General features: G+C 42.9%; 7 protein-coding genes across 8 annotated transcripts; 5 read left to right on the forward strand and 2 right to left on the reverse strand.

Moving 5' to 3' along the window:
* The first annotated feature begins 2,027 nt into the window (after window positions 1–2,027).
* LOC134521704 (lysozyme g-like) lies at window positions 2,028–7,169 on the forward strand. The gene is made up of 5 exons (XM_063348490.1): window positions 2,028–2,134; window positions 2,949–3,038; window positions 4,062–4,258; window positions 4,506–4,644; window positions 6,002–7,169. Exons 1-5 carry the CDS (start codon window positions 2,092–2,094, stop codon window positions 6,130–6,132), a joined length of 600 nt encoding a protein of 199 aa, XP_063204560.1. The 5' UTR covers window positions 2,028–2,091; the 3' UTR covers window positions 6,133–7,169.
* A 16,460-nt stretch (window positions 7,170–23,629) lies between these two features.
* Window positions 23,630–27,356, forward strand: LOC134521746 (lysozyme g-like). Of its 2 annotated transcripts, none has more exons than XM_063348628.1 (6): window positions 23,630–23,674; window positions 24,445–24,519; window positions 24,873–24,974; window positions 25,234–25,430; window positions 25,554–25,692; window positions 26,660–27,356. In XM_063348628.1, exons 2-6 carry the CDS (start codon window positions 24,477–24,479, stop codon window positions 26,791–26,793), a joined length of 615 nt encoding a protein of 204 aa, XP_063204698.1. In that variant the 5' UTR covers window positions 23,630–23,674; window positions 24,445–24,476; the 3' UTR covers window positions 26,794–27,356. The 2 variants fall into 2 exon arrangements, with proteins under 2 accessions (XP_063204698.1, XP_063204788.1); XM_063348718.1 differs by having other exon boundaries at window positions 23,636–23,670.
* Window positions 27,357–33,575: 6,219 nt separating this feature from the next.
* On the forward strand, window positions 33,576–42,318 carry LOC134521822 (lysozyme g-like). The gene is made up of 5 exons (XM_063348855.1): window positions 33,576–33,749; window positions 38,541–38,630; window positions 39,230–39,426; window positions 40,423–40,561; window positions 41,336–42,318. Exons 1-5 carry the CDS (start codon window positions 33,743–33,745, stop codon window positions 41,467–41,469), a joined length of 567 nt encoding a protein of 188 aa, XP_063204925.1. The 5' UTR covers window positions 33,576–33,742; the 3' UTR covers window positions 41,470–42,318.
* A 3,322-nt stretch (window positions 42,319–45,640) lies between these two features.
* Window positions 45,641–49,579, reverse strand: MRPL30 (mitochondrial ribosomal protein L30). Its single transcript, XM_063339707.1, is given in 5 exon segments — window positions 45,641–45,828; window positions 45,917–45,990; window positions 46,843–46,989; window positions 48,619–48,699; window positions 49,400–49,579. Coding segments are annotated over 5 exon segments (615 nt in total). The 3' UTR covers window positions 45,641–45,695.
* MITD1 (microtubule interacting and trafficking domain containing 1) lies at window positions 49,483–54,664 on the forward strand. The gene is made up of 7 exons (XM_063339653.1): window positions 49,483–49,764; window positions 50,062–50,163; window positions 51,181–51,317; window positions 51,400–51,486; window positions 52,162–52,277; window positions 52,614–52,674; window positions 52,762–54,664. The coding sequence occupies exons 1-7, from the start codon at window positions 49,611–49,613 to the stop codon at window positions 52,855–52,857; spliced, it is 753 nt and encodes a 250-aa protein (XP_063195723.1). The 5' UTR covers window positions 49,483–49,610; the 3' UTR covers window positions 52,858–54,664.
* Window positions 54,665–57,500: 2,836 nt separating this feature from the next.
* LIPT1 (lipoyltransferase 1) lies at window positions 57,501–59,380 on the reverse strand. Its single transcript, XM_063348986.1, has 2 exons — window positions 59,243–59,380; window positions 57,501–58,983 (listed from the first exon to the last, which is right to left on the reverse strand). Exon 2 carries the CDS (start codon window positions 58,702–58,704, stop codon window positions 57,583–57,585), a length of 1,122 nt encoding a protein of 373 aa, XP_063205056.1. The 5' UTR covers window positions 58,705–58,983; window positions 59,243–59,380; the 3' UTR covers window positions 57,501–57,582.
* A 7,813-nt stretch (window positions 59,381–67,193) lies between these two features.
* On the forward strand, window positions 67,194–97,390 carry TSGA10 (testis specific 10). The gene is given in 17 exon segments (XM_063329811.1): window positions 67,194–67,531; window positions 71,392–71,593; window positions 72,317–72,382; window positions 74,148–74,348; window positions 74,798–74,953; window positions 75,301–75,474; window positions 75,645–75,722; window positions 78,152–78,303; window positions 79,730–79,845; window positions 83,190–83,344; window positions 84,592–84,647; window positions 84,876–85,044; window positions 86,877–86,987; window positions 87,542–87,727; window positions 92,989–93,191; window positions 93,514–93,618; window positions 97,252–97,390. Coding segments are annotated over 17 exon segments (2,607 nt in total).
* Window positions 97,391–107,037: the final 9,647 nt, after the last annotated feature.

The following is a 107,037-nucleotide window of genomic DNA, read 5'->3' on the forward strand; positions in this document are numbered from 1 at the left end:
CTCGTTTCAGCTGTAGCATCCCGTCTCCTCAAACCTGGAAGTCGAACCCTGCCTCTGCTCCCAAAGTGTTCAGGTCACCCTCCTGCGTTAGACTCGCTGTAAGCAATAAAGCAGCGAGATGCTTTTCTTTAATTGTCCTTTTTGGAATTCGTATGAAAGTATGGTACTTGGTTAAAAGCTTGCCAATCTGGAATCATTGAGGAAAAAAGACAAAAACCCTTCCAGAAATGTGTCCAGACTGATCTGAGATGCAAAGCAAGGAGAGCACTAGGCAGGGATCTGATTTTTGCCTGGCCTCTGCCACTGATTCACTCCAATGCTTTCTGCAAGTCATTTATTGGGCATCAATGTGCTCACTGATTGAGGAAAACCAGTATTTATTTCCTTTCACAGAGTTGTCCTGAGTCTTACTAACCATTGATTATGCAAATCTTTGGATGAAAGGAATTGTAAGAGTTCTAAGCTCTTAATGTATATTACTTAGTGTATTTTAAAACAAATGTCATCGCACTAGGTAGGAATTAACATTCCAAAGCCCGTAGGGTGGGTACCTTTTTGTACCCATATATATAAAAGTCATGAAGTGACCTGCCTCAGAGGAAGGCCGACTGAAGACAGGTGAGTCTGAATTCACTCACATTTATTTAGAGCCAGGAGCCGTGATTTTGTTTTGATTTAGCATTTTGTCTACACTGTTTCTACCTAAGGCCTGTGATGATGTTTGTGATGGGAGGGGAAAAAAAAAAAGGCTGGTAACTCAAAACTTCATAATCTAGTAATTTTCTGCGTGTGGAAACAGCTACAGCCTGTAGCTTTCGATGGGGCCCCCTATGGATTTGTCATTGAATTCATAGATATTGGGTCAGCTCTATGGATCTGGGCTTGTGAATACTCCGTGTTAATGTTAGAGCTCACACTGAGCTACTGCATGTACCCAGCTCCGTCACCGGGTGTTTGCTGGCCTGAATAAGCTCACTTGGGAAAAGGGAGTCTTTCCAATGACACCAGTGGACTCCTTGTGTTTGTGCATCCATACAGCCTGGTTTGCAGTAGAAATACAGGTTAGAGAAAAGGTCACGCTTTATTAAAATCAATAAGGCATTTTCCAGTGTTAATAGCATTGCGTTATGATTGCCTACAAGACTCAGGGTGTGTTTTGTGTTTGAAACCCTCTTGGGGAAAAAAACCCCACCGTATTGGTAAGCTATAAAAACTGCTCATTTTAAATGCATTCACCAGCAAGGCAAGTACAGTCAATGTTTTTTCCAGTTGATAGCTACTATCTGATGACATTTGAGGATTTTATTGATAAGCACAAGAGACGCATTTATTACTAAAGTGTTTATCTGCCATTATCACACACAGGAATTAATGCAGAAGTATTATTTCACCAGCAAAATCTTTCCCCTGCATGCTCTTAGCAGAGAATTAAGGGTCATATTGCTTGATTTCTGAAAACTCATTTTTCCAAAAGCCAAGCAAAAATCCCATTGCCTTTTGAACAGAGAGGCAACGGATGCGTGCACTCTGCAGCACATTAGACTTCAAACACATACATATTTAAAGCAAATGCACTGTACCTTCTCATCGTAAAGACATGCTACGGGTGTTCAGGAGGGGCTGCGTGAGCAAGTGATATAAAGTGACAGGGGCTGAAAAAGGTCCCAGGCTGCTGACTGGGACCTCCCTGCTCCCAAAATTCCCAGGCTCGGCCCTTCCCTCTTGATGTGATGGTGTAGTGGCACATGAGATGGAGGAGACATTCAGCAGCAGGAGAAGCCTGTACCCCCAAACAAGGAGGAAAGAAGGAGCAGATGGGGCTCCCATCACTTGCTTCTCCTCCCACCACCACTCTCTGAAGCTGGCGGCTGCATCCGTGCTGGGGGTGCGGGAGGGACCATGCTGTGGAGGGGGTGGCTCTGCTTCCCAATCTGTCTTCAGCTAATGCCATCCCCGTCCGGTGCCTCTGGGTGGGAGCTTTTGGCAGGCAAATTTTGCTACAGGGCTGTTGAAAATCAGCACTGATTTCTTCACATTTTGCAAACCACTGCATTTCCAGGTCTCCTGGGGCAGCTGAGGAGAGCCATCACCATGATTCCCACACTGCTCTTTCTGGGCCTTACAGCCCTTGTCGGTGAGTCGAGGTTTGCGTTTGGTTTGCTGTCAAAGCCCCCCTGGGAACTGTTTGCAGATGGACTGCAGAGAGAAGGCACGTGGTCAGGCCCGAGGTGCCCTTTCTGCAGGGTGCTGTAAAACCCCATGTGCCTGAAGGTCCTTGGCCACCGTATGAGGCTGCTTGCCACCCACCTGCGTCCTTTAAATAAGTGTGTCCGGAGTACGGGACTGACACCAAAAGGGAGTCACAGACATACGTCCTCCTGATTCTCCCAGCTAACCTTATCCAATCTCTCAGCCTACTCAGTAATGGCCTCACAAATGCCACAGGCTGTTTGGTGGAGGTTATTCGTTCCTCAGTTACTGAGGAAGCAGGGTAATTGGCCCAGGCTGAGGCAAGTACTCTCCTGAATTAATTCCTCACCAAGTTACGGAGGAATATAGGAGACATTTCCAGCCTGGATGCTCAGGTACTGCCAGCTATCATCTGAGGGGTCCTGGACATCGGAGGGCACTGAATGAGAAAAAGGGTCTGAACCCCTCTCCCACACCAGCCTTTAGACCTAATGAGGCAGACGCCTATTCATCTAAATTGTCATTGGCTTCATTTGCTTCAACCTATTCAATTAGAAAAGAATAAATTTCTGTTCTCTAGCTTTCACTGATAACATTACTGATGGAGAACAGTGACAACAATACAAGCATGGCCAATACAAGGTGATGTGGATGATGGGTCTAGATGGATCCCTCATGCTTGACTTGTAGTCACTTGCAGCACGCTGTACGCTATTGCTCTGAGCTCTTACGTGTTCAACCTCCATTTAATTTTTCAGCTCCATCCATGAGTTACAGTTGCTATGGTGATGTAAGTGCTCTTCAAGCCCCCACAATCTCCTGTACAGCCGTAAGATCTCCCGACTGTGGTAGGTATCGCTCATTGCTTGATTTGTCAACCTGTTTGTACCTGACAGAGAGACGCTTTGCTTTCCATTAAATGTGGTGCAACCATTCAATTAGCCAAAAGGGAGAATGGCAGGCGCTCTGAAACCTCCAGATCTGGTGGGAAGCGGGTGGACAAACCTCAGGTCCCACAGCCAGGATCCTCAGCCTCTAAGCAAAGGGAAACGGCACAACCCCTTTTCTGTTGAAACGGCTGCTTCATCACCCAGGCATTTAGTGTCAGCATCCTCTCAAAACCCTGGGGTCTGGCTGCTTGAAGGGGAAGATGCGCAGAGCCAGGTCCTGAATGCTGCTGTGTCGGCTGCGCTGGCCAGCGGTGACCTGCCAGAGACACATTTTGCAGGGGGAGGCTCCCAGGTGTGTAGCCATCCTACCTCTGGGTGACCTACATTTGGTAACTCCTTCCCATTTCCCTCTTTCCTGCCTTGTGTTATTTCCCCACATGTCACTGCACAGCTGACTACATCAGGTTCAGACTTCCCAGACCTTCAGGGACTTTGCCATGTACCTTGGATGTAGATGCCTCTGGGACACCTGACTACAGGTGTCCGAGCGTGGATCTGAATTCACTTGCTTGTTTTCAAGCTGTCCCAAAAGTACTTAAAAGAAACCCCACCTTGCTATACACAGGCTAACAATGTAGCTGTTACTGCACTTTGGCTGGTCAATAGTGACACGTCTCTCAGTTTTTTCAAATGCATTTTGAAATTTCACTGTTCCGACTCCAGAGATGCATTTCCAGCAGTGCAGCAGCAGAAGAGGACCATGAACATGTGGTCTCACCTCCCTCGTCATCCTCGGGTACAGGCAGGGCAGCTTCCTGGCCATGGTCAGAGCCAACAGGGCTGTGCTTGCTCCTCAAGCGCCACTGCCTGTCTCAGTGTAGTTGCATTTTCTTCAAAACTGGAGTTATTCCTTTGACACACCTGCTCAAGGGGAAAGTGAGGGGTTTGGACGGCAGGGTGTGTAAGTCTACTTTTCCGCAGGACTTGCCATGGTACGTAGGACTGCTGAGGCAGACGTCATACGCCTGAGGAAATACGAGATGCCAATTAAGAGAGTAGCGAGAAACCTGTGCTTGGACCCGGCACTCATTGCTGCCATCATCTCGCAGGAGAGCCGTGTCGGCCTGCTCCTGGACAACGGCTGGGACCAAGGTCGGCAGAAGTACGGCTTGATGCAGGTACATTGGGACGATGAGTATCAGAACAGCAACGTAGTGTATATCCCAGGGCTTTACCTTAACAAATGACTGGTCTGTGTTCAAGACAGCACTTAAACTTGTTCCTTCTACATCAAAGGTTGTGCTTAAGTGTTATCCTGAATAGGTCACTTCCACAAGTCACAGCATGGGAGTACAAAGAAGAGGGGGAAGCTACAGTGGTGGCTGTGTTCAGAGGGAAACCCATTTTCTTGCCTGACTTTTCTAGATTGGCAGGGAGCAATACCAACCTTTCGGAATGTGGGATAGTGAAGATCACATAAATCAGTGCTCAGCTATCCTGGTTCTTGCAATTAATGAAGTACGGGCAAGACATCCTACCTGGACCTGGGACCAGCAGCTGAGAGGTATGCGATGGGCTGTATACCAGAAAGGGACATGCTTGAGTTTACATCTAGAAGCAAAGACGGACAGTTGCATTACCTGCACTGGCAAGACATAAATACCTGAGATTCTTAAACCAGAAAAAAGTAACAGCATTCTTTTACTTTTCCCTGTTAGCGCTTTGGTTTGCAATTTGCATCGCAGTGTGCACATTGAAGCACTCCCATAGTGGTGTGGGTTCAGTGTGGTATCCTGCACGCTGGTCTGTTACTGCATCTTTTTTATTGGCATTTAAATATCCCCATAAGATTTCTAATAATATTTTATCGATACCAAGTGATGATTTGTTGTTTGCATTACAGTAAGGTGGAGGCCCCTGAGTGATGGAAGTGCTGTGCATTTGTTGGTGTCACTTCTAAGGGAAAAAGAGCATCAGTCTGGCAGATTTTATAGCATCTCTTACCAAGAAAACCCAAAACCTCAGAGTTTTCTAGTTTAAAAGAGGCAACCCAAAACAGCAGGCCAGCAAGAGATCTGAATATAGACGCAGCCTCCCAGCTCAAAACACTGTCCACATGGCCCTCATGTTTCTGCCTGCAGAAGAGAGACTGGTGGGACGCTAAGTTCCTTGGTAGCTTTTCTGCAGAAGGAAGCAGCAGGAAACCAGCCCAGCATGGAAGCTGCCACCGCAGCATGGAGGCACCCTGTGTAGGGCTGGATGAAGGTGTAGGGCACAGCCTCAGCAGGTTGGCCCTTGACTTCAGCGACAAACGTCCACAGATTGTCCTACATTGAGCAGCTGGGCTAATGCTGGTGAATGGCTGGATCCAGGACCTTCTTAATTTCCCTGGAGAAAGCATTGTGCTCAGTGAATGTGAACAGGTCTCAAGTTACCCTCTTTTCTGTTCATCCTACAAGTGAAATGGCTGTCAGGTGGATAAATAAGGTAGAAACCAAACAAAAGCCACTGGGAAAGTGAGGCACCGCAACACAACAGGCTTACCGTGGCAGGCTGTTGAAGTTGATTGTGTCAAGGAAGCTTGGGATCCGGGTTTGCTTGCAGTCCCTGTTATCTGCCTGCTGGTTTGTTCACCCTGTGTTATTTCTTGCTCTCCCATCCTGCCTTTCTTGATTATGCTCTTCTCTGGGACCAGTATGCCATTCCCACCTGCATTTAGAGAGAGTCATGAGTTCCCTCACTATAGATGTAAGGATTTTGCAAAATCAGCCACTTTTCAACAATAACGCACAATATTAGTCATTTCCCAAGCAGTTGTGTAGGTTTGGTGAGATGCGTGGCCCTTTCGTCTAGGAATTTTGACTTTTAAATCTCTATTTCTTACTTTTAAGCCCATAAAAACTCTTCTTAACTCTTTCCAGGGGGAATCTGCACCTACCGTGCGAAAATGGGCAACTTCCAGGTCTACGAGGAAGACCCATGCGACAGAGACAACTACTACGCCAACAGCGTGATTAGGCGAGCCCAGTACTTTAAGAGGCATGGGTTTTAGGTCATGAACCCACTGCACCACCGAGCCTCTCCTCTACATAGACTAGCCCAGTAGTGATCATAGTACCCAGAGCAGTTCCTCAGGTCTCCTGGCAGGACCGATGCTGGTGGCAATGGCGACAGCACCTTGCTCACTCCAGCAAACCCCAACTCCACACTCGCTAGTGGGCGAGCTCAGCACTGCCTTCCAGGGGAGCTGCAGGCATGAGAAACCACGAGCTTGCGGCCTTTGAAAGGCAGGCAGGGCCAGACCAGCGATGTTTAAGTGCTGGGTGAGGAAGGTGCCTCCTCTCATTCAGAGCTGAAGCCAGGGCTGTTCGTGCATCCCCCAGGTGCGGGCATGCATGCAGCTCTCCATGGGCATCGGCTGTGCACTTCCCATCTCCTCCATCCACCCTCTTTCCCTCTCCCTGGCCAGCAAAGGGGAGAAGCCCCCAAATTGAAATCTTCCTTCCCCTTGATTGTGCTAGCTAGTGGACAACGAAGAGACTTCTTGACGAGCCTCTGCCGTCTGCATGTTTCTGCACTAGATGTGTATTTTCATGGCCGGCTCTGTAGGGGCAATGCTAAACACGCTTCTGTTAATCTCCCGAGCCCTGAAGCCCGTGGATGTAGTGGGGCTGGAGACCTCTTCAGGGTGAAACGCAGCCTCACATAGGGGAAATCCTCTACATGGGAAGTACTGCAAGTGCCACAGCAGGCACGCAAAACACCTTTCCACTAGAGAGCAGCCCTCTCAGCAGGAGCCAGCCCTGTGTGTACCTGCCCTAGGAGCTGTATCACAACAGTAGTGTTGATAAAAAAAACCCCACGACCTTTCCTGCTTTAGCTTTGGCACCTTTATGCTGGGTTTCCTCCAAGTGTAAAAGCATTTCAGCATCTGTCGCCCTGCCAGGAATCCAACTTCTAATTAGGAGTGAATTAGCTTTGGGTTTATAAGCTCTGTTTGAAAGTGTTCTTCAATGAGGATGGGTCTGGGTGCAAATTTAGGTTTATTGAGAATAATACTGAGAATAAGAGAGAAAATAAAGATAAATGTTGAATCCCAATCTTTTTTTTTTTTTCATGGGGCCCAGTGGGCAGCAGCCTGCAACTTGAGTAAATAACCCAATTCAGTACTCTTGGAGTGGGTCTAAAACTCAATTCGCGAACAAGGAGAGGAAAATGGTGCTGCAGACTGCAGGGGTGGGTGGGAAGATCTGGGCTGGGAGGCAGGGCGTGAGGCAGCCTGAGCCCGGCCTCTCACCCCATACCTGTGAGCAGGGGAATAAGGTCGTTCACGTTTAGCCTTTTGAATAACCATTTTGGAGGCGTCAGGGCACCTTTGTGCCGGCTGTCGCCGCTGCCGATGCAGAAACGATGTGCCCAGTGGTCCCTGCCCGGCAGCACGGGGCTGTAGCGTGGTGTGCCCGGGCTGCCAGGCAGCATGAGAGCTCCTTTGGAGACAGCTTTGGCAAGTGGAGCAACTTTAATGCTGCGCTCCTTGTCTTGCCAGTCACTCCTCTGCTTACTGTTGCGTCAAGGACTGTGCGTGACTGACGTGTTTGCAAGCAAACTCATTTTATCATCTCTGGAGACCAGAGGGAGCTCTAGGACATCTCCAGTGCTACTGGGGTTTTTTTTTAAGACTACAGAAAACAGTTCAGTGTTGAGCAACCGGAGTTGTTAAACTGTGTATTATTTAGCCTTCAGTGAATTCTGCACTATACTAAGATAATTTTAGTAAAATCATTACTTTGTAATACAAACTTGTGAAACACATCATATGGTTTGATCCCCTCTACTTGAAATAGCTTATGTAAAATTCATAGGTTAATGTCTTTGGTGCATTATGTTATGTAAACCTCCATGTTATACAAACCTCTTATGTAAAAGCTATGAATGCATTTTTGGTAAATCAGTATAAACTTCAAATGGGGCAGGCAATCTCATTGCTGCCTGTGTGTATAACGCTGTTTTTTGAGTTTGGAGGGTGAACAGGAGCGGAGCTTTCTTTGGTTCCCTTCGTGTCGCCCTTAATTGCTGCCAGCAGGCTCCCTGTCACCACCAGTGATGTTGCCAACCCTGCAGGTCCGTGAGCTCCTCAGGACTCCAGTTTCTCCATGCGTTACCTATGAAGCTGCTGCTTCACATTAGGGTAGCAACACCCAAGGGCCTGCAGACCTGCCGGCTGGCTCACGCAGCAGTGCCACAAACAATTAGGTAACTTTTAAGTCAGTTTAAAAGTCCTGATTATGGGAATTCCATATTTTCTGGCAAATATTATTTTAGGGTATCAGCACTTCGTAGCGAGTAAGGAAAATCTCTGCAGAAAATGAGTTGAAATGTAATTGCTTGATAAATTGTCTGGAAGGAGTAAATAAGGAAAGTTTAACGCTGGCACTCTGCCTTCAGATTTGAGCAAAAGCTTTCCTGATGAGCAGTGAGTTCAGGTCGCTTTTCCCCTCCGATCCTTTTCTGGTCACCCCTGTCCATGTTACAGGAAGTTACTCGTCTGACTGATGTAGACGGGGCAGCCATGGTCGCGCTCTCGGTCACCCCTTTTACCGGTGGCCTATTAAAAAAAAACCCAACAGTCAGATTGGAAAACAAGTGATCTAATACCAAGTAACACACCAGAAAAAGCAGAAGCACAGGTGTATCGGGTCTGGCTGAGATGGAGTTAATTTTCCCCGTAGCAGCCCTCATAGCGCTGTGCTTTCGTATTGGTAGCTAGAAAGGCGTTGATGACACACCAGTGGTTTGGCTACTGCTGAGCAGTGCCGGCACAGCATTGAGGGTATCTCTCCAACATTCCCACCTCACCAGTAGGCTGGGGGTGGGCAGGATCCTGGGAGGGAGGGGACATAGCCAGGACAGCTGACCCAAACTGGCTGAAGGGATATTCCGTACCATATGATGTCTGCACAGCAACAAAAGCTAAGAGAAAGGAGGAGGGGGAGGGACCATTCGTTATGACGACATCTGTCTTCCAGAGCAACTGCTACGTGTCCAGAAGCTCTGCTTCCCATGAAGTGGCTGGACATTACCCGCTGTTGGGAAGTAGAGAATAAATCTTTTGTTTTCCTTTGCTTCCACGCACAGCCTTTGCTTTTGCTTCGTTAAACTGTCGTTATCTTGGCCCATGAGGTTCTTTTCCATCTTCTTATCTCCCCGCCTTGTCCTGGGGTGAGAGAAGTGATGGAGCAGCTTGGCAGGCACCTGGCATTCAGCCAAGGTCAGCCCACCAGAACAGGTCAGGAAAGAGAAAAGCCAAATCGGAGGGGAAAGAAAGGTCCAGGGAATCACAGACCAGGGCGCCTGGCTGCAACACCGAGGAAGATGCTAGGGTGAAGGACTGAATGATTGCTTCTTGAGAACCTGGGGGACAATGAAGCAGCAAGAAACAGTCAGGAGGGCTCTGGCAGCCTGGCTTGGCAGGGAAATACTACCTCAGACCAACCAAAGTCCTTATCTCAATAGGTAAAAGTGGCCAAGAGAGAAGCTGTGGTTGTGCCATATCATGAGCTCAATAAGGCAGCAATCAGAAGTGCCCTCATTCATGAAGGGCCTTAAGATAAGTACAAAAAGCACCACTTATCAGCAGCTTGTGGCCAAACTGGTGAGACCTTTCAAGTGGAGCCTCACAAGTCTGTCCTACACCAGTTTCTCTCAAACTTGTGGTCGGAAAATGAATGGTGAACTATCAGGAGCTATCAAGCCGTGGGTGATGCCCATACTGAGAGGGAACACGAGCACTTTCACTCGTGGTTAGAAACTATGGAAACCTGTTTGGAATAAAAGTACTGAAATAAAGTAAACATGGGTGCAAAACACTCTACGAGCTAAAGCAGGAGCGTAAACAGGGGAGGAGCGGGTGGGCGACCATCCTGCAGAATGGGCTGGGGGGGGCAGTGGGACCTGAACGAGTCAATGCCAGGGCAGGGGGGAGGAAAAGAAAAAGAGCGGAGGGGAAATCCCATTTAGGGATTTATTTTTATTATAGCACTGTGTATGAAGCGCTTGGCGTAATTCTCCTCTCAGCTGTTCAGCTGTCAGCATCAGTGAGGCTCAGCTACAGTCTGTCACACCAACAAAAACGTGCTCAGGAGGATTGCAACTCAAACAGAAGGTACAGCCTATAGGAAGCAAGGAACTAGATTTTCTTTTTTTCCAGAAAAGAGAAAGAGGACACAGTTACAATTTGCTAATATGCAAAAGAAATGGAGGGCAATGCCCCACGTCCTTCCCTTCTCCTTGAGGGTAAGGCAGGTAGCATCGAGTTTGGCAGCAGGTTTGTGTTGGATACTTCAAAAAACTTTCAGGGTAATGAAGCAGTGCAACATGCACTGGGCATTTTAAAGAACAAACAAGACCAACGTGTCAAAATAGCTGTATGTCCTGCTACTGTAGAGTGGGGAAATGCAAAGGTGTTGGTTAAGGATCTTTCCAGGCTAACATCGCTGCATCAGAATCAGCATATCAAAAAGACAACAAATTGCAGACAGGGAAGAAAAATCTTCTCTGTTGGAGTCCTATGCTTTGTCTTTACAACCCACGTCAGTATTGGGAAATGTATTTAAATGTGCTTCTTACAGTAAACAGCAAATGCGTGGGGGCAAGCTTTCTCTCTCATGGACTTGTTAAGCTGCCGGCCGTATGGGCCGATCCCTTCACGGCTCAGGCAGGGATCTGTCTAAAGTCTGGGGCTGCAATGACCGGCTTCCATAGACACCAGGCAGAGGGAGCAATTAAACAACCTGTTTCAGCAGTAACCGAAGCAGTCGGAAACCACTGCCAACAACAAGCTCCCGTGGGCCAGAGCCGTAAACCACGTGGGCAAACAGATTGCTCTGGTGACTGACTCTGAACACGGGAGTTGGCTCGGTTTGAGCCACAGGTCCATGTCTCTCTCTCTGAGACATGCAGAAAACAAAGGGAAATGCCACCGCAGCAATGCAGTGCTGAATAACCGCGTTTGTTCTGCTTTGTTGCTCATTAAAAAACAAGTGGGCTGGGATTTCCTAGCCAGCAACCTGTTCCCAGAACAGTGCTTCTCTGGTAGTTGCCTTGGGGACACTCAGGACTACACCCCGAAATACTAGGCTCATCTTACGGGGGTTTTTTCCTGATAAAAACAACCTCACTTTTCATCCAGGCCAGAAAGGGCAACACTGGCTTCCCTTTAATCTGGAGGTGTCAGATGAATATGAGAAACGCCGTGTGGGTCATACTGGTGGTCGGTCACCCCTGAAATCTGTCTCCAGCAGCAGCAGGAGGAGATGCTGCCTGAGGAGGACACATGAGCTTGTCTGCTTTCTGCAGTCCATTTTCTTCCTATGCCCCCAGCATCCTCAGCTGTTTTAAGAGGAGTGGCAGGAGGCACGTCCACCCTTTGTATGGCACTGTTGTCCACGAATCCATCCAGTCGTTTTGGGAATGTGCTGGTGCTGTTGGCCTCCACAGCAGCAAAGCCATGGCCGTAGGTTCCTCGGTAATGCTGGTTTGAATCATTATAAGATCCTATTTGAAGACCCAGCTATGCTTCACCCACTGACCTTTATCCATGTACTCACTGGCACTGTCCCTGAAGACCATCAGGAACCATGGCAGGATTGCCCCTTCTGGGAGCTGGGCTGACCGTCTCCCAGCTGAAAATGTTTATCTATCGCCTCAGTGACCTTATCTTTAACGTACACTCTCTCATATTGCCCAGGACGGGCAGCAGCCTGTGGTCCCAAAGACCCTTCTGGAGCTGGTCCTGCAGTTGGGGGTGACACTGGCCACCCACCATCACGCTGGCCAGGCTGCCTGCTCTGCTGGGCACAGCTCAGTGACCCCAGGCTGTCCCATCCGGGGTGGACTCGCTGTCAGGGAGGCTTTCTGTTTGCTCCAGTACTTACTTACTCTTTATACTGAATTAATCTTGCTCCTATCAACTGTCCCGGGGTGGGAACCTCCCCACAGCCTCCACAGTAAAGACTGGCACAAAGGCTACAAAGGCTTTGTCACCTTGAGTGCCCCTTTCACACGTTTTTCACCAAGCAGCCCTAACCTTCCCCTAGCTGCTTTTGATGTATTTGAAGACCTTTTGCTAACAATTTGATCATCCCTTGCACGTCACTTTCCAAACCCTTTTTCAGATCTTTTCCTTGTTTACATGTGACCTCCTGTGGTTTATATCAATTTATCACCAATTCGCATACGGACAAGCTTTCCGTTTCCTGCACAGCAGCCGGATCCCTTGGCAGTCACCTAACTTTTCCTTTGAGGGGGCACCATTTTGGTTTTTTCTTGAGTTGTTGTTGTCCCAAATCTGGGTTCTTTACCTGGTGTGCAAGCCAATAGCACACAGAGCAGAGGTATTTCCAAGTTTATTCCATTAATGCACAGAAATGGGGTGCTCGTCCCAAGGGAGCACACCTTAGTTTCAAAAATTTCCCTTTTTGTACACTGATTATTACATGTTCTAACAGTTAATACATATTCACTGTTATTCTTTTTAATGATTGGTCGAGATTTCTTTGCTTCCTATGTAAATTAGTGCGCAGACTCTGTCTTCTTCCATTGTTCTCTTTTGAGTAGGGGGTATCATTTGACTGGATGGATAGATGAGGGGAGGGCAGTAGATGTGGTCTACCTTGACTTAAGCAAGGTGTTTGACATGGTCTCCCACAGCTTCCTCATAGGGAAGCTTAGGAAGAGTGGGCTTGATGAATGGACAGTGGGGTGGGTAGAAAACTGGTTGAAAGACAGAGCTCAGAGGGTCGTGATTAGGGGCACAGAGTCTAGTTGGAGGTCAGGGACGAGTGGTGTTCCCCAGGGGTCAGTACTGGGCCCAGTCCTGTCCAATATATTCATCAGTGACCTGGATGAGGGGATAGAGTGCACCCTCAGCAAGTTTGCTGATGACACAAAGCTGGGGGGGGTGGCTGACACACCGGAAGGCTGTGCCGCCGTACAGAGAGACCTGGACAGGTTGGAGATTTGGGCAAAGAGGAACCTTATGAAATTCAACAAGGGCAAGTGTAGGGTGCTGCACCTGGGGAGGAATAACCCCATGCACCAGTACAGGTTGGGGGCTGACCTGCTGGAGAGCAGCTCAGCTGAAAGAGACCTGGGAGTCCTGGTGGACAACAGGACGACCATGAGCCAGCAATGTGCCCTTGTGGCCAAGAAGGCCAATGGCATCCTGGGGTGCATCAAGAAGAGTGTGGCCAGCAGGTGGAGGGAGGTCATCCTCCCCCTCTACTCTGCCTTGGTGAGGCTGCACCTGGAGTACTGTGTCCAGTTCTGGGCTCCCCGGTTCAAGAGGGACAGGGAACTGCAGGAGAGGGTACAGCAAAGGGCTACCAAGGTGATGAGGGGACTGGAACACCTCTCTTATGAAGAAAGGCTGAGGGATTTGCGTCTCTTCAGTCTGGAAAAAAAGACCAATGATGGGGCACCTTATCAACACTTATAAATACTGAAAGGGTGGGTGTCAGGGGGATGGGGCCAGGCTCTTTTCAGTGGTGCCTGGGGACAGGACAAGAGGTAATGGGCACAAACTTGAGCATAGGAAGTGCCACCTAAACATGAGGAGGAACTTCTTTACCCTGAGGGTGGCAGAGCACTGGAACAGGCTGCCCAGAGAGGTGGTGGAGTCTCCTTCTCTGGAGACATTCAAAACCCACCTGGACGCATTCCTGTGCCACCTGCTGTAGGTGACCCTGCTCTGGCAGGGGGGTTGGACTAGATGATCTCCAGAGGTCCCTTCCAACCCTATGATTCTATGATTCTATGATTTGGGTAGGTGGTTAATGAGTCAGTGGTCGCGCTCTCCCCCTCCTGAAATTATCTTTTACCTACTTCTCCTCTAATCTTGGCAGTTCCAGGTGGTTTTCTTGATTTGCTGACCAGGCCTACAGTTCATCCTTCTCTTGACAGAAATATCCTGCTTATTAACAAAGCTACATTGTCTAGTAGTTAGTTCCTTAGTTTAATCTTATATAAATCATGTCTAGTTACTATTTCTCTATAAATGATCAAAGAGGGTTGGGGCTGTACCGAGGACTTTTAGCAGCAACAGGAGGTGCCCTTCGTTGCTGCTTTTACACATTACATTTCATTTGTCTTGTTAATATCAACTTTACTACAACATTGTCGCATCCTTTTAGTGTGGGCTTCTAACATGGTATTTCTGAACAGTATCCAGGATGCTTGCAGGCTTTTTCGGTTTGGGGCTACTCCTTTTTGCTGGAGACTTGTTGAAACTGTGTGCTCCCATATTGGATGCATGTGGCCTGCTTTTTCCCATTTCAGTGTTAAAAAGGATCACGTTGCGGGATTGCAACCTCAGAGCAGTGTCCCACTAAAACTCAAATGAAGCCCTTGCACTGATCCCTAGTACTTGTTTTTGTGGGTTCCCATACCAGCTCTTCCCAGAAGCAGTGATTTATTGCCACCAAAAATTCTGCTTCTGCCTCTCATCCTGATGAGCTGCTGATCCAGCCTATACACAGGCTCCCACTCGTACCACGGTCCTGTATTTGCTGCTTGTCTGGTCTCACTGACCACTCTCACTTTGTCCTTGTAGAAGATCAATTGTACAGTCTTACTTTGTCATTTTTATCAATAAAATGATATCAATATCAGCTGGGATTTCCACCTTCAGGTTTTTAGCGTGCTTCTGTTTTCCTGTAATATCTTTATGCTGTTACACTTCTATCCTTCACATACGGCATCACTCCTCCACCCTTACATCCCACTCTGTCATTCCTATAAGGCTGGCAGTGCTGTATCTCATTGGTTTTCTAGCCTCCACCAAGTCTCTGAGATGCCTGCTGTCTTGGGTTGTCATTTGGCACCAGGCATTTGGGTTCTTCTGCCTTGCTTTTGAAGCCTCTAGCAATGGTGCAGAAGCACTTTTAAGTTTGCCCTCGCTTCAGTGCTTAATATTGCATGTGCCGAACCCTTGCCACTGTATTCTATTTTGTCTTTCTTATTTATTGTTGGTCATGCCGTGTATCCTCCTCCTGATTTTTTTCAGAGGTAAACTGAATGTCAGCCATGTCCACCATGTAGACCACACCAGTTCAGATCAGGTAGTCCCCTGCATCTCTCAGCTTTCCCTTGCTTCTAGTGGAAATGCTCCTCTACAAGCTCTTTAATTTCCAGTGCCACAGCCTGGCTGCGTTACAGCTTGGGTGCAGCCTACGCCTTCTAGGCTGTTCCTCTTGTCCATGAAGTTTCACCAGTTCTTCACACGCCTCAACCATCTACATGCCCTTCCATCTCCTCACGAGGCCACGGTGCAGCCTCTGGACAAGGGACCTGCCCCAGTGTTGGAGCTCCCAGCACCCGGAGCATCCTGCCTCCCTGCCACTGGCTGGGTAACCTCCCACAGCTTAAATGGACTCAATTGCTTTGGGAAGCTTATATCAGCCTAGTTTCTGCCCTGAAGGCACAACTAGGATCACTCATTTCTTACTCTTTTAAGCTTTTTAAGCTTAATTAGCTAAGTTAAGCTAATTAGCAAAACCCACACAGTGAGGAGACAGCTGACTTGAGACTCTCTTGTGCCTTCACCCTGTGAGCTGCCCTGCTGCAGCCCTCCACCTTCTGAAAACTCTTCATTTCCAAGAACTGGCAAGGTTTTTTGCTGGAAGGCAGGCAAGGAGAAAATTACTCCCATTTCTGTCCTTTAAACCAGGTCTTATTTTACGACTTCCCTGCCTATTCAGCCACACCTCGGTTGATTCAGGTCAAGGAACTGACAAAAGTTCAAGGAGGGGTTTGAATATGTACACGATTATGGAAATCAGGGATATAAATTCCTGTCATAATAATAACAATCCTGGCAGCGTATTTTTTTGTACCTTTTCCTTAGGAACAGAGACAATCTCTAACAAGACGTGGCTGCACGCTTGAGCCACAAGGGCCACACAGGGGACCATCTTAACCCACAGATGTCTTCCCTGCAGCTTTTAATTGCCAGAGGCTGTCCTTCCCTCCTGCCAGACACAGGAGAGAAGAGTAGAGTAGCTGGTTCCGATCTGACCCAGTGGCCTGCAGTCTGGCTTCTGGGTAAGCCAGAATTGTCTCTCTCGTGTAACTGCTGTGATCAATGAAGGGCTGCCTACTGATAGTTCATCAATACTATTTATTGACTGGATCATCGTGGCCCTTGCTATGTGCACTATAGGTAGGTGTCATGGACTTACCACGTACCCAAGCTATTTCAGCAGCAGGACCCCCAGGTTGCTCTATGCAGAGGCTGAAGAGCCAGCTGGGCTGTTCTGGCCCAAGGTTGATGGCCAACAGTTCAGAGTCTTGCTGGTGGCCAGCTACTAGGGGCACCCCCTGGGGACTGATCCTGCAGCTAGTACTGCTTAGTGTCCTCAGTACCAACGTGGGACAGAGAGCACTCCCAGCAAGTTCTCTCTTGGGGGGACAGGACTGCCCACCAAAGGAGTGTGGACAGACTGGACAAGAATCTCATGAAATCTCAGGTGCTGCCAAGTCCCTCACCTGGGACGGAAAAGCACCAGTACATGCCGGAGAACAAGCCCATTTGAAAGCAGCTCTGCAGAGAAAGCCCTGGGTTGACCAAGTTGACAAGTGGGTAATGCACCCTTGCAGCAAAGGCGGCTAACAGCCTCCTGGGCTGCATTAGGAAAAGTAACACCAGCAGGTCCAGGGAAACGATGCCTCTCATCTCCTTGGCACTTGTGCTGAGTTTTGGGCTCCCCAGTATAAAACAGCCCCTGACCTGCTGTAGACCAGCGCGGGCCACCAAGCTGGAGCACAACTCATACAAGCAGAGGCTGAAGGAACTAGGTCTGCTCAGACTGGAGGAGAAAAGGCTTTTGGGAGACATTTCCAGGTACCTCTGTGGAGCTTATAGAGAAGATGGAGTCATACTTTTCTCAGAGGTGCACAGCAAGATGGTCAGAAGCAACAGCCACATGTTGCAAGAAGGCAAATTTGGACTTGATAAAAGAAAAGGCGTTTTTCACAAAAAACATAGTGGGTGGTTAAGCACTGTACCAGGTTGCACAGGGAGGCTGCAGAATCTCCAACCTCACAGGTGTTCAAAACATGACAGTGGAACACCCTGGGAAACCTAATCTAGCTTCAAAGTTGGTACGGCTTTGAACAAGGGGTTGGACTAGAGATCTCCAGAGGTCCTCTCCAAGCTCAGTCACTCGGTGCTTCTGTGGCTCTGCGAAGATGCAGCCAGAGGGGAGAATGGAAAATACAGATGTAATCTTCTCGGCGCACATGGTGAGAGACAACAAAGCCCGACTGTGTGCTCCAGTGTGCTCCACCGCCAACCTTACCTTTATCTCCCGTAACCCTGCCCAAGCGATAACCAGGTGGGAGCTGGCGTTTAACAGTTGATTATCAGCACCTGTAACAGCCGCTGTACCAAACATTGCAAACTTAACAGCTACTTTGCAAGCAGCCGCACACCAAGGATGGCAGCGCTAGATGTAAAAGCAGTTCCTTTGAAGAAAGAGGATAAAGAAAAGTTTGCTTTCATTTGGGAGGGAATAAATACACCTTTAACAGGCTCCCAGAGAGGTATAAACGCTCACCCACAATTTTTCATGCTGCACTTGCTGAACTTTTACAGACAGTCTCACTCCCCCAACATGTGAAACTGTACCAATATACAGATGATATTCTGGTTGGAGGAACTTTCCCCGAGACAGTGGGGAAAGCAGCAGCAGCAGTGTGGCAAGCACTAAATAAAGTAGAAATTGAGATTCCACCCAGAAAATGCCAGGGACCAATCAAAGAAGTAAAATTTTTAGGTACTTGTTGGATGACAGGCAATGCTGTGATTCCTCCGGATACCTTCGGAAAAAATCGAAGAACTGCAAACACCCTAGTCAAGGAAGGCGTTCCAGCAATTAATGGGAACTTTAGGATACTGGAGGAAGCATATGCCTGGATTTTTCTACTATTTCCCGTCCATTATACTCACTCTTATGGAAAGGCAAATCCTGGGAATGCAAACTAGAATATAATGAGGTGATGAAAACTCTAATTGAAGAATTAAAAACATACTGGGCGTCGGGACCAGTGCACACCCACATACTATTAAAACCGAATGGGGTTTCGCAGAAACACGCTGCTTACTGTAACCTGTTCCAAACTGGTCCTGATGGGCCAAAAAGACCTTTATTGTTTAGCTCAACCGCATTTAAAGAAACAGAACAACAATACTCTGCATAGGAAAAAGGACTTTTATCTTTCATCCGAGCAGTTAAAAAAGTTGACAAAACACATCAGGGACAACCCATGCAAACTAGAAGACTATTTAATTTACTAGAAGCAATCCTAAAGCGGACTGCTCCCCCAGGAGTTGCACAAAAACCCACTGTCAGAAAATGGTGTGCCTACCTTACCTAACAGGAGTTGCAGAAAATACGCGATTGACTGAAGGACACACTAAGGTCTGCAAATTGCAGATGCCCGTAAACACAAACCCTTTAGCTTTACAACAGCCTTCAGTCTTCACCCATTCTGGATGCCCTGCCTCTCACTGAGGTTATACCAACAGAAGACATTCGGTTTATGGATGCTTCAGCAAAAAGGGTAAATGGTAAATGGCAGTATAAGGGCATTGCATTAGATATTACCACCAGCAAACAAGTAATAGAATTAGTGTACGATGGATTTTTCCTTCTTTTTAACGGGGTAACCTGTTCGGACTCTCCCCACTGAAACAAATCTGTATTTGCTTTTACAGCACCCCTCAGGATGGCAAATGGAAATGCTGTGTTCATGTCACTATTTCAAACCCTCACAATGCTGCTTACACCCATTGTTTTTGGCTTTTATCACATACACTGTCTCGGTGGGAAAGAATTAATGAAAGAGACCAAAATAATGTTTCTCTAGCTCTGACTTGTATCTAAGCTCAGCTGTGGACACAATCTATGGTAGCAGCAATTATAAGAGAAGGTGAAGAGGACACCTTACCTACTGGAACTCAAAAGGTAATCTGAGATAATGCAACTGAATTTGAAAGGGAATTCCAGTCCTGGTGGTATTTAGTCATTTTTACCTATGAGCCCATGAACAATAAGGCAACACCTTTTGTCCAAACAATACACAATGCTTTGGTATATACCATATACCCAATCATTGCGCTAGGATTAAATCACAATGGAGCTATAGTCTGTCCATTAGAACATAGAGTATGGGCCCAACAAAATGGAAACAAATGGCAGACTGTTGATGTTAACACATGCGTTGTATAAGAGTAACAAGAATTTATTTGTGAGACTAACACCATCAAAGACCAAGACATCTGTCCTGACACTGAACAAAATGTTTGTCATTATGAAATACATCTTGATGAAATTCCTGGAACCATACTTACATACTTATATACATATTGGAAAAAGACGTGTTTGTATGAAAACCCTTTGTGATTTTGTATTAGTAGACAACATTACTATAGATAAAAGCAATCGCTCTAATATTTGTGTTTGTAACTTTATTAAAGTTATGGGACGAGACTTCAATTATTCAGTTCCTGTTACATCTTATTATTTGTTACGATCTAATTATACATTGAGTCAAGATTTATTGCCTACCACCATCGGAATGAATCTCACATTGGTGAAGAAACTACTACAACACGATGACCTGTGTCAGCTGGTAGAATGAATCCAAAACCATGGACACAAAACTCTAATCACCATTCAGCATGATACAAAAGAGACACACCATGTCTTGGAAAGAATGAAGAAAGATGGAGAACACCATTGGTGGAAAACTCTTCTTGGATGGTGTCCTGGTTTGAGGTTAAACAGAACCAACTTGCTGTTCAGTAATTTTACTTTTCTTTTTAGCTAAGCCTCTTCTAACTAACTAAACTCTCTGAAACTAACAGCATATTGCACAGAAACTGTTTACTTTCAGACCTGATTATGCCAAGGAATGGTATGTGGAGGGGCTCTTGTTTATACTTATTGCTATAACCAAGGTCAGGTCACTTTGTTGTTTGCCCTGTTGGAGGGTTGGAAGAGGAAAAGCATAGAGGGGTCGCACCTGCGGGGAGGAGGGGACGGGACAGGTGACCCAAAACTGACCAACAGGCTATTCCATCCCATCTGCTCCATGCTCAGTATAAAAGCTGAGGGATCAAAGGGTCAGCCCTCTTTTCTTCAACGGCCGGTGTCCAAGGAGGAGTCGGTCTCTTCGTCTGCCTTTGATCCCGATCCAAGCATTCCTGCATCCAGATCTGGAATCCAGCTCCTGTCCATTGCTGGGTCCAGTCTGGGACTTTCCCTGTGCCTGCTGGTGATGCGATCATCATCCTGGGAGCCTGATACGGTTTTGTGTATATTGTATATATTTCATTATTTTATTTTTTATTAATTTATTAATATTTTAATTAAAGTAGTTTAGTTTTTTTCTAAACTCATGAACCTCTTTATCTCTCTCTCTCGTCTCCTTGGAGCGAGAAGTGGGGGAGAGCACCTGTCATTCATCTCAGTGGCCAGTCCAGCCCAAACCATGACGGATGGTCACCAACACCAACAGGAGTTTTTAATCTCATGCTTCACCCAATTGTGATTAATGTGTCTATTGCTTAATAATACATTGTATAGACAGTTTTGGTACATGATAAAACTAATAACCCAACTCCAACCATCCAAAACATACAAGCTAATACATAGCAAAGAGCAATACTTCACTACCTACTTACCGTGGACCTGTAAGCGCATAAGTTACCAAAATAGTATTTATGGCACACAGGCAAGAGGTGACCGCACCACCACTCTGTGAGAATAAGATGAATTGACTGTAGCCACAGGGTGGAGTGTGATGGTGTGCTCCACCGCCAACCCGACCTTTATCTCCCATGACCCTGCCCAAGTGATAACCATCTGTGGTGGTCATAATGGGTGCATGCACTCGTGATGGCTGCATCCAGTTCAACATGGTTTCAGGGATAAAGACAACAACACAATAGCCAAGGGCTAACTTGAGCAATGCGCCCACCTCACCACAATACTGGTGCTGTGGTCAATATGCAAATATGACTGTAAATCAATCATCTTACCTCCATAAACAGTGAACAGCCCAAGAGCCCTTGGAGCTCTCCTGCACGGCAGCAGGTTGCATGCCAGGATCTCCCCTTGAGTAAGGAAGACTCTCAAGGTTACTTCTCAAGATTCAGAGATTCTTTGCTACAACAGGTCCTTGATAAGTGACTAATAGTATGCTAAACTTTGTAAATTTAGCTAAGTGATATAAAAGGTTGATTGTGCATATATAATCTGCTAGACATAAACTGTTGACCAAGTCTGGGACTAGGACTGGATCCAGCTGCACCTGGACTCCTCTTTGAGCAGTTTAGAAAGCAAGGTGTCCTTTCTGAACCTTGACTCAACGGGAGGGTCTCCCTGGCAGCTCTGCCTGACACTGTTCTCTATGCCTCAAATAACCAAGTGTGCCTTGCCATCGAGTCTTGTTAAAACACTGTCACTTTTACTATCAAACATCTTTAAATCCCTCTTTTACATCAATAAATGTATTGCTTCTCTCTACGAGTGAAGTGCATCACTCCATCCACGACATGAAGGAGCTGCTTGCACGGATGCCGCACAGGTTGCTGCACAGAGGAGCTCCCTGCATCGGCTCTGGGAGCACCAACGTGGTTTTAGGCATCAGTCATTCAAGGGCTGGGCAAGGGATAGTCAGCAAAACACTGATGCCAACACCCCAGGTAAAATGCTCCTGGACTGAAACTGCTCACCTAGCACATCAAGTGCCACTTTGACACCTGTAGCCTTTCTTCCTACAAAGCTGGGCTTTGCTTTTGCAGATAAAGCAGCAATTTAAGAAGGTTGTTTTGGGTCACCTCATTCCTCCATCTGCAGACTACCGGTGAGAATAAACTGTGAGGGCAGAGGAGAGCAGAGAGGCTGCGAAGGCCAGCGCTGCGGTCCCACCACAGAAGCATGAGTCCTGTGGGAGAGGTGAAATTGTGGGGCCTCAGGGGGCCCTGGGAGGAGACAGAGAGAGGGCGCAGAGACAAATTCAGCTAATCCGGTGAGCACAGCAACTGGTTAATAACCGGCTCAGTGTTATTTGCCTTGCTCCAGCTAAAAATGGGTGGAAATCCTCACTCCACTCTTCAGTATCAGCTTCTCCTTCCGTGAGATTTGCAAGAGAGAATGTTACAATATCAATCTTCTCAAGCAAATATGCCAGGTTTACAAGGCACTCCTGTGCCCAGGTATTAAATAACAAAGGTAAATCTGGAGGAGCAGCATTCCGCTCTTCTTTTCACAGCCAGCCTTGTGAAGCAGATCCATCTTCTGAAGATGCTGTCGGAGGTGGGATGAGACCACATGCATCCACACCATCAAAGGAAACGGGGACTTCCAAAGAAGGGTATTAGCTGAACAAGTCAGCCCCACCACTAATAAAGCTGTGCCCAACAAGCCCCTCCTGTGCTTCGCTTTCTGCCCCCTACGCACCCTTTGGAGACTGATCACAGCCTTCAAAGACACCAACCAGACTCCCCCACCCACAGCAGGCAATACGTTCCCCCACTGTGGTATTTCTGGCATGTGAGGTGGCGGGGAAAGGGTTGTGACTGTGCAGAAACGTGAGCAAAGGGAGGGAGAGGCCTCTTGAGGGCAGGCAAGGAGCTTGGGACAGAGGCAAGGGGTCCAAGACCCTCAGACTTGGGCAACTGCAGGTAAATAACCCCTTGCTAACATGACACCAGTGTCCCTAGCAGTGTCTGTCCCCAGGTGGCAAACGCAGTTTCGGTGATTGGAAACACCTGGCTCATTACAGTCCCTCTACTCACAAGCAGGCGTATGCCAGAAACCTCTCCCCTTCACAGCAGAGAAATGTTGAGACAAAGGGTTGTGTGAATCATTTCAGAGATGTGTTTGGCTCGTTAAAAGCTATTATGAAATGAAAAAAAAAAAAAGCTGAACCAACATGGCATCATTATTTTTTTCTGCTGACAAGCAATGTTGGCAGAGCACGCTATCATGGGCACATCCCCCGAGGCAGGGGGAGATGGGCCACCATCGTGGACACTCAGAAGAGTGCTAGCCCAGGTGGTAGGGCTGCAAGACCCTCCCTGCCACATACCTGAGGGTCAGTCCCTCCCCTTTTTTCTTGAGCAGTAGGGACATAGCCCCAGATGCCAGGACAGGACGGAGGCAAACACCTCCACAACAGCTGGGTGCTGGGCCTTTACTTAGCCCTCACAACGGCTCCCTCCAGGAATAGGGTGTGAAATATCAATTGTAGGTGGAGAGACACCCAGATAAAAATAGGGTGCTTTCTTTTCCCCTTTGGAAATCCGGGAAATGCCACTCCCGAGAACATACTTGCCACCACGCCAATGTCTATAGTGCAACAAGTTCTGTTTACATGAGAAAAAAACAGTACTGTTAAGTCTTGCAGAACCACAGCCCAATACATTTCATCTCAGTGTCAGATTACCACCGAACGGAAGGTAGCTTCCCTATATATTAAGCTTCCCCGGACCTCAGTTCTGTGCTAGAAGCTGAGCTGCTGACAAGTAGGTAAGATATCACCACTCAGGGTGGGAGGTCTCCTCATTCCCTTCAGCAATACCATCTCCTTGGCGGCCCAGGGGCCGCAGCTTTTTGCTGCGTAAGATTTCTGCTTGAATAAGGAGACCAAGATTTGTCTTGTAGTTCTGGATTTAGGTCGCTTAAATTTAGATGGCTCTCATCCCGTACGTAAGCCTACCTCCCTAGGCACCCCTCACAGCCAGTGAGGGAAAATGGGTGCTCCCAGAGCACAAATCGCCCTAAAGTAGATAGCTACAATGATTTAGACAGCTTGCATCTTGAAAGTGCCAATTTCTGAGTATAAAGAAAGTCTCAGGAGATTCAGGAAAGCTGTCCAGGTGTGGTGAAGGTGGTCTGTATACGGAATATGGGCAGGGACTAAGGGTGTTCATGGTGGGAGGGCAGCAGCACAGGGCACTGAACATTACTAATTTTATTTTTTCTGAATTAAATATTGGGGTTTGAGATTTGGAGGAAGTTATCAAGATGTCATAGAAGACGTGGGTTTGAAAAACCAGCAGAAATGAGACGTTACAAGTCTCTTGTGAATGGCCACAGCCTGGTTTGTGCCGGAGCAGGAGAGCTGCCACCGGGATCTCTTATAAAAAACAAGGTGACTCCGTTTATGTATCACTTTGCCTACCCAACCGAGAGAAATACACCGTCAGCTCAGAAAGAGTTTCTTTGTGCTTATTCGGCGAGCAGTGAGACATGCTCACGTCTTCATGCATGCCAATGCTGACTGATTGATTTTCCAGGCTGTTCTGTGTGCTCGGGAAGAACCACCGCAATGTATCCGATGTTCGTGCTGCTGGGCCTTGCTGCCCTCCTGGGTAAGTCCGGCATCCCTCGCTGCCTTGCTCCAAGCAGCTGGGAAGCAGGAGACCTTGATGCAACTTCTCGCCCCGCCACCCCTCCCCGCAAAATCGTGGCTGCCACCAGACCCTATTGGAAGAGAGAGCGCTTGGGTCCCCCTTGTGTGTCTTGCAGAAGGAGGGGTGGCCTCTGAGGGACGGGTGGGCTCCGGGTGCAGGGCGCAGGGCAGGAACTCGCCTCTTCTCCATCACAAGGAGTGACAGAGGCAGCCCCACAGCCTGTCCTCTCCAGGGTGCAGCCTCCCCTTGGGTTTTCCTTGCAGTCACAAAAAGGTTTTTACAGCTTGAGCCTTCCCGTGTCGCCTCTGCAGGTGCCTCCCAGGGCCGCACGGATTGCTACGGCAGTGTAGACAGAATTAAAACCCCTGGGGCTTCATGCAAAACTGCAAAGCCGGAGCGTTTACCCTACTGCGGTGAGTATCCCTCTTCTGCCAGACGGCTACGTTTCTCCACGGCACAGTAATCCCAAATCTTTCACATTTCCAAAGTGCTGAACACACGCTAGCTGCTGAGCCTGGATAATATCCCTATGGCGATCATCTACCTCCCCCCAGAGGCCAGGCAAACAAAATTCTGATGTAATTCTGTGTGTATTAAAAGGAGAGAGGTGAGAGACAATTCTGAGTTTAAAAGCTATTAAGCAAATATCCTTACTTTTGATTTGAACTACAGGAGTTAAGGCTTCACAAAAGATTGCTGAAGTGGACCTAAAAGCTATGGATCAATATAAACCACTCATTAAGAAAGTTGGTGAAAAATTGTGTGTTGAACCAGCCCTGATCGCTGGCATCATCTCCCGGGAATCTCACGCTGGCAAAATACTGAAGGATGGCTGGGGCGACAATGGAAATGGATTTGGTTTAATGCAGGTATTTGCTGACACTCCACTAAAACCCGATAAACAAATAGCATATAAATAAAAGTAAGCCCCCTACACTTGTCGTCCATTACAGCAGGGAAATGACTTCTTTCTGTTGTTTTGGTATTTCTAGGTTGACAAAAGATCACATAAACCTGTGGGAACATGGAACAGCGAAGCTCATCTTATGCAGGGCACAAACATACTTATCTCGATGATAAAGACAATACAGAAGAAGTTCCCATCCTGGACAAAGGATCAACAGCTGAAAGGTAAGGTGTAGGCCACAGGCTTTGTCCAGGAGAGAAGAAAAACTTTAGCACGAGAACATACTGAATTAGTTCCCTTGTTCCTCAAAAAACACATTTCTAACAGGCTGTCACTTAGCTTTTCATCCCTTTTTTATTTCACCAGCAAAAGACAAGCTTTGTCAATTCTGTGTCGTTTCTGCCTTTCCTCGGTATAGCAGCCTCGCTGAATTTCCACCACCATGTGGCAAATATTTATACACCTGAAATCTAGTCTGTATAAGAGTTGAGCTTTCCTTATGTGACCATGAGGAATCTCCTACAGCCATACAGGTTAACAAACAGCTCCGTGGTTTACTTGAATGGGGCCAGCAGTTCACTCCGTATCTCTGTTCACAAAGGAGTCGAGGTGTTTGCTCTATACCTAGTCAAGGTGTACAATATGATGTTATCCCATTCTATTCTACTTAATTCTGAACAAGCTCAGTGTAAATGGAGGGCGTGTGCTGGGCCAGATAAATGGTACAAGTTCATCAAGCTGCAAATACCTGTGAACACAAAACCTGAGGTATCTTTCCAAAGTTTTGGTGGATTCAGGAATAACTGTAAGCTGCTTGCAGACCCCCACTTCAGTCAGAGAAGCTCCAGTAATGCTGCCTACTCCCCTTCCAAAATCCCTATAGAGTCATAGAATGGTTTGGGTTGGAAAGGACCTTAAAGATCATCCAGTTCGACCCCCCTGCCATGGGCAGGGACACCTCCCACTAGACCAGGCTGCTCAAAGCCCCAGTGGGCTTGATCCACTGTGATTTGATCCACTTTGTGCTGTGGCTCATCGGCGTATAATATAACTGGCCCAAGGAAAAGACAAAGCGGTCAAAAAAGCTTTCGAAACCAGTAAAAGCAGAACACATAAGGCTGGAATTTCCCCACACACACCCACCTTTTTTTTTTTTATGTCTGTATGACTTCTTTTGGTGTTTTATTTCAGGTGGGATTTCTGCCTACAACGCTGGTCCCAGGAACGTCCAAAGCTATGACAGAATGGACATCGGCACCACCCACGATGACTACTCCAACGACGTGGTTGCACGAGCCCAGTATTACAAGAAACATGGATACTAGACTCAGGAATCTCTACTGAGTAACTTCCTTACCATCACCTGCATGACTTCCCTCAGGGAGCCCAGACACAGCGCCACTGTACCCTGCAAACCCACCCAGATGCAAATGTACAGGAATGATTTACATGAATAAGAATTTGCAGAGTAAAGCCCCGAATTTTTAAAACAATATTCAGTAAGATAGAGGTCATGCAGTTTCTTTACAAGCAATATGGTTTGGATTTTGCAAAGGGAATATTGCCAAATTCTTAATATTTTTTTCTGTTATCTGTGTTACAAGTTATCTCTGAGTTACAAGGACTATCTTGTTTTGCTATTGATAATTTGCTGCCTTCCAGATCTTAAAACACATTTCTGCCAAAATCTGTCATTCTCTTAAGAAATCAAAAGGCAAAATACTTCCTTGGGTATTAGCATCATGATTTATTTTTTCAAAGCTGCTTGATATTTACATTATGCTGTGGAGTAGTCATTTTTTTCTGAATGCTAATTTTTCATATAAATGCATAGAATAGAGATGGATGCTTTCAGTCATATAGAAATAAGCAAAGAGAAATTGAATAAAAATGTTATTAGCAAATGAAGCAGGACTCCAATGTACTCGTATTGTCATGTGTGTTAGCAAAGGTTGGATATGTACAATGTTAATTTTAGGCAGATGGAGAAACTGAGAAGGGAACATGACGAAACACAAGTTGCGCTTCATAAAAATGTTTTGCCTCTCTGCTGCTTGTAGAAGAGCAATGCTCAGGAAAATAGCAGTCTTTGAGTTTGGCATATTTTGGTGCTCCTATTCCTTCTACACCTGGAATTGAACTATTGTGGGGATGAGAGGGCGAAAAGGCAAGGAAAGGAGAGGGATAGATGCCTGCAGAACTGAATGACGCTCATTCTCCAGAGCCAAAGGGAGAGTTGGGTTTGGTCTGGCAGCAAGCAGTGCAAGCCATGCTTGTCCCACCAGCATCTGCTTGTGTGCCGAGAGGACCTCCTTTATTCTTCCATGATGAGCACACCTTCTGGGACTGGGAGTAACTGTATATCAAAATAATTAGAAAAAACTCTGGCTGCAAGCATGTTAAGTGGGTAGAAAAATGCAATCCAAAGCCATTAACAGTGCACAGAGTTATGATACACATCCTCCCAGGAGCAATTAGAGACCACGCTGAAAACATCCAGCATGGATTTAAACAGGGGAAATAGTGCCCAGCCAACCTGTTTGCATCCTGTGATGAGATGACTGGCTTTATAGAAAAGGGGAGAGAGGCGGAAATGGTATGCCTTCACCTAGCAAGGTCTTTGCCCCAGCCTGCCATAGCATCCTTATAGCCAGACTGGTGAGACACGTACTGGATAGGCAGGTAGAAAACTGGCTCAAAACAAAGCGTGGTGGTCAGTGTCACAGGGTCCAGTGGGTGGCCAGTTGCTAGTGGCATCCCCCAGGGATGGATCCTGATCCTGCAGCCAGTACTGCTTCATGTCGTCAGCAGCAATTCGGTACTAGGGATAGAGTGCTCCCAGAAAGTTCACAGGCGATACCAACTGGCTGGTCCTGGAGAGGCTGAAGAAACGGGCTGATGGTAACGCCATGATGAACAACTAAGACAAAAGCAAAGCACTACACCTGGGACAGAATAACCCCATGCCCCAGTACAGACTGGGAGGCAACTGTCTAGAAAGTAAGATGTGCAAAAAGGGGATCTGGGAGTCCTGGTGGACACCATGGGCCCTCACGGGCCCTCATGGAGATGTGGACTAAAAGTACCCTGAGCTGCATTAGCAAAACTCTAGCCAGCAGGAAGGAGAGAGATAAATTCCCTCTCCTTTGTGCTTGTGAGACCACACCTGGAGAACTGTATCCAGTTCGGGGCTCCCTGATACAAGAGGGACACTGACACACTGGAGAGAGTCCAGCAGAGGCCACCAAGTTGGTCAAGGGTGGTGTCCTGTGCCCAGGATACCACCAGGCTTGGTGTCCTGGGCACAGGACACACGAGCAGAGGCTGAGGGAGCTGGGTCCTCTCAGCCAGGAGAAGAGTCAGCTTTGGGGTGACCATGCTGTCTGGGCTCTGACTGCACTGACAGGCTCTGCAGCCTCTTCCCCCTCCCTCCCAAGGGTCTGGCTGCCTGCATTGAAGGTCAGGTCTGATACTGCACTATGAGGAACCTCATCTCTTCTCCACCTCCCATGCACCTTCTGCCTGCTGGCTCAGGAGCTGCATTTAAGCTCACAACCTTGCCCTGGGTCCTCACCTGAGCTGCCCTGGAAGTCAGCCTGCGCCTGGCTTTGTAACCTACTGATCCTGGTTTGGCCTTGCTGACTCTTCCTTCCTGGCTTGTTCTTGAACCCGTCTTGTAACTAAAGACTTGTCCTAGCAGGTTACCTCAACCTGGAAAGATCTTGCTTGCAATCACCACAGCCCACATGGTGCTGGGAAGGTAGGCTGGGAGGTGTCTGCCTCGATGCCACCCTGGAGAAGTGGCTGTCTGACAGCATATGCTTGGAAACCCAGGTGATTCACTTGATTTTTTTTAAATGCTGGCTACACAAACCACCCAGAGGTAACAAATGCTGATCACCATTCAACTCTTAGATCGACCCCGTTAGTCCTGCAGATTGATTCTGATCATTTGCTTCTGCAAACACCTCATGCCACTAGTTCCCAGGACCAGCGCAGAGCAACGTCCCTGTCCCAGGGGTCAGCAACTCACAGGCTCCATTAGCTGGAACGCACCTTGCTGACACTTCAGCTAGAGCTGCTATGAAATTACTTGTGTTCCACACACACGTTTTAAAGCTACTTTCTCTTGTCTTACCTTGTACCAAATTGCTTAGTAGTACATCTGAAGCCAAGCTCTTAGCACTGGCAATGTCCATATTAACTCCCACCGAGCCCATACAGCCAGTGTCAGATGAGGTAAGGGCCATTGTGCATTTCAATACAGTTAAACGTGAGCACTTTGGTATTTCCTACCTCCTGGCAGTTGATGCAGCAGAGTTTCCCAGTAGTCATATAATAAATACATGTAAGAAAGGTTCTGCCTTTTTTGGTTTTTATTCAGAAAAAAAACCTCCAAAGCTTTGTAATTTGCCTTAGCAAAGATCTAATTGGCTTAATATGTATCTTCACAAGGTCCTCCTTAGGAACACATAGAGGTGGCTGCAAACCTCACAGCAGATGTTCACTGCAGGTATGTGGATGGGTGGCAGCCTTCTCTCCATCCATGCCACCAAGGTGGGCTGCGCTCTGTATGGCAGGATTTGCCTCCCACAGCTACAGAGGGGATTTAGTCTCCAACATCCACCATCTCCTGCCCTCCGGCCCAGGGACCATCACTGCTAGAGTTCCTAGCCCAGGGCCAGAGCGAGGCAGCGGGGTGGGAGACGGGAGTGGGGAGGGCAGAAGTGTCCTGCCGTGGTGCAAAGGCAACCACCATACTAGGATGCACAACATAGTGTACCCTCCACAAGACATGTGAAGTCTTCATGCTAATAAGCACCAAAAAACCTCAGCTAAGGACTGTGTTCAGTTTGGGCAGCCAGCAAAGATGGAGACCAAAACTTGCTCCAAACTGCAGCAACAACCATGATCAGAAGTGAAGAAAAAGTTACCTGAAGAGACTGCAGAACTGGGATGGCTTAGACAAGAAAAAACATGCTAAGGACAGGTATGTGTTTCTAGAACTACGCAACAGACAGCCAGGAAAAGGAAAGAAGTAAACAGGTTTGCTGTGTCCATGTGGACAGGGTAAAGCAGGTATACATACATAAATGCAAAAATACAGGAAATTTTACATTTTAGGCTTTCATTTTTAATCAGCAATGAATACAAAGCATCTAAGTATGGCTCTTTAGTATTTATCTTATAACCAGAACAGCCTTTGCTGTACTTAGGTGAGATCATGAACAAGACTTCCAAAACACTTGAGAATTTGAACTTAATCTGGCTACTGCCATAAAAGACAATAAAAATGTTTATATAAATACATTAGTAACAAAATGAGGACTAAGGAGAATCAATCTCCATCTTTTATTGGATGCGGGGGAAAACATAGTGACCAAGGATGAGGAAAAGGCTGAGGCACTCAATACTTTCTTTACCTCAGTCTTTAATAGTAAGACCAGTTGTTCTCTGGCTACCCGGCCCCCTGAGCTGGAAGACAGGGGTGGGAAGCCCTCATCATCCACAAGGAAATGGTTAGCAAGCTACTACATCACCTAGACACAAACAAGTCTATGGGACCAGATGGGATCCACCCAAGCGTACTGAGGAAGCTGAAGGAAGTGCTCACCAAGCCACCTTCCATCATTTATCGGCAGTCTTGGCTAACCAGGGAAGTCCCAGTTGACTGCAAGTTAGCAAATGTCACACCCATCTACGAGAAGGGCTGGAAGGAGAATCTGGGGAATTACAGACCTGTCAGTCTGACCTTGGTGTTGGGGAAGGCTACGGAGCAGATCATCTTGAGTGCAGCACGTACAGGACAACCAGGCAATCAGGCCCAGTCAGCATGGGTTTATGGAAGGCAGGTCATGCTTGACTAACCTGATCTCCTTCTATGACAAGGTGACCCGCTAAGTGGATGAGGGAAAGGCTGTGCATGTTGTCTACCTAGGCTTTAGTAAAGCCTTTGACAATGTCCCACAGCGTTCTTCTGGAGAAACTGGCTGCTCATGGCTTGGATGGGCGTACGCTCTGCTGTGGTTGTTTAGCCTGGAGAAAAGGAGGCTGAGGGGAGACCTTATTGCTCTCTACAACTACCTGAAAGGAGGTTGTAGCGAGGTGGGGTTCGGTCTCTTCTCCCCAGTAACAAGCAATAGGATGAGAGTAAATGGCCTCAGGTTGCGCCAGGGCAAGTTTAGATTGGATAGTAGGAAAAATTTTTTCACCAAAAGGGTTATCAAACATTGGAACAGGTTCTCCAGGGAAGTGGTGGAGTCACCATCCCTGGAGGTATTTAAAAGACATGTAGATGTGGTGCTTCGGGACGTGGTTTAGTGGTGGACTTGGTAGTGTTACGTTAATAGTTGGACTTGATGACCTTAAAGGTCCCTTCCAAACAAAAAGATTCTATGATTCTACTCTTTCTATCAGGCAAGAAAGGATCATCCTGACAGATGATCAGCAAGTTAAATTATTCCTTCAGTCTCATATATCCCTATTACCTTCAGATTACGCTCCTGCCTTCAGTGCAGTTGCACAAAGAAAATTGACAGAATTCAGCAGCAGTCTCTGGGGAGGGAAGAAGCACTGCCCCCCAGCACTGCAGTGGGCGACCCAAAGCCCATGGCACTGGTTCATGGAACTCCATGGTGAGGTCAACACAAGAGACCAAGTTTCATGGCAGAACCACACTCTGACAGGCTTTTTGTAGCATTTCTGAAAGGCGAAGAAAAACTAGGATAATCTAGATCAGAATTGGAGGTTGCTGAATGCCTCAACTACCAGCAAGTACAAGGGGAATCCAGGACATAAACCACAATTTGGGGCACTTTTGAGGCTGCCCAAAACCTCCACCTGTACCCCTGACACAGCAGGAGAGATCGTAATGCAGTGCGGCTTACATACCCCCTCCTCAGTGACAAGCGAGTGATGGGACAAGCAAGAGATGCTGCAAAGAGCACTGGCAAAAACCTTACCTGGTTCTCCATCCCCGGAGACCTGAGCCTGCAGCAGCTCCTGAGCTCTCGCTGGAGCCTGCAAGCTGGAGCCTGCTTGACATCGCACAAATGACAGACAAGGCTGTTGTTATGAACCATCGCGTGGACATGCCATTCTCTCTCAGTAGGCTGAATACAGATTTGTTGAGGAAAACACTTCCCCAGAACATGTGAGATTCCATGCATGTGTATGTGATTAAATAATAATTTCTGGATAGGGCTCCAGAAAACACAGGAGATCCACCTGTATGCCTTAACTACTGTGATGCAGAAGCAAACTAGTACGTCCTTTACGATTCTCGGCCAGCAATAATAAAGCACGGGCCATTTGGAGATTGCTGGTTCATGAATCATGTTCAGTGGTGTTTTGAATTTTCAATATGTTTTTATGTCACTCCTGTATGAGCCATATCTGTTTTATTTTCCTTCCAGTCAGAGGTACTCCCCTGTGTTTCAATTTTTGGACTCACTCATAATCGTGCACACGAAGAGCTCCGTGCATGGGCTGCTGTGACTTTTTGCAGCCAGTTCTCGATGTGAAGCGCCAACATACAGGAAAAATTTTAGAGAACTGAATCTTTCAACACCATTTCAACACCGTGACACAGGATGAATTCCCCAGCTTAAAATGGGCAAGAGGCGATGAAAGAGCAAGACAGGATTTGACCCTCACAAAATTTAAAGTGGGAGAGACGCGTGTGTGACTGGGTCTGCCATCCAGTGTCTTTTTTCCTTACTGCTGAGCAGCTACAGTGGCTTTGATCCACGCTGCCTGCTAATTTGGGTCTGTGCCTTCACCTTTGTTGTCACTGTACAAGAAGGGAGAGCAACAGGGACCTGGCATGTCCTCTGCATATCCAAATTCTCAGTGGTTGCTGCCCTGCGTCGTGTTATTGTTGCTGGGTCTTTGCCTGCAAAAACTTTATTACAACACGAAAGCGCAGGGTCCTGTTTCCCCATTGTCAGCACGTTATTGCTCCCAACAACTGAAGGGGACCAGTTGTTTTTAGACAAGGCTCCTCCTAGTTCCAGACTGTTAGTAACAGGGTTTTAAATTAAATTAAAAGGTATTTCATTTTTAAAATCATATTTGTGCTCTTGCTGTTGAGCAGAAACCCTGTTGTGTTTGGGTGGACGCACAAAAAGCTGTTAGGCGTTCCCATTTCCCGTAATACCGGTGGCATGCGAGAAGTGCACTGAGTCAGCTGCTCCAAAGGGCCGCCAGCAGATCAAAAGCCCGTTTGTCTCTAGGAAGTGCGGCGAGAAGGTGGGGAGACATCCTGCAGCAAACATGTCAGGTCTGTGATGTTTGTCTAATATTCTTGTAAATAATTCACTGTACTAAAATCTGTTTTCCATTAACTGCTGGGCTCGGGTTAGCATTGCTCCTCTCAGCTGCTGTTTGCGTGTCTTCCCTTCTGCAACGGCGTGTTTAGGCAACAGAAAAACACAGGCAAAATTGCAAGTCTGATAAATTGTAATGGATGTAATCAAAGGATGTTTCTCTTTGATTTTTCCTGTTGACAGTAGCTATGGAAAAGCAAGCTGGAGCCAGCAAGTAATGTAGGATTTCTTTTGACTCTCATAGATTTATTTTTTTAATAGAAAAACTGCCTTTTGGAGGTGCCTTTCTCCATTGGCTATGTGGGCAGCCCAGGTCACGGAATCACGGAATCTTCAAAGTTGGAAGGGACCTCTAGAGATCATCTAGTCCAACTCCCCTGCTAGAGCAGGATTGCCTAAACCACATCCCTCAGGGCTGCATCCAGGCGGGTCTTGAAAATCTCCAGAGAAGGGGACCCCACAACCTCCCTGGGCAGCCTGTTCCAGTGCTCTGTCACCCTCACTGTAAAGAAGTTTTTCCGTGTATTTGAACGGAACTTCCTATGTTCTAGCTTGTGCCCATTGCCCCTTGTCCTGTCGCTGGGAACCATTGAAAAGAGCCTGGCTCCGTCCTCCTTAAACCCACCCTTTAGATGCTTGTAAACATTAATCAGGTCCCCCCTCAACCTTCTCTTCTCCAGGCTAAAGAGTCCCAGCTCTTTCAGCCTTTCCTCATAAGGGAGGTGCTCCAGTCCCATAATCATCTTGGTTGCCCTACGCTGGACTCGCTCCAGTAGTTCCCTGTCCCTCTTGAACTGGGGAGCCCAAAACTGGACGCAGTACTCCAGTTGTGGCCTCACCAGTGCAGAGTAGAGGGGGAGAATGACCTCCCTCGACCTACTGGCCACAGTCTTCCCTATGCAGCCCAAGATGCCATTGGCCTTCTTGGCGACAAGGGCACACTGCTGGCTCATGGATAATTTGCTGTCTACCAGGACCCCCAGGTCCTTCTCCTCAGAGCTGCTTCCCAGCATGTCCGCCCCTAACCTATACTGGTGTTTGGCATTCTTCCTTCCCAGGTGCAGGACCCTCCGCTTGCTTTTGTTGAACCTCATTAGGTTGTTCTCTGCCCAGCTCTCCAGCCTGTCCAGGTCACGCTGGATGGCAGCACGGCCCTCTGGAGTGTCGGCCAGCCCTCCCAGCTTGGTATCATCAGCAAACTTGCTGAGGATACACTCTGTCCCCTCATCTAGGTCATTAATGAATATATTGAACAAAATTGGACCAAGTATTGACCCCTGAGGGACACCACTGGTTACAGGCCTCCAACTGGACTCTGTGCCGCTGATCACAACCCTCTGAGTTCTGTCACTCAGCCAGCTCTCGATCCACCTCGCTGTCACCTCGTCTAGCCCATACTTCCTCAGCTTCCTAATGAGGATGTTATGGGAGACAGCGTCAAAAGCCTTGCAAAGGTCAAGGTAGATGACATCTACGGCTCTCCCCTCATCCAGCCAACCCGTTATAACATCATAGAAAGCTATCAGATTGGTCAGGCACGATTTGCCCTTGGTAAATCCATGCTGACCACTTCCAATAACTTCCTGTTCCTCTATGTGTTTGGAGACGACATCCAGAATGAGTCGCTCCATTACCTTCCCAGGGACAGAGGTGAGACTAACCGGCCTGTAGTTCCCTGGGTCCTCCTTCTTGCCTTTTTTTGAAGATTGGAGTGACGTTAGCCTTCCTCCAGTCCTCAGGCACCTCTCCTGTTCCCCATGACTTTTCAAAGACGATGGAGAGTGGTCTAGCGATAACATCTGCCAGCTCTCTCAGCACTCGCGGCTGCATCCCGTCAGGGCCCATGGACTTATGAATGTCCAGCTTGGCCAAGTGGCCTCTGACCCGGTCCTCCTCAACTAAGGGAAAATCTTCCTCTCTCCAGACCTTCCCCCTTGCCTCCAGGGTATGGGATGTGTGAGGGACGGCTTTATCAGTGAAGACCGAAGAAAAGAAGGCATTCAGTAACTCTGCCTTCTCTGTGTCTTCCACCACTAGGGCACCCGTCTCATTCATCAGTGGACCTATATTTTCCCTAGTCTTCCTTTTTCTGTTGATATACTGGAAAAATCTCTTCTTGTTATCTTTGACTGCAGTGGCCAAGCTGAGTTCTGATTGAGCTTTGGCCCTTCTAATCTTCCCCCTGCATAGCTTTGTTATATCTTGATAATCCTCATAAGTTGCTAAGCCCCTTTTCCAGAGAATGTAAGCCTTCCTTTTTTTCCTGAGGTCCAGCCAAAGCTCTCTATTTAGCCAGGCTGGCCTTCTTCCCTGTCGGCTTGTCTTTCGGGACATGGGGATGGCCTTCTCCTGTGCTTCTAAGAGCACCTGCTTGAAGTATGACCAGCTTTCCTGGGCACCTTTGCTCTTCAAAACTGCCTCCCAAGGGACACTCTCAACCATGCTCCTAAACAGGCTAAAGTCTGCCCTTCGGAAATCCAAGGTGGCAGTTTTGCTGGCTCCCCGCCTTGCTTCACCAAGAACTGAAAACTCTATCATTTCATGGTCACTCTGCTCAAGACGACCTCCAACCTTTACATCCCCCACAAGACCTTCTCTGTTAACAAACAGTAGGTCCAGTAGGGCACTTCCCCTAGTAGGTTCCTTCACCAGCTGTGTTAGGAAGTTGTCTTCCACACACTCCAGGAACCTCCGGGACTGTTCCCTCTCTGCGGTGTAGTATTCCCAGCGGACATCCAGGAAGTTGAAATCCCCCACAAGAACAAGGGCAGATGATCGCGAAACCTCTGCCAGCTGCTTATAGAATACTTCATCGGTTTCTACATCCTGATTAGGGGTTCTATAACAAACTCCCATCATGATATCTGCCTTGTTGGCCTTCCCCTTGATTTTTATCCATACACACTCAACACTGTCATTCACACTGTTGAGTTCTAGACATTCAAAACCGCCCCTAACATAGAGGGCCACCCCACCACCTCTCTTCCCTTGCCTATCCCTTCTGAAAAGCTGGTAGCCATCAATTACAGCACTCCACTTGGGTGTGTCTTCCCACCACGTTTCCGTGATGGCAACCACATCATAGTTTCCCTGCTGCATGATGGCCTCCAGCTCGTCCTGCTTATTCCCCATGCTGCGTGCATTAGTGTAGATGCACTTCAGTTGGGTTAATTGTCCTGCCACTTTCATGGGGGGACAGGCCCTGATTTGCACATGATCATTCTCGGACACTACTGTAGTTACCAATTATCACTACTCCTTGTGTCTATGCTGCCACACAATTCACTATCCCCCACCATCGCTGAGACAGGCTGCAAGACCTTGCTATCACTTATACCCATGAGCACCGCTATGTTGCTCCCAGGCACCACTTTTGTGATCCTGGTTTCGTCCCCATCCCCCATCAAACCTAGTTTAAAGCCTTATGGATAAGCCCTGCTAATTCTTGTCCCAGTCTCTTTCTTCCCCTTCGGGTTAGGCTTCCCCCGCCTGATGCCAGCATGCCTGGTTTCCTGTAGATCAGCCCATGTTCAAAAAAGCCAAAGTCCTGCCGGATGCACCAGTCGCGGAGCCAGGAGTTAATTTGCTGGCTCCTCCTATTTATCCCCTCGTCTACCCCTGCAAATGGTGGGATAGAGGAGAACACTATTTGTGCTCCCGATCCCTTAACCAGCCGTCCCAGGGCCCTAAAGTCATTCTTCATTGCCCTCAGACTTCTGGTACCTACTTCGTCACTGCCTACCTGAAATATCAGTAGCGGATAGTAATCTGATGACTGGACCAGGGAAGGGAGTTTCCTCCGTATGTCCTTAATTCTGGCCCCAGGGAGGCAGCTGACTTCCCTGTGGGATGGGTCCGGTCTACAGATAGGACCCTCTGTTCCTCTCAGAACGGAGTCACCTACTACAATAACCCTTCTTTCTTTCTTTGTTGAGGACGTCCTGAGGCGTGGGGGTGAGTGACGAGCACTGGGCATTTCACTGTATGGATCAGCTTCTCCATCCTCAATTGCCTGGTCCTCAATTTCCAGAGCCTCATACCTATTACGTAAGGGCAGTTGGGATGGTGAGGGGGGCCGTGAGAGGTTTCGCTTACCTCTCCGAGGAGGGATCTGACACCACTCCCCCTTATCCCTTGAGTCCTCTCCTTCTGCCTGGTGACAGGAGGGAAGTGGGTCATCCACTTCTGATAGAGCCTCTTCCTGCTGCCTTTGCCTCAGGGTATGGCTCCACCAATCTATTTCGTTTTCGCAGTTCCTAATACTTCTTAACCTTTCTACCTCTTCCTTCAGTTCAACCACCTTCCTGAGCAGATCATTTACTTGATCGCACCGTATGCACACAGTGTCTCTGGAACCCTGTGGGAGCAGTGCCAGACTCAGGCATTCATTACAGCCCGAGACCTGCACAGCCACATGCTTGCAGAGGAGCTCAGTCTGAGTTCACAAGCTGAGGTCACAAGCTTTGACTAGATAGCAAAGTTTTAGGTAAGCTAAAATTAGGGGAGATGAAGTGTGCACAAAGCACCAGTTCACCCCACAAAGCTACACTGTGACTTTATGCTAGCATGATCTAGAGGTAATCCTTTCCAGAGCGTACAATACCATGACCGCATCTGCTAGTGCAAATGCCTGCACTAGCATCGAAATGATGCCATGGGTTTCAGTCATGGACGCGAAAACATTTTAACAGTATGTGTCACACACTGCGCTGGCTTGACATTTCGTTGTAAATACTGCTCTTCAGGCTGTTTGGAACTTTACGGGAATATACTGAATGTTGACACAACTGGAGCTTCAGAAGCAACCGCGAGACCAGAAGGTCTGAGCTATGCAGGTAGGCACTAACTCAGCTGTGCATCTCCCCTTACATCCACGCACAAGCTCATCCCTGTTACAGATCCCCGCTCTCTGGCTGTCACTCATTGCCAAGCAAGCAGATTGTTCCACAACCAACAAAGATCCTACTTGGGTATTTAAGTTTATGTTGGGAATGGAGTTGCTTTTGAGATGTTCTAAGGAATATTCTCCTGGATTCCTCGCAACCCCTGCCATCGAGCCTGCTTTTCCCCCTCTCTTAAGAGAGTTTCCCTCATGACCTAAGTTTCTGAACATTTCCCCATTATAGTCCTAAATTGAAAGAAACTAAATCTGGGACTAATCCACCCAAAGTCTTAGATTTATAAGAACACGACCCGCCTTTTGGTCTGCACACTAGAGAACTAACTGCCCTCTGTATTTGAAAAAAAAGTATTTTATATCATCTGTGTATTGATTTCTAGGGTACTTACCCTTCAGCAAAATTGGTCAATTCTATCATTGCTTCTCCCAAAACAGATTAAGGATTCAAAATGTCAGCTCAGTCACAATGAGTGATAGAACAACTTGTTTCTGATTTTAAAAACAAAAGGAAAAGTCATGCACGTTGTGTTGTAGGAGTTCCTGCCTCAGAGAAGATAGCAGAAAAAGATTTGAAGAACATGGCGAAATACAAAGCCAAGATTACAAAAGTTGGCAACAGCAAGTGTGTTGATCCAGCTGTGATTGCTGGGATTATCTCTCGAGAGTCGCATGCTGGGACAGTGCTGGAGTATGGCTGGGGTGACTATGGAAACGCATTTGGCTTAATGCAGGTACGGTCAACCTTCTTAAAAACACAAACCTCATCCTTCTTCTGAAGCAGAAAGTCAGAAGAGCAGCAGGGGACCTGCTGAAAGGCTAAAACCCCCTAAAACTTTTCTGCCAAGTCTTTGGCCAAAATAAACCTGACACTGACCTGGCTGCCAACTCCCAGTACCGGGGAAGGACCCTGGTGAGTGTCAGGGCATGAGCTTTCGCTCTGCGAAACCGCTGCTTGCTTCCCAACAATGTGTTAGGAATGAAGAGATTAATCGTTCCTATTCATACTTTAGATAATCGATCATGTTTTTAAAAGCATTTTTTTAACTAAGCATAGAGGCCTGTAGGCAGCAGCTACATACAGTCAGGTTAACTGCCCTACGTGTACCACAGGGGCCTGGCTAGTGGGGAATCTTGCTTCATTATTCATGCCTACATTCACGCCTCGCTTGTTTGCCAAGTTGTATGCTTATCCGTACAATCCCTAAACATTTCCTGCACGCATTGGGATCCGCTTTTCTAACAGCTCCAGCCCCCTCAGGCTTGCCCTTTACTACCCCATGGTTAAGAGATGGAGGAAGGAGAAGAAAGAGAAAGAAGGAGAAAGGAGAAGAACTGGGGCAGAGATCTAGGGGAGGTCCGTAGAGGAAACAGGGGTTTTCCCACCCTTGATGCAGCGGGGGAGGAGAGAAACCTTGCAGCTGGAAAAGCTTAAGCAGCAGTAAGCCTGCCTTCTGCACCCTGTCACCTTTACAGCAGCAGCTGAGTTGTTTTAAGGCTCTTATAGACAAGGGCAGGCATTTCCCTTCAGTGCCCTGATAATCAGCTATTCATGCGCCTGCTGAATTCATCTGCACCTTGAGCTGAGCTTGCTTCTTCTCTATACAATTACAAAAGAGGTAAATCACGAGATTAAAGATCAAAATGAATATGAGCAGCCTGTAAGCAATGAAGAGCTCTGGATAAACACTGGGGTTTCTGGTGTGCTGATATTGCTGTTTCGCTTTCAGGTTGACAAACGGCACCATAAGATTGTGGGGTCATGGGACAGTGAAGAGCACTTAGCACAAGGCACGCAGATTTTATGTGATATGATAAAGGCAATCCAGAAGAAATTCCCAACTTGGACAAAGGAACAGCAGCTCAAAGGTAGAGTTTTGTCAGCTGTAAAACACTTCACGTGTACAAAAGTCAAGCACAATAATGCTGTAAAACCAAGCACTTCAGAAAATGAAGTTCATTTTATTGAGGTGTGGAATAATATTCAATACTCACTAAAAGGAATAGAGGCATAAGATTTGGTTAGCTCTCTAGCAGGCTTTTGGAAAACTTGGCAAACAGCATGACATTTTTCAGTTGCAAGGAGGAAGGATGGTATTTTCCCCTCCTCTCCCCATTTAATTTGTTTTCTGTTTCTATATCCACCTACAAAAAGCTATTATCCTGGGAACTCTGGAGAAGGAACACATTAATTCTGAAAACATATGGTCCTCTCTGGAAGAAACATGGCTATATCCTTGAGCACTGATTACAGCTGAAGCAGTCGTGACGGCTGGGTCCCCGTGTTCCAACTACGATACAAATATGTCTGAGGTTATCAGTGAAGGCAGGCATGAAAGAATATGCACAAAAGGAAACAGTCATACAACTGAAGATGCTAACATTAGTAAAATACAGCAAGGGGACAATGATCACCAAGTCTGGATATAAAGGAGGAAGTTATGATTTCTTCACAAAGTTAAAACACAAAAGGAGCACCTCGGCGACAAAAATAGCTGGAAATGGTAATACTATGGCCAAAGATACTGGTGAAAAGAGCGCTACAAACTAAAGCAATGCATTTAAGTTGTGATTTTTGTTTGTTTTCTTATTTACTGACAAAGTATCATCTCTGTTTATGTGTTTCTTTCACCCTCATTTCAGGTGGGATCTCAGCCTATAATGCGGGACCTAACAAAGTCCAGACCTACGACAGAGTGGATACTGGCACAACACACCATGACTATGCCAATGATGTGGTTGCAAGAGCCAAGTTTTATAAGAGAAATGGATACTGAGATACTTGAGTAATTATTAGATTTGAGTCACCGATTGCATACTTTGCTTCTAATTAAAAAAATCCTGGATTTCTCCCCCAGAAACAGTAAGAATGGGGGAGGGCAATGAAGCCAGAAACAAGTGCGAGCTTTCAATGATTTTTTTTTTTCACCTAGGCTAGAAAAGTCACTTTAAATGACAACACTGCTAATAATCCAAACTGTAACCTATCTTTTGCCATTTATTTATCTCACTTCATTAGAAGATTCAAGCAGAGTTGTCACCTGTGCCTGCAGTTTTTCAAGGAGCAGATTGATGCTGCAAGAAAGTTATAACACTGCTTCAGAAGATTTTATCTACCTTAGATTTTATGTCAATATATGTGTCTATCAGCAGTACAAAATCGGTTGTTAACAATTTGCAATTTTGGAACTGAATATTTGGAATAAATATTTTACATGTTTAATCGACCAGAAGAGTCTATCACAACGTATCATATCCTTTCAGAATAATTGCTCTTAACTTTGGCAATGCGACTCCAAGGTGTCTGTTTCTTGTGACAGGAGGGAAAATACTAAGTGATCCGTAACTTTTTTTGCCCTTTATACTACTTCACTTTAGCCTTTACAGTTGTAAACAACCTGTAAAACTCAAGCTGCTGTAATTAATACTTCTATTGAAGCTACGTATTAGCTTCAATGCAGGTCTGGAGTAAGAATATGCACATTATATCACGTTTTTAAAATGGCACGTATTTATAAAATCTGATCAAGTTCATGCACAATAAACAGATCCTTTTAATTGACCATATGGTAAAGCTTTTGGGGAGCCTTAACTTCAGAGTTGTTGGGTTCATTCACCCATTTCAAGACACAAGGGGGAAAAGTAAGTGTTTTAGAGTGGCTGAAAAAAAAAACCACTCAAGCGTTATCACTAGGGACTAAAGGAGAAATAACAAAGAGCATGAGGGGGTTGTTTGTCCGTTTGCTTGTATATTTTAAATATGGTGCATTTTTTATAGCTAGTATTTTGTGCCTGTAATTAAAAATATCCTGATGCTACCATTAGAATTCTATTGATCTACTCACACTACAGTATTAATTACCAATCTGAAACAGTAAGTGAACTTGCAACAGAGCAATAGCACAGAACTAGAAATTTATTCTTAAAACAGTGTATTTCCACATTGCTACTGCATATTGCACCAAAGATTTGTTGTAATGTACTTTAAATGCTACAGCAGGTAGGCACAGCAAATGGTTCCTATCCAAAAAAGCAAGCTCAATGTGAGCCAGCTGTGGCCCCAAGCAGCAAAGGCAGCTAAGGGTACCCTGGGCTGTACGAACAGAAGCACAGCTTGACCAACGGAAGGGACTACAAGCACTTATCAGACCGCATCCAGAGCAGAGTCCAGTTTTGGGTCCCCTGACAGAGGAAAGACCAATTAAGTAGAGAGAAGTCATCAGAGAGCCACCCAGGTGGTTGGGGCTGGAGCACTTGCCCCATGAGAAGGGCAGCTTCAGGTGGACCTAACAGCAGCCCCCCAGTACCTACCTGTGAGGGATAATTGAGGAGATGGAGCCAGGCTGGCTCCTCACAGTAGCACAAGGTGCGAAGAGAACCATCAACAGGCATAAGCCGACAAAAGAGAGGTTCAGACTGGATACAAGACTGTATCCTGCATATAACCTTTTCCCCATGAGGACAGCCAGGTAGCAGAGCAGGCTGCCCAGAAAGGCTGAGCTCTCCCTGCCCTCGGAGGTTTTCAAGACCTGACTGGACAAAGTCCTGAACGACCTGGCCTGATGACCTCAGCGCTGGCCCTGCATTAAGCAGGAGACTGGATGAGAGACCTGCAGGTACTTCCCAACCAGAACTTTGTTATCATCTTAAGTCAGCCTGTTTGTTCCCTGCACAAAAAGGTAGCATCTCTTACCTGCCCTTCATGAAGATTTACATGAAGCACTTCCAATGCTCCATTAATGAAAGGGCATGAATACACACCGTTTGTGCACCCTGTTGGTTCAGGTTTTAGACCTGAGAGCAGATCTCTAGAGAAAGTATGCTTATACAGACGTGGTCTGGGATATCACATTGACTGTACGACAGTTGAGATCTTGGAGGAAATACCATTTCAGAAACACCCAAACTTACACATAAAAATTTTAAGAAAATATAATTTCCTTTTTCATTAACACTGCCAGCTTGTCAATTAAACACAGTAAGGATCTCTGGTAACTAAATCTTACCTAGAAATAACAGGTACTATCTAAAGCATTTTCCCTTCTCTGTACTTGGGAAGCAGCTGTTCGCTCTTCTCTAACAACAGAGTTGTGTGTAGTTTATCACACGCTTTTTAAGTTGTGCACAGTACCAAGCAAGCTTGTTCATTGACACATTCTTTCCAGTTCACATTGCAGTACTTTGGAAGGTTGTAGCATCTGTATAGCGTAATGAATAGAAGATCCATATTCACACAAATACTGTGTATGACAGGACTGGCAGCGCTCCCTCTGTTGGAGATTCACCAGGCTGCAGCACCGTGGACACAAATCCCAAACGCGCTTGGTAAACCTGAGCGATCCTGGCGTTGGTGCTCTGGGCCACTAATCCCAGTCCAAGGCTTACATTTGCTATCCCTCAGCAACAAGACCCCTTTGCCTAATTTCCTGGGCCCTAGTACTTCTGCCATCTCTTTTAAGCATGTCCTGCATACCTTGGATGCACTACACGTCCTTCAAAAGGGATGATATTTCAGCTTTACTAAGTATCTCCCTGAGGGAACACGTTCAACACCACAGTTATAACACACTGCAGCAGAAGACGGCATGCAGATGCTGGAAGGAAGGTGAGAGGGAAGAAAAGAAACATTCATTTATCTGCTTCTTTTTCCTTGTCATTCTGTATACTTCAGACCAACACTAGTATTTCCAACTATAGCCTTTAACTTGTTGAGAAATTGAGGTTTTTCAATTCAGTTTTGCGTTTCTGCCTTCAGCCTGCCCATAGGAGCCATTGCACTCTTCAGTGACACTACCATAGCCTATCCTTCTTTTTCTTCTGCACGCTGTCTCCACCTTTTATGTCCCTCTACTGATTTGTCTATTCCTTTGAACTCCTACTAGTGTTTACTCTTCTCTGGAAGCATGCAGAAAAGATAAACATTAATTTTCAGTGGCTGCATCCCTCTGATCTTCTCACAATATGCAGTCATTAAGATTAACTCCTTTACAGCATGTCTCGTGTGGGAGCGGCTCATAGTGTAGTAAACTATGGAATTTATGCTTGCTGGAATGAAAACTACTTTATCATTTGATACAGCAGTGGCTTTCTAACTTTGGCCACAGTTCTTAAAACTGTAAATAAAAAATACACAGTACTAGTCAAGATCCTTCAGTAAAAGGTGTTATTTTATAAGCTTGCATTCCACAATTACTAACTTGCATCAAAGAAGTATGGTTCAGGATCTCCAGATTTCTAAAGTTTGCAATTTTAGAACAGGAAAAGCATCAACTTTCACCCAGACTGCAGCTCCTAGGCTATTACTATTAAACATTTAGGATCAAGAAATACATATGAAGTGAGATAACATGTTTCCTGAAAAACTAATCATACAACCTACCAAGATGTGAATTACTCCTTCTCTTACTCCCAAACAGGGAGTTCAGGTACTTTTTAAGCTACAGAGGAGGCCAGATGACAGACTCTTTGCTAAGGAACAAGTATGAGATCTGGATGACCAAGGTAAGTCACCCCCAAATGCCTGCCTCAATCAAATGTCACTCTCAGCAGAAAGACAGTCGATTCTCAGGTAACTGGTAAAGAGAGGGCTTTTAAATTCCACTCCCTTCACACAGTAAAGATGAAATCATGCACCACCATTGTAAGCCTTTACTGTTAGCTGGGAAGTGTCCTCACCATCATTAGTTAGATCTATTCTACTTACTTTTCTGCTTATTTGACTTTGGTTTTGTTTTAAAGTTCTCTAATAGCTAGCCATGAACTGCAGTAATCTAGCCATGAAATTAAAACACAAGGACAGAAAGCCTACCATTCATTTAACATTTCAGACAAACATTACCAACACTGAATTTTATGTCTGTACACGCGTGGTCCTTCTTTAAGCATCAGTGTCACGTCCACCACTCATACCAGACAGGGTAATTAAGCTTACATTTCATACACAAACTCTTAACTTGGGAATCAAATTATTTATTTCATAAAATATAAATCCAACCAGCACACCTTATGATTTAATTTCTTTCTGCTCCACCGGTTTCAGATGCCGTTTAATGACAAGCTCTCCCTTGCTCGTAAGAAAGGTGTCCGACATTTCCTCTTCTGTTGGCAACCCATAAGGTAGTTTCAGTGGCTGTATTCTACAGGCAAAAGAGTTTGCTTAGTGAAGTCCTATGACTGGAAGAGTGTTATGTTAAGTGTTCCAAATTAAACAAGCTGTTAACAAACCTTATCAGATGTTTAACAACTTTCAGTTTGGAATTCACAGAAGGGATATTTTTGTGCAGTCTTGGCTGGTGTGCCTATATAAAGGACAGAATAGGTTTTACAAATGCATTGCCAAACCCCAAATCTCCGTTCACTGAACTTTTCACACTACCAGTAAAAAAATAAACCATATTTGCAAAGATAAGATTTAGAGAAATAAGTTTTGCATCATGTACATACATAAAAACACAAAATCAAAACTTGATCAAACTCTTGATTCCAGTAAAAGGACAATTTCAGCTTTATTCCCATTACGTTATCAATATATTCTAATTTCTTCCAACTGTTAAAAATACTATAGGTAGAAATATACATAGATGTATAGATGTTTAGGGGTAAGACTGCTTGCTTCAGTTAGATCTTAAATTGATCAAGCAAGCATTGTTTCTCTGTAATATTACACTTACTAGACAAATTTTTGCACAATGTGCAGTTGGCCTGATGCAATTGACATCTTTGACACAAACTCTGTTTGAAAATATATCATCCCTTTGGGATTTGGAAGCCTTTTCATTAACAAATGAGTCTTATTTACCTTTCTGCAATAGCTGAATAATATGACCTACAGAGAATATTGAATTCAATGAATTTACAAATCTATTTTCATTACTTTAGCAGAATTCTCAGGGTAAGGTTCTCTTCAGGCATGCATAGCAATACCATACAGCAATATTTTGAATTCCCACTAAATGAGTGTTTAACATTAATGTTCCTCTCTGCTCTTAAACTCATCATCGATTTCTCAATTACACGTATAGCAGCTGTAAAGCAATCCAAATTTTGCAACTGCAAAATTGAGGTCCTTAAAAAAAAGCCACCACCTAAATTCTACCCTATGTTTCTACATTTCTGGTGTACACAATAAATATAAAGAACAACAATCATACTTTTACGAGTCCAAGATCATGTATTATCTTCTTTTCCCAATATGGGCGACCAACTACACTTTTTATTCTAGTAACAACGTGGATTTTGTGGGGCTGCTCAGGGTCACCTCCATATTTTTCATGATCTCCAGGTCGCGGCTGAAATACCTAAAATAAGAAGTTCACAAAAACAGAGGGTTTTTTCCTAAATATCTGAATTACTGCTATAGCTAACAAAATAACTCTCTAAAACATCCTTCGACTTTGGTAAAAATTCTTACACGTTTAACTAGCTTTCTTTTCAGAAGATCAAAGCACCAACAAGTGACCTCAAATTTAGCTTTTATAACATTAAGTCAAACTTATTTTTATAACAATTTTCACTCTTGAGTTTGGCCATATAACTGCATAGAAATACATGGACAATACTGTACCAGCACAGCACTTAATTCACATGTATCTCGTTGAAGAACCTCTGCTTAGCCTCTGAATGGTAAGCTTTTCCACAGGCTTTATGAATGATTTTAACGAAAAGAATCAAATGACACTAGACGGTATCTTGCAAAAAGATAAACTAAAAATGTAAATGTAAAAATGTACAATGTAAGTCAAACTTCCCACCTCTTTCATTTTAGTTATTTATTGAATAGAATACATCAGTGGAAGGGACCTACAATGATGATATAGTCCCACTGCCTGAGCAGTTCACGGCTGACCAAAAGTTAAAGCATGTTGTTAAGGGCATTGTCCAAATGCCTCTTGAACACTGATAGGCATGGGGCATCAACCACCTCTCCAGGAAGCCCATTCAAGTGTTTGACCACCCTCTCAGTAAGGAAATGCTCATAATGTCTGGTCTAAACCTCCCATGGCACGCCCTTGAACCATTCCCATGCATCCTGTCACTGGATACCAGGGAAAAGAGATCAGCACCCCCCTCTCCTCTTCCCCTTCTCAGTAAGGTCTAGAGAGCAACGAGATCCCCCCCCAGCCTCCTTCTCTCCAAAACAGACAAGTCCAGAGTCCTTAGCTGCTCATAGTTATTCCTTCCAGCCCTTTCACCAGCTTTGTTGCCCTCCTCTGGATGTACTCAAGGACCTTTGCATTCTTCTTAAATTGTGGGGCCCAGAACTGCACACAATATTCAAGGTGAGGCTGCACCAACACTGAATACAGCGGGATAATCACCTCTTGAGTGGCTGGTGATGCTGTGTTTGATGCACCCCAGGATGTGGTTTGCCCTCTTGGCTGCCAGGGCACACTGCTGACTCCTACTGAGCCTCCTGCCAACCAGCACCCCCAGATCCCTTTCTGCAGGGCTGCTCTGCAGACACTCCTCTCCCAGTTTATACTTGTGCCCAGCATTACTCTGTCCTAGGTGCAAAATCTGGCATGTTCTTGTTAAATGTCATGCCATTGATGATTACTCAATGCTCCAATCTGTCTAGATCCCTCTGCAAACCCTCTTGCTCCTTGAGAGTTGACAGCACCTCCCGGTTTGATATCATCAGCAAACTTGCTAATGGTGCATTCAACTCCTGCATCCAGATCACTGACAAAGATATCGAACAGAACTGGCCCTGGGACTGAGCCCTGAGGAACACCACTGGTGACCGGTCACCAGTCAGATGTATCCCTGGGGATTCACTAGAACCCTTTGGGCCCTGCCCTTCAGCCAGTTCTTCATCCAGTGCACTGTGAACCTGCTCATCTCTAGAAATCTCTCATATCACAGAAAGCACAGAATTAAGCAGGCTAATACCTATTTTTCAGTTTCTCAACTACTGAAGGACATACCGAGTCTGGAATTCTCGACCTGGTAAAGAGACAACGAACCCACGCTGCGGATGCCATTCCCTCCATCCTCTTCCCCAGCATCTGCAAAGAGAGCAGGACATCACTGGTCAGGTCTTGCCTTCTGTTCAGACTTGCAAACAGATTACACAGACACCCAAATTCAGACCAGGTGACGACAGTATCCCGTGTTTACTACATCTCCCAGCGGCTGAAGAACAGACTGTGCTGACACACACGCTTCAAACTGGAAGAGGGTAGATTTAGATTAGATATAATGAAGAAATTTTTCACTGTGAAGGTGGTGAGACACTGGAACAGGTTGCCCAGGGAAGCTGTGGATGCCCCATCCCTGGAGGTGTTCAAGGCCAGGCTGGATGGGGCTTTGAGCAGCCTGGTCTAGTGGGAGGTGTCCCTGCCCATGGCAGGGGGTTGGAACTGGATGATCTTTAAGGTCCCTTCCAACCCAAACCATTCTATAGTTCTATGACACCGGGCGCCCTCAGGGTCCTCGGCCTTTCCAACGGCCTCGCTCTCCTCTCAGGGATGGCACCGGTCGGGCGCCGCGGCGATGGCGCCCGGGGTGAGGGGGACGAAGCTGGCAGCAGGGCGAACCGTGGCCCCTCGCTCTCCCCGGTAACCGCCCCGCTCTCTCCTTCCCCCTCTCAGCAGCGGCTCCAGGCCGCTGGCAGGGCCGTTCCCCGCCGCCCCTCGCCGCTTCACCGGGAGAGGCCCCCCCCCCCCGCCGCCGCGTCCCGAACCTAACCCCGGCCGCAGCCATCACCTTCCAAGCGGCGGCTGGGCCCCCCACGGCCGCCATCGCGGTGCGTAGTCTTCCGGCCGGGCACCAGAGCCACGGCACTTCGGTTCCGTGCCGGCGGAAGGAAAAGAGTGAGGCACAGCCCCCTTCCCTCCTCCTCCTCCTCCTCCTCCTGAGCTTCAGTTTCTATTCCCGTTGCCCCATCCCCGTTCCCCCCGGCCCCCCCGCGGCGCCCATGTCGCGGGCGGGGGGCGATGGCACCGCCGCGCTGGAGCGAGCCGGGGCGGACACGGTGAAGCGGGCGGTAGAGCTGGACCTGGCGTCTCGGTTCCAGGAGTCGCTGGTGTGTTACCAGGAGGGCATCGACCTCCTGCTGCAGGTGGTGAAAGGTACCGGGCGAGGCGGCAACGGGCGGGGGGGTGCGCTTTGTCAGCCGTTTACTGTAGCCGTTGAGGCGGTCGGTTGTTAAACACCCCCCGGGTCTGTGGGAGGCCGCCAGATGGGGGTGGTTTTGAGGAGAGAGGAGCCGTGTTTGGTGCCGACGGCCGGCCCCGGTCCCTCGTCGCCTCGCGGGGAGGGAGAGGAGAGCTAGCGGTGTCCCCCCGGGGAGACGGGGGGGGCCAGGCAGGGCTCAGGTGTCCCCCCCCGCCTGGAGGAGAACTGGCCTGTGCGCTTTTGATTCACAGCCACGAAAGATGAGGCAAAAAAGCAGCGTTTCCGACAGAAGATATCCGAGTACATGACCAGAGCTGAAGATATTAAAAAGCACATTGAAAAAGAGAAACAAGGTATGGATCTGGTTGTACCCGTTTGCATTTAAATACCTGTTGACATGTGAACATTTTACAGGCCAGGTGGTTAAGACAGGAATCATAGAATCATGGAATGGTTTGGGTTGGAAGGGACCTTCAAAGATCATCTAGTTGCCACCCCCCTGCCCTGGGCAGGGACACCTCCCACTAGACCAGGCTGCTCAAAGCCCCATCCAGCCTGGCCTTGAACACCTCCAGGGATGGGGCATCCACAGCTTCTCTGGGCAACCTGTTCCGGTGTCTCAGCACCCTCACAGTAAAGAATTTCTTCCTAATATCTAATCTAAATTTATCCTCTTTCAGTTTAAAACCATTACCCCTCATCCTGTCACTACACTCTCTCATAAAGAGTCCCTCCCCATCTCTCCTGCAGGCCCCCTTCAGGTACAGGAAGGCCGCTATAAGGTCTCCTCGGAGCCTTCTCTTCTCCAGGCTGAACAACCCCAACTGTCTCAGCCTGTCCTCATAGGAGAGGTGCTCCAGCCCTCTGATCATCTTTGTGGCCCTCCTCTGGACTGTTCCAACAGGTCCATGCCCTTCCTGTGCTGAGGACTCCAGAGCTGGACGCAATACTCCAGGTGGGGTCTCCCCAGAGTGGAGTAGAGGGGCAGAATCACCTCCCTTGACCTGCTGGCCACGCTTCTTTTGATGCAGCCCAGGATACAGTTGGCTTTCTGGGCTGCACGCACACATTACCAGCTCCTGTTGAGCTTCTCATCCATGAACACCCACAAGTCCTTCTCAGCAGGGCTGCTCTCAATCGATTCTCCACCCAGCCTGTATTTGTGCCTGGGATTGCCGTGACCCAGGTGCAGGACCTTGCACTTGGCCTGGTTGAACTTCACGATGTTGGCATGGGCCCACCTCTCAAGCCTGTCCAGGTCCCTCTGGATGGCATCCCTTCTCCCCAGCATGTCAGCCACACCACACAGCTTGGTGTCATCGGCAAACTGTCAGTACCTTCACTAAAAAAGAGACTTCTTTCCTTTTCAGATGGCAAATACCATAAGCAAATCAGGATAGAGGAAAATGCTACAGGTTTTGGCTACGAAAAGCTTTTCCAAGAGTACCTTACTGAGATTGTTTCTGAAGTTTGGGTGGAGGACCCATACATTAGGCATGTTCATCAGGTAAGTAGATATTCACTGTAGCTGATACAGATGTAACTAGTAAAAAAATTCTATGTTACTAAATTAAATAAAACTTTTGCAGTTGTATAACTTCCTACGATTCTGCGAGATGCTAGTTAAGGGGCCGTGCAAAGTGAAAACAATCCACCTCCTCACTTCCTATGATGAAGTAAGTGTCTAGGTTTTGGTTTCTGTTTCCCCATATTCAGGTGATACCACATGCAAATATTTATTTATTTATTTATTTATTTTTAAATATAGATTTGTTCTTACTTACCAGTACTTGTTAGTACTGAAGCTCTGATGCCTTCAGCAGAAAACACAGATTAAGAGAAAAATAAAAATGTGATAGTTGAACATAAGTAACTTTATAAGTTCAGAGTTTTCTGATAACTCTAACAAATTCTTGGTAAGCAGAATCTTAAATGGAAAAGATATTTTTGTGAAAGTTTTGTTGTGGAAAATGTCATCAGAACCAAAGCATCTATTGAGATATGGGTTTTTTTTCTGTTCCAACAGCTGTATGTAGTTGTCATTCTAGAGGCTTTGATGAGCTAAAACCTCTGAGACTATCACTGTGTTTATTTTGGCTCAAATAGCAATTCATATGTAGTTTCAAAGGGCTGAGAGGGAGCTCCTCCTCCACAGTCCTTAGCAAGTGTATCTGTAATCTGTCTGCCCTTTATCCTGTCTTTGAAACTGCAAATCTGCCTTCATCCAAGTTACTTTCTTTTGGTTTAAGTTACTACTAAAAAGGTTTTGATGATGAGTTTAGGAAGAGGTGACCACAAGTAGAATATAGGGTTAAAAAAAAAACCCACCATGTTATTTTTACCTTTAACAGGGTAGTGGGAGGAATCAGCAGATAAATGGCTTGGAAGAAATACAACAATCATTGAGGAATTATGGAGTAACACTGACTATTGCATTCTCATCTTCAATACATGATCGAGAAATTAGGTGGGTAATATAAGAAAACAGTGAATGACTTATTTGAAGTCAAACTACTTAACCCTAACTTTTGAGACAATTTCTAATTACAGCTGTTGTTAACAAAGTGGAAGGCAGTGGCCCTCATGGGATAAAATTGGCCCTCCATAGTTTCATGTGTGCTAAGCATGAACGTAATAGTAGATGTCTCTTTATACAGAACAGTGTCTTCCATGGTTCATACAGGTATCACCTACACTAGGAAATAATTGTGATTGAAACAAGGAGCTTGTGCGCCATGTGGATATAACTATTTTTTTTATTCAACATACTCATAGTATTCAAATTTTTGAATTTTTAAAACAGATTCAACAATGGATGGATGATTAAGATTGGAAGGGGTCTTGACTATTTTAAGAAACCACAGGTATGAATGCTTTGACCTCTTTAATTAACTCATACTGTAGAAGAGCTCCTTCTGCGTTCACCATGTCGATTCTGTTTATTTCTGCAGGGTCGTTTCAGCATTGGATACTGTGACTTTGACTTGCGACCTTGTCATGAAACAACAGTGGATGTCTTTCATACTAAACATACAAAGAAAATGTGATCAGATATGACTGCTTTTAATGAGTGTTTTTATAAGCATAAAAATGTAAGACTGGAAGATGCTGCTTGAGTCCAACTGTCTACCCTCAGAAGCAACTCTTCTAAGTACTTAATCTAACACAGCTTTTTATTATCTATAGATTTAAGAATATTTGAGGCTTTTCAGTCTGAGAAAATGCAACTGTACAATTCTTCCATTGTACTTCTCCCGTAATCTTAATTAGTACCATCCATGTCTAGATTTGATCTTGATTTCATAACAGACCCTCAATACTGTCTCTCAAAGACCTCTTTACTGTCATTTCTATTTTTACTATTAATTTTGTCCTGAGCAAATTTTTGGTTTTATATCTTTAATTGACCACCTCACAAAGATTTGAGGCTGGGCTGCCACATGTCCTCTTTTATAAGCAGCCTTATTTATTTCCTTTAATTCCTGTATTCTAATCATGACTACTGTTCTGCTGTGTTTTGGTCAATCCCATAATACCTGATTTCACAGACTTTAATAGTAACCCCAAATCTAACATTCAATTTTCCAAGCTCCTTGTTTATAAACTTTGTAGTGTTCAGTATACAGACATTTCAGGATCATCTTATGTGTCTCTGTGTGATGGATTTTGGGATGGAAAGGATGCAGACAGCTGTATTCTTTTCCTGACAGTCCTATCTGTTTTTTTATTCCATGATGTATGTCACATACCTGATTTCCACCCTTTGCAACCAGGTGTGGAAAGGTTGTATGATCCTCTCCCAGTTTTTTTCCCTGACTCGCAAATTTAATGTCCTTCCAGCTGGTCATGCCAGTCTCAACTGCAGTAAGCTATTTCCTTGCTACTAAGATTGTCCCCTAAAAAAATAATAATTCATTTTTAAATTCTTCCAGGCGTTGGATACCCTGAAACTTTCTTGGTGATAATGATTCTAAGGAATATGCTAATTGGAAAAAAGACAAAGTTTTTTCTTGTCTTTCTTTCATTCTTTGTAAACCGGAAAGTATCACCTGAGCTGCTGCTTCTTTTTCTTCTTATACAAAAGTTCTTGATCACTGTCAGCAAGAATCCAGCAAAATCGTATATTCTGATACGAAGAATAGACAGGCTTCTTTTTCAGGTCCCATCAAAATCTTTTCAGCCTCAGGACTGATAGGTGCCTTATGCTTTCTGCATCTTGTAATACAATATGCCTGCATATAGTAGGATGTTTATTGTTAGAACTTTCTCTCCTATGTTTCTTTTTCCTGATAGCCGGTGTATTCCATTATAATTTTTTTTAATTTGCTTTATTCTTTTTTCACCTTCTGTCATCTAATGCTGCTATTCTTTTGCCTCTAATACAACAAATCTATTCCACAGCTGTCAAGAAGAAACAGAGCTGGTCTTTGCCTTGTTCTCTGGGTCACAATTTGCCAGTGGTCTGCCGCCTTTATCCTTTTGCATAATAATTTCGCAGCTTTTCGGTGTTACGTCAGCAATAAGAATAACATATGTGCCACAGAAGCTGTATGCCACCAGTTGATCCCCACAGGCACTCTGTGGAAGCTCCCTGGCTTGCTGCTGTGATACTAGGTTTCTAGTCACTGTTGTCAATTTTATTCAGTTGTGTATAATACATTCCTATTTTTAATGGAAATAAAGGTTATTTTTTATTATTTGTAGTTTTAGTCATCTGTTTGAATTCTTCTCTGCGCTACACGGGGTAATTCAAGGAAGCTGGGTAATACCTTATAGATCAGCCATGTCTGGGAGAAGGTTCACTTACAGTGAGCTTCTGAAACGTGAAGCTTTGTATCTTTTAACCTAGTCCAGCAACTTCAAACATACAGGGACAAAATGAAAAGCCACCTTAAATATTTTAGATCAACTTTAAATTTTAGTATTTGGAAAGTAAATACAAATCTTTGTTTTCTGCATCCTGTAATACAATACGCCTCGCTGTTCTAGCAGTAAGCCCCTATGATGTGGTCGTCTACAAATACGTCGAGAGGTAAGCATCATCTTCCCTCTTTTGCCTGTTCATTGCTAGAACTTTTTCTGTTTTCTAATTAGAATACAATTCACTAGCTAAGACTACAGATTTCCTTGTGATTCCTGTGGGTATGCAATATATGTATAAGTAAGCCTTTAGTGACACACCAGTTGGCACTGCCCTGCAATTTTTTACCTATAAGCGCTTTATCTCTGAATAGTTCCTTTCTCTGTCAGTAGGAACACCCTGTGTGAAGAGGAATGGGCATCAGTGAATGGGAAAAAAAAAATTATCAGAGAAATCTAAGAGTACGGTTCAGCAACCATTTTACTGACTCCAGGCCATGCTCTTCAGTGCTGTCACTCAACCCATACATAGTCAGGTCATCACCTGGATTGTGCAGGCAGAACTGTCCCTCCTGACATCATCTGCGGAGATGAGTTTAAGCCACCACCCCGTCTGGAGCCAGCTGAGTGTCATTCAGTCCTACAGTGTGACTGCGAGTCCTAGCCAAGGGCTGGATTCACCCCCATTGACAGCCCTCCGTAGCTAAAGGTAGGTGGCTTCTGTGCTGTGATTTCCTCCTGGGATTGCTATCTTTTAAAAATGGCAGTGTGCAAGTAACATAGTAACACCTCATAGGCCTTTGCAGGCCTCACTTGTTAAGAAATATTTGCTGCTAATGGTCTTGTCTGCACAATTTAAATAGCAAAAGACTGAAGTATTCACGAAAGGATATACTGCCTAGCGCTTCCTAATCTGACTGTCTGAAGCCTCCTTATTTGAAGAATTTCAGTCGCTGCTTACCACAACCTGCTTATCTGACAGTTTGGTGAAGAATGAGTTGTATAACCTTGTAGTATATAAACTGCCTCATTGGGCATAGTTCTTATAAGCAAAGGCTGTCTCTCTGCTGCTCTCTGGTCTCTCCTATAGCAATAAACTGCTGATGTTTTGACATGATCAAAATTGCATTCCAGTTATTCTGTGACAGAATTTGGTGCCGTGGCTTGGATTCACATGTTCTGCTTCGCCTGGGAGGACCACAGACTGATGCCTGCCGAAACCTCCTTGGTGCCACTAGGTAAGTGACCTTTTGAAATCCCTACTGGAGCTTCAGCCGAGGGCCGTCTGTATGGACAAGGACGCTGGAAGTCAGAATGTCCTTACAGACCTAATCATAAGTCTTTTAAGTCCAGCAGGATTCAGTCATCCTAACTTTCTATCCAACTCTTCCTTCATGCCACAGCCTCTGAAACATGATTAGGATAGCCCCAAGGACGTAGACATAATTGCTCCTTTACTTCCTTTAGGCCAGACTGGACCTTATTTTTCTTGCCCTATTAACAGCAAGATTGTTTCTTGCCTAATTGATACTGGTGTTTCTCAATCTACTTTATGTCCCTCTGATTTTCCTGCAGTTCCCTTACTTCCAGAAGTAGTAAACGCTGTTGGTATTTCAGAACAACCCATATGTCATCCAGTAACAAGCCCTTTGTCTGTAACTATCCGCGTCATTTCTGGATACTATGCTTTCCTTTGAAGTCCTACCACCCCAGTTAACCTTCTGGGAGAAGACTCTTATTGTGCCATATATCGTGCCCTGCGTGGAATTTACCTTGACATGCTCACACCTCGACAAGGTGAATTTATGGCTTTTTTGCTTGAGGAACCTCCCACTTCAAATTTAACTAACTCTACTACTCAGGGGCAGTTTGGTGAAGAAAGAGTTGTATAACATAAAGGTATATAAACTCTGTAACTGCCTCCTTTGTGCAGAGTTCACATCAGGGGAGTTTGTCACTGCCACGCTGGGTTCTCTCCTGTAGCAATAAACTGCTTCTGTTCTGTCCTGATCAAACTTGCATTCTGCTTATTTGGCAACAACAACGAAATGTATCTTGAACCTTTCTTTCTTAATGTCACTTTATATTGAGCTATTATTTTTAACATGAAAACTGTCATTTTCAGTTCCTTATTGCCTTTCATTAGCAGATTTTCTCCTAGGTAGTAACGTAAGGAACCTCCTTCTCCTAGATCTGTATTTGCAAGTGTCTTTCCTAATGCAAAGTATTCCCACTTTTATCTTAGATACCAGTACCTATGGCAGCAGCGACTCCCAGCTTTGTGCCAGGCAGTGCAGGTACAAAGGAGGCACGTATATCCTCTGTCCCAGTTAGCCTCTACTGCCCTCATCACATAAACCCCCACAATGAACTTCCTAATCCTTCCCCAGCTTTTGCGCATCCATGGACAAAAGCCCTAATCCAGGGTGGAGCTGCGTGACTGATTCACTACACAGTGGTGAGCTTAGTTTACCACCATGTTGGTACAGCGGAGGCAGAGGGTCACCACCACTCTGCAAGAAAGGACTTTCAACCAGAAACCAGGGGGAGATCCCCCTCCACAGAGCTCCAGGGCTGAGATCTGGCGTTTGAGCTACTATCTGCAGAGAGCAGGATGCAGCCCAGGGGATGCAGGGCAGCAGCGCAGTGGCATCTACCCCATCCCATCTGTGGTAGCCATTTGTACCTTCTCTGCTACAGAGCCAGTTGGGGTGCCTCCACCATATTCCCTCGTGTAAGCAGCGCTGATGTCTGTCAGCACGGAGTGATACAGGGCTGCAGCCTGTTGCAGTGGCTTACACCCTTACATGACTAATAAGAGAAATATTCATCTTGTAGAAATCGATGTTTTAATTTTGTTTTCAATAAATTAAAGAGCAGCAGGAGTTTAACTTACATTTTCAAAATGGAAGTCACATTAACATTATCATATTCTCACATAGCAGGTTCCACCTGCTCTGCAACTCAGCATCTTGTGGACACACTCTTAGTAATGTTGCTGCTAGCGTAGTGGTTTCATTTGGGCAAAACTTACTGCCAGTAAGGCTCTTCACCAGTTCACTGCACACTGCTGGTGGCAGCCACTGCTCCGGCAGATCAATGTTACAGACTTCAATCCTTCCATGCTTTACATCCATATCTACTTTAACATCAAGAACAGAATCTTTGTAGACCATGTTAAAACAAGTGCTAACGCTGAACTTGGGTGTCTTTCCATACACCCATTCCCAGGTTTGTAGTTCTTTAGTTTTATTATTAATTCCAGGAAGCACAGTCTCATCAGCGGGATTTATTAAGGTGATGTGATGATCTGTTTGGTGTTGTGTAGCATATTCTTCAGCAATGGCATCCAGGAGCATCTCACAAGTTAAACTAGGATCCTCTTCAAAGAGATTTTTCACTGAGGCGGGCACGCTAGGAGTGGCATTGCTTTTTATCCCTTTATAAGGACTTTTTAGCACAGATGATAAAACAAACTTATCTGCACTACAGAGTAAGGTACAGTGGTGATAAGCAGTTGTCCGTCCCAGCTTTGCAGCAGTACCTGAGATTTTGTAATGTCTATCTAGCAAGATATCATACCTGTCAGTGACGTGTACATCTAATTGGGGGCGCAAGGCTTTCAGTGCCTTCACAACCAGTTTCAGGTTTTCCATTCGTTCGTATTTTTTTTTGGATGTAAAGAAAGTCAAATTGATATTGCCTAAGTCATGGTAAACTGTCCCTCCTCCACTTCTCCTCCTGGCTAGTTTTATATTTTTTTGCCGCAATAGCCTGAGGTTGCATTCCTGCCAGGGATTCTGATGTCTCCCTATTACCACAGCAGGGGAATTTCTCCAGAGGAAAAGGACCTGCCGGTTCTCTAAATTCATGTGGTCATGGATCCAGTCTTCCACAGCTAGATTTTGGTAAACATCATCAGAAGTAGACTGGATAATGAGGCTTCCGCTAGTTGTGCTCCTGAAGCCAACTTTTGGAGTCCTGAGGATGCAGGATAGCTGAAGGCAGTTCTTTAATGATGCCTGGAGTACCATGTTTTTAATAACTGGACAGTAGATGGAAGGAACACTTGATCTGGTAAAGCTGAATGTGGCAAATGCGCAACCTGTTGTTGTGACAGGAATGAAAATTGCTAGTGGCAGTCATGATACAGTCACGCTCTTCCCAAAGCAGCAATGCTCCCCAGCTGGTGCGAGTGACAAGGCACGTTTCTCCTCCTGAAGCTAGTGATGCCATTCAAGTTCAAACCCTGACGAGCGCTTAACGTAAGAGCTGGGGTTGTCAGAGCGACTTCTCCTCGCAGTCCTTAATGCCTAAAAGGCCAAAGGAAGAAATGGAATTAAACTGTGTATTTTCCCCTCGCTCAATAGAGCCATGCTAATACAATTTTACTTTGTGTATTTTGGTTAGTTTTAGCGATCCAGGTTTTTTTTACGTTGTTCTGAGAAGAAAAAGGGGGCGCAACAAGTTCACGAACTTGCGGGCTCAGCGAGGAGCCGGCCAGGCGCGGGGCTCGCTGCCGCGGCGCCCGCAGCGCCCTAACGAAAGGCCGGCCGAGCCCCGCGGACTCACCGCAGCCGCTACCGCCGTCCCGGGCGCCGTTCCGCTGCGGGCGCAGGCGTTCCTTCCACGCTGACCCACCCCCCGCTCGGGGCGGCAGCCCCGTCCTCCCGCCCCGCAGCCGCCGGTAACTCAGGGAGGGGAGGGACGAGGCGGCGCCGGCGCCTTCCGCTTCCCGCGGTCAGAGGTGCCGGGGGCGGCCCCCGGTGTGTGAGTGGGTCGGGGAGGAGAGGAGAGGATAGATCGCGCCTCTGATGGCGCGGGGTTGGAAGCGGTGTTGTCCCAAATCTGCGTTCGTTACCGGGTGTGCAAAGAGCTGGTCCACACAGCGAGGCGAGATATTTGTTTATTTCATTTCTGCGCAGAGGTGGGTGCCAGGTGGTTCGTCCGCAAAGCTGGCACGCCTTAGCTTATACTTCGTAAGCTGTTATATTTTACAAAAACCCACTAACCGGCACACTGTACTTATCTCGCGATTTCACAATAAGCTCCTGTTGGCTGCTTGTACTCTCGCTTCAAATTAAAGGTATAGTACACTCGCAAATTACTACGCTTGCTCAGTGGGGTCTCATCTAGGAGGCGTATAGCTTAAGATTTGGAGGTGTGGTTTTCACGTTAGAATGAGCTAAGTTCACCTAAAGGACACATACTTTTTATTTTCAACGCTTTGCAACAACCAGCAAAGGTTGCAGTTTTAACAGAATGCCTCAGTTTTCCCGAGTTAGGTTCCTTGTGTCTTTTTTTGCTATCTACAGGCCGATTCAACACACTTATTTTCTTTGATTGCCCAAGGCCTTTTCTTCCTTAGCAGCATCTTCTCTGCTTTGCCTTCACCAAGGGGAGCGGGTGGCAGCACAGTGAGGAGCCACTGCTGACACCACGGCCAGGGCTCTCAAAAGAGAAATAAAGGACGACTCAGAAATGTGGAAATCGCCTTCACCTGAAAACGCTTCATGTGTTAGATACACGTAACACATAGCAACAGATCCTTACTGTTGCTTGCTGGTAGGCTTGCTGTGAAACCTCTTTTTCTCATCTCTGTTTAAACAATCGGTTTCTCCCCTGCTTAAAAAAATTATTTTAAATCATCAAGATAGAAATATTTCAAGCGGAGAAAGAAGTCCAAGACAATCGATTTCAATAGCTCTGTAGTTTAAAGTTATTTGCCATCAAGATACTTGCATCTGCTGAGTTCTACCTCAATATCAATTAAGTCATGCAGTTAGAAGGTTTGTTATAATTCCTTCTGTCGATGGCTGATGAAAATAAAAATCTCCTCTTTTTATAGGCTCAATCTGAATAAAATGAGATATTGGTATTTGCATTATCTCAGTACTGTCGTTGGCTAAGTTTTTAGAAATTGGAGCTTCTGTGCAGGCAACCTACTACAATCATAATGGTGCTGTGGTTTCTTCTCAGCTTGTCTATATGGTAGAAGTGCTCCTCTCTTCTTTTGAGGTTGAATTCATTCTTCCATTCAGTTAACTGTTTGAGGTTTCTTTGGGGTTTCTTTTGGCTTTAGCAGGAATTGAAATTTCGTTTCAGACACCTTCAAACACTTATCTACACTACGGAAAGACTTTTTTTTATTTTCAAAAAAGACTTTTTAAACTTAATTCTTGAAGAAAGTTTATAAACCTTGAGGAGATTTTGAAAATACTTAAAAGTCATTAGAGATTGGCTAAGTTCAGTTAAAAAGTTGCTTTGGCAATACAAGATGACCTCTAAGCTTCCCAATTATTATTATTAAACACAGCAATATTTTCTTAGATTACCGATCAATTTCATGGCTTTTTCAGATGAAAAGTTGTCTCAAACAATAATGGTGCAGCTGGGGGAGGCTGAGAAGGAGTGAGAATGATCAGTTGCTGTGCAACGTGCAGCTGAGTAAGTTAAGTCTCTCTAGCCCAGTAAAATAAAATAAAATAAAAACAACAAAAAAACCAACCAAACAAACAAACCACCACAACAAGCTAACCCTCAAAACAAACCTCCTATGGGAAGAGATTGTAAAATGGTAAGTGATATTAAAGAAAGTAGGTTGGTATTGATCTTCACTGCCTCTCCCAACACGGTAACTGGGAAGCATCGGGTCATGCCAGCAAGAGGCAGATGCACAACAGATAAAACGGATGATTCTTCATGCAAGACCCAGCTGTGCAGTTCCTCACCATGGGATGTTCTGGATGGTAGAAGCTCTTGTGAGTTCAAAGGGAGACGGAACGAGTTAACACAAATGCACAGAGGCTCGACAAATACATAGAAACTATCCATGCCATTCATGGAGATACAGAAACTAAACGTTGGTAGCATAATCCAGTAACCAGCTGGAAATGGACGAAGACTAGATAATTAAAGATGTACTGCATGCAGCAGATTGTCTTCAGATTTGCATTGATTTAAGCCATTCTTAAAGTCTACCAGACCTTAGCTATAACTGTTCTTCAAGTGCTGTTGTCTGTATTTAAATTTACGCCATGAGCCGATGCTCAGCACTACTAGTTGAAGTTTTTATCTGCAGTAGCATCTACATGGGCAAATATGTGCTATATACCTCTCGCTGGTGTACATGTATTCATAAAGGATACCTTGCATGCTTTTATTTCTCATTCCTCCTCAATATTGGAGTGTGAAGACACAAAGGAATTATAAAGAAAAAGGGTGGGACAGTGGATTGTGATACTTCACATAGACTAGTCCTCTTGAAGACGAACAGTTAGTGGTAATTTTTCTTCTTTCTAGTTCTTAGGAAGAGGTGGTTTAGGAAGAAACACCAAATCAAAATTTAGGTGAAACAGTGAAATTATTTGAGGATGCAATTTGGGTTTGGATACGAGGTGTTCATATGTTTGCTTTACCAATAAAGAAAACTGTTTATGATGAGGCCTGAATTGCCTTTACCTCCTGATTGAAGAAGCAGTACTAGAATAGCTATATTCCCTGAAAGGTGAAGGGGAAAAGAAGGTGGATAAAGAGTGAAAGGCTTCAGACATTAACAGTGTGAGTTTGGGGTTGTTTCCTACTGAAGAACTGGATCATTGAGAGCAAGACAGTTCTTTACCAAACTCTTAAAAGAAATATGTGGGTCTAGCAGGGCAAGCAAAAAGTAACAAACCATCACCAGATGCGTGCTGGTGGCCATCAGTAGGAGAAACGGAATCTAAAAGGAGCCTGATGTGACGTGTCCCAGCACTTGGCATGTTGTATTGTCACATTAAAAAAAAAAAAGTAATTCTTTTAAGCAGTTCGAAATGGGCATAACTTGTTGCTAAACTAGACTGGTGACAACTGTTCATGGGGGTGAACTATTCTGTAATGCATAGGATAAAAATCACATGGTATTTGTCCATAAAAATGTGCTTATTTAGTGTTCCAAATATTGGAAAATCAACTTTTGAGGCAGTTGGCAGAATGCAAAAGTGAACCTGGGCACTTTAACGGTGGTCGGAGGAAAAGAAACGCATCTTGTGGGACTCCTGACCTTGCTAAAACACAAAAATGCTGGGCTAATTTGTTTCCAATGTGGAGATTTGCAACGTGTCGTTTTGCCACGGGGTGTCACTAAAAAGATACTGTGGGCTGTTAGACTCTGTTTTTCCAACTTGGAAACTGTGGGCCTAACCAAGGCGATTCTGTTCCTTTAATTAGAACCAGAACTTGCTAGAAATGTAAAGTCTGCAGAATACTAGGTGGACAGGTAAACAAGTCATGGGTCTGTTTCTGATGTGCTGAAGGATATAATAGACATGCAACAGTAAATACCTCTCTTGAAAAGTGGCTATTGCTGAAGACAAATGCAGCAAGATAATGAGACAGAATGTTTCTAATTCTGTCAATAAGCAAAAAGTATGAATTTATAAACAGGATTACGTTACATTATAAGCCAGCAGAAGATCATGACAGAGAAAATCAGAATATAGAGTCAGTCTTTGGTAGGATCCAGCAAAAACTGCCTTAGGGATACTTATTCCAGTTATTTCTCTCAGAAATGCAACTCTGGATTCAGTCTCTGCGTGCAGTAACCCCAAATCTAACCAATGTTAATTTTCACAGAGCCGCGAGCAGCAGCCTAAAGAGGATTTATTACTTTCCTCATTTGCTCTAGCAGGAGCTGAATTATGCATGAAGATGTGGCTGGGGCAAGAGGGAAGAAGGCAGCTCGTGTTAGCAGAAAGGCGGTTGAACAAAATCATAACAACGCCTCCATCTTCTTCCCTGCGGACCCAACTAACACCTTTCTAGATTTGACTTTAAATATCCAGCTTGTCAACTGGACTTCCACAGTAAGAGGTACTCTGGTCACCTCAGGTCTGCTGTTCCCATCATAAATCTTGACGTTTTAAAAGTCTTTAGAAATGTAACATTCTCCCAACTCATTTTAGAGAGATTTTCCCCCATTTTCTGTCAGTCCTTAGAACAAAGACCTCCTGGTAACAATTGGAGGTCTTTGTTTTTCATGGGCCACTAAGTAAGCCAGACTTACACTGTTGCTGTGGCTTCAAGTGTGATGGCTCAGCAATTCTGCATTCATATTGTACTGTATTCAAATAGCTGTCAATGGAAACTGCTTGAATTTCCCATCAGACAGCTCAGTGACTACTCTAATAATGAAGTTAAAATAATTATTTGGATTTCTCTGCTGGAAACACAGGAAAGGGGCAAGTCTACCAAATTAACACCAACACAAGAAAACATCTCTGCCATGTTATGTTGGCTAACAGGACTAGTGCCCTTCTGACTCCTTAAACAGGCCATGCATTCTGCGACAGAAACACCTCCTTGATGCCTGCCCTAGCCCCAACAATCGATGTAATTTGGAACAAACTATAATGTTTCTATATCTGGCCTAATTTGTCACAAATTTCCAGGTGTGGTATCTGATACTTTCTCAATGGATAAAGTGTACGTGCCATGTTTATTTCTGTCTTCACTCAGCCTACTGAGGATGCATTATGTAGGAAACTGCAGGTTTGGGAGGGTGAGGTTAATGTAGGAGAGGTAGTGCAAAGCTATACGAATGCCATATTCTATGTGGATCTAAATAATAACCTTTCTGAATGTGATTTTTCAAATTTCTTATGTCTCAACTACTACCGTATAAATCATGTATCTGCAAAATATGATTATTTTTGCCTTTGAAAACAATCCTGCCTGTGAGTTTCATTCTTACTTTGATCAACAAAGCTTTGTTTGTACACAAAAAGCAACTGCTCTGCACAACATTAACCAGCATTAACATACAAGAGAGAACTCACCATATGTCACTTAAAGAAAACCATAGACATACCAGAACAAAACCAATTAAAAATATATAATTTCACTCCTAAAATTATTTTTTAATGAAGAATAATTTTGGTAAAGTTATGAAAGCCTGAAATGCTATCTTTTCACATCTCATTTGGAGATAAACATGATAAAGCAGAGTCTTTTCTGATGATTTCCACCCTACCAAAATCAGAATGTAAGACTTATAAGAAATCCAGGATGAGGAGAAGAAAGAAACTTGTTTATCTTGCTCTTTTCTGGAAGTTAAAATCTTCTGATTTCTTCTCTGTCTTTGGATGAGGATCATATTTCAGAGTTATTACTCACTCTAATCTCAAAAAAAGTGAGCTCTACCCATGAGTGCTTAATAGTGGCAGCTTGCCAAAAAAACCTGTCTCCAGAATATAAAATCTGTGCTAATGCCTAACAGGGAAGAGAGTACAGTTTCTTGGGTTTCTCAGCTTGACTTTGGGACTACCTAGAGCAGCCTCTTTCAAAGATTGTTTATAGCCATGCCAGATGTGAGCAGGGAATAGGAGTCACAGGATTCACACGCCTCCTTATCCTTTTCACATCGATTTTTTCAAAGGCACTAGTCTTTTTGTCCCTGTCTGTGCTATTCCAAGACGAGATGTGCAGCTAGAGGTGCTGTAAATAAGAACTCCTGTCCTGGGGTACAAGAAAACAAAGAAGTAATTTCTTTCATATGGTTTTGTTAGTAGAATTAAAAAAAAAGCATCATTAGCCTTGTAATACCTTGATGTTTTAACTTTGCAATGTTTGTAAACCAGTTAATATGTTAGTTCTAGCATTAAAAAACAGGAATGAGTTCAGACTAGGGCTTATCGTATGTGTGAAGCTAATGCTTGACACAGTCAAGAAACAAGTGTAATGTTAAAGGTAATATTTATTCTGGGCAATAAAACTAGCATATATATCTTACAAACACATATGCAAATCAGGTGGATTTTGGATTGAAGATATGGTTTAATTAAAGGAAGGCTATTTTCACAAGATCAAGTCTTTCTTATCTAACACTTGTGTTGTTCTTGTCAAGCCAGAGAGATTGTATGGCATTTGCTGGAGTTTTCATCTGTAAAAGCATCTCCTTGGCTATTAGTTTCTGAAAGAGATGAACTCAATTACAGTAAAGGTGTTCAGCGAAGCTTCCTGAGCTCACTGTCTGTCCCGGCTGATCAGCTGTGGCAGTTTTAGAATACCCATCTTCTCTCCTGGGGCTGGACTGACAAGGCACTTGGCTTTGTGTCTGAAATCTTCTGACCTGTAAGCATTGCTCCTGCTGCCTTTCCCTGTCTTTCTCTGAGGCTTTCAGGTTAATCGGGGTGAGGCCTATGCCGCATGTGTGCAGATGGGCCAGGGAGGTTTGAATTAAAGGTAATTAAGGGTGCTTTAAAACTGAAGAATTCCACTCAAACCAACGTAATGTATTATTGCATATGTCAGAGTATGCCAATCTGTGATATTCACCCACCTCCCTGTTTCTATCCCCAAATAACTACGAAGAATTGATCTCTTATTTGAGGAAGTCATCCTTTTATCTGTAGAAGTCTGAAAAGAACATTATGTCACTTGAAGAGAGGCTTGGCTTAGGTTCACACCCTGCCCCTCAACAAAAAAGCCATTCAAAAAGATACAGCAGCAACTGATCACTCAATATTAATTTGTACTTAAACCCAAAAAGAAATATGAGCACCTTTTCCTGATTTTGGTAATGTTTATGGAGAAACTATGTTATAAGTCCTAAACCTCATATCTGAAAGTTTAATTTTCATAGGTAAGAGTCACTCAGAAACCTCCCAAGATGAAAGCAAGTAGAGAAATAATTAAAATTTCTATGAAGGCAGTGCTCACAAGTATTTAATAGAATCACAGAATGGTTTGGGTTGGAAAGGACCTTAAAGATCATATAGTTCCAACCCCCCTGTCATGGGCAGGGACACCTCCCACTAGACCGTGTCTTGGTCTAGTAGGACCATCCAGACCTGGTCTTGGACTCTTCCAGGGATGGGGCATCCACAACTTCCCTGGGCAAGCTATTCCAGTGTCTCACCACCCTCATAGTGAAAAATTTCTTCCATTTATATCAGAATTAATGGAAAAAGGGGGTTACTGATAATTTTGTACAATATTTTACAGTACTTTTTTTTTTTGATTACTTTTTAGGATTATTTCTAACCTCTCATTTGGTTTTGCCTCTAGCATTTCAGTCATACACACCTGTAAGGACAACAGGTGTTATGATCACCTTGGAAAGCAAGATTAAAGAGAATAAAAGTACTGAGAGACTTGCATGCTTGCTAGACAGAACTCTTCAGGTAAGCTGCTGCGTACTGTGCCAGCAGTTGCTACGTCCATCACGGCCACTTGGCTTCTCTCCTGCAGGACTCCCAGCCCACGGAACTGGGGAAGGGCAATATTGTGGGAATGTAACAGTTATGGATACCTTTTCCTTCAGGGAGAGAGACGGAGTCAGGGTTTCTAGGGCTCTTCACTACCATCCAGACCAGGCAAGGCTTTCACTCAGCTCCCTGTGGGGGAAGATGAACCATCTCCTGCCTCAACCACGCTCTCGCTGGTGGAGAGCTTCCCCTTGCTGCGGCCTGCTGGTGGTGAGGCCGGTGGGCCGCCCCCTGGGCTGAGGAGATGGCCTGCAGGGCTGAGATCCAGGGCTGAGGATATGGCCTCCAGGGAGGTGGGGGCGCGCCCCGGGGCAGGCAAACGACAGCGCAGTGCCGTCCCTGCCCGCCTCCAGTCTCCCTCAGCCCCGCGGCCGTTGCCGGGCGCCCAGGGAACGCGGCGGGAGGCAGCCGGAAGAGCGGGAGCAGCCCGTCGGGCCGGGGCGGACAGCGTGCGCGGCGGCGGCGGCAGCAGCAGGTGCCTTACCTGGGCCCGGCAGCCGCCATTAGCTCCCGGCGCTCCCCAGGGCCGCCGGAGGCGGGGAGCTGAGAGTCGCCGCGAGGTAGAGACCGGCGGGACTCGGCTCGACGCCCAGCCCGGTTGTTCCGTGAGCCCGGGGTTCGGTGTGGGATGGGGAAGAGGGAGGTGTGGGTGCTTGGAACTCAAGCATTTCAGTGATTTTTGTCCCGCTGTACTCATTTTTGCCCCCCTGTATTTGGTACTGGTGAGGCGCCACCTCGAATACTGTGTTCAGTTTTGGGCCCCTCACCACAAAATAGACATTGAGGTGCTGGAGTGGGTCGAGAGAAGGGCAACGAAGCTGGTGAGGGGTCTGGAGCACAAGTCTTATGAGGAGCGGCTGAGGGAGCTGGGGTTGTTCAGCCTGGAGAAAAGGAGGCTGAGGGGAGACCTTATCGCTCTCTGCAACTACCTGAAAGGAGGCTGTAGCCAGGTGGGGGTTGGTCTCTTCTCCCAAGTAACAGGCGATAGGACAAGAGTAAATGGCCTCAACTTATGGATATTAGGAAAAAATTCTTCACAGAAAGACTTACCAAACATTGGAACAGGCTGCCCGGGGAAGTGGTCAAATCACCATCTCGGGAGGCACTTAAAAGACGTGTAGATGTGATGCTGAGGGACATGCCTGAGTGGTGGTTTTGGCAGCGTTAGGTTAAGGGTTGGACTAGATGATCTGAAAGGTCCCTTCCAACATAAATGATTCTGTCATTCTGTAGTTTGGGCAACTTAGTCCAAAAAGTTTACTATCTCTGAATTCTCTTTGCCATGCTGCAAGTGTCTTTAGTGCTGTGTGAAGCTTAGGGTGGTCCTAATGTGAAGTTTCATCCCAGTGGCAAGGGGGCTGTGTTATCGCGGTTCGGAGGATGGTGCTGAAATGCGTAGCTAAGTCTTAACACTTCATGGCAAGCATAAATAATAGTTATTGTGGGGTATATAAATATTACCAGTTTTGAAAAAGTTCTTTCTCACAAGCTGAGTAAAAGTAATATTGTGAGTGAGCAAATACTATGTATTCTGTCTGCAAATTTGAGTCCTCAATGCTCAGCAAAGTACCAAAGGTACCGATAGCTTGCAAATTACTCTGATCTGCTCTCTTCCCTTTCTGGAAAGACTAGGGCAATGCATCTAACTGGAGAAAGTTGTGAGTGCCTCTTTCAGAGAGAATGGAATATTAGGATGGGATTCACCTTACCTAATTTGGCGTGTCAACAGTGATGATGACTATAATAGAGAATCTAGGCTGTCTTTATTGTCAGAGGTACTCCTAGGGCATGATTAATTTCAGGATGAATGTGTAAAATTGATCACAGGAATCACTTTCTAGAAATATCTCTTTGTAGACACCCAAAATTAAGTCAGCTTACTCCTAAGCAAAGCTATTACTTATGCTGGTGCTTAAAAAACACCTGGAGGCTGATGGTCAGACTGATAATTGGTGACCGAGATTTGATTCAGATGAAGTTGAATGTGGTAGGGAAACAACTCACTGAACCAGCTGCCCTAAATTTCCTTGAAACTCTTGGATCTGAGCATGGAGAGAAACTGTTGTGGTCATGCTGTGGTGATAACTTCCTGCTGGCAGCTAATTGAATGTTTATCTTCTGTTGTTAGACCTGTGGGCTATTTCCTGTATTGTAACAAGAGCAGACTGCCAGGCACTGAATAGCACTATGAGGCACTGGTGTGTTTGCTACTCAACCAGTCTCACTGTGGCTCGTTCATCTTTCATCGAGGGAATCATTCCAGTGACCCTACTTTATCGTAGTTAATTCTGAGAAAGCTGCAGGAGAGTGCTCTGTCTTTCACTTCCTTCTTGTATTTCAAAGTGTTTGTGGGTTTGTGAAGAAACATAAGCGGCAGTACTCTGAATTGGTGATAACAAGCTCCGTATCCCTATGTTCAGCTGAATTGAACAGAATTTGAACATTTACAAGGGTTTCTGGCCTTGCTTCTTATTTGAGAGGATGCTGATGGGTGGAGATAATTCTTAAGTTATGTCCTTATTTCTTATTATTGTGTATTCCCTCTATTTTGATACAGCTAAAATACAAAAAGATGCTTTTCTGCATCCTTTCTTGCCTCGGAAGTTAAATGCTGGCATTCTCCTCCCCAGTTTATATTGCTGCAACAAGCTGTCATGAGCTAGAGCAGAATGTGATGACATGACAGGAGTGAAGGTTGTTTGTTCTTTATGATTTTTGATGGCTACGAGTATTTTTCAGTAGTGTAGTATTGGGTTTTTGGTCTATAAAGCCTGAAGTAATCAGTAGCTTTGTCTGCTCACAGACCACTTTCATCATGTAGCATTGTGAGAACAGCTGTAATTAGTTAAGGTGCTCAAATTATAATTCATGTCTCTATAGAATAGAGTAAATCGCTAAAATTTTACTTTCCGTGAGAAACCCTTCATTTTGTGGTCTGAATATGGTATCTCTGAGTGCTTGACAGAACTTTCTTGATCATTCAAGAGAAGATGAGGGGGGAAAATCATAGAATCATTTAGGTTGGAAAAGACACTTACGATATGATCCAGGTTGGCTGTATGGAGCAACAGAACCACTTTTGCTGTAGTCAGTTACTTGAGGCTTGAGGGTGTAGACCTAGCTCAGACTTCAGTGTTGTCATTTTAAGTGTTGTTTGTGCATTCAGAAGCAGAGTAGCCTCCTTGCCCTTCATTAGCACTCCTGTTTCCACCACATAAAGTCCAGTAATAGCAGAGCTGTATTCTCCCCAAATTTTATAAATTAATAAAGGTGCAGGAATCCCAAAACATAGGTGTACAAATGCCGTCACGACTGCCCTTTGTGGATGCTCTCTGTGGGTTTTGGTGTTTTGTTTTGTTTTTTTAACTGCTTTTCCGTTCATCTAGTCCATAATTATCACATTTTCAGGTTTATGACTGTGCTTTGCTATTAATTCAGTGGCATTAGCTGCATCAGGCTTGATGAAAACGTAAAAATAAAATTACAATGAAAATAAATTCACAGCTTTTTCACTGACTCTCCTAATATGTTTGTATACCCGTTGAACAGAAGAAGTGGCAAAATTAACTGCTACAGAATGTCACAGGACAGAGCTCACCCAGAAAGCTTTTTGTCTTAAAGCATCTTTCAGGTCTGTCTAAGTAATTCAAAATGTATTTCTGTGCACTGCTAGTAGAACCTGAAGAAAACTCTCTGACTATTAGAATCAAGTGAATCTCACAGAATTCAGTATTCGGCGATACTGATTTCTCATGCATTACAGGATCAGCCTGTGCAAACAATGGAGTTTCTGCATCGCACTGTATCCATATCTTGATTACGCTGTGATTTTAGAAATCTGAGGACTCAGAAAATTGAAAAGCTGTGTGAGGCAGTAATGCTCCTATAGACTGAGATTTTACAATAGGTTGATAGTACCAAAATAGTTAGCAACTTCTGCAACTTCTTGTTGCTTACAAAAAGGCCATATAATTATTTTTTGTTAAACAGACAATATTGTTTCAGGAAAATTATTAAACTTTTATATTGATTATTGATGAAATAGTATTAATACTTGATCTGCTACATTTCTGCTGGCCTTTGTGAAGTATGTGTGAAGGATATGGGCCAAACTCAAAGGGGATGATTGAAGGGCATTCCTAAGGTCTAACAGAACCGTAGTGAGTAAGGTTGGAAACTTGAAACCAGGCCTGGAGAGACATTTCCTCTCACGGTACTATGGGAGAATAACTGTAGTGGCAGCCCAGCTTCAGGGAGTTTTTAGCATAAACATTAAGAATCAGATTCTCCATTGTCCATAAGCCTTAAAAATTAATCTTTTCAAAATGGTGCTAGTAGTGTGCATATTATTTATTTGTGAATAACATACACTGATTTTATTTAAAGCGTACATTGCTTCTTATTATGAAATACTCCCTGCAAATCCTTGAAGATGAACTAAAATACTTTCTTCCTCCTTGGCCTTATAGATTGAAGATCTGAAGAAGATGAACATGAGCTAAGGCAACATGTCACACAGCTGCTTGATAAGAAGCAAATGGTTGAAAGTCAAGTGGGTAGGTTCACTTGTAAAAATTATCACCTGTGTAAAGAACTTGCTGCAATTGGCAAACTATCTGAGCAGCTGGAAAAAGACTTGCTGTTGAATACTGCTGATAAGGAGCTTAAGGAAGCAAAGGTATCTACTTATTAGAATTAATATTGTGCAGTGATATTTTAATGTTGTTAGCTAATCTTATGGAGAACTGTTTTGGGGGTTTTTTTTTTTGGACCTTTTGGTGTGAATTTCTAGCTTTCATCTCTGCTGTGAAGTGTATTTGCTGCGATGAAGGAGTACGTTCTGGCCACTGTGGTATTTTTCAAGTGTGGAATGGTTCAAGGATTAAAATCATGCTTGCAGTTGGAAAGAATGTAATTTCAGTGCAAATTGCTTCTGATTTCACAGGATAATGGAAAATTGCATTCTATGCACGTGCAATTACGTGATTTAGTAGTAGTCATCAGATGGGAGAAAGTATATTCTTTGTTTGCCATTAGTGTAACTACATACTTATTTCTTTAGCCCATAGGTATAGTCAAACTGACCCTATTTTCAGAAGTTTCTTGGTAAGATGGTTCTGGGAAAAGGTATCTCATACTTCCTTTTTCATTTACTCACCTGAGAGTAGCTCAACTGTTACTGTTTTTCCTAATCCTGGACTGCATCTGAAGATAAGACTTTTAACTGATTCCCTTCTAGATAAAGTTTATTGTTTCTAAATAGCACGTTTTCAGCCTGGTCAAACTAGAAAATGTGTACAAAATGCTCTTTTGGACTAGAACAATTGAGCTAAAATGCTGGATTTGCACTAATGATTATAAAAAATTAATGTATCTCTTGCTCTCAATTTTTTTGTGGTAGATTCAAATTCAACACCAGCAGAACAAGATAAAGAAGCTAGAACACGCGGTGAAAACACTAAAATCTGTGAGTTAAACATGTATCCTTAATATATATGTAGCTATGAAATCAGGTCATTTCCACATGAAATTAATCCTTGTACAAGTGAATTTCACTTGCTTTGTTTTCACTGATAATAGCCAAGTTATAGAATGGATAAACATGTCCATTTTAATTTGTCGTTCTCTGCCTCTACATGGATGGGCAGCTGTTTCTGTTTTGCAGCTAGCCTGTAATGATTTGGCTTTTGAGGATCTTAATAAGTTTTTTACAGAATTGCATATAACTGTTTTGAATACCTTGTGAATCGCTTGCAAAACAGCAGGAAATAACATTTTTCCTTTAAAATTCTTATCTTAATATTCTATGTTCCTTAAGGTGTTACGATACTATTGGCATATTTTGAAATGTATACAATGTTGTAATTGTAGAAATATTTGCCAGTGATAAATCTAATTTAAATCAACATTTGAATTTATTAGGTGGACTCATTCACTTGCTTCCAGTATATATTGATAGGGAATTTTTTTATGTCTTCAAGATAATAATTTCTTACTGTAATTTAAAGATTTGTCTCAAATTTCAAGAAGGGGGTGTGGGTTTTTTTCTTTCCTGTGTAAAATATTTGAGCTTATGACACAATCCTGCAAAGAACCCCCTCTAGGAAAAAAAACCAACCCTCTGACCATGTAGAGCTTACTGCTCAATTACCCCAGAAAGATCTTGAACCTTCAGCCAGAAAGGTTGGGATTTGAGAGCTAGATTCACTGATAGATTTAGATGATTAATTTATGAATTTTCGGGGTATTAAAGACCTACTTCTGCATGTGTTTTAATAAAAATGATAGATGTGCAGGGTTTAGTATTCCCTAGGTGCTTAAACTTTCATGAGTCCAGGTACTTCCAACGGATAGATTGTAACGGAGAGGAATTTGGTGTGCAGTTTTGAACTTTGGAATTTCAGTTCATCTCCAGAATCTGTTTTAGGCCCCTACATTTTCTGGATTTCGCTATACTCATAGAATCATAGAATGGTTTGGGTTGGAAGGGACCTTAAAGATCACCTAGTTCCAACCTCCCTGCCATGGGCAGGGACACCTACCACCAGACCAGGCTGCTCAAAGCCCCATCCAGCCTGGCCTTGAACACTTCCAGGGATGGGGCAGCCACAGCTTCTCTGGGCAACCTGTTCCAGTGTCTCACCACCCTCACAGTAAAGAATTTCTTCCTAATACCTAATCTAAATTTCTCCTCTTTCAGTTTAAAACCATTACCCCTCATCCTGTCGCTACACTCTCTCATAAAGAGTCCCTCCCCATCTGTCCTGTAGGCCCCCTTCAGGTACTGAAAGGCTGCTATAGGGTCTCCCTGGAGCCTTCTCATTTGACATTACTTTATTCCATTTCAAAAATTCACCTTTCATGGATCTTAAGCAAACATAGTGGCGTAATTTCTTTCATATTTAAAAAATCATTAGATATTCCAATACAAATCTACTTAATTGTTCTTCTTAGTTTTGAACAGATGTATTCCAAGTTTATTAGCATTTAGCTTTTATGTTCTTTTCTGTCCTGTTAGATACGTTTTAGATGGACACTAAGACATATTCTGCAATATAACAAAGATGAGAAAATTCAGAAGTTACTTTAAAGTATTAAATAGATATTTATTTTAGTTAGATATCTGCATCATCTTCATTTTGAAGAGAGTGTTTATCTGTTTTACACCAAAGTATCATTCATTACAAAAGTTCTATTTCAGTGAATGATTTCTATCTTTTTTGCACGTGCAGGTTATTTTACAAACAGAAGCTCAAATAAAGCAAGGGAAGTCACCTTCAAGGCTTGATACCTTTATTAAGACACTGGAATAGGACAGAGAATACTATAAAAGTGAGGCTGAGAATTTGCTGATGGTATTTAGAAACGCATTTTCAAGTCCTCAGTGAACTTCTACTTGTGGCAGCATGTCAAAAAAAATTTTATCCGTCCAGGTGAGCTTGGAAAACACTTTGGAAGAAGAGGAATGCATTTTTAAAAATACTGGTTTATCTTATGCTTAATTACCAAAGGCGTAATTACCAGAAAGACAGACAAACATTATAAACAGATTATAAACAGAGGGATGCATAAGGTGGGAATGGGCAAATAATGTGAGCTTTGCTGCTTTACATTGCATGCATGTATATCACTTTAAGTAATTATTAACATGATTGTCAATAGCATTTATGAGAGACATTTGCTACTCAAATAAATGTGTATTTTAGAAAATAGTATGTATATCTGATCTCTGATACTAAGAAAAATATATGTACAGCCTTGACTGTCCAGAGGTTAGTAGGTTGAAGGCTTATTAAATCTTTTCTAGACATTTCCAAACCAGATGTAGTAATTTACATTGTTTTGTTTCTCTACTTAACCTTATATCACCTTATTCTTTAAGGGAGTGAGTTCTGACGCAGAATTTTTGAAAGTATTGAGAGAACGTGAAGAACTGAAGTCAACACTGAAAAAACTTGAGCGCCGTGTGGCAGAAATTCAGGGTAACTTCAAAGTTTTAACAGCTGAGAGAGACAAAATTGTCAGTCTTTATGAACGGGTAATTTTATTTATATTTGTACAATTAATTAAAATAACATGATGTGCAAGAAAAAAATCCTATTTTTGTTTTTGTGTAAAAAAGAAAAAAATTGCAAAGCATTTTTTTAAAAAAATAGAAAAAAAAGTTACTGAAATTCCGCGATTTGAATCTGTCAGTTAAATACAAGTTTGTAAGTGCTGTCCTGAATTAAGAATGCTTTCCTGAATCAAAGAATATACGCACAAATCATTACTTCGTCTTCGATATTGCACAGTTTCTGGGATGCTTTGCATTACCAGTCGTATGCCACAGTAATACATTATCTATTCCATATTTCTGTTGTGCTGCTTTTTTAAAAAAAACAGGCCCAGGAAGAGATTTCCCGACTTCGTCAGGAAGTTATCAAATGCCCCAGAACTCGTAGAAGTACTCTGACAGCTCAAGCTATGTTAAGACATGTGGAGACAGAAAGGGATACAGCACTGTCAGATTACCGAAGGATGACTACAGAACGCGATAGCCTTAGAGAGCAGTTAAAGGTTTGATTCCACACACCCCCAGGCTGTTTTAACATGAAAACTACTTAGTAGTGTAAATTAAAAGTTGCTAAAGATTTCTGTTCTAATCCTGAGAGTTAATTGCATTACATGTCTGTGGTGAGTTGAGACTTGTTCTGTATGGGTTTTTTTGTTGTTGTTATTTGATACAGATTTCCCAAGAGACTGCGTTTAATGAAAAGGCTCATTTGGAACAGAGAATTGAAGAGCTAGAAACTACTATTAAAAATGTAAGGTGGAAATAATTATTTATGGAATTGTGAATGTAATACAGGTGATGTTCATAGTTAATCCTGCAGGACTAACCTGACTGCTTTCTATCAGGAGAAAATAGGCTGAGAGTAGTGGATGTTATTTACCAAGACTGTAGAAAGGCTTTTGACACTGTTGCCCACAGTGTTCTTGTATGCAGGTTTGGATGTTACGGTCTGGATAGGTGGGCAGCTAGATGGGGGAAAATTTCATTGGATGGTCAGTCTTATCAGGTAACAGTTAATAATGCTTGTCCTGGAGAGTGTTGATGTGGAGCACCACAGGTGTTTGTTCTGAGGCCTGTCCTGTTTGTCCCCTGAAGGAGATAACAGAACCTATGCTCATAAAGTTTGCAGATGACACCAAATTAGGGAAAACTGTTGATCTTCTCAAGAGCATGGCTGTCATCCGCAGGGACCAGGTAGGAAGAATGGACAACAGAAACCTTATAAAGTCCAACAAGGATGAATGCCAAGTTCTGAATTTGCATAAGCCAGCAGTGTGCCATGGTGTCAAAGAAGGCTGAGAGTGAACAGGACGCATCCAGTAGCTCAAGAGAAGTGATTGTCCCCCTTTATTGAGCACTCATTAGACCATATCTGGAATACTGCATCCAGTTTTGCCACCATGGTACAAGAAAGACATTGCCAAATTGGAGTGAGTTTAATCGAGAGCTCCCGTGATACTTGGGGCTGAAACATTTTCTCTATGAGAGGAGGCTGGTGGAAGAGGGCTTGTTCCATCTGGAGTAGAGGTGGCTTAAGGGTGACTTGAGTCCTGCCTACCAATACTAATCAAGAAGACAGAAACAGGCTTTTCACAGCGGTGCATGGTGGAAGGATGAGCAACAATGGGCATCAGCTGAAACGAGAATGGTTCAGGCTGAATACATGGAAATACTTATTTCCCATGAGGACAGTCGAGCAGTCTCCAACCTTGGAGACTTCAAGACTGGACAAAGCCCTGAACCACCCGACCTCAGAGCTGGCCCTGCTTTGAGCAGGAGTTTAGACTGGAGAGACCTCTTGGAGTCCATTCCAATGTGAATTATCTTGTGATTCTATATCATTCGGACCTGATGCTCCAAAAGCCAAATGGCATTGTACTGTTCTGGCAAGTCCTATTTAATACAGTTTAAGCATCTTGTGTGTGCAATTGTTTGCTAATTGCATACGGCACTAAAACAGAAAATTTAAACATTCATAAAATGAATACAAATCTTAAATATACTTACAGTCTTGGTAGAACTTGATTTTTTAAATGGATTAAAACTGATTTCTGTAGTGTATCTTCCTTCTAGACCTTGTGGTTATAAATTCTCGTTAATTTTCTTTTTCCTCTTCAGCCTTTTAAATCCTACCAAGCTTATAAGTATAGTTCCAAGGATCATAATATTAAATTGAGTGCATCTCTGATGAAGAAAACACTGTAGCCTTAAATAGCTCTGAGTACTCCGAGTAGTAAATTAACTTTAATTACATGCTTGACATATGATGTGTGGTGAATATTGGGAATAGTCCTGTTTTAGGTACGTCATCTTATTTCTTCAGTTCATTTGGTACCCTTTGAGGGCAATACATCAATATGAAATTTATGGCATTAGTATTGAAAAAGTCACTGCGTACCAGAGGCTTACTGACTTGCTCTGTAGAAGTCTGATCTTTGATTATAGTAACACATGAATTAGTACTGAAAGAATCAGTAAATAAGGAGAGGGATGAGGTGAGAATTTTTTACCTTAAAAGAGCTGTTTCAAATAACTTAGAAAGGACAGTGCTTTGAATGTTAAGTGTAAGCATTTTAATAAAGACACACATCTTTCTTTAAATTAGAGATTTCAAACTAGCTTTGCTGCAGTCTGTGCAAGAGGTTTTGGACCTGTTCTTTGTTCTAGGTACAGACCTAAAGGCCTCATGGTGGTAACTTGGTCATATAGTGCTTTATGCAAGTGTTATAGAGTGATTTCTCTATGCAGTTCTCTGCATAGCTATATAACTTAGTAGAGGCCTAAAGCCATCATTGGTAGTGTCGTATCCCAAACTGGGATTTCTCCCTTCATATGCTCATAATGTTTTCTGTTATGTTATTTTGCACTGAAAACTTTTAGTGTTGACCAATGCCAAACGTTTTTGCCCTTGGGCATAATTACCAACCTAAAATTTACATTAATAAATGAAAATATTCCCAGAGATCTGGGAATTGATTGTCCTTCAAAGGAAGTGAAGATCGCATTTTAGCTCTTTGCCAATTACCTTCAGTAGACCTGGAGTCAGGCCCTGAGTAAATGACATACTTGGACATTTCTCCTTCAGTAAAGATTTGTGCTAAAAACAGAGTAGAATTTGATCTAATAGGAGAAATTCTATGTGTAAATCAGCTATTTTCAGCTTTTAATGTTTAATTATAGTTTGATAGTGAACGGCTAGAACAGATGTCCAAGGTGGCACTAATGAAAGATTCCATTGATTCTCTGGAAACTGAGATGAAAAGATTGGCAAGAAGAGCACTGGACTCTGAAACTGAGCTGAGACGACAGGAAGCTGAATATGCTTCACTTGGGTAAGTAAAAGTATATAATTGCATTATTTTGACGAGTACCATCAGCCTGTGTTCATTGGTTTTCATAACTGTTATATATCTCAAAGGGAAAGGAATTTATGATGGTTGCTCTTATGAGCCATCCTTCTTTTTGGAACGAAATTGTTTTCCTCATTGCTTATTTATATGTAAATGTTCTTGGCTTGTTGATATTATGATACGCTGAAAACCATCTTCAGTGAAAAAGTAAAATTCACTCTGATTTTGAGTTAGGAGTTTTCTATTAGAAGCTACAGGGATTGATGTTTTTGGTAAATTGCGTATGATTTAAAAATTATTTTTTTTTTTTCATTTTTTATTGGTTCTATAGAGGCAAGCAAACACACATAAACTAATGAATGTGACGTGTAGTTAGTTTCAGACATCCTTTTCCTAGTCTTGGAGCTTTTTCATGAGAAGAAATAAAACTGAAGCCTTGCATAGGGTTTATGGCCTGCTGCTCAACTGGAGTTCTTAACCATGTTCAGAAGCATGTAGTGAGACTAGACTCAATTGAACCCTTTAGGGAAGAAAGCGTAGGTCAGTGAGTGCAAGATAAAAACGGATAATTTACTGACTGGAGGGAAAGATCAAGGACGTGTGAAGAGAGATGAGGAGGACTATATCACAGCCTGAACTAGGCTACAGGGTGAACAGACTGCAAGGGAAGATACTGTGACTTTTTCCTCTTGTATTTCCTTAAATATAATTCAGTTAGGCAAACACTCTCCTAAACTTATGTGTCCTTACAAGTGACTGGTGTAGTTGACGCATGGATGTTGTATTTTTTTTTTATTGGATTTTGATTGGTGAGAATGCTGGGTGCTAGTGTGCAATATTGTGCTGGCTCACAATGCCTTTCTAAGGATACTGTTATTTCTAAAATAACATGATCTCTGTTGCAAAGCCAGTCCTGAGTTATTTCTGCTTTGTTGTCAGATTTAGGAATACTGTGAAAATTGAGTTGTTGAAGATTAGTTGCTGCTACTAAAGTATCTTTTCCTTTTCCCTCCCAACCAGGCTGATAGTTCTCTTCAGTTTCTTCTGGAGTTTGAGAATCATTAATATTACTACATGATTTGAATGTATGACTTGGGTATAACTTGGCAGGTCAAGCATTCCAGTGTATGTCCCAAATGCTAGTTTTTATTTTAATAATTTTTGAGAAGGTTTTATGTCCACCTGTTGTAAAAAAATTCTTCTTACTTTTCTATGATTCTTTATAGAGGCATTCAGACTTTAATATCCAGAGTTAAGGTTTACATTAGTAAAATATCCCAAATAGTCTAAAACATACAGAAGAATCACACTTTTTCTTAACTTTTGCAATTTTAGTGACATTTCAAAAAGGAAAAAAAGTGATTTATAAACTTCTGAATTCTCCTGTTTAATGCTTCTTCTTTTCCAGTTTATTGAATAAAAAAACAGAACAGAGTCTTTCAAAGACTCAGCAAAGCCTTGTTAAGAAAAGACATGAAATGCAACTTACCCATAAGAAAATTATGCTTTTGGATGAAAAAATTGGTGAGTGACAGATACAGTTTTTGTGATAAAATTCAATAAGCTAATTGTTATATTACTACTTTTTTCCTTTTTTTTTCTTAAGAGTTGAAAGAAAAAGTATTGAATGCAAATAAATATACTCTTGACAGTTTTAAAATTCCAAGTGCAAAACTTCTGTTTTCTTTCATTAAAGGAAGGTTTTTGCATTTTAAAATTATGTAATAAAGCTCTTGCAAGTAAGTTTCAGTGACAGTACATACTGTCAGCTGAACAATGTGTGTTGGTACCAATGTGCCTTTGTCTGAGCATATCAGTTATATTTATGATCCACTAAGACGGGAGTAGCATCTCTTAGCATCACATGATGATGTCATCAGGAAAACATCCTTTAGAATATATATCCTATATTGTAAGTTGCAGCTTTTTTATATTATGGGAGTAAACAAGGTGGATACGGGAATTAGTATTCCTGTAGTGCCAAGGAATACATTCTTACTTCCAAAATTACAACAGTATTGTGTTAGGAGTCTTTAATTATTTTCTATAATATGTGACATATTATATTATCACAATAATCTGACATAATCTGTTCTCAAATGCAGTGCTGAATTTTCGAAGGGAAAAATAAAGCTAACCTATAGCTAATGACATTTAATGTTAGATCTGCCTTATGCTATTAAAATATCTTGTTTTCTGTTACTTCCAAATTTCAAACTCTGGTTATTTGGATTTAAACATTTCATTCAAGATGAATATTTCATTCAAATGAATAACCATTTCATTCAAAATGAACTTAATTTTTCTTAATGCTTTGGCTAAGGTGTTTAAGCCACTCGTGAGAAGGCTAGAGAAAACGATGTTTTGTCCACATTAAAATCCACATACTTCGTTTTAAATGTCCAATACCCCTGGTACCATAAAGTAGGGACTTAATGTTTGATAGGCATGTCAGTGTATGTGTTGTTGCATGCTTTTAATTATCGGGTTTTCCAAGTTTTTTGTTACCTTCTCTTTTCTGCAAAATAATGTAAACTTGGCAAAGTGTCTCTTAGGTCATAGTTTGGGCATCCAGAATAATCAGACAGCATTTTCAGTTGATCTTTGTGCCTCCATTCCTTCACTGTAAAATGATGATGACACACCCTTGCGTACAATCACAGAATGGTTGAGGCTGGAAGGTACTTCTGAAGGTTATCTTGTCAAACCTCCCTTCTCAAGCAGGGACACCTAAAGCCAGTTGCTCAGGACCACACCTAGATGGCTTTTGAATATCTCCAAGGAAGGAGACTCCATAACCTCCGTGGGCAGCCTGTTCCAGTGCTCGGTCATGCAGTAAAAAAAAAAAGAATGTTTCCTACTGTACGGAGGGAACCTCCTGTGTAACAAGTTGTGCCCATTGCCTCTGGTCTTGTCACTTGGCACCACTGAAAAGAGCCTAGATCTGTTCTCCTTGCACCCTTCCTTGAGGTATTTATATAGACTTATAAGTTCCCCCCTTGAGCCTTCTCTTTTCCAGGCTCTCAGCTTTTTCTCATAGGAGAGATGCTCCAGTCTCTCAGTCATCTTCATGGCCCTTCGTTGCACTCTCTCTAGTATTGCACTCTCTCTAGCATGTCCATGTCTCACTTGTACTGGGGAAATGAGAACTGGACCCAGCACTCCAGATATCTCATCTGAGCTGAGTAGAGGGGAAGGATCACTTCCCTCCACCAGCTGGCAATACTTCCCCTAATGTAGCCCAGCATACTGTTAGCCTTCTTTGCAGCAAGGGTGCATTGGTAGCTCATGTTCAACTTGGTGTCCACCAGGACCCCCAGCTTTCCTGCCAACCTGCTTTCCAGCTGGTGGCCCCCAGTGTGTACTCGTGCCTGGGTTTGTTCATCACCAGGTGCAGACCTTTGCACTTCCCTTTGTTGAACTTCATGAGGTTCCTGTCAGCCCCTTTCTCCAGCCTGTCAAAGTCCCTCTGGATGGCAGCACGACTCTCTGGTGTATCAGCCATTCCTCCCAGTTTTGTGTCATCAGCAAAATTCCTGAGGGTATGCTCTGCCCCGTTATCCAGATCATCAATGAAGATGTAAAACAGCACTACACACAGTATTAATCCCTGGGAAACACTGGCCTTCAACTAGGCTTTGTGCCACTGATCACCACGCTCTGGGCCTGGCTGTTCAGGCAGTTTTCAATCCATCTTAGTGCTCATCCAGCCTATACGTCAACAGCTCGTCTATGAGTATCTTATGAGAGTGTCAAAGGCCTTATTGAACTCAAGGTGGACAACATCCACTGCTCTCCTCTTGTCTACCAGGCCAGTCAAGCTTGACTTCCCCTGGGTGAAGCCCTGCTGACTACTACTGACGACTTTCTTGTCCTTAATGTGCCTGGAAACGGTTTCCAGGATTAGTTGCTACATCAGAATTTTCTTTAGAGACAGGTTTGAACACTATCTTAGCAGATTCCAGAGCCATACATACAAAACTATGGAGTGGAAATTTGAGCGCCTTTCATCTTGTGTTTTGAAATGGGGAGAAGTTCTGTGGAAAAAATAGAATGTGAATATATGGTATGATGTCCCTGAAAGACTGAGCTACAGATCATTTTACTTTGGATGTTTTATCTCCTGGAAGTGGTTAATAAATCTCACTCAATAAGCACCATTACACTGATTTTTAAAGAATAATTTGCAGCCTGCATGGTTTTTATGAGATGTACGGTTCACCGTGAGAAGGGTTTCTGTGTTTCTCCTCTGTGAACGCAATGTGTGTAGATCATATAAGAATTGATTCTCTGACCATTTAAAGGTAAATGTAGTGTGTAACACCTTATTAGCTGAATGAAGACAGGGAGAGACATCTTTTAGAATTTGATTTTGTAGTGAGTGGATTGCTTTTTTCATTATTATCTTTGCAATTTTTAAGTGGTGTTGAATTGTATAAAGTATTACTCCTATTCATTTTTACATAAAGTTAATTTAAATAAGTAAAAAAAAATTCAGAAAAACTGGATGATACCAATCTCTTTTATTTCATCAGTCACTACACACTGTCGTCTATGTATTGCTTCTGTCTATTGTAATTCTGTTTAAGCCTTTATTGTTATAATACCCGAGAGGTATTTTTAATGATCTAAACATTTGCTGTTTAAAGATAGATTCGTTTTGAGCCAAGTAATTTGAAGTCGTGATCTAAGGAAGAATGCAGTGCTATAAGTATTAGTCGGATTATTTATGTTTTGAAAAGGTACATACTTCAGTGTTTTCTTTTGTGTTTTTGCCATGTTCTGTTATGCTTTAGAAGTGTATCAAAAGAATTTTTATTTCAAAGAGGTTTAATTAATAAAAATGAGACCTTTCTGATTGTGTCCAGGTAACTTTTCAAGACAAAGTCTTGCACAACAAGAGGAGATCTGTGCTTTGAAAGAAACAATTGCACAACTTCATAAAGAGAATGCAACTTTGCAAGACTGTGTGAAAGAAGGAAGAGAGAAGATTGCCACTTTTGAGGAAAGCCTGGCAATTAAAGTATGTTTTTAACATGTAAACAGTCACAAAAGATAAATAGGGAAAAAATCTGTTGGGTCATCACACCTATCTTATGTTGGTATCTGCAACAGTGCTCAGTGCTGACCTAGTTCTGCTCCAGTTTGAAGGCAACAATAAAACTGATGTTGACTTCAACAGCAGTAGTTTTGAGCAGTGTTGACCATCTCATGTTTTGCCTTCTGTACGGTTTATACTTACCAAGAGAGTAGTCTTTAAGTACTTTCCTGAAACGGAAAAAGCAAATTAGCCAATAAAATATTTTGTTTGTTATAAAATTTAGCCTAAATTCTTCCTTGGGCTCCACTGATGTTAGCAATGCAGGGTGCCAAATAATTTTGCCTTTGTTGTCGTTGAAAAAGCATCTGAATTATATTCTTTTCGCCTTAAGTTACTAGTTTACCTAAGAAAATAGCATCAGTTTATTGCTCAGTGTGATTTCAAACCATATAATGAAGCTGCTTAGTTTTTAGTTCTGAAACTTTGTTTTTCACTTCAGCTTAAGTCATCTGAATATTGATTTGGGATGAACTAAGGAAGGTACTTTTTAACTGTTGTGATTGTTAATTCAAGAATTTGCACTGATTTTTAACAAAATCTTAAAGAAAATCTATTGCAGCACAAGCTATAATCATCTTGCCATAAGCACTGACTTTGCATTTTAAAAACTGTAAATTGTAAAATGGTGTCCATTTTAGAGAAGAGATGGCTCTCTCTCACCTCTTGTGTCTCCAGTGGAAGACATTTCCTTAGGCTATCCATACTTCATTATTAAGAAGCATCCAAATATAAGGGAGTAAAGTGATACACTTTGTGGAAATACAGTGACAGAATTCTTGGTTTATCCATTACAAACCACCAGACTCTGGTAGTTTATTCGTTGTAGAAAAGCTGTGATAACTTACTTAATAGACAGAAGACATCATTTAGTTTGGGGAGGGTGAGGCAAATGCTACTTTTAGAATGACAAAGAATTAAAAATTTTAATTAAACTTTTATATTCTGCAGAAGACACTAATATTTGTTTTTTTATTTGCCAAATTAGATTATCAGAATTTTCAGCTCTAAACAGTATAGGCTGAAACTTGGAAAACCACAATCCATTTTGCATTAAATAGTTAAATTAATCAGCTAGCTGAATAAAAGAAAAATATGGATAATCTTTTTTTTTTTTCCATTTACACTGAGGAGTGGTGAGAGGTTTATTTTATTTTGTATTTCTTTTCAAGGAGAATGTAATTTCAGATTTCAAGATTCTGATTTCTGAGATGGAGCATTCCACAAAGTAAGGATAAAATGTCAAGAATATTATTAAATTTTTATTAATTTATAGCACTAATTCAAAAATTGAATCACAGGATGTGCTAGTGGATAAATATTTCTTTACTCTATTAACTATTAAAATGTTACAGCTTTGTTTCATGACTTGCAAACTTAACCACTGGAAAAGCTATCATTTGTGTTTGGTTGGGCAATATTGTCATACCTGAAGTATTTTTTATTTGCTGTATAGAAAATCTTCTGAAGCACTCTGTATCTATGAGAAAGATATCACCACTTTGCGTCAACAGCTACACGAAACCAACAAAGAACTTGCACAGACTAAGAAGAACAGAGAAACATTAGCTCAGGAGAATGACAGGTTACAAGAGCATCTTTCTAATATTAAGCAAGAAAATCAGGTATATTTGTACAGAGAACCATTGACTAAAAAGGAAAACTGTATAGTTTTCAAGTAGTGCATAGAATTGTTGGGCCTTCACCTGAAATAAATCTGCAAACTAGTTTTTAAGCTCATTGTTCAAACTCTGATTTATCCCTTATTGCTCAGCTCACTTGTATGAGGAAGACCACTTATGTAACGGTTTGGATGTTTATCTTGAGGAACAGCTAACGTGTTTTTTTTCTGATCTTTATGTAAAAACACTGTGGCAGTTGTAACTATTGCTTACATGGAAAAGTACTATAAAGGAGGCAGCGAGTATTTCTTATATTGTGCTGTGACTGGCCTAGAGCACTTACAAGCTTATGAATTTGACTTGCTGATAATTTAACACAGTACACCGTTTAATAAGGTTCAAAACTATTAAAGTGGCTTTTGGATGGAAGATGCCAGCAATATTTGGTTATAAATTACATTATCTACTGTGTTATTTATCACGCACAATGTTCACACGTTTCCAAGCAGCTAGAAATTAAGCTTAATACCTGCAGTAGTTCATCACTGTGTAATGTTCTGGGTTTTTTCTTCTTTTTGTTCAACCTCTTGCCTTCATTTAGGTTTTCTGATACTTGCTCTTTCTTATCTGCACTTATTCTACTGCTTAGGATATCTTTGTCTTAGAAAATACTTTCTGCCCACCTGGCTTTCTCTTCCTCTAGAAGCACTACCAAGTTTTGAAGGAGCAGGTTAACTTCATGCGAGTTTAGCTATATAAAAATTTTAAGTTATTAAGGCTCCCTTTTAAGTGAAGAAGAGTATTCCAGAAGGAGATTCATCCCATCCCAGTTTTTAAAGTGATTCATTTTATCTGCCTCTCTCCCTTCATTATAGAGAAGCATAGCTAAATAGTTTGGGTGCCTAATTCTGTGCTGTGAAAATTATGTGAGACAGCTCCCATGCTAAATAACTCTTCTCTCAAACACGTTGGTCTTTTCTCTTTAGCACCTTCCTTGACTATGCTAGAAAAGTTGAGGTCCTAGTAGCTTTAACCACCACAGGTAGGTAGTGAGTGCCACTAGAAACATGGGTTGCTGAGATTACTCCAGGGAATCGCTATTCTTTACCTTCTCTCAGAATCACAGCTGATACTGATGTGGTCCTCCTGTTGCTTCTGGCTACCTTCAAAAGCTTCATGGTTTTCTTTGCAATGCCTGGATGCTTGTAGAAGCAGATAGAAACAAAAAGTTTTAGCCCCACAGGGTCAACTACTTTTTAATGGGCTTGCATCTATAATACGTAATGGTTCCTCTAGGTTCTTCCATTAATTTAGGTGATATTTAAAGTAGTTAAAGTAGCATTCCCTTTTCTTCAGTTGTGTTTACTGAAAAGGTTCACAGAACCTTTCTCAGCAATTCACAGCCTTTTCATAATAGGAACAGGAGTTTCTCCATAGCCTACTTTCCCCCATCCCACACATACTGGTTCTTGCAGCTTAGTGTTCTCATAGTAATTTTGTAAGGAAGGAGGGATTTCTGAACAGGGCAGTTCAAGACAGCCTTTCTGCAGGGTTTTTCTTCACTCTGTTCTGTTTCTTAGCAATAGTTGCCAGAACTGGGTGCAGTCTCCTAATATGTGTGGCTTTGTTTCCCCTGATTAGGAGATAACCACTTAAGGCAAATATTTTTGACATATGCGAAATTTTATTTATAGAAATATACACGGTTTAAATTGTATATAGCCTTTAAATAACTTGTTAATAAAGCCATAGGCGCTAGATACATGCTAATTCTATTTTTTTGTAAAGGTACAAACAGTATACTTTAACCTTATGGAACAAATCTTTCTTCATAGGTACTATATAAAAAACTAGCAAAGTACCAGAATGAGCTTGATGATATGAAGTTGAAAGCCCAGGATTCAAACACAGATATTGTCAGGCTGAAGGGTGTACTGAAGTCTAAAGTGGGTATATGGTTTAAACCTGTTAATAAAAGCTGTTGTTTTCACTAAAAATGAAATTTTAACTATACTTCTGTGGAAGCATTTCTTCCTAGCTGAAACTTACTTGCATTCTACTAACATGTTTTTAATAGTTTGAGCACGTTTTCTTAGCTGTTTTTGCAGTACGCAAGCAAGGAAGTTTATTTCACTGTGTTTTTATATATATATGTGTGTGTGTGTTTATTAAACGTAAGAACTTGGACAGTGAATAATACAGAGACTTGGGATTCTCTTTATTAACATATGGGATTAGTAGTAAAAAATATTTCTGCAATATATTGCTATACCTCATATTTGTAATGTTAATTTATCCATTTTTAACAGATATCTTTTGAGCATTAAAATGCAGCCATCTTGGTTCCTGAGAACTCTCTCAATGTTTTGGCTAAATGGCAAAGCTTTCAATGGAAAGAGGATATCCAATACCATGTCATACCCGTAGATATATATCTATAGATATCCCTATTTTGTGAAGCTCATTTTAAATTATTAAACAAACAAGCTTTATTTGTTAGGAGAGAGAGAACTGCGAGCTTTTGGAGAATTACCACAAAGCATGTGAGCGAGGAGAAAGCTGGGAAGCAAAATGCCATCAAGCAGAAGCAGATTGTAGCTCTATTAGACGGGCGCTGATCAGTGCGGAGTCTGAGAACCACAGGTTGAAAGAGAAAACAGAGTCCCTTGAAACAGAGATGGAGCAAGTAAGTTGAAATTGTTCTTTTCATAGTTCATATTTTTAGACATACTTGCTACAATGAACTGTGTAGAGTCTGAATTTATTTACTAACAACTAGAATTCCATTTGTCACTCTTGGAAAAAAAAAATCTTCAAAAAATAATAGCATATTTCAAGGAAAAAAGTTATAAAATGCTCTCATGTTTGGAATGACTGAAGGCATAATGTCACACACAACCCCACAGCATACCTGATACATACCCAGTGCTTTGTCACCTGTTATGTTCCTGTCCCTGTTTTTCTTGCTTCCAGCTTTTCAACCTTCTTTCCACTGCTTTAGGTGTCCCAGAGATCCTCTTCCCCCTCGGAAAATCTGAAGAACTTAAAGAGACATGCATGGCTTTTAAAATGCATTATGAACATATAAACTTATCTTCTGGTTTGGGGGTTGTTACCATTTTTGTTGCAGATCATCTTTGTTTCATGAGTATCACACAGGCTACTGAGGACTACCTGTGCACATTAGATACTCAGGAGGAACCGAGCTGCTGCTATTCAGGAAATGAATGAGAACATAACAGTAGCAAAACAGCACGGGAAGATTGTGTGGCAGATTTTGATACTTTTTGAATATAATAAAACTGGTACATGGTCCTAGTTTGTCCAGCCAGCCTCAAATGAGTAGAGATTTCATCCTGCTAATTCCTTCCCACACGCCTGCTATTAAGTATCGCAATAAACAGGCCTCTTCATGAAAACTGTGTCAACAAATTGAGTCAGAATTCCAGATGGATATCACATTCAGGTTTACAGCAGTTACGTGTAAGGCACATATCTAAAACACAAAAGTTTTTATTAAAAAAATCTTAACATGCTTAGCAGTGCCCTGTGTTCCTTGTGCTTTTTTTAGGCAAGACAGAGCTAGAATTAATGTGACATGTTCCCCCCACAGTTATCTCTGTTGGTCTATTCCTAAGAAATCCTTCAAAGAAGACACAGTACTTTATCTCTCCCTTTACTTTTGCTAAAACCTCTCAGACTCATTCTGCCATCTACTGAAAATTAAGTAGTTAAAAGTGACCAGAAATACAGGTCAGGTGTCACAGGGCAAAGTACAGGCATTTGTCAAAAAGGGAAAACCTAGGCTATGTTAATTTAGAATATGAAAAATTCTGAATGCCTGTAGTCATAACTGCCACTGCTGGCTTGTGGACTTCTCTTTAGTGTGACTTCTGTCATCTCTTAGTCGTGCCTGAGTTTCTGGGCGACAGCAGTATAAACATGAGTGACGGTATCTCAGCATTCACTGATCATCTACAGGCAAGAATACATTTTATTGTTAAAATAAGAGGGTCTAATCTGAAAATGGAATGGAGCCCATGGCAGAATTTTGAACCTTATTAGCTCTGCAGAAGGAGTAGAATTCTAGGAATAAAGTTTAAAATGTCGGTAGCTGATTTTGCTGTCAGAAGCAAGAACTATTCTCTTCTACTTTTTATATATGGGAGTTATTTAAAGAAATAACTTTAAAGTTTATTCTAGAATAAATGACTGCTGCCTCTTAAAATTCACCACAATTACATGGACATACTTTTGTATGATTTTGGAAGCAGTTTTAAATTTTCTTTGCAGTAGAGTTTTGATTATCTGGTATTCCTTTACTGTAATATGTAACAACAGAAGCAGCATACAAGTCTCAGACTTCTGCTTTAAGCAAGTCTCTTGCGAAAACAGAGAGCTTCAAAAAATACATCACGAGAGAGTCTCTATACTTGCAAATCTCGCATCTACACACAAACTTTGCATTAAACTAGACGCAGTCAAAGAACAATTAAATAAATCAGCAGTTAACTTACACAGCAGAGAAGTTGGAAAGGGTATGTGAAATATATTAGAAAAATAAGTTTATGTTACCATTATACTTAAGGGATCTAAATCTACTTTGGGATCTAGAATGATCAAAGAAATCCCTGTTGATGATTAGTGTTTCAATTTTTTAAACATCTAATTTGGCATTCCTTAGGGGCTTATTCCTCAGGGGTGTGTGCTGTATACTGTGTGAAAACTCACTGCTTTGCAAGGTTTTACTATGAATATTCACGAGTCAGGAATTAAAATTACTGATTGTTTTCTTGAAAAATGTCTTGGATTTTACATCTAGTCATTAAGTAAGCAGAATAGCTGGAGTAGTTTATTGGTAAAGAAATTTGACGTGGACTTAAATATGCTTGACTTTTAGGAAGTATCAATATCTCTTTAATAATCTCTCCTTAATTTCCCTTGAAAATAAATTTCTGTTGACCTTGATTTTTACGAAACCTACAAAATTAATGTTTGATAGGCGAATCTTTAAAACCTCAGCTTGGATAAACTCTGAAAAATTGTTCATACATACACGGATCATTCAGATATTTTCAGTATGATTCTGTCACTGTCCTGTCCATTCTCTGCTCCACCTGAGATAATGTCTTGTTCTTTACAGGCTTCCAGCATTCTCTTTTGACCTTTATGGTATTTCCATATGCCATGGGTAAAGCTGCTGTTTGACAGTTGGGTATTTGATCCAGCCAAATGTGTGTGATGTCTTTTGTATGCTTGTGGAATCCTCTAAGATGCTTTTGATAGGGAAGATTTCCAGCATAAGACATTTCTCTGAAGCTTTTGTGAGATCTAATATGACTAAGCTTCCTGGATCCTTCTGTGAGATTGTCAGTGAAGGGACTTGCTGGGACTGTGGAAAGTAACAACAGTTTCAGTAGAGAAAAATGAAGAAATTCAGTTGGAGAGTTGGAAAAAAGTCTGAGGTTGGGAAATTTTCACTATTTCTTTTTCATACCTTTCAACCAGTCGTCTTTCATCAGCCATGTATAACTTTCAGATAGGGCTCTTATTTTACATCATAGTATTCCAATGCAGAAATCTGCATTACTAGATTGCAGTATATGTATATTCAGAAGTGGAAATTAAATCTGATGCTGAATAATATTGTTCTTTCAGTGTTTCTAATACTGTTTATATTCCTATAATTTATGCTGTCTACAGCTTTCAGTATTCTTTTGTTTTGAGATACAAAAGTAGAATAGTAAAACTGTTTATAGGCAAAGGAACTAGATTTTTGATTGACAGTAGAAAATTGGATCTTTCAGATGGAAGATATCTTTTACTTTAGCTTGGTAAAACCAAATAATTTGAGTTTTGCTTTGGAAAGTGAAAAAAGCTTTTTTTTTCTTTTGTGTGTGTGGTCTTTTTCTTCTTCCTTCCTCTTCTTTTTTCCCTGTTGGCCTGTGACCTTAGTTCTCTCAGTATCTGATTTGAACACACAAATGGTTATCCTTTGAAAATGCTGAAGAATGTGCTGGAGAGGTGGGGTGTTTGGTAAGATGTCTCAGTTCATAGATTTACTATGACCTTTGGGTGAGCAATATTATGCTTAATGTAAACTAGGTTTGAGTAAAATACAGATAAAAGTGTTTGCAGTACCCCAAATGGACTCAGTTAGACATACTAAAATGCATATTTTGCTCAGAGGGTTGTTAGACATACTAAAATGCATACAGAGCTCAGAGGGTTGTGATTAGGAGCACAGAGTCTAGTTGGAGGTCAGTGACGAGTGGTGTTCCCCAGGGGTCAGTACTGGGCCCAGTCCTGTCCAATATATTCATCAGTGACCTGGATGAAGGGACAGAGTGCACCCTCAGCAAGTTTGCTGATGACACAAAGCTGGGGGGGAGTTGCTGACACACTGGAAGGCTGTGCCGCTGTACAGAGAGACCTGGACAGGTTGGAGATTTGGGCAAAGAGGAACCTTATGAAATTCAAGAAGGGCAAGTGTAGGGTGCTGCACGTGGGGAGGAATAACCCCATGCACCAGTACAGGTTGGGGGCTGACCTGCTGGAGAGCAGCTCTGTGGAAAGAGACCTGGGAGTCCTGGTGGACAACAGGATGACCATGAGCCAACAATGTACCCTTGTGGCCAAGAAGGCCAATGGCATCCTGGGGTGCATCAAGAAGAGTGTGGCCAGCAGGTCGAGGGAGGTCATCCTCCCCCTCTACTCTGCCCTGGTGAGGCCGCACCTGGAGTACTGTGTCCAGTTCTGGGCTCCCCGGTTCAAGAAGGACAGGGAACTGCTGGAGAGGGTACAGCAAAGGGCTACCAAGATGATGAGGGGACTGGAACACCTCTCTTATGAAGAAAGGCTGAGGGATTTGCATCTCTTCAGTCTGGAAAAAAGATGGCTGAGGGGGGATCTTGTCAACACTTATAAATACTTAAAGGGTGGGTGTCAGGAGGATGGGGCCAGGCTGTTTTCAGTGGTGCCTGGGGACAGGACAAGAGGTAATGGGCACAAACTTGAGCATAGGAAGTTTCATCTCAACATGAGGAGGGACATCTTTACCCTGAGGGTGGCAGAGCACTGGCACAGGCTGCCCAGAGAGGTGGTGGAGTCTCCAACTCTGGAGACGTTCAAAACCCGCCTGGACGTGTTCCTGTGCAACCTGCTGTAGGTGACCCTGCTCTGGCAGGGGGGTTGGACTAGATGATCTCCAGAGGTCCCTTCCAACCCTATGATTCTGTGATTCTATATGAAAAGATGAAGAAAAATAGCATCTAGCTTGCTTACACTAAGATTAAAACAGGCAGGTTTTTGTGTCTCTCAAGCTGACTCCATATGGATTTTCCTGACTCATCATCTCTGGGTTTGTTGTTTTGTTTTGTTTTGGTTTTTTTTTTTGGGGGGGTTGTTTGGATTTTTTTTCCCCCCTCTGTTTGTGCAGTTATGTCTCCTTTTCAGGTTCTCCCAAGATACATAGATGCTTAATCTCATTTTGGATTTTATTAATTTTCCCTTTCCCCCAGATTTATTCTTGATGCTTCTTTAAGTAAAATAAGTGTAATCTCACTCTGCTGGAGATCCAGATATTGGTTTGTTACACCAGATGTCATTTACTGCATGCAAACAGGATGTTTCTTGCCTCAACGAAATGTAGAACTTCCCTCCTCTTTTTAATGATTCTGTCTACAGTCTGTATCCCCATTGATCTGTATATTTCATAGCATTTTATCATTTCTACCAAGTACATTTATATTCTGATATATACATTGGGTGAATTTATAAATCTGACACAGGATTTTTACTGAAGGCAAATGTAACACTAATCATCAGCGGAGTGAGAGCAAATTTTGGGTTTACATCCCAGACTTCCTTTTTTCTTTTTTTCTCTCGCCTTTTTTTTTTTTTTAAGTTACCATAACAGATAGATAAAACTTTAAAATCTTTGTTTAGCTGCAGAGCAAGTGTGAGTCATCCCATTCTGAAATAGAGCTGCTGAGAAAACAACTGGTAAATGAAAGAGCATCTATGAAAAACCTGGAATCTTTGCTTGCGTGCAATCGTGAGAGAGAATTTCAGTCACAGATAGCAAAGCAAGAAAAAGACTCTGAAATTCAGTTTCTCAAGCAACAGCTTTCCTTACGAGAAAATAAACTGTGAGTAAATGACCAGCAGAATATTGCAGGTTTTTTCATTCTTCTGAAGTGTATATACACACAAATGTTTTTATCTCTAGATGCATTTTCAAATGGCCAATGTACCTCGGTTTCTTTACCAGCAGAAGATACCAAAAACCTGCTTCTGATTCCCCAGCTATATCCTATTAGTCTTTTCTGGGTAGTGTTATGTTTTACTCCAAAAAATGTTCTTAATCTCAATGGCATGGTATAGCTGCCCTTTTAATTTTGGATAATTGTATTTGGTAACATACTTGGAGGATTATAGTTAATATCTAATTAAACTTTATGGACTTTACAGCACTATGCAAAGTCAAGATTTTACTCAGCTCAGAAATAGAGCAGCTCAGCTAGAGTTGGAACTGGATGTCACCAAAAGACAGCTGGGGACTGAGCGCTTTGAAAGGCAAGTATATGTTTTTGTATTGTGCTTCCTGCATCTAATTGGGCTGAAAAGCAATATAGCGCTAAGACTTAGACTAATCACTAGGATAAACAACAAAGTTTGGCTTTGCTCTGCTGTACATCTCCTGTGTGTTTGGAGGCTATTCATGTCACTGAATTCAGTGACTAGCTGGCTAGACAAGTGGTTTATAGCCCACTAGGTCTGCGATATGAAGGGCTACCTTTTGGCTACGCTTGTACTAGTGACCTAAACCAGGTCAGAGCATTGGCTTGAGAGGTCCACACAACTGTCTACTTGTCCATACAGCTTAATTGTTAGTACACACTCTGGAATGATTTTAGCCCTATACCAGCCTGCCTTCTCCCAGATACTGCCTGGGGCACAGAAGGTGCTAGGGATGGTTCCCCAAACATCAGTATGGCCAAAGTAATTTATTTTTTTTTTTGGTGGGAAGAGCATTTAATAATACATACAAGCTGTTTCATATGATTTGGCCACAGTACCAGAGAGTGGTCGCTGGCCTGCTTCATGAGTTAGTTTATCTACATAGTCTCAGTGTCTTAAATAGTCTTATCTGTGAAACAACAGTACGTCTCTATTTCATGGATGTATTGAGGATAAAATATTACCATTATGACCATGTCAGGCATTATTTTGGGTATGTAAAAGAGATGACAAAAAGAAGCAGAGTGATGTGATTATAGCACAGGTTTGAGAATCAGATGTCTTCTTTAATTGTAGTTGTTGATACTCTGTTCTCCCATAGGTAAGGATGAAGGTTTTGGAGGGGGCATCTCTATACCTGATATTAGGTCTTTTAAAGATGGATTTCTTAAATGTCTCAGTGCATGTTTCAGTTTGAAATTGGATTCTCCTTTACCCTGAACTCATGGCAAAAACTGCTAAACTGGGTTGGGTCAGATGTGCAAGTCAGTCTAAAAGGTGACATCAGTTGTGCTTCTTCAGCTGAATAGAATGAGCCAGACTGTATGCTAATACGGGAGGTACCTTTGTTTAAAAGAAACTCAATCTTCTTCAGACTGTTGTTTCTCTACTTCCCCTGTGTCAGGCATCCATCTCACGGCATATGGGTGCTCCCTGGTAGGGACTGCAAGTGTTTCTTCTAGAAGTGTTCATTGGCAGAAAGTTGAATCAGCCTCCACACTTAATCTCTTCTCTTAGTTAAGGATAATTTGTTGCTCATGTGGTGGTTTATAGCTGCAATAATATCAACACTTAGTTTACAGATGGTTAGCAGAACGGATATTAGAGTGAGCCTATCTGAGGCAAAGATCAACAGTTTTCATTCTTGAAGAGAATTTCTCTTCTACTTCAAGAGAATTACAAACATAATTATCTGAATTGTTTTGGAACAGTGGAACAAAGCTAGGTGCCGTTATGCAATTTGTAAGTCAGTTGCAAAAACAATATGCAGAAATCTTAGATAGCAAAGACTGAAATGCTCTTGTATAAAAATCTGAGGCTGACATTAGATTTAGCTGTCTTTGAAAGGCCAGAGCTTTTTTCATAAAATCAAAACAGTGTCCCTTCAATATCCCACAAATGTCACAAGAATTTTATTTCTTTTATGTTTTTCCTCAGAAAGTCACACTTTACAAGAGCAGGTATCTATCTCTCTTGTTTCCAGGGAAAGGGATTAAAGCCCCAAGTTGTCTTCTTACAGCCAATCTGTTTTTCTGGTAGTGGCAAGTGAAAACCAGAAAATTAGCCAGAGAGGAAAAATACTATCATTAAAGTTGGTATCATGATAGTATATAATGGAAGCAGCAGATGTCAGTACTGACTGTTTTTTTGTTGTTGTCAGTTTAAACAAGTGGGTAGATGGTATCCTTGTCCTAACACTGACTTAGCTAGTCATATTGATTTACTGTCCTGACACAGAATGAAATAATGCCTGAAATTAGGAGGTGGAAGTGCCAACGCTGTCAGGCCTTGAATGAGCACCAACACAGTGATACTAGAAGACTTAATCAATCTGTCTGGGTTTTTCTTCACCATTCAGAAAAAGCACCTCCCTATCTCACCCACACTCCTGACTGCAGGAGCAGTTTGTACTCATGTGGAAACAACAGATTTGATTTATTGTCCTGCTCTGGCTGTGGTGACCAAGCACAGGGACTGACTGTCAGACACCCCTGGACAACGCCACTCACATGACTTGCATATCTTTTTATCCCTTTCTGTTTCCTGACCCTCCTTTTTGCTGCCCTTGTACCTCCCTTTCTCTGCCACAGTCTCTTCCCAAATAAAAAACTTGCCCATGGTTACTTTTCCCTGTTGGTCACAGCTTTGCTACATTCACACCCAAACTTGGTATTCTACTGGGCGATGTTACCTGTGAGAGCTGCAAGCAGCTGCAGTCTGACTTTCCACCATTGCCAGCATCATCTTGACCATTAAAGACATAGTAAAGTCCTAGTAATGCTAGTAAGACTAGCAGTCAATGTAGATAAGTCTGGTTCCATAGTCTTTACAGCGCATATGACACCTCCTCAGGCACAAGGTTGTGGGATGTTGGTAGCTAGGTAGAAGATCGTTACCATCTCACTGGGCTTCTGCTGCTAGAACAAGCCCTTTTCTTGCCTGTAGATTCAGATCTGTGAGCTGGTGGATCTGGATCTGATCCATCTCCTGCAGGTTTTGGTGATCTGTTTCAGTGTTCTGCCCCACAGGTGGGTCTGTGGTAATGGCTAAGTCACGCTGGAGTCAGTTTCAGTTCACTATCACACGGGCAGTCCTGGTTATACCTCCATTTGCAAGGTTTTGGGCCACTTGGAGTACTTTTTTCCAGCCTGGCTCAGTGCCATCCTCCCAATACACTCATTCATTTATAATGAACCATTGTCCAAGTTTTACAGGGGTTATATATTGAAACTCAGGGGTTGTTGTAGCCGTGCTTCCTAGTAGTTTTCCAGTTCAACACAGAGACTAGATCCTCCTTATGTAAACAATTGGCATCCTGAAACCAGGATCACAGGTGAGTATGTACCCCCACAATTTTCCAGTGTATTATCCAATCCCATGTACTTCCTCCCTGTACCCCCAGATGCAGGAGTTACGGATTGATCCAGTACCCAGGCCTCCACCCCTTGCAGTCAAAATGACTATGCTGCCATTTTACAACTTTCCCACTAGGGAGTCCAGCACCTCTTAAATAGCCATCGGTTTCAGGGCACTTCAGGTAGACTCTAGTCCACTGGCCTTGCCAACTCAAACAGCACAAGAATACCACAAGCAACACTGGTCTCACATTAATGTCATTACTGATTTTAGTGATTGTCCTTATGTTGCAGACTTGTGAATAACCTTAAAATTAAGCTTTTCCTCCCTAGAGATTTTTACAACTTTTAGAGTTTAACACGCAGCAACCATGTCTAGCTTCTGTCTTTTACGGAAAATAAAGACAATGGATATGTAGAACTAAATCTGAGTAAGGGAGTAATTAAAAAAGAGTCACTAATCTGTCTTTCAGAGAAGTATATGATGAACAGCATGTCTCCTTTTAAAATAAAAAAGCTAACAATCTTAAAAAGAAAAAAAATCATGACTATGAGATAATTTTGATGATTTTTGAAAAATGCTTAGTCTCACTGTAAAATAACGTTTATTTAGGGAACGTGCTGTACAGGAGCTTCGATGTCAGAATCGTACAATCTCGTATCAGTTAAGCTCTACGTTAAGAACATCATCACCTGAACATTCCCATCATCAACCTCCTGATTGGTCTCTGGACTGGTCCCTGGAAGGATAAGTGGTTCAACAACATTTAAGTTCCAAACACTGAAGGGAAAAAAAATAAAGTAATAGCATGAACTCCTGATATTTTTTGTTGAAATATTGACTGAATTCATGGAATTACATTGCTCCAAGAAAAGTTACAAGAAGATTCAGGACCACAATCTTTTGATAATACCCCTTTTGTTTTGTTTTATTGAGCTGTATCAAAACTATGATGTGGTTAATAGCAACTAATTGCACTGGGATGCTATAGTCATAAATTCTTAAAACAGTAATAGAAATAATGCTACAGAAAATCTCTGCTTGACTTGCCACCACTTCGTGCAGGTGTAGATGTAAATATTTTCCTCTTTCCGACATAAAAGCTCTTAACTATCCACCCTTTCTTCTTCTAGTAATTTTCAGAATAGCTTTTACTCTCCTGCAGGGACCAATTAGATCATCTAGATATTCACAAGTCCATGGGCCCTGATGGGATGCACCCGAGAGTGCTGAGGGAGCTGGCAGAAGTCATTGCTGGGCCGCTCTCCATCATCTTTGAAAAGTCCTGGAGAACAGGCGAGGTGCCTGCGGACTGGAGGAAAGCCAATGTCACTCCAGTCTTCAAGAAAGGCAAGAAGGAGGAGCCGGGGAACTACAGGCCGGTCAGCCTCACCTCCATCCCTGGAAAGATGATGGAACAGCTCGTTCTGGGTGTCATCTCAAGGCACGTGGAGGAAAGGAAAGCTATCAGAAGTACTCAGCATGGATTCACCAAGGGGAAATCATGTCTGACTAACCTGATAGCCTTCTACGATGGCATGACTAGATGGATAGATGAGGGGAGGGCGGTAGATGTGGTCTACCTTGACTTAAGCAAGGCGTTTGACACGGTCTCCCACAGCATCCTCATAGGGAAGCTTAGGAAGTGTGGGTTAGACGAATGGACAGTGGGGTGGATAGAAAACTGGTTGAAAGATAGAGCTCAGAGGGTTGTGATTAGGGGCACAGAGTCTAGTTGGAGACCAGTGACGAGTGGTGTTCCCCAGGGGTCAGTACTGGGTCCAGTCCTGTTCAACATATTCATCAATGACCTGGATGAGGGGATAGAGTGCACCCTCAGCAAGTTTGCTGATGACACCAAGCTGGGTGGGGTGGCTGACACACCGGAAGGCTGTGCCGCCATACGGAGAGACCTGGACAGGTTGGAGATCTGGGCAGAGAGAAACCTTATGAAGTTCAACAAGGGCAAGTGTAGGGTGCTGCACCTGGGAAGGAACAATCCCATGCACCAGTACAGGTTGGGTGCTGACCTGCTGGAGAGCAGCTCTGTGGAAAGAGACCTGGGAGTCCTGGTGGACAACAGGATGACCATGAGTCAGCAATGTGCCCTTGTGGCCAAGAAGGCCAATGGCATCCTGGGGTGCATCAAGAAGAGCGTGGCCAGCAGGTCAAGGGAGGTCATCCTCCCCCTCTACTCTGCCTTGGTGAGGCCGCACCTGGAGTACTGTGTCCAGTTCTGGGCTCCCCGGTTCAAGAGGGACAGGGAACTGCTGGAAAGGGTGCAGCGGAGGGCTACAAAGATGATTAGGGGACTGGAACACCTCTCTTATGAGGAAAGGCTGAGGGATTTGAGTCTCTTCAGTCTGGAAAAAAGACGTCTGAGGGGTGACCTTATCAACGCTTATAAATACTTAAAGGGTGGGTGTCAGGACGATGGGGCGAGGCTCTTTTCAGTGGTGCCCGGGGACAGGACAAGAGGCAATGGGCACAAACTGGAACATAGGAAGTTCCACATAAACATGAGGAGGAACTTCTTTACCCTGAGGGTGGCAGAGCACTGGAACAGGCTGCCCAGAGAGGTGGTGGAGTCTCCAACTCTGGAGACATTCAAAACCCACCTGGACGTGTTCCTGTGTAACCTGCTCTAGGTGACCCTGCTCTGGCAGGGGGGTTGGACTAGATGATCTCCAGAGGTCCCTTCCAACCCTATGATTCTATGATTCTATGATTCTCTATATATGCATTTTTTACAAGGAACATCAATGCATTCTAAAAGTCTTCAAACAGTTGTAACCCTGAGGAGGAGCAAGCCCAGCTTTCCTTTTAACAATCAGTGAAATGGAGCCTCCACAATATGCAGCTACTCCCCTGTCAGTTCAGTTTCAGTCTCACCTTATTTTCATATTTGGTAGCTGCATGCTTGTTGCATCATGCATTTTTGGTAGCTTGATGGTAGTATGCATTAAAAAAAAAATTCCAGTTGAGGGGGGAAAAGTCTCAGTTCATGACTTGCAGGAAATCATTTCTTGCTTTTGAGATGGTTATGTACATCCAAGGTGAATTTTGCTAATACTTTGTTAACTGAGATTATTACCTTTGGCACTTGATTAATCTTTTGTTATCAAAGGCTCCTGTAGGTACATGGGTCCTAAGAATACAAAATAAGTTTCCATGGGTCAGTGAGCTGGTTCTGGTGCCCTTAGTAATTCCAGTAGGAAATCACAGCTGTGCAACCCAGTGATGTTGTAGCTATTGCCAGTATTTGATAGCAAGTACAGGGAGTCTTCATTCCTCTGATAGAACTGCGTATACTCCTCCTTAGTCTTGTGTACAGCATAGCTCTTAAATTTGTTGAAATAAGAACTGTATCATTTGGAACAGTTTAATTTACATTTAATTACCATAACACTTTCGTCTATTTTTGATACAGTATAAAGAAAAGGGATCAATCCATGTAGTCACAACACTGATACTAATAATTATGGTGCTTTTTCTATTTGTATCACTCCCTTTTCAGGGTGATAGAATTCCTTTCTAATTAGTAAACTTCTGGCTAAATACCAAATCAAGACTAATCTTCTACAAACTAGATTATGAATTCAACTCCTTTCTTGTTTGCTTTCTGGGTTTTGTGGGGTTTTTTTTGGTTTGGTTTTTTTTTTTTTTTTTCCTGCTCTTGGCTGTCCTTATGTGGCATGATCTGCTTTTGCACATTCCTAGGGAACAATGAGTTTAAATAAGGACTAAAAAGGAAATATGTGAGCCAGGTATAAATACTTTGTTTGTTTAAAATCTTCAGCTGGTTTAAGCTAAATCTTTCTCAATTAAATCAATGTAGCTTTTGAGTGCAAATGAACTCAGTTGTTTTTCTGCTTAATTGTTTTGCATTTTTGAGTGTTGCAGATACTGATACAATTCATAACTTTTTTCCTCATCCAGCTCTTTGTTACACTTTTTTGGCTAAGTGGGAAGAACTAGGGTTGCTCCAGACCTACTTACTTACTTATTTATTTTTACTAAATGATTTGGTATTGTTTTCATTAAAAAAAACCCCCAACCTATGCAATAAAAACTGAAACTTTGGCAGCCTGTTTTATGTTTCAGAAGCTAAACTGGAAAGAATTCATCAGGTTTGTGTAGTGTAGCGATACAGTGATGAATAAAATTTGATATGAGTGTTTGATAAGGCTTTCCTGAGAGAGAGCAGAGATCTGAACCTCGATCTGTCTGCTTGTATAATTGATTTACATTTGATTTACCTATGCCTGGATGAGTACTCTCAGGCCCAGAATACTAAAGTTCTTGATAAATTCTATGTAAAACTTGGGGTTTGTATCAAGAAAAAGGTGGAATAGTAGAAATGTCTGAAATATTTATGAATGGTGAAACCATTTCCCTCCCAGCTAACTCTAGAAAGATTCAGAAAAATTCAGAAGAAAAAATGATGTAAAATATGAGAGTAAAAGCAAGAATATTAATGCAAATATTTGTGTGTAATCATCAGCAGAATCACAGTATTAAGGCTTTTGAAATAGATGTTTTGAACAGAACATGACCTAGGTGTAAGTTCCTGTTGGATTTAAAGCAGAATATGACTCGAAATAGTCCTCCAGGAGGTGAAATGTCATTTTTCAATTGCTTGAAGACAAGTTACCAGGGATTGAAAAAGATACTGTAGAAAGAGCTACTCACTGGTAGAGAGGCTTCTTCCCCAGCGAATGTCTGACTCTGCAGTATATGAAGTATAATGAGATAGCAGTGCTGGAATCACCATTAATTACCCTTCTTCCTCTACAGTGTTTTGGTGCTATTTTAGCAGACAGACGTGATGGGAGATGAGGCAGTCGGGCACCTTTTTATTTTATTGACAATGTGATATCAGAAGTAAATTGGACAGTAACTTTTTCTTATTCCATCTTTCTCTCTGTCTTTATTGCACCAGACTCCCTGTTTCAGTAAAGTGAAAAGGATGTGCCTTGTAGTTTGTCTTGCAGACCTAGAGGGAAAGACATTTTCTGTCTGATTTTCTTAAGTGATAGGAGTCCAAAGCTTGCCTCTCACTTCAAAGCACATTATAGCACTTTTGTGCAATAAAACCTAATCCTTCAAATGACCTGGATTGATTGTTGAAGAGACTGGGAAGCCTCCTCAAAGTGCTTTCAGAATCAAAACCTTAAAATTTTGCGCATGGAAACATCAGAAAGTATTGCTGTATTCACTGAACATGAAACAAATTAGATTTCTTTTTCTTTCTAGGAATTCTTGTTTCAAGGACTTATAATGTTATATTCACAATGGCTTGTGAAGACTCTGCACACCATCTGGAGAGTTCAAGTTTAACGCTCATTTAATTATGATTTTTTTCCCTGTTGAAATGCTAAATTTCATTGAATCTATTTCACGAATGCTTGCACAGGTTTTTCATCACTCTTCATGTTGTTCAGTGGGAAGAAATCAGTCTAGATAGCTTTCTCTCCCAGCTCTTGCATTATTGTGTGAGATGGCCCATCTAAGTAAACAGAAAAAAACCACAAGTCCCATCAACTGTAACTGACAGAGTGCTTTTATTTTAAAAGTGTGCGTAATTTTAAAAGGTTATTGATATAACTGAAAAAAAAAAGGGAAAGAAAAGAACAATACAAAACTTGACTGGGGGGAAAAGGTGTCTGTATTCAGGTGTTATGATTTGGATGTATTTTTGCTGAACTATGTGAGTATTATGCTTGAGAGAATGCTGTGCCATCTCACAATAGGAAGAGTTTGATGGTTTTTTTTCCCCTTCAGACCTGACTGACTTAATATAAATAAGATAGCAATGCCAGCAGATACCAGTGTTCTGATATCCATCTATGAAGATAGAGATTGTTTTGTATGTTTCCATACATACTGGAGGTGTGTTCAACTTCTAAGAGTTTTCTTAAAACTGCACAAATTTTCTACTTAGAGTTCTTTAATATGAGTGAGTACTCTTTGGTGATAATTATTGGCACTTAAACTTGCTCAGAATTTCTGCACTTTATGTCATAACATTTGTCTATGTTCTATATTCTCACACTTTAAATGCAAGAGTAAATGTAAAATTCTCTCCTATAAATCATCTGGCAAATCTGTATTTCCGCATTTGGAAATAGAGGAGTAATTCCTGTTTAATTCATTAAATTATCCATTTTCTCCATAGATTCATCCTTCTTGCTATCTTCATAAAAGAATTTTTAAAAAGGTCTCCAGTTTATTTTTGAAAGCGAAGGCGCGTTGGTCATGATAATGTTTAAACGTACATCTTGCATGTATGTTCCTTCGTATTAATTTTGTGATAACCTGACTACTAAACATTAACGTTCATCTCTTAGTAATGATTAAAGACAGTATAACCCATATGAATGCTCCTAACTGCCTTTTAAAAGCTGTTGATATGAGTGGTAGATATGAGTCTATGTTGCTTTTTAGGAATAGGTAAAACAGGTAAAAAGCCCGTAAAAGTATTTCAATGTATAATGTAAAATATATATATATATACCTGTAACATAAATTCTAGGATTATCTTCCATAAGAGTAACAATATTTTTCAGCACAGGTGACTTGATTTTAATTTGTAGGTCCTGATTCTTCGTTCTTTATTTGGGGGACAGCCACAGAAGTCATTTCAGCAATCACCAGTGTTAATGGGACTACTAGCAAGTAATAAAGACTGTAGGATCAGACATAACGATATTAACCATGTCCACATTATGCAGTTATTAAAAGGCATATTGTACGCTTTTCCCAGATGAGAGAAGATGATCATATCATCATCCCAGAAGATGAAAAAGTGATTCGGTCTTTTGCAATCATACTGATTTTTTTGAAGATTATCACAAAAAAGAGAGTAGATAAAGTAGATAAAACTGAGTTCTTTTTGTGAGTGGGATATACTGTGCAGAGGCCCATGTCCTAAGATGTAATTGCTTAGTTGCAATAATGGTGGCTTTTCCATAGAAGATCACAAAGAAGTAACAAGGGGCTCCCTACAAAGTAAAAGTGCAAGATTCTTGAGAAATTTGGACTTTAAAATTCTTAAGTAGAGAGGATTAAGGGAATATGAGATTATAAATATCAAGATGTAATAAACTTGCTTTTTGTAGAGTACTCTGATAAAGCAGACGACTTTATTATTAGGGTTAGCCTTCCTGTAGAAAATGCTACGGAAATGAGAACCTTGTTTTTCTGCAGGCAAATTGCAAAGGGATCATCAGGTCATGGACGGGACCAAAGGAACTTTTGTCCATGGTGATGGGACATAGACTTCAAGTGACTTCTGACAGCAATTGATCGCAATGTAATTATCAAGGTTAAAAAAAAAATATCATTCAAGTGAGTATATTCAGAAAGCATTATCACTGCAGTGGCAACTCCCATACATCTGACCTAATGCAAAGTCACAAACTGAAAGAGAGAAAAAATGAAAGAATTAATTGAGTTTGCTTAAGTTTCCAAATAAAACCTTCCAGTTTAACAAAAAGCCTGCTTGTTGGCAATGTCTGTAGTAACAGCCCAGGAGGACTCTAACAGTGTTTGTTGGTTGGGAATTGTATGTTCTGCTCCAGTAGTATATTCTAAAAGCCTTCAGACCATTGCTGAATAGGAAGCTTTGCTTCATCCTTAAGTAAAGATAGATAAAGAGCTCAGAGTATTTAGAGTTCTTTACTTTTGGTTGCAAACTCTCTAATCTGTAACACGCCTTAACTTTTTCCAAACCCAGGAAGTACTCTTGAATATGCTCAAACTGAAATGTGTTACACATTTTGTGAATCTGTTTCTTCATCATGTGGGTTACTCATCGTAGGGTGATTTTCTTCTTGTTGCTTCATTACAGTATTTTGGTTGGAAAGAAACATACACCAAAAATCTATTTATCATTTGTTTGCATTTGTGACACTTATTTGCAACTGTGAACAATGCTATACTCGATTTTTATACTTTTTTAAATTGCCTTTTACCACAATATTTTTACATAGGCAAACCTGAAAATACAATTTGTGCTTTTATATGAAATAAGAGCGTGTTAAACTTGTTCTCAGTTACTCTGTGATGATCTAAAATTATCTCTTCTGTAGTAGAAAGAATCCTATAGCATTTTAAAAGGTATTCATGCCCTTCCGCAGCAATATTTTTCTAATTTCTAGCCACCGGTTACTGAGTTGTTTCCAACTGATTTTGCTTACTCATGGCAATGCATACTGTCACCATTAATCAGCAGAAGGTATTTTACTTGAGCATAACTGGTTTACAGCGTTTGTAGAAGAAAGAATTCAGTGCCTCTGGTATCCTCCCTCCTTAGTCTCTTTTTCTTCCTCCTAGTAGAAACTAGAGCTACTACCTATGTCCATTATGGGTATAGTCCCACCAAGGAGGAAGAATTCATTATGTGTCGCTGGGTAGAAGCATTTCACTGCTTTTTGTAAAATCTACACAAGCAGCCTTTCAGCAGCATTTGTAACCATGTGTCGGGTGTGATTTATGCTGCTGTTTCCACTCAAAGAAAAACAGGGTTTTTTTTCCTTTCAGTCACTAAGAAAGCTTGAACTTCAGCAACATGTAAGCGGAGTTAAGATTCTGCTGTCAGTGTTAAAGCAAGTGGGTTTAGTCTTTGACCAGCAATAACGCTCATGGTGTGGAGTACTCTTTGGCAGTACTACAGCTGAGTTTTTTATTTAATCCTCCTCCTTTCCTCTGAGACCACCTAATCCCGTTGGTATCTGTATAGGCTGTGGAGTATTAGAGAACCACATGGCTACCGGCATCAGATATACTTTAGCTGCTCTGTTACTCGCTTGCTTTTGTATATTTATTTAATATGACTTTGATATTCGCAGATCTTAAATGATACTATAGAATGCATATAAAGTAAGTATATATGGAATATTTAAGTAGTTAATTTGCATTAGCTCCTATTTCCACGTCTTTGTGATTTCAGGATGAATAGCCTTGCAACAACGAATACAAGTTGCTTTACTGATACAGACTGGAGCATCTGTAAAGGAGTGTGATCTTTTAATAAAAGAAGCAGGAAGTTTTTAATGTATCTTGCACTCTCAGTGATCTTCCCTCTGATCCACTGAACCTTCACATTAATTTCCAGTAGAGGGAGTATGTGAAATAAAGATGAATGAATCATACATAGCTGTTGTATTAACTAACATACACAGTTATCTGAACGTGTGGAAAGATATTTCAGAGTTAGTTTTACGTTTTGGACACTTTACACACAGAAGAAAAATAGCTTGATAAGATGGATAAAATTTTATTGTGACTTCACTTGGATTGACTATGTCAAAACATATATGCCTATTTCATGACAAGGATCAGAATTTTTACTAATAAGCTTTGAAAAAATACAAAGTTTGCTTATAATTAAAACATTATATGTAAGACATGGCCTGAAGTGATGTTTCCATCCAATGGATTTTTTTGACCTGACTCCCCAATATATTGGAATTTGATTTTTCTCTAGGCTGTCCCACATTTGACTTGTATTAAAATCCATGAAGCAGTTTAATAATTTATTTCAGCAGATGCAAAAGTCCAAGCTTAAAGTTTCCTAGCTTGTGCTTCTCATCTACACGGTACTTTCAGAGCTTTTATTTCCTGAGGTGGGAGAAGAACAAACATTTTTTTATCTTGAATGCAGCCTACACCCAAAGCAATTATATCGAGTACACAAAACAGAAAACTTCTTTGTTGTAAGAACTGCAGTGCAACCTAGCAGGTGAACAATGTGCTTCTCAGATTTGCTTTACACAATAGTATGTCCTTCACGCGCGCAGTCATATTTTATAAAATTACTGTTGCCAGAATAGCATACAGATTTTATAAGTAATACTTATTATACTTAACAGAATAACTTAACAGAAATAAAACCTGTAACTGTATTTCTTTTTTGGCCCACAGTGGCTGCTCGAGAAGTAATGCTGAAATGATTTCTCATTCTGAGACAGACTGCACCAGTTTTCCATTTTCATTTCTGCTCCCCTTACCACTACTGTAAGAATCAAGCAAGCTCCACAATATTTTTCATTCTAACACCTTTACCTTGGACTGCAAGACAATGTAGTGTGGTATTTCTTCCTTTTTTTCAGGCAACACATGTGTTTTCTGTGCAAAACTGTCCTCAGGCTCACTGACTTTACACCGGGGACGAAGATACTATGTGCTGAAACAAGAACTCACAAGCTGGAGAGAAATTTATTGAAACAGATAGATGCCAAAGTAGGAAACCATTCCGTTGATGTTATTTTTGTCAATTCTTCCGGCCAGTTCCTCCAGCCTTCCTTCCTCACCGCTTGCACGGAACCTAAGCTTCAAATACACTATTTGAATATCCAAATGTACAACTATTCACAGCTGCAAGCAACTGCAGGT

This window comes from Chroicocephalus ridibundus, chromosome 1 (genome assembly GCF_963924245.1).
Source record: "Chroicocephalus ridibundus chromosome 1, bChrRid1.1, whole genome shotgun sequence".
Taxonomy (NCBI): domain Eukaryota; kingdom Metazoa; phylum Chordata; class Aves; order Charadriiformes; family Laridae; genus Chroicocephalus; species Chroicocephalus ridibundus.

Excerpts from the sequence above, each read along its gene's own strand:
- LOC134521704 (XM_063348490.1), top strand. The coding sequence starts at position 2,092 with ATGATTCCCACACTGCTCTTTCTGGGCCTTACAGCCCTTGTCG. Across the intron at positions 2,135-2,948 it reads GGGCCTTACAGCCCTTGTCG|CTCCATCCATGAGTTACAGT; the intron begins GTGAGTCGAGGT and ends TTAATTTTTCAG. Across the intron at positions 3,039-4,061 it reads CGTAAGATCTCCCGACTGTG|GACTTGCCATGGTACGTAGG; the intron begins GTAGGTATCGCT and ends ACTTTTCCGCAG.
- LOC134521746 (XM_063348628.1), top strand. The coding sequence starts at position 24,477 with ATGTATCCGATGTTCGTGCTGCTGGGCCTTGCTGCCCTCCTGG. Across the intron at positions 24,520-24,872 it reads GGGCCTTGCTGCCCTCCTGG|GTGCCTCCCAGGGCCGCACG; the intron begins GTAAGTCCGGCA and ends TCGCCTCTGCAG. Across the intron at positions 24,975-25,233 it reads GGAGCGTTTACCCTACTGCG|GAGTTAAGGCTTCACAAAAG; the intron begins GTGAGTATCCCT and ends TTTGAACTACAG.
- LOC134521822 (XM_063348855.1), top strand. Across the intron at positions 38,631-39,229 it reads AGAAGGTCTGAGCTATGCAG|GAGTTCCTGCCTCAGAGAAG; the intron begins GTAGGCACTAAC and ends GTTGTGTTGTAG. Across the intron at positions 39,427-40,422 it reads ACGCATTTGGCTTAATGCAG|GTTGACAAACGGCACCATAA; the intron begins GTACGGTCAACC and ends TTTCGCTTTCAG.
- MITD1 (XM_063339653.1), top strand. The coding sequence starts at position 49,611 with ATGTCGCGGGCGGGGGGCGATGGCACCGCCGCGCTGGAGCGAGCCGGG. Across the intron at positions 50,164-51,180 it reads CATTGAAAAAGAGAAACAAG|ATGGCAAATACCATAAGCAA; the intron begins GTATGGATCTGG and ends TTTCCTTTTCAG. Across the intron at positions 51,318-51,399 it reads ACATTAGGCATGTTCATCAG|TTGTATAACTTCCTACGATT; the intron begins GTAAGTAGATAT and ends AAACTTTTGCAG.
- LIPT1 (XM_063348986.1), bottom strand. The coding sequence starts at position 58,704 with ATGGTACTCCAGGCATCATTAAAGAACTGCCTTCAGCTATCCTGCATC.